Source organism: Spermophilus citellus (assembly GCF_964194105.1).
Source record: "Spermophilus citellus genome assembly, chromosome: 3".
Taxonomy (NCBI): Eukaryota; Metazoa; Chordata; class Mammalia; order Rodentia; family Sciuridae; genus Spermophilus; species Spermophilus citellus.
In genome coordinates, this window is record NC_138184.1 from 51,862,040 (window position 1) to 51,983,935 (window position 121,896).

The window sequence follows — 121,896 nt, forward strand, 5'->3', positions numbered from 1 at the left end:
TTTTAAAACTGTAGATGATAAATTTCAGTAGGTTTGTCCTAACATGCCTTGTGTTTTTTAAAATATTTTTTTAGTTGTAGATGGACACAGTACCTTTATATCATTTATCTTACTTTATGTGGTGCTAAGTTTGGAACCCAGTGCCTCATGTGTGCAAGGCAGGTGCTCCACCACTGAGCCACAACCTCAGGCCTATGCCTTGTATTTGACAAGAAACTTGTTAGACAAATATTTGTTCATTGTTATTTAGACTGTGATCTAGGCTGGCAACCTGCAAAGTGTTATTTTGCTCATCTTGAAGAGATGGGGCTTCACACTAGAAACCAGCACACCACTTCATTTAGTGAAAAGGTCTCCTTATAAAACACTGTGAGGGCTAGGGGTGCAGCTCAGGGGTGGAACATTTGCAGCTTGAGAGGCTAAAGCAGGAGAATTGCAAGTTCAAAGTAGCTTCAGCAACTTAGCAAGGTCTTAAGGAACTCCGGGAGACCCTGTCTCTAATTAAAATATAAAAAAGAGCTTGGGATAGGGCTCAGTAATTAAGGGCCTCTGGGTTCAATCCCTGGTTTTTTTTTTTTTTTTTTTTTTTTTTTTTTTTTTTTTTTTAGAGAGAGGAAAGGGGGGGGGGAGAGAGAGAGAATTTATTTATTTATTTTTTAGTTCTCGCCGGACACAACATCTTTGTTGGTATGTGGTGCTGAGGATCGAACCCGGGCCGCACGCATGCGAGGCAAGCACGCTACCGCTTGAGCCACATCCCCAGCCCCAATCCCTGGTATTAAAAAACAAAAAAACAAAAAAAACCGTGCTCAGTGATATTGTTGCTTTGCATTCTGGCGCAGCTCCTTGTCTTATCACAGACCAATACTTTGCATCTCTTTGTCCTGACATTGATTTGAGAACAAAGGAGAGCTTTGGAAGTTAAGAGGGAAAGCAAAGAAGGAGTCTCAGGATATTATTTCCTGATTCATACATTCTGTCAAGTCAAATCTGCCATGTGGGGTTAGGGTTGTGGCTCAGTGGTCAAGCGCTCGCCTAGCACGTGTGAGGCCCTTGGTTCGATCCTTAGCACCACATAAGAGTAAATAAATAAAGATATTGTGTCCAACTGAAAAAAAAAAAAAAAAATATATATATATATATATATATATATATTTTTTTTTTTTTTAAAGTCTGCCATGTACCTTATCAAAATTAAAAACCTTTACTTGGGCTAAGCACAGTGGTGCATGCCTATTCTCCAGCGGCTCAGGAGACTGAGGCAGGAGGATCCTGAGTTCAAAGCCAGCCTCAGCAAAAGTGAGGCCCTAAGCAACTCAGTGAGACCCTGTCTCTACATAAAATACAGAATAGGGCTGGGAATGTGTCTCAGTGGTCAAGTGCTCCTGAGTTCAATCCCTAGAACCCCCCTGAAAAAACAACCTTTTGGGCTAGGGATGTGGCTCAAGTGGTAGCGCGCTCGCCTTGCATGCGTGCGGCCCAGGTTCGATCCTCAGCACCACATACCAACAAAGATGTTGTGTCCGCCGAGAACTAAAAAATAAATATTAAAAATTCTCTCTCTCTCGCTCTCCCCCTCTCTCTCCTCTCTCACTCTCTCTTTAAAAAAAAAAAAAAGAAAAGAAAAAACAACCTTTAATTGGCAAAGGACTATTAAGAGATTGAAAAGGTCAGTTACACACTGGGGGATAATATTTGTAAACTAATCTGACAAAAGACTCATATCTAAATATATAAAAAGAACCCTCTTTTTTTGTTTTATTTTTGCAGTACTGAGGACTGCACCCAGGCCCCTGCACTTGCTGTGCATATGTTCTACCATTGAGCTATTTCTCTAGCTCTTTTCATTTTGTTTTGAGACAGGGTATTGCCAGGTTGCCAAAGCAGGCCTCAAATTTGTGATTCTCCTGCCTTGGCTTCCCAAGTAGCTGGGATAATGGGTATGCTCCACCATGACTGTCTAAAATATATAAAGAATTCTCAATACCAAACAGTCCATCTAGAAAATGGACAAAAACATACACAGATATTTCACTAAAGAGGATGTGTAATTGGCAAAGAAACACATGAAAATACATGAAAAGCGGTTCAATAGCATTGGATATTAGGGAAATATACATGAATGATTCAGTCAGATACTACTATATATAGCACAGAGTGAATGAAACAAAAAAAGTAGTGATAACATCAAACACTGGCAAGGATGTGGAGAAGTTGGGTCACCATATGTTGCTTGTGGGAGTGTAAAATGGTGCAGGGACTCTGCAGCATAAACTGAACATGCACCTGCCATGTGACCCAGCAGCCGCACTCCTGGGCATGTGTCCCAGAGAAGAGAAGTCTTCTATTTACATAAAAACCTATACACAGACACAGGGCTGGCTGGGGTTGTGGCTCAGTGGTAGAGTGCTTGCCTAGCATGCGTGAAGCACTAGGTTTGATCCTCAGCATCACATAAAAATAAAATAAAGATGTTGTATCCACTTATAACTAAAAAATAAATGTTTTTTTTTAAAAACAACCTATACACAAATGTTCGTTATAGTTTCATTTGCAATAACCCCAAACTGGAAACACTCCTGGTGTACTGCAGTGGGTGAATAGTTAAACTGTAGTACATTCATACCATGGAATTTACTCAACAATGAAAAAGAATGAAATGTTGATATTCACAATGAAAAAACCAGTCCCCAAGATTACTTACTGTGTCTGTGTCTGTAATACTTTTGAAATAACAATTGTAATTAAATAATCTAGAGGAAGATTAGTGGTTGCCAGGGGTCAGGGGTGAGGAGGAGTGATATAAAGGGGTAGAGTCAGGGAGTCTTGAGCTTTATCTTGGTTGTGGCAGTAGTTATGTGAAGCTACTTAATGTGGTAAAATTACATAGAACTACACATAAATACAGATACATGTCCAAATATGAGTATATGTATAACTGGCAAAATCTGAATAAACTCCAAATTATACTGATATAGATTACCTAATTTTGATACTGTATTATACTAACGCAAGATATTGGCATTGAGGGAGCTATAGGGTACATGGAACCTCCTATATAGCTTGCTTTGCAATCTCCTCCAAGTGTATAGTTTATTTAAATAAAAAGTCAAAAAAAAAAGATCTTGGGGCTGGGGATGTGGCTCAAGCGGTAGCGCGCTCACCTGGCATGCGTGCAGCCCGGGTTCGATCCTCAGCACCACATACCAACAAAGATGTTGTGTCCGCCGAGAACTAAAAAATAAATATTAAAAATTCTCTCTCTCTCTCTCTCTTTCTCTCTCTCTCTCTCTCTCTCTCTCTCTTTCTCTCTCTCTCCTCTCTCTCACTCTCTCTTTAAAAAAAAAAAAGATCTGTATACTTTCTATGTGTCAGGTATAAAACCCTGGTTTCTGGGAACACAGCTCTAAATAGACATGGCCTCTGTCTCATGGACTAATGTTCTTTTACATGGGAATATTTGTTAATTAGTGATAAGATGAGAATTGTGAGGGAGGAAGTTGGAAATCCCATATGGAAAGAGCAGAACAAGCAGATCAAGCCTGAGCTTGGGAATCGAGGAAGGAACAATTCAAACAAGGGGTGAGGAGGATCAGCTACATGAAGAGGTGTGGGAGCAGTCCAGGCAAGGGAAGCATTAATCAGGCACCCGAGAGTACCAGCATCAGCAGAGGAGGAGAAACTCAAAAACAAGGCATTGATGGGAACTCATTAGACCTCACTAATGAGTTCAAGGGTAATGTTGATAAGAGTTTGCTAATACATTATTCCATATGTAGGTTGGTGCTGCCTTACCTGTGGATGTCCTGACCTATGAAGAGAAGACCTTGTCAGCCATCCTGAGAATATGTAGCAGGTACGATAAACAGGAACATTGTAGAACAATGGGGAAGAGAGACTGATGGAGAGACAACAAAAATGCTTGCTTTTAGAACAAGAAGAATTTGTGATTATGAACTCTGGCAACTTTTGGAAATGTAAGCTGAGATGAGTCTGAACATCTATCAGGGGCTTATGCACTAGAAAGAGCAAAACTCATGGTTTGATTACAGCTAGAATTCCCTATTGATGGTCATGGTTGGACAGCCAGTAATATATATTTTAGAAATATTCTTGGGTTCATTTTATTCTCTGCCTATGATATACTGTGCTTTTACTCCCAGGTTTTGTTATTGTTTGTTTTTTTGTTTTCATTTAAATTAAGGTTTTCTGATAAAAACCACCCACTTTTCTGGACTTAAAAAGTACTAATAAACAGAAGTACTATTCAAGGACAAATCTTCATTTGTTTTCTTGATCTTTTTGCAGTGGTCTAGTCAAATTGTGGAGTTCTTTGACCCTGTTAGGATCCTACAAAGGCAAAAAATGTGCTTTCAGAGTGATTCAGGTAAAGGTTGTTCCTTCACGTATTCCAAGTGAGACTGAATGTAGACCAACTGCTTTTTTACTCTGTGCTTGAATGAAGGTACAGTTAATAGCAACTAGCAAGGAGGGTAAAATGTAGGACTTCATTGCTTCTGAAAATGTGAGACAAAGTATTTCAATTTTAGATTGGATGGGAGATGTTTGGGAATCAAAGTTGGAACACTTGTGATAAAGGCTTTTAAAATAATGTTTACACCTAGTGTGTTATGTATTGATACACTCATCCAGAGCTTTTGACTACTTGTTTAACTAAGGCCGTTCTTTGGGTAAAAATGGGAGTTTATAACCCACTTGAATCAAACTGTGAAATATGATATATTAAGAACTATGTAATGTTTTGAACGACCAACAATTTAAAATAAATAAATAAATAAATAAAATGCTAGTGCAGCCAGACAATGACTCAGGAAGCTGAGGCAAAAGGATCACAAATTCAGGGCCAGCCTAGTCAACTTAGTGAGTCCCTGACTCAAAAAATAGTTGGGTGCATGCCTGTAATCCCAGCAGCTGGGGAGGCTGAGGTGAGAGGATTGTGAGTTCAAAGCCAGCCTCAGCAACTTAGCAAGGCCCTAAGCAACTCAGTAAGACCCTGTGTCTAAATAAAATACAAAATAGGCTGGGGATGTGGCTTAGTGATTGAGTGCCCCTGATTACCAAAAAATAAAAATTAAAAATAAAAAAGGCTGGGGTATAGTTCAGGGTAGAGCACTTGCCTAGCATGTGTGAGGCCCTGGGTTCCCTCCCCAGTGCTGCAGGTGATAATTAAAATGCTAGAACCCTAGCTTTGTTCATTCTGTAAAACTGGGTGTGTTTCTGCCTTGCATTGTGGCAGTGCACTTTCTTCCTGGTACCGCATTAACCTTTTTCATTCTCTTATAGGTCTCTCCATTTCTCCTTGCGTTATCTGGTAACAGTAGGGAATTAGTATTGGATTGAATAGTCTTCAATTTCAGAAACTTTCCTCTGCTCTCAAAAGTACTTTTTGGTGGCTGCATACTTTGAAAACAGAAGCAGGCTAGAAGCTCCCATGGATGAAATATGAGGATGCTGAAGATGTTCCCAGGAATATCCAGCTATTGCCTTCCATGGGGTGGACTTCAAAGGAGATTCTGCCTGAGTCAACCAGCGTGGAGCAGACAGTTCCTGCAGCATGTGCACTTGAGGGTTGGGGACCGGGCTGAACTCAGCAGGGCCTTCACACAGAGGGACGTGGCTGCCTTCTCAGAATTAACGGGAGATGTCAATCCTTTGCATTTAAATGAAGATTTCGCTAAACACACCAAGTTTGGAAGGACAATTGTACATGGAGTTTTGATCAATGGACTCATCTCAGCTCTCTTGGGTACGAAAATGCCAGGACCAGGCTGTGTATTTCTCTCCCAGGAAATTAACTTTCCCGCTCCTTTATATATTGGAGAAGTGGTTTTAGCTTCTGCAGAAGTGAAAAAGCTGAAGCGGTTTGTTGCTTTTATTGCCGTGTCATGTTGTGTAATAGAAAGTAAAAAGACTGTTATGGAAGGCTGGGTCAAGGTTATGGTTCCAGAAGCTCCCAAATCCTAATTATAGGTGTTAAGTTATAAGTTCAAACACCAGTGTGATTGTTATTAAAGAGCATCTGGGGAAATGGGCCACTTGCTATTCATCACCAAGGAAAGGCCAAGAGACTCAGAAGCTGAGAGATTCAGAAGCTACGTTAGAGAAGGGGAGCAGGTAGAGGGGTGAGCGGATGTCCACTTTCCAATTTGAACTTCACCCAGAGCTGAGTAGATGCATGACTACATCATCAATTAAGAATTTTTTGGTAGTTGTTTTTTGGTGTTTTTAACCATTGAGTCACATCCCCGTCCCTTTTAGTTTTTTTTATTTTTTGAGACAGGATCTTGCTAAATTGCATAGGGCCTCACTAAGTTGCTGAGGCTGGCTTTGAACTTGAGATCCTCCTGCCTCAGTCTCCCGAGTTGCTAGGATTATAGGTTTGTGCCACTGCACCCAGCTGTTGAAGTTTTTTAAATTGAAAAAGAAAGTATCAGGAGGCTTACTTATCTGAAGGGTGTACTTTCAGAATTTAAACCTAGTTAGATTTGTGTTTGATAAACACCTACCTATATCTAAGTAGAATAGGCTTCTCACTGGATTTTTATAACTGTCAAGCATTTGCTTGCTGAAGGCAGCAGTGGAACTTGGCTCATCTTTGAAAACTTACCCTTTACCAGTAAATATTCTTAGATACCTTTCTCTCTGTTTCTGGGTCAGTTTATTGTAATTTGTTATCTACACCAAGATGGCATCTTGCTCACCTTTCTGTGGAACTTGCCTTTCAGGTCACTGTTACCAGAGAAGGGCTTGTGGGCAGACTTGGATTCAATTATGTAAACTGTGTCTCATCTAGAAAATAGCGATAACATGTACTGGGCAGGATTCTTGTTGGGAACAGCAGTTACACAGTTAAGCATAAGGCTCAGCTGTGAATAGTAGCTGCTATTGTCCATTTCCTCTGTGAGTGAGGTTAAAGCAGGGTAGCCTACAATTAAGCAGGCATCAGACCATCTTTCAGGCTGTCAGTCAATCTGTATTAGTATTTTAATCTTGGAATTGAATCTTCAATGCAGAGTTTCTATTTTAACAATCCAGACAGATTCTTTTCTCCCTCCCTTGGAAATGTGGGTTCACATTGTGTAGATACACAAATACATGCTTTATTGTAAAAATAGAAGAAATAAAAGGTATAAGAAGGCCAAGTTCTTCAAAGAGTTTTGGGGTATTGAAGGAGAAATGTGGACTAAATAAATGATCATCCCTAACACAACCCACACTTTTTTTTCCCCCAGTACTGTGGATTGACTCCAGGGTTGCTTTACCACTGAGCCAGTCCTTTTTATTTTTTTATTTTGAGACAGAGTGTGGCTAAATTGCTAAGACTGGCTTTGAACTTGTGATCCTCCTATCTGTGCCTCCCAAATCACTGGGATTATAGCACCTGGTCATACAAGTGTTCCACCTGTGCTCTTGTAGTTTTAGATGGTAACTCTGACACAGTTAGATGCTTTGATTAAGAGGATAAGATCAGGGGTAACTGGTTGATTCCACCAAATTTCCAGGAAAAGTTTTTCTTGGGCTAGTGGATAAGTAACCAGATTTTAATTTTTTATTTTATTTCTTTATTATTTTTTTAAACAAAGGGTTGCAGTTGAACAGATAACTAGAAAATTCTAATCACTAGAGGGCAGTGTTATACATAAAGTGAGTGTTTCCTGTAGTTTGTGAAATTGGGAAGAAAATACCAAGGTCCACTTCAAAGGAAGCTGACTCACAGAATAGGCAGCGTGTGCAGACCAAGATCCACCTAAAGAAAACTCATTTATAGGTGAATTACTAGACTTACTGAAAGTTTCTGATAACATCAAAACAACAGAGAACTTGAGACCAAGTTGAACTCATTCCCTGGGACTTAAAGCAGTCTTATTAAGTGTGGGCCCATAAATGGACTGTGAGGTGTTCATTAATATTAGTAGCTGCCTGCTGGGTTTCTGTTCTCGCAACTAAAAGGCTCAGGGATCACTCTAGTTACACTGGGCTAACTGGGCTGCACAAAATAACCACACAAGAGACACAAATACCTTTTTCTTTGGGGTTGCTGTGACGGCTCCTCTGACCCTAAGGGTCTGCAGAAAGAGAGAGAGAGAGCACGTGCTGACACCTTTTATTGAGGAGAAGCTAATCAAATGAGGCAAGGGGTCAGGTTTCAGGGGGCTGAGTCTATCTTCATGATGTCCACTGTCAGCAGGTTGACTGACACCTGGGTAGGCCACACCCAAGGGCACAGTAAGAGGAGGGGACACACACAAGGCACTTCCATGGAAGATTCTATCCTAAACAGGGCAAGGGGTTATATTACAAAGGAACAGGTGAGCATAGCTTCACCCATGGGGCTGTAGCAAGACACACCCATTTCTGTGACTGAGCGCCTCAGCACCCAGCTGGGGAGTGTAACTCAGTCACCCATAAGGTTGGCCTCCCAATGAGCTGATTTTCTACATTTACTCTAATCCTTGAAACAACTTTTTGAAGTTAGGCTTATGTCCTTTAAGGGCAAGGGAACAGACTGAGGCTGTGTGACTTGTGCCATGTTGTATAGCTAATGTGCAGTAGAGCTGGGATTCAGGCTTGAGGCTGCCTGGCTCCAAAAACTTTCTTTCATATGTCACCCTGTAGGTCTTACAGTATTACTGTTCTTAGAGCACTATCAGGTTTTTTTTTTTTGTTGTTGTTGTTTGTTTGTTTGTTTTTGCTGGTATTATGTGTGCCATTAAAGTAATGGGAATCATTCTATGGAATTCTTACATTTTAGAAAGTTCTAGAACTTATTCCTGACTACAGTTATTGTTTCCTTTTATTCTAGTTGGCTTACACAAATCCACTTTAAATCCAACTTTTCCTAAATTGTTACTCAATGATTGTCTTCAGAGTAAGAATTGCTAAAAGGGTTAGCTTAAAAATAAAAAGTTATATGCATGCCAAGTATGGGCCGACGGGGGGGGGGGGGGGGGGGTGCAGATGTCAGATGTGGCTGATAACTGTTTTGAATTGTTAACTTTTTCCCCTGCAATATGAGGGATTAAATCCGTGGGCTCTTTAGCACTGAAATGCATTCCCAGCCCTTTTTATTAAAAAAAATTAAGACAGGACCTGTTAAGTTGCCCAGGCTGATCTCAGACACGTGATTCTTCCTCCTTAGCCTCCCTGGTAACTGGGATTACAGGTGTATACCACGGTTCTTAGCTACACTGTGTAATTTTCAAAAATAGCTTCTCAACAAGAACATTTTCACATTTTTAATGTTCCCTAGGAATACTGGTCTTTGATCTCTGTAAATCAGTTACAGTGGGAACAGAGAAGTAGGCAAGAAGGTATTGATACTTCTCTGTAAGTGGTGTCATCATTTTCTCTCAGAGCCAAGATTCTGAAACCACTCATGCTTTGTTAAAGCCAGTTATGAAGAAAATTGGCTGGTTTTCTCATTTGGAGCCCCACACAAACTGCTGAAAAATGACTATCTTAGAAAGAAAGCTTGGATGACACTCAAGTTAGGAAATGCGCCCCCAGATAATTGAGAGGTGGCTTTGACTATACCAAGTCATATGTGGAAGGACAACAGAAATAATGAAGTAGGCCAAATGGTACTAGCACTTTCCACACAGGGGCATTATAAGACTGCAATTTATGTGATGCTTGATTACTACAGAAATACCCATCTTAAGCAATTTCAGCCTAATTTACTGGAAAATTGCTTAACAGATTTTTATATTCTATTAGAAACATTTTCATATTGGTGAATGCCACTCATTTTTTTTTTTTTTCAGCAGCAAATCTTATAGCAAGTCCGGGAGAGCTTCGCCACGGCCACCAATTGTCTTGTGGACCTGGCTTCTGTATGCATCTAGAAAAAAGAAATTGCTAAATGCATACCAGTACCTCTGAGGTAACCACAGGCTTTTATTTTCTCCTGAACTATTGGGCATTTTTTTTTCTCATGTTCTTAGAGCACGTTTCAGAGGCCAATTTGCTCTCAAAAGAAAATTGCCATTAAATGACATCTATTAAGCTTTTTCGGGGGAGGGGGGTTAACTACTGGGGATTAAACTCAGGGGCACTGAGCCACATCCCTAGCCCTATTTTGTATTGAGACAGGGTTGCTTAACTCAGGATCCTCCTGCTCATGATCCTCCTGCCTCTGCCTCCGCCTTCCGAGCCCCTGGGATAACAGACATGCGCCACCGCCCCTGGCCTAAGTTTTCATTAAAACATATCCTACCAAGGATTGACTCATTCTGAGTGACTGGCACTGTGACTCCCTAGGTTGGCATAATGTATTAAATTGCTCTTATCTGAGCCAAATTGTGCCACCCAGGAGTGCTGTCTCCAGGGTTCCAGATGTTTTGCTACCTTTGTTCTTTGTCTTCATTTGAGTTGCAAACACAGAAGAGAGATGGATTCACAATATCTTCAGAGAGATTTGGAGTTGAAGCAAAGTAACCAGTCAGAAGAAACCATTTAAAGCTCAGAATTATAAGAAACGCAAAAAGTTATGTGTACGTAAACAGAGCAAGATAGACTCCAGTAGACTCCAGAAACAATTTATTTCTAAGGTGGCTCTTAACTATAAAGTGGCTTGAATGACCTTCTTATAACCCTGGGCAAGAGTCCTCTTTGGTTTGATGGAAAATATCAACATGTAAGGGACATAAGGAGTTGAATTTTAAGTGTGAGTTGAATTTTGTTGTTTAATATCCAGATTATGAATATTTAAAGAAATAAAATCATTTTAGTTGGGAGGCCATCCTGCTTAGGAAACAGTTTTACAGGTTTCTGTCACTTGATTTTGTAAAGCAGTTGCCCCGCCTGGAAGGATTTCACTAAAATTCATATTCAGTCAATCAGGCCAAATGTCAGGTTGCAAGGTAAACGACCTGTAGGCCATCTAAACATTTGGAAATGACTTTTTTTTCTTTCTTTTAAAAATTTCTCTTGTTGGTCCTAAGTAGTTGTGTATGTGGCAAAAGTCAAGGTTCCCTTATTCATCATTAGATTTACCCAGCCTGAGACTTGAAGCAAAGCACATCTAATTTAAATCAGCTCTGGCCTGGGGAGGGTTCCCCCACATTCATCAGGAGCCACTTCAAAAGCCAAATACAGCCCAACACAGTGATGGACACATGCCTGTACTCCCCTGCTATTTGAGTGGCTGAGGCAGGAGGATAGCTTGAGTGAGCCCAGGAGTTCAGGGCCAGCCTGCCCAACATAATGAGACCCTGTCTCAAAAATAAATAAATAAATAAACAAACAAACAAATAAATAAATAAATAAATGAAAATAGGGAAAGGAAAACCAAATGGATGTTGGGGTTTTCCTGTGTTTGGGGCCTGGTCCCCACTGGATCTTAGAATCTAGGTAAGTCCAAGATTATTAGGGGGGTCGCTGATAGACATTGATCAGGGTAGATAAAAAGGAATTAGTAATATGGATGGTTATTCTAAAGGGCTGTCTTTTAGAATTCACAGAGGAAGTTTCAGGCAGGATTTGTCCTTGGCTTTATTCCATCAAACACCAGATTTCTGACTCTGCTTTCAGTTTCCTTTCCCTAGAAGGAAGGCTTAGGGGAGGTCGTTATATTAGGATCTTCAATTCTAATTCCTTTCCAGAGAGAAAAGCTCTTCAGTCCAACAGCTTCCTTCCCCATTTGGTTCTGCTGATTTCCTTGCTAATGTAAGAGCTGCCGCCTGCTGGGCCTTCTCTCAGCAGGAGCCTCTCTTTCAGGCTATTACCTTCATTAATGCATTCAGTCCTCTCAGTAATCCTGTGGGGCGGAGCCTGTCCTCATCTGCACTCCACAGGTGTGGAGAACTGAAGCAAAGTCATCAGGCTGCCAGTAAATTGTGGAGCAGTGTGACCAAGGAGTAGCTTCAGAATTGGAATCTGTAATTTCCTCCTCAGGTTTAAGAAATCAGCTTTTTGCCTGGCTCTTATTTTGTTTTGGGTTTTGTTTGTGCAAAACTGGGGATTGAACCCAGTGGTGCTCTTCACTTTGAGACAGCATTTCCCTAAATCGTCAGGCTGACCTCAAATTTGTGATACCAGCCTCCTGAATAGCTGGGATTACAAACGTGCACTATGCCTGGCTTTTATCTAGTTATCCAATCTAACATTGTGACTTTTTTTCCTCTCATGGCAAAACTCTTCCCACCTCTCTACCTCCTGTACTCCCATACCAGTCTCCTCCTCCCTCTTGCTTCCCTCTTTGAAGCAGCACTGCCCAGGTAAGAAGTGCATATTAGCGGCCCCTGAAATCTCAAAGTGGCTCCCCAAAGACTTAGGGATATCTGTTCTCTTGAGAATGTTCTTAACACTCTCAGGAAAAGGTATAATAGCTTAGAATTCCAGCATATGAAAGTCTCCTTTTTTTCTTTCCTTCTTCTGGGCATCTCCTGCGGAGCCTATTATGCATCCTACTCTCTGCTCCTCCAGTTCACTGGGCCCTGCTACTTTTGAGAGCTACTATAAACCCCTGGACTAGCTCATCACTGCACATCCAATTTTGTTTTTTTAGTTCCTTATGTGGCTAAGCAGCTTGATAGCAGGTGACATCTGTCTCATTCTTTAACTCCCCTGTACCTAACACAGTGTCTGGCATGTAATGTATGTTCACCAAGGGGCTTGCTAAAAGAAGAAGTGATATGATCTTTCTCCTTAAAGACCTGGTTTTATGTTAGGTACAATGGCATGTACCTGTAATCCCAGTGACTCTGGAGGCTGAGGCAAAAGAATCTTGAGTTCAAAGCCAGCCACAGCATCTTAGCAAGGCCCTAAGCAACTCAGTGACACCCTGTCTCTAAGTAAATATAAAAAGGGCTGGAGATGTGGCTCAGTGGTTAAGTTCCCTTGGGTTTAATCCTTGGTATAAAAAAAAAAAAAAAAAAAAAAAAGACCCTGCTCACACTTCATCTCTTCCATGAACTGTCCCCCAGTCTACTCTAGTTGTCATAACTCTGTGCTCCTTTATTCTCCCATGGTAACTGGCACCTCAATTCCAGTACTCAATATAGATTGCCCTGAAGTCATTGTTTGTGTAATAAACTTTCCATCCTCCTAAAAAAGTATTAGAGGAAAATAATTTTGCTCATTTTGTCATCCATTTGCACTGAGCATCCAAAGTCTTGAAATAACACTTTGAATAAAGCACAATTGCCATCATTTGACAAGAATATCTGCCCAGAGTATCACATTTCAATCATTTAATCTTAAATTGGAAAACATCTAATTTGAAAATTGCAAAATGAGTTTCTTTGGGTATCTGAAATTATTTGTGTGTGATCAAGTTGGGTTTTTTTTACTACAGCATTGGATTGGGTGTTTGTACAGTATATAGTGCAAATGGAGCTGAACTCCAGCTGACTGGATTCAGAGAAGTCTTACTCTCAGAAATTTGTTTTATAGAACCAGTGGATTGTGAGAGCACTGGACCCTAATCATAAAAATAAAATATTTTCATCGGAGACATTTTGAAAATATGGAAAAGTGTAAAGAGCTCATGATTCTGCTATCTAGAGGAAACATTTTTGTGTGTTTCCTTTCAGTGTTTTTCCTGTAAATATATTGGGGTCACACGGGTGCATATATGGCTTTATTTACTTAATATATGAAGAGTACTTTCTCTGATTATTCTTCTTCAGTAATCTGATTTATAGGGGATTGAACCCAGGGCCTTGTGCATATATTCTGTCACTGAGCTGCACCCCCCAGCCAATAATCTGATTTTTAAAATTGCAAAAAGTTTAAGAGTATACCATCATTTGTCTCATCCTTTATTGGATATCAGATATTTGTCCTTAATTTTTTTAAAAATAATATGACCTTCCTACACACAGAATACTGAGTCACAGAGGGAGAACATTTTAAAGTCCTTGATATGTATTATTAAATCTCAACACCTACCACTGGGCCCATTAGATGGTAGATACTCAGAAAGTAATGGTTGAATGAATGAATACCTTCCAGGTTGGACACTTTATATCCCCACCAGCAGTATGTAAGCAGAGACTTGATCTGGTCAATCCCATCATGATAAGCAAGATTTTGATTTCAGTGATTCTGGCAATAATCCATTTGCCTTGAAATAAAAAAATGGAAATAAAAAATTGAGTCCTCCCTAAATGATATGTGGTTTTGCTTTAATAAAGTGCTTTTTAAAAAAATTTTTTTTAGTTGTTAAAGAACCTTTATTTTATTTATAGGTGGTGCTGAGAATTGAACCCAGTGCTTCACTCATGCTAGGCAAGTGCTCCACCACTGAGCCACAACCCCAGCCCAATAAACTGCTTTTAAAACACATTGGGACAGAATTGGGATGCGGAAATAGTTCTCATTTGGGGCTAAATCATGAAGCCTGATGATTTCTTTTCTCACATATTCCTCTACTGGGTCTTGGTGCCCAAAGCCATCAATTATGGCCATTTGGTTACTTAGGGTTGCCCCACAATATTTTTTTTTTTTTTAAGTTTGAGATCTGGTGAGGATACAATATGTATAATCAAGGTTCTCCTTTCTGAAGATCCAGGTTCAATGGTCTCTGTAAAACCTGAATCAGACAGAGTTTGTTTTATAGTTTCTGGATTTCCAGGGTTCAGACAGGGTTCACTTGAAGGCTCTAGGTCCTGTGGTTCTTGTGTATGGTAATTTGGGAGAGGCCCAGTTGTAAGGGTCTCAAGTCTGATAGCCCCAGCTTCTGAGGGTCTCATCTGGAAAAGCCCAATTCTGCGAGGCTTGGTTTGGATGTCGCTGGGCCTGAAGTATCCTGAATTCTAGGGCTCAGGATAGAGTGAGTATCTTTGCATCTGAGGATCCCTGGTGGTGTTAGCTTCGGATATTGTGTTCCCGGGTCTGTCGTGCAGCTACGAATAGCTGGGAGACCCAACCCCAGGGCAACGACAGAGGTCGTCAGGAGGTGGACAGCGGTTGTCAGGTGAAAGAGAGCCTAAGTCCTGCGCCGCGCAGCACAGAGTGCAGGCCGGCGGCCAATGGAGGATCGGCGCTAGGACCCCGCGGCTGGCGGCGGCGCGTAGGGTGGCCGGGGATGACAGCGACGGCGCCGCGACGGGTCGGCGCTAGGACCCGCGGGCGCGGCGGGAGGCGGCGGCGCGTGGGGCGGCGCGTGTTGACAGCAGCGGCGCTGAAGCGGGCCGGGCGGCGGGAGTGGCGCCTCTGGTTCCTGCCCCGCGACCCGAGGCGGCGGCGGCGGCCCGGCGGCGCGGGATGGCTTTCATGGAGAAGCCGCCGGCCGGCAAGGTGCTGCTGGACGACACGGTGCCGCTGACAGCAGCCATCGAGGCGAGCCAGAGCCTGCAGTCCCACACGGTGCGCGGCCGCCGGGCGGGCGGGCGGCCCCGGGCCCGGGAGGGAGCCGGCGGGCGGCGGGCAGCCCTGGCCCGGAGGGCTCGGGCGTGGCGGCGGGTCTGCAGGGCCCCCGGGGCCCAGGCGGACGCGGAGGCCGGAGCGGCCGAGGGCGGGGACCGCGGCGCCCGGGCCGAGGGGTGGGAGGAGCCCGGCGGCGTCCGGGGAAGGACTCGGAGCCGGCGAGGTGGTGGGACCCCGGTCCCGGGACGCCTCCCGGGGCAATAGTGAAGGGACCGTGCGGCCCCTCTCAGCCCGCCGCCAGCCTTCTCGTCGGGGCCACTGGGTTCCCTCCTTCCAACCGGGGGTCTGGGTGGTGGGGATGCTATTATGCCGGGCCCAATGGAAGTGTGACTTCAGGGGACCGAAGCCTACTTAGGGGACTGCAGAGAGAAAATGGCTGGGGTCCTCAGCCCCAGGTCCAGGTCAGCTGCTTGGCCTTGGCCAGGGAAACGGTGAGGGAAGCAGTCAGGGGTCCTGCGGAGGCAGGTGTAGGAACGTGCTTCTTCCCTACGCGGACCTGCTCGGCAGTGGGCAATGGTAGAATTCATTTGCATTTAAGATGCTCTGGAGTTGCACGAAAGAGTAAGACCCTCGTAGTAAACCCAGGCACTGTTCATTTCTGTTACATATACTGTCTTTTATGGGGCTTTAAAGCCATGGTTGTTTTCATTTGCCTGTACCTTTTTTTTTTTTTTAAGTCATACTATGCATTATGATTTACAAGCAATAAACCCAGGTACCAGCAAAAAACCTTGGGAGTTGTTGCCTGCCAGCGGGACCTTGGGAAATAATGAATGGGGAGAGACAGATTCTATAAATTGTAATGTTTTGTCAGGCCACCAAATCAGATTCCAGCTCAGAGGCTTGTTGTTTACTATTGCAGTGTGTTTGGAGGTTCATCATCTGGAGGCTAAAGCCCCACAATAGCCTTCTGTTTCTCTTTTTGTTCAAAGCTCTTCTGGTGTTCAAAGAGACCCTTCATTTCTCTCTTATTAAAGTGGGACTTTTTTGAACCTGTTTCCTCTTCCAACAGCCATGCTTTGTAGGCCTTGGATTGTTCAAAGAGTTCATTTCCAGTTTGGAAAAATGATTATGTTTCTAAAAAGTGCATTTTATTGGGGCTGGGGTTGTGGCTCAGCAGTAGAGCACTCACCTAGCATGTGCAAGGCCCTGGTTCGAACCCCAGCACCACATAAAAATAAATAAACAAAATAAAGGTATTGTTTCCAACTACAACTAAAAAAAATAAATAAATATTTTAATTTTTTTTAAAGTGCATTTTATTTCATTGTGCTTATCTTTAATTCTATTCTCCAGCCATGTGGACAGGCACCATAGACAATTGGATTTGTGAAACTTGTAACTTGGTGTAAGGGAGTATTAAGCGTTGAAATTTAGGGCAGGATCACAGTAATAATTCTGCTCTTCAATTACATTTCTGACTTGATATTGGCAAATAAATCTTATAGCCTCTCAATAGAGTTGAGTCTTTGAAGTCTATTTTATACTAAAAATAAAGAGATGCTTGTAAATGCTCATTGACCACTTCCTTCAGGAAGCATTTCTTTTTCTTTTCTTTTTTTTTTTTTTTTTTGGTACCAAGAATTGAACCCAGGGTCACTCAACCACTGAGCCACATCTCCAGCCTATTTTTATATTTTATTTAGAGACAGGGTCTCACTGAGTTGCTTAGTACCTCGTTGTTGCTTTGAACTCTATCCTACTGCCTCAGCCTCCTGAGTCGCTGGATTTACGCGGGTGCCACTGCCCCAGCTATGAAAGCATTTCTTGATGGCACTGCCCTATGTGCTCACCATCACATCATCATTTTATTCAGTGATTACTGCTTTTCTTTTCCACCAGGCTGTAAGAGGGACAGTTCTTGTTCACTTTGGACTCCCAGCCCCTGGTATGTAGATAGGATTTCACATGTGAGTTTTTTCTTTTTAATGAATAAATAAATGAGTTGCAACCTTACTTGCCTATTCCTGTTTGTGTAAATTGTTAACATAGAAGTTAGTACTTTAGCCAGGCATTGAAAGATTTTTTTCCCCTCATTTTTATTGCAGAGTTTTTCTTTAAAAGACAAAATAATTTAGGGTAGAAAATGGCAGTTCTTGTAATTATGACTGAACACAAAAGACAATGACTCACAGGAGACCCATAGAGGCAGATGTTGTAGAGTTAAAAAAAAAAAAAAGTAGCATTGTCTTGCATAATTTTTGACTATTCTGTGTTCTTGTCATTTTAGCTATAAAGTTTGAGACTAAGAAATGTTGCATCAGCTCTCAACTTTATTGAGAAAATCATGCTGATGCAAACTTTTTGGACTATTAATGTCTTATGAGTAAGTCCTTTCAAAACAAGAACAGTTGGAAATTATTGGGAAAGAAGCAGTAGTTAAAAGTGGTATGTAAAATAGAAAAGCAATGCTTTCTGGAAAGAATGAAAATGGCTTTCCACCTTGTTAGCTGAAGGGAGATATGTCTCAAAGGTCAGAGGTCTAACTTCTCTTTCAAATACTGAGTCTCTAGGAAGTTGCTCCTTGGCCATAGATAGAAATACATGAGGGAATATATAGTAGTGAACATCCTTTGGGTTGGGAGAGGCAAGACCTTAGTACAGGTCTGGGATGCTGGGATGATACTTGCTAGTCATGTGACATTGGTTGGGCAAATCACTGAAAAAAAATTTTTTTTTTTTTTGTACCTGAGATTGAATTCCAGGGGTTCTTGACCACTGAGTCACATCCCTAGTTATTTTTATTTTTTATTTTGAAACAGAGTCTCCCTAAGTTGCTTAGGGCTTCACTAAGTTGCTGAGGCTGGCTTTGAACTTGTGATCCTCCTGTCTAGACCTCCAGAATGGCAGGGATGACAGGCGAGTGCCACCGCATTCGACTCACTGAAACATTTTTGGTGGTTAGTTTTGTCATGAGAGCAATACATAGCTGCCCTGACTATGGTGGGAAGATCAAATGAAATAATCTTCTTGAAGTATTTGTAAGGTGCCTTCCTCCCTTTTTTCATCTCTTCATTCTCTGATAATGTATGTGCAAAGAGTTAAACACTTTAGAGTACATTATTCCAAGTAAGCTCTTTCTGGCCATAGTTCCTTTCATCTCGCAATCTTGTTTTGCCTTAGGAAACAATTTCTAACTGAAAATTTTAGAGCACATCTGATGTAGGATTTATGAACTTGGGAGGGAAAAATTCTCTGGGGAAAAAACAGACACCAGAAGGATGAAGGGAACACAAGGTCACCACCAGAAAAAGCACATTGGGTTGAGCAACTGACCAAGTGCGTGTTGATAGGTGATTCAGTGCCTGAATGATTTTATTTTCTTTTTTTATGGCGCACAATGAATTTAGCTATAAGAAATAGACTAGGCTTCTTCTGCAAGAAAATGAAGCTTCCATAAAACCAGAAAGGCCAGTGTTTGGGGACAGGATGCTTTCAGTCTGGAGTCAGAAGAAGGGGGAAGGTTTTCTAAAAAAAGGAATTCTGTTTAAAAGCTATACGGGTGAGTTAGGAGAAAGTTTGGGAGAAATAAGAGAAGACAAGGGAAATAAGAATTCTTAGCTACATGAAAGGGAAAACTTAAGTCAATAGCCTCAAAAAATGCTAACCTCACTGAAATAGAAACCAAAGGAAACTGACAGTTCTGGAGAGGATTGTTATCAAATGTGCAGATCGGCTTTTTGCTGGTTGGCACTCCACAGTGTGGATAGCTTTTCATCTCAGTTTTCTTCTCTTTAAATATTCTTCTGTGAGGTTCATCTGGATCAGGGCCCATTTACTCTGCATTGGGTGCATTTTGTTCTTGAGAAACAAAAGATAATTTTAGGGATATTTGAGTCATAACAGAACATTTTTTTAAATCCGTGGAAAAGATAATATTACACGTTAAAAATCTTTATGAAATGGATCTGTCCTTGAACTTTTGATTTTTGCGAAACTATTTCTCATGGTTTATTTATGCAACAACATTCATTCAACAGAGAGAATCGGCGTGTGAAATAGACCTGCTCTCATGGAGTTTTTATTCTATCAGATTTGGAGGTCTTTTTTTTTTTTTTTTCTTTTTTTGGTACCAGGGATTGAACTCAGGGCCACTCAACCACTGAGCCACATCCCCAGTCCTATTCTGTATTTTATTTAGAACAGGTCTCACTGTTTAGTGCCTTACCTTTTGCTGAGGCTGGCTTTGAACTCAACGATCTGATCCTCCTGTCTCAGCCTCCCAAGCTGTTGGGATTATAGGCCTGTGCCACCAGCGAGATTTGGAGGTCTTTTGTTTTCCAAGGTGTATACAAGTCAACCAGGATCTTTGCCTGTCATAACACAGGTGGATTTGGAGTTCTTTTTATGACTTGTTTTTTTGCGGTTTGGCTTCTTAATTGATGACCCTTCTTTGAAATTGTCTTTTAAGCTTTATTCATATAGCACTAAAATACTTATTCGAAAATGATGCCAAATTAAATGGAATCATTGTCTTCAGAGCCTGAAATATTAGGATAATCCAAAACTCAGTATCAGAATCTATCTGGGCTTCCTTTTGGGATGCTGTTGGGCAGTACCTTTAGAATTCCTTATTATACTGAACAATTTAGATTTTTTTTTCTTTGAAGATGATTGCATAGACTATTGCAGACTATATGGCAGCTAACTTGGCAAGACTTCTACACATTATTCTAAATAGCAGTTATTTTCTGGGACTCTAATCACTCATACTGGTTATGTATTTTGGCCTAGTTGTCCTAGAAACCTTAATGAATGCAGTCAGAAAGCCCTAGTTAAAAACTTTTAGAGACTGGTAATTAGTTCATTTAGAGATCATAAGTAATTGCTTTCTTTTGAAGAAGTCAGTGTTTTGCCGCCTGATTTAGGGGCTGGTGATACTCAGTCCTCATATATCATCTCTTTTGAAGATTATCCCATGAGAAAGTTTTCCTATAATAGAAATACAAATAAGAAACTTGCTGTAGTTACTAGGAGGAAATGTAGGATTCTGGGGCTGGAATTTATTTTAGGTGAAAAGATAGTTACATGTTTTGTCTACCTTCCAGCTGCAGAAATAGCCATGCCTTCCATATGGATTGTGATTGTTCAAAATATAAATTATTGGTAAGGTTTAAATGGGTTCATTTGAAGCAAGTAAAACAAGTGCTCAGCTGAAGCTTTGAGAGATTTTTGAGTGGCCTCATATGAAATTAAGCTATTTATTTATTTATTTATTTATTTATTTATTTATTTAGTAGGTAAAAGGGATTGAACCCAGGGGCATTTAACCACTGAGCCAAATCCCCAGCCTTTTAAAATATTTTATTTTGAAACAGGATCTCGTTGAGTTGCTTAGGGCCTGGATAAGTTGCTGAGGTTGGTTTGAACTCCAGATCAGTTATAAGGCTGGTTTTGAACTCCAGTCTCAGCCTCCCAAGCTGCTGGGGTTACAGGCATGTGCCACCTTGCAGGCTGAAGCTCTTTATGTTTCCACTTTGGGCATCCTGGGAAAGGAGGAGCTGCACCTGAAGATTGTTTTGGAAGACCTAAATGTTGAAATGTTAGGGGGATATGGGGGAGGGAGTAATAAACTCCATGGTTTTTCTCCTAACCTGAAAGTCATTCTTAGTGACTTCTTTTGTGAGCACCAGGCACATAGTGGGAGAGACAGTCTCTTCAAAGGAGAGGACAATGACCCTTCACTTGTCTTTTGAAACTTGCCTGGGACTAGGGGACAAGTGCTTTATCTCAGGAAAATACCTAGACCTCAGGAGGAGAAGCATTTGTGGAGATTGACCATGTAGTCTCTGGCTGACCTTGCTGATGTCCATTCTTGGGAGAAGTCTGCCCATTTCTAGCTGAAGATTAAGATATCAAGTATTTCCTCCTGCCTCCTGAAAGATTATAGTTGAAAGCTAAAGGAAGTCCTAAATGCCTTGATGTCTTCAAATAATTAAGTAATTATTTCTTGGTGGCTAAGAGGGTGCTTTTCTAATTATTAGTATAGCTATCTGTTAAGTTGGGGAATGTATGCAGTAACAAGAGTCTTCTGGGAAAAGTGTTTGTTTTGTTTTTGGTACTAGCTTTCTGATTCACGTACCATACAATCCACCCAAAGTGTACAATTCAGTGACTTTTAGTATATTTAACAGAGCTATGGATCACCACAATCTCAGAACATTTTCATTATCCCCAAAGAAGCCCAGCACCCCTCAGCCATCACCCTGGAAAATTTTATAACCTTCCAAGATGTTAATTAAGCTCAAAATATAATCTCAACACAAGTTCTTCAACTCTTTGAGTCCACCTCCTTTAAAAAATCTCATCAGAGGGACAACTGCTCTCCATAAACACACATCTGTCTGTATACCTTCTCAGAACCTTACCAACCTATGGATCTTAGGGTAAGCATCACAGTTAGAAATTTTTCAAAAACTGTGAACTTGGAGAATTAACTTATTTTAGTTGGTGAGGTGCGTGCGTAAAAAAAAAAAAGTATTCTGCTAACTACCACACGTACCCTACTTTAAGAAAATCCGCTGGGGCTGGGGATGTAGCTCAGTGGTAGAGTGCATGGTGAGCTTGTGTGAGGCCCTGAATTCAGTCCCCAGCACTGAGGGGGAAAAAAAAAAAAGAAAGAAAAGAAAACCAGCTGGGCACAGTGGCACATGCCTGTAATCCCAATTACTTGGGAGAATAGAGCAGGAGGAGGATTTGTTTGAGGCCAGTTGCAGCAATTTAGCAGACCCTATCTCAAAATTAAAAAACAAATAAATAAAATTAAAAAAAATAAAAGGATGGGGAGCCTAGGGAAGAGGATGTTACTCAACTCAGAAGTGGAGCACCCCAGGTTCAATTTCCAAATTTCCAGTATCACTGAAAAAAAAGGAAGAAAGGAAACCACAATATACTTAGAACAATAGATGGATTATGTCCTGTGGGCAAAAAACAAATTGCTTTAGTTTGCAGCTTGCTTGGTTCATTTCAGTGTGTGTGCTCTGGTGACTTCTACAGTGGCCCTGGAGAGGGCAAAGGGCTCTGGACTGGAAACAGGGTGTGTGCCTTCGCCTTGTTCCACCTGCTTGTCATAGCACCTCTGTTTATAACATTTAAACAAGTCTGCCCGCATTTCTTTGACGTGGCTCATCAGCAACAGGTCATCTCTACTTATTTTTTCATTTGAGGCTTTCTTCTGCGGGTAGGGGAGGGAATTAATGGAGTATTGGTTACAGGAGAATCCTGGATCTCGAAATGTCTAAGAAACACTCATAGAGCTGGGTACAGTGGTGCATGCCTGTAATCCCAGAGGCTTAGGAGGCTGTGGCAGGAGGATTGATTATCGCAAGTTCAAAGCCAGCCTTAGCAATTTAGCAAGGCCCTAAGCAACTTAACTCAGTGAGACCCTGTCTGTAAGTAAAAAATAAAAAGGGCTGGGGATGTGGCTCAATGGTTAAGCACAAAACAAAACACTTGTAGAGGTGAAAGGGGAAACAATCTTGTTCATGCAGAGCCTTTTTCCTCGTGAGTCTGCCCACCCCCAGGGGACACATTGCACTTTAGCCCTACACACTTTTCCTCTTTGCCCAAGCCAAGGGAAATGAAACTGGAAGTGGGCCCGCTCACACCAACCTCTAGTATCAGGCTCAGGGTCTGGCCAGCACGCAGCCCACTGGCCCACCAGAGTACCTGGAGTAGCTGGGACGCCCCTCGCCAAGCCCTAAGCATTTCCTATGTGACCCTGTAGATCAAGTTCACTAGTTGTCCTCTTGGATTCTGCAGACACTTCTGAAGCTCATGCTCTCTGATGGCACTGGAGTTGGCTATAGGCTTGCAGTGGTGGACTGTCCCTCCTCTAGTGGCTCTGAGGTTACTGCTGAGGGTAGAGAGGTGCCTCTGGACCCACTTGAATCAAAGTGTGAAATATGATATGTCAAGAACTATGTAATGTTTTGAACAACCAACAATAAAAAAAAAAAGAGAGGTGCCTCTGGAGGTCTTCCCTCCCCCTTCCCATGGGAAGGGGCATGGGCAGTTCGTTCTGCCTCTCTCCATGTTTTTCTCTTTAAGGTTATTTTTTTACTCTAAGTCCAGCCTTTCTTGATTACATATTGCTATTTTCATTTAATTTTAAACTAAAACAGTCCCTGGCACATGGATAATAAGCATCCAACACAAATATATGCTGAATAAATGAAGTCATTGAATGAATGCAGGTATTCAAGATACAACTCAGGACACCCTTCCTGGGTCTTGCCACTTCACCTCTTAACCTATCAAGTCATACATAATTTTCCTTCCTCAAATTTCCTCTCTATAGACACATGCATTTTATATACCTATTATTTCTTACTACCCTGTTTTCTATTTATGCCCCTCCCACAGGTGCAAACTGTAAATAACATGAGGAGAGAGGCAGAATGACTTTGGACATATTGCTTAATCCCTCCAGCCTCAGTTTGTCCATCTGTAAGGCGGGATGGTAAGAGTATGTTAGGGTTGCTGATTAATAGGCTCATATAGCTGGAACATTCGAAGAGAGCCTAGCCCATGTCCATGGTTACCTCTGTACATGTCAGGCCACTGGCTCAGTGTCTTGTGCATTTTTTGGCATTCAAGTATGTTGAGTGGAAAAGGGGGAGTTAAATTTTTTAAAAGTTTGTCTTACTATCACCTGTGACTACTTTGCTAGTAAATGGCAAAAAAGATCAGTGACATCTCAAAGAACAACTACCCACCCTACTCCTACCCCCACCCCCACCACCACTCACCTGCCTTTACCTGTTTACCCTGGAGGAACACGTTTTGACAGCCAGGCTCCTGGAGATGCAGCACAGTCTCCTTACTCTCCTGCCTGGAGGCAGAGTTGGCTGTCAGTGTTCAGAGGCAGTGGAAGGGGCAAGTGGGTAGCTGTGAGGTGCCAGGGGCCTGGCCTGAAGCTAGGCAGCTCCTAGCCTGTTTCTGCTCTTCCCCTCCTGGCTTTTCCTCACCCCTGGAGGGGTTCCAACATGGGTGCATATACATTGGACCTCTGGAACATTTACAAAAACAAGAATCTTCTGGGTGCCAGGCACTGTGCTGTGTATCAAGATGAATGAGGCAGGAGGCTGACATCCTGGTGGAGGTAGTGAACACATAAACCAAAGGCCAAATAAGACACTGAGAGGGCTGCTCTGCCTGGGAGAGTGAGTGGGGCATATGGGAGAGGGAGAAAGGGTGAGGTCCTCCCAAGGCTTAGGAAATGAGGAAAGGCTATTTCAGAGAAGACATTTCAGAGAAGACAGCAATCCTGAAACATCTAGCAAAGCCTCTACTGGTTTACACTATTCTAAACTTTAAAGTTTGGCTTTAGACATTTTGAATGATACTAAAAAGGAGTGGTACTTGTCATCATTCACTAACTCACCAGAAGGATCTCAATGTAAAAACACTGAGGAATAATGATTCTGTTCTTTGCAGCCAAGGTTGTATTTGTAGACTTCAGGAGTTCCTTCAGCAGACACTGCTATGTGGGATCCAGTTTGACAGGACTACAGTCATCTTGGTTATAACTGCCATTTTGCCTGCCAGGTAACCCTGGCACTTGTCCCAAACCCTATAGGTCAAAGTTGTTGAGATAGTTAGCTATGCTGACTGACCACTTTTTTTAAAGAGAGAGAGAGAGAGGGAATTTTAATATTTTTCAGTTTTTTTTCGGCGGACACAACATCTTTGTTTGTATGTGGTGCTGAGGATCGAACCTGGGCTGCACGCCTGCGAGGCGAGCGCACTACTGCTTGAGCCACATCCCCAGCCCCGAGACTTTCTTAACTGTCCTTGGGCATCTTAGTAGGTTTGTTTGTTTGTTTGTTTCTTTCTTTCTTTCTTTCTTTTTTTTTTTTTTTTACAATGCAGGAGATCAAGCCCAAGGCCTTGTGCATGCTAAGGAAAGCTCTTTACCACTCAGCCACATTCCCAGCCCTATGTTAATAGTTTCTTTTCTTTTTTTAATATGGTATCGGGGATTGAATCCAGGGGTGCTCCACCACTGAGCTACATCCCCAGTCCTTTTTCTTTTTATAAATATTGAGACAAGATCTTGTTAAACTCCTAGGCTGGCCTTAAACTTGCAGACTTCCTGCCTCAGCCTCTTGAGTCACTGGGATTACAGCTTTTTTAAGAGTTTTTGATAAAGGCCAGGGATCTACCATTTGGCCACAGCCCACCTTCATCTAGCTACATATATAAACACCTCCTTCCTGCCTTGGGTATGGAATCCTCCTGTTTTGCTGCTGCCCAAGACATACTTCTGTCCATAAGTCCCTAATAAATTACACTTCGTGCGATCTTAGCTCTGTTGGCCTCTTTCTTCAGTCTCTTATTTCCTTCCACGTTTGGCTTGTTCTTATGCAGCAGAACTGGGTTTTTCCAGAACATGCTGGGAGTATGCCTTGGGTTCTAGGCATTCAGTACTTGGGATGAAGGTCTAAACAGGATAGACTTGGTCCCTGCCTGTGTTTGTTCATTCATTTTAAAAGGGTTTATTTTACAAAATTCTAGTCTAGGGTAAAAGATGAAAAAAGGGCAACTGTGGCCAATTGTGGGGCCTCTTGGATGCCAGGCTAAGGGGACCCAAACAGCAATGAGGGGTCTTGAGCAGGTGTGTGGCATGTGAAAGTAGAGTTTGAAACAGCTCTTTGTCACTGGTGTGTAGGGTGTGGCTAGAAGGATGGGAGGAAGGGAAGAGGAGAGTCCCTTCTGATAATTAAGCCCTGGAGTTAGAAAGACCACATCTCAGGTCCATGGCAAGAGAAACAGAAGGAAGGAAGAGAAGAAAAGTTCCAGGTAGAGACCACGAGGGGCACAGAGGCACTAAGATGGTAACTGATCTTGCAAGGAACATGATGAGTCCAAGTTTGGCTTTAGACATTTTGAATAATACTGAAAAAAGAGTGCCACTTGTCCTAACAGCAAACATTGTTTAAACTCTTACTATTGTGCCAAGCCCTAGTTACAATAGTCTAATTTTCTCTCCCTCTATTTCTCTCTTTTGGGTCAGCCTCATTGAAGTATGTTATGGTTTGAATCTGGAGTGTTCCCCAGAGTCTGATGTATTAAAGGCTTGGTCCCCAGTGCAGCAATGTTCAGAGGTGTGGCTTTTAGGAAGTGATCGGATCATGAGGGCTTTGACCTCATCAATGGATTAGTCCATGGATGGATTAATACTTTTATAGCATTATTATGAGGTGGTACAAACTGTAAGAGGTAAGGCCTAGTTGGAGGAAGTAGGTCTCAGGGGCCCCTTCTTCCTTCCCTCTCTAATTTTCTGGCTGTCATGAGGTGAGCAAATTTGTCCTGTCATACCCTTCTTCCATGATGTTCTACCTCACCTCAGATCCAAAATAATGGAGCCAGCCAAACATAGACTGAAACTTCTGAAACCATGAACTAAAAGAATCTTTATTCCTTTAAGTTGTTTTTCCTAGGTATTTTGTCATAGCAATTCAAAGACGACTAATACAAAGTATAATTTACATGTAATAAAATTTATTAGTTTTAGTGTACAATTTGATAAATTTTGACAAGTATATACCTATTGTGTAACATTTTGCTCAACTGCACACATTTTCTGGGTATCATTTTGCAGTCAGTACCTTCCCTCTGGTCCTTGGCAACTATTACTCTGCTTTTTATTGCTATTGTTTCATCTTTGCTAAAATGTCATCAGTAAACGAAATCTTTTTTTTTTTTTTTTTGAATTTTTAATATTTATTTTTAGTTCTCGGCGGACACAACATCTTTGTTGGTATGTGGTACTGAGGATCGAACCCAGGCCGCACGCATGCCAGGCGAGCGCGCTACCGCTTGAGCCACAACCCCAGCCCAGTAAACGAAATCTTAAAGGATGTAATCATTGGTGTCTGGCTTATTTTAATTAGCATAAAGCTATGAGATTCTTCCAAGATATTGTACATTTTTGTGTTTGATTGATTGAGAGACAGGATCTTGCTATGTTGCCTAGTCTTGCCCTGAACTCTCAGACTCAAGCCATCTTCAGCCTCTGCCTCCCAAGTAGCTGGACTATAAGCAAGCACCCCTACACCTAACTCCATGTTTCTTTCTTTCTTTCTTTTTTAATTTTTTTGTAGTTATAGATGGATAGAATGCCTTTATTTTATTTGTTTATTTTTATGTGGTTGCTGAGGATCGAACCCGGTGCCTCATGCATGCTAAGCAAGCGCTCTGCCACTGAGCTATAGTCCCAGGCCAATCCATGTTTCTTTTTATTGCTAAGTAGTATTCCATTTTTGGGGGGATGGACCACAGTGGAATGGACATTTACCCATTGGTAGACATTTGGGTTGTTTCCAGTTGGGGACAATTATGAATAGAGCTGCCATGAACATTTGGGTAGAGTCTTCATGTGGACATAAACTTTCATTTCTCCCAAGTAAACACCTGGGAATGGAGTTTCTGGGTGACATGCTAAGTACATGTTTAACTTGGTAAGAAACTGTCAGACTTTTAGATTTTCATTTGATCCTCATACCAATTCTGAGTTGGGTTTTGTTATTATCCCTATTTTTCAGTTGAAGAAAATAAAGTACAGAAAGAATAACTTGCTCAAGATCTTAGGGCTGGGAGTGGCAGATGAAGGTTCATATGATACTTGTGAACTTTGAATCAAAATACAAGTTGTGAGCCATCCAAAGTGATTTGTTATCAGGGTCTGCAGATTGATGGACCTGTTCAATGGCTCTATGATGCCTACTCCCAGGAGAAGACAAGGTGAAGGTGTTCCCTGACTCAGAGTCAGACAATGGTTTGGGTGGCTGCTTTCTAAATTCTCCCAGCTTGGCTGCATAGGAATGGAGTTCATTCATCACACACAGTGGCGGCCTTAGAGAATCACTGTCCATTAAAGAGGTATTGTGAACCATATATGTTATTTGCATTTTCTAGTAGTCACATTTAAAAAGTAAAATGAAATTAATTTAATATATTCTGTTTAATTCAGTATATCCAAAAAATTATTTCAACATGAAATCAATATAAAATTGATGCTATAGTCACATTCATTTTGTCAAAGTTTTTTTAAAATGTAATGTGTATTTTATAATTATAGTATATTTCAACCAGAAGTAATCACATTTCAGGTACTTGATAACCATATATTGCTTATGCCTAGTATACTGGACAGCACAGATATAGACATTAAAAATAACAATCTTCAAAAGCATTAATATGGAGAGAGAGCCATGTTATATTAAGTGGGGAAAAAACAAGTCATAATACACTATTTAGTATGTATTCATTTTCATAAATATCTGTTAGTACCTGCAAATAGTCTATAACTACATTGCCTCATACTATAGCCACTAGGCTACTTTAAATTAAATAAAATTAAAAATTCACTTCCTTTCACTAGCTACATTTCAAGAGCTCAGAGGTCCCCTGGCCTTAGAGGCTACCATAGTGAATGTCAAATTAGATGGTTGCTGTCTTCAAACAGCTAAACTGGTGGAGGAAGCCTGAGAGGCTGAGGCCTGTGAGCTCTGTGACCAGCAAGTTGGTGAGCATTGAGTCCTAGAACTTCTGTGTGCGTGTGTGTTGTTTGCTTGTTTGTGGCACTGGGGATTGAACCCAGGGCCTTGCCATGCTAGGCAAGTACTCTACTACTGAGCTACATCCCCAGCCCTTTTTGCTTTAAGACAGGTTCTTGCTAAGTTGCCTGGTCTGGCCTTGAATTTTAAATCCAGCCTCTTGAGTAGCATGGTTTTTAACAATTAAGCACAGGAAGGAAGCCCCATGAGGGGCAGCCACAGTTGGTACCTTGAGAGTTTAATAGGAACTTGGTGTGGAAACAACAGTCTCCTCAAGGACCCTGTTCCACTTTTGTACAACGGAAATTAACTGCCATTCAAATTGTTGAGTTCTTCATAAACCTGGTGTCCACTTATGGCATCTTCATATAAAAATGCTCCTTTCTGCTGCTTATTCTTGCATGGCAGGGCTTGCTTAACATTTGAAAGAAAATCATTTATCATTTGTACACAGCTTCTATGTGCTACCTGGTTTCCAGTCAACCCCAGAAGTTTGTGTTTATGAAGAAGGAGCTGGGCTGCAAAGTTTGAGAATATTAAAGTTAGGAGACTGTGGTCAGGTGGTGTTTAGAGAGCTGTGTCCCTATACTTAACTCTTGTGCTCCTGCCTGGCTGCATGTCCTTACTCTGCTCTTCATTCTCAGCTTCCTTCTGACTTGATAGACCAGTTCTGCCTGCCCAGATAACATCCATTCATCAGAACAAGACTGTATATAACATGAAAGCATTCTGCCCAAGGCCATAGAATGTAGGAACTGCTGTACCCCTGTGTGAGGGAGGCCTGTGGGCCTGCAGTCCAGTCTATTCTCACCACATACAAGCTTTGCAACCTTGAGGCATCTACGCTCTCTGAGCCTTGGTCTTTTGTTGGGAGATGAAAGAAGCTGAGGGACAGAAGGAAAAGTCTTCCATAAGCACAGCAGTTGTACCTTCCAGGAGATGTATGGCCCCATGGCCTGTGCAGTGTGCCATCACGTACATGGTTGGTTATGAAATTGGAATAGTGACTCAGGAGGACACTGGCATGTTGAGGCTTGGTAGAATTGACTTAGGTATAATCAACTCTGTGGTGACCAACCATTATTAAAACCAGTAGGGACTTCTGCAGCTTGACTTCCACCCAGAATTTCAAGCTTTGTTCCCACCAAATGTTTTACCAGCCTTGATACAAATAGAAGAGTTCATTGACTTGACTTTCATCTTTTGTTTTCCTAGTCTTCCCAGAACAGTAAAAGTGCTGATGGGCAGTAAAAGGACCAAAAGGTTCCTCACCAAGGAAAAGGAGTGATTGATTGTACATGTCATTGATAACATATCAGGCTCTTATTCAAGCTCAGATAATCTAAATTCTTATCTTATCACTCAGAATTCCTTCAAATGGCATGTTTTAAATTATGTGTGCAGCAAACTGACAAAGATTTTTTTTTTTTTTTTTTTTTTTGCAATGCTGGGTATTGAACCCAGGGCCTATGCATGCTAGGCAAGTGCTTGCCACTGAGTTATGCCTGCAGCCTGCAAACCAACACTAAAATTTGTCTTTTCTTATCATAATAGTAATATATGTTCATTGAGGATATCCAGAAAAATGTAGGGATGAAAAAAAAAAAAGCCTGAAATGGGCAAGAACCTGGGACAACAGAGTAATAACTCTAGAATAATCAAAGACTGAGGACATTGTTTCCGTGTTTTAAGAAAATGACCTTTTTGTTTTTTACTTAATAGAGCTTACTCACTTACTAGTGTTGCCACTGCCTCCTGCTTGCCAATTAAAACCACAATGCATTCACCTGCAGAAAGCTTGTGTTTGGCCAGGTGTGGTGGCCTGTAATTCCAGGGGCTCAGGAGGCTGAGGCAGGAGGATCACAAATTCAAAGCCAGTCTCAGAAACTTAGCAAGGTCCTAAGCAACTCAGTGATATCCTGTCTCAAAAGAAAATATAAAAAGGGCTGGAGATGTGGCTCAGTGGTTAGGCACTCCTGGGTTCAATCTCTGGTACAAAAAAAAAAAAAGCTTGTATTTGATGTTTTCTTAGCTAGGAAGAAAACTAACAGTTAACAAAGCTGGTCATTATGCTGGCTGCTCTAAATATGCTATCTTATCGAATATTTATCACAACCCTAATGGGAAGAGATGATTTTGCAGATGAATAAATTGAGGCCCAGAGAAATTAGTCCAGGAAACTAGTAAGTGGCAGTTGGGCTTTAAGTCCAGGTCTCAGAATAGAAAGCTTTTGTCCTCCTCCCCACCCTCCGGGCCTGTGGCTGTGGTGTGGAAGGGGGGTGACACATTGTGGCTAATCATTACACAGTGACTGGCTTCTTCTTCCAGACCCTGAAGGTGTCCCTTGAGTACCAGCTAAGGTTGTAACGGAGTTGGTCACTGTAGGTGCCAGAGCCCACCTAAAAATCATCATTGGCAACAGAGATTGTATGTTTGATAGTCTTTTCTAGCTAAATATAGAGGGTAGTATTTAATCATTATTCATACTGCATCCATCTCTACAGTTTAAGAGCATATTGCACAAGTAAATGAAATCTTTATTTTGTTTTAATTGAGGCTTTTTGAATCCACTCCCGCCTTTCCTCTGATATAAGATAGAATTATTGGGTTCACATTTTAGCAAATTAGATAATTTGCTTTGGCATCATTTAAGGGTCGTTGTTCTATAGAATGCTGCAGAATCTGGCTGCTTAAGATGCCATATCCATTCCATAGTCATGTCTGAGGTCAAGGGAGTCTGGAGCGCTTCTTTGCAGTATTTCTCTTAGCTGGGTCATCAGTTTTCTTTGAAGTCAGCCTAGAGACCAGTTCTCCTGCTGGGAGACCATCCCACAGAGGAGAGCTTGGACTTCAAAAGGCCTGAAGAGGGGAGAAGCATGCATGACTGTGGTTGCTCATCTTACTGCAGGGATCAAAGTGTGTTTGTGATATGTTCTGTGTCAATTCTTTGAGCAGAGAAGAAACTGGGAGATTTGCTTTGCATAAGGTTAGAGCACACATTTCTGTGATCCGGTTGGTTGAATTTTTAAAGGAAATTCATTTCACGTGGTGGGAAAGGAGATGCACTTGGCTTCACTCATCTGCCAGAATTTATTTTTTAAGATTAGTGGTGATTCTTTGGATGCCTTTAAAAACCCAATGTTTTCATTTGTTTGAGGGCCATTTTCACACATTACTGGCTTGCATAGAATGGCTATAGAACAAAGGTAGGTCTCAGAACAGAAAATCTGCAGATGAAACCTCGATAAATAATGACAATTTAGCAAAGCAAGAAGTAATCATTAATTCAAAGTGAAATATTAAAGACTGTAAGCCGCAAGGCAGGTGGCCAGTGAGCTGAGCGGAAGTTCTATAAGCCGATTCTGTTATGAGAATTTCTTCAGAAACCTTGTTGTCCTTTGGAATGATGCAGACTTCTGCTTGTGAGGTGCAGCTGCTGTGCTGTGTGACACTGATTTTGAACATTAATTCTATTTTTATTTTAAAAAAAAATTTTTGCTGGGGATTGCCTCGTGCACACGTGCTAGGCAAGCACTAGAACAGTGAGCAACATCCCTAGCCCTAAGCACTAATTCTTATAAAGGAGCGGTAAGTCTGAAGCCTGTTGTAGGTGTATAGGCTTCCTCCTCCCGAGAATGCAAGGGGTCAGTCAGCTAATACCCATCAGCAGGTATCTGCTATGCTTCTGCCATTGGCCTGACATTGTGTTCAAGTGTTATTTAGAACACAAAGAAATGTGTGATTGTAGCTCTTGAAAAACTTAATTCAGTTGGAAAGATCCCCCTCCCCAAATGTAGACAGACAGACATGAGACAAAAATAGCCATAACGTTTAAAAGGTAGAGCTTCCCAAGTTTTGAATAAGTAGAGCAGCAAAGCAAGGTAAGTAAGAATATTTATGTTCTAAAGAGTCTGACAGAGGAGGGTTGAATAGAAAGAAGGGTTAGGTCAGTTTTATCAGAAGGTAGAAAAATGTGGAAGCTAGGCTAAAGAGTTTAGGTTTGTCCTGTGGCCAGTGAGGGTCATGGAAGATTCTGGAGCCAAGAAGTGGCATGGTGCTGGATGTCCAGAAAGGTTTTTAGCATTAAAAAAAAAAAAAAAAAAAATATATATATATATATATATATATATATATATATATCAGGGATTTAACTGAGCCACATCCCCAGCCCTTTTTTATATTTCATTTAGAGACAGGGTCTTGCTAAGTTACTTAGGGCCTCACTAAGTTGCTGAGGCTGGCTTTGAACGTGGGATCCTCCTGCCTCAGCCTCTGAGCCACTGGGATTTCAGGTGCGTGCCACCATGCCTGACTTGCTTTTAGCATTCTTTGGGGGCTTTTCCTATGAAGGGAAGGTTCCAGGAAACAAGTGGGTTTGGGAGTAACCCCAGAGGAGTGGTGTGGCTGGTGGGTACTAAATACCAAAAGGCCTGCCCTATCCAGATCCACCATTGCTAGTCCAGGCATCCATCCTTCAGAGATTCGGTTCCCCCAGCTGCTAAATTAGAGTAGCAGTTCTTCCTTGCTCACCTCAAACAACATCGTTCGATATTGTGGGTGGTGCTGTGGGAGCCACCACTATGGGGTCAAATGTGAGGGATCCTGAGAAGCTCAGGTTAGGTGCATAGTCTATCCAAGAAGAGCAGAGTTGAGCCCTGGTGGGAGTCAGGGAGGGAAGGAAGTGAGTGGGGAGGAGTCCGGTGAGATGTGGTGAGTGCTTGGTTCATTGGTTTCCTTCCTTCTGTGCAAGGGTTTTTATTTTATGGTGTGGAGCTGCTTCCGAGTTTGAAAGGTTTGAAAACAGTTGTTCTTACCCCAGCTGCACATCAGAATCACCTGGGGAACTTCTAAACCTATTAATACCTGTGCCCTACCCCAGATAAATTAAACTTGCATCTTTGGGAGTCAGGGCCCAAGCATAGAGATTTTTTTTTTTTTTTTTTTTTGGTATGTGTGTGTGTGTGTGGTCTGGGTTCCGTAGAATTTAGCTGGTTTTGAGATGTCCTGCTTAGGTAGAGGTGGGTGCAACGAGAATTATCTGTAAAACATCTCAGAACAGCCATACCATGTATTTCTGTATTTTGAGTCTTGGGCTAAATCTGATAGCTGTTCCAAAAGGGAAGAGAGAATTATGAGATTTAGGCTGATTTGTAGGTTTACATAAGTGTTGGAACTAGCTTCTCTAACACCTTTCTTTCCATGTGGTTGTGTGAGGGTCAGTGGTAGAGCCTTGCCTAACATTTGTGAGGCCCTGGTTTTGATCCCTAGCAACACACACACACACACACACACACACACACACACACACACACATAGGGATCTGTGTTTGTAACTTCACTAAAGTTTTCCAAAAATCTCATCAAACCAAGGCATCTTTGAGCAACTAGACAGTGAAATCCTAAATCACCCATTTGGAAGCTCAGGAAACACAAAATGCTCATGGGGATACTTACTTGGAAAATGGCGTGTATTGGAAGCATTTATCATCAGCTGTGGAAATGATGCCCCCACCCCTGCACCCTCAGGTTGGTCAATAGGTTGGCATCATCAGAGGTGAACCAGCCAAATGCCATGCACTAGTGTGGACCCCTGTCTTTTAGGGCTGCAGAAAGAGACTGGCCTCACAGCTACCTAGGTCAGTGGGGGGTCACCAGCCATGTTTGGAAAGTTGGAGGGACTTGGGAGTCAGCAGGACTTGGATTCCAGTTCCCAATCCACTGCTTTTCAGCTGTGCAACATTGGGCAGCTCACTATATCTTGCTGAGCAGAGATCTGCCCACTTGGGTGGCTGCTGAGAAGGATTGAATAAGGAGCGGAAGGATTGAGTAAGAAGCTTTTGGTTAGATGCTTAGCAAAGTTCTTAGCGTGTGGTTAGTGCTCCTTTGACATTAATCCTCCCTTCTCTTTCTTCCTCTAAGTCAGAAATCACGTGGTACTAGTGCAGGTCCAATTTGAAAAACTTCAGCACCAAACCACAATGACTTGTCAAAATACCCACATGCTCAGGCCTCCCTGGCTGGCATGCCAAGATCAAGGATGTGGTGTCAGAGGAGCCAGAGGGAGAAGGCCCTTTGGGGAAGTGGCAGCATGGGGCAGAGTTAGTGGTGGTGACACCTAGATACCTCTGACTCAGGGCTGCCCTGCGGGGCTGACAGCTCCCCTTTCCTGTGTCTTGGTCCCTGGTGGTTTACGTCCTCTTGTACACACATCTTAGGTTCTGTTCCACATCAAAGAGGGCGGGAAGGATGGGCAGGTTCACTGGAGGATTCTGGGCTGCTGACTCCAGTTTGGGACATGGAGGCCTGACTTCAAAGGCTAGGTTTTACTGGTCTCCAGGTTTTCCTAAGAGTTGTCTCTGCTTGCAAGCGGTAGACAGCCATGCTGTTTTCTTTAGTTTAAATCAGCAGAAATTTGAGATGAAAGTATTTCCTTTTGGCCAGTATGGACAGTGGTATCAAGCAATCTTAAAAAATCAAATGTTTTTATTTTTAGGGACCAACTTGCCCCTTTGAAGTGGAATAAAAATATATCTGAGTAACTGGGCACAGTGGTACATGTAATCCCAGCAGCTTGGGAGACAGAGGCAGGAGGATCCCAGGTTCTAAGCAAGTTTTATCAATTTAGCCAGGCCCTAACCAACTCTGCAGGACCCTGTCTTTAAATAAAATATAAAATAGGGCAGCAGATATGGCTCAGTGGTCAAATGCCCCTTGTTCCAATCCCCAGTACCAAAAAGAAAAAAAAAAAAAATACACCACCAGTAGCCAAGTGCATTCCGCAGGTAGATGTGAATGTGCTACAGATGGTATTGCCTGTGGACTGTGGAACAAGGGCAGCTGATGACAGAAGTAACTCCTAACCTCATCCTGTGGCCTAGGCCTCTGTAGACTGAGGTGATCTGGTACTTTGGACCTTGGCACTTTGACATTTGGGGTCAGTTCTTTGTTGTGGTGGCTGTCCCATTTGTATAATAGCATTCTTGGCCTCAGCTTATATTCCCTTCCCCCACCATGATAATCAAAAACTTCTCCAGACAACAGATGTGGTGGTGAGCACATCTGTACTCCCAGTGACTTGGGAGACTAAGGCAGGAGGATTACAAATTGGAGACCAGCCTCAGCAATTTAGCAAGGCCCTAAGCAACTTTGTGAGACCCTGTCTCAAAATAAGAAATAAAAAGGCCTGGGGATATGGCTCAGTGGTTAAGTACCCCTAGTTTCAACCCCCAATACCCCCCCCAAAAATGTCTTTAAATGTCACATAGGAGCAGAATCACCCTTTTTTACCACCCTTCCCCTACCCCCTTTTTTTTGAGAACACTGACTTAAACATATTTTGAGTCTCTTGGCCGAAACAGTAACTAGAATGTCATTTTGGGACATCACAGCCTGACATAAGGACCCAAGCACTGTTTGTAGCTACGGCTTCCCTTCTGCCAGATACTGCCCCAATCATTATTGGGGGCTATTTTGCAGCCAAGTTTATATTTTTAAAAAACCTCAACTACATGTGTGGAGAGGGAAGGAGTGGCCTGCAATGCCTTTCTGGACAGACTGCACATTTCTTGATGAGAGTTCTATTCCCAGCATGAACCAAGCTCAGACTGTGAACATGAGAGTGCTTGATTCATGTTCACAGGTGGCAACAACATCTTATAAAACACATGTCCAAACTTTGAACTGAAAAGTAAGTAAGGCAGGCCAGCAATGTCTAGCTAACACCTACCAACTGCCCAACACTGAGCTGGAATTTTAAAAATTCACATATTCCTCTGATAAATGAAGCAATGGATGCTCAAACTAATTTTTGAGATTTAATATTTCTCCTTTTCCTTCCTTCCTCCCTCCTTCCCCCCTCCCCCATCCTTCCTTCCTTTCTTTCCCTCCTTCCATCATTCCCTCCCTCCTCCTCTCTCTCCTTCCCTCCCTCTCCTTTTCTTTTTTCTTTATTCCTTTCTTCCTTGAGATCAAACCCAGAGGCACTCAACCACTGAGCCACATCCTCAGCCTCTTTTATTTTTTATTTATTACTTTGAGACAGGGTCTTGCTAAGTTGCTTAGGGCCTCACTAAGTAGCTAGAAGCTAGCTTTGAACTTGTCATCCTCCTGCTTCAGCCTCATGAACAGCTGGGATTATAGGCATGTGCCACCCCAACCATTTCCCCCCCTACTTTAGACATAAAAAGAAAAATCTATGTGTATTGTTAGGAATTACTCAATTAAATGTGCTAATTTAGATCTATAGAAATATAAAAGGTCAGAAAATTTGGCAGTGTAACAGCCCAGAGCAGAGAACAGTTCAAAGCAAAGGACTGATTTCCCAGTGTAAGACTGTCAGATATTTTTAGCATTTTGTTTTTATATATTCAGAATTAATTGCATTAGTGTGTTGCTTAAGAAATTTGCCATACTACACAAATCAGTTTTGAAATAATTATTTTATAACCCCATATGAAACCTACTAAGTGTGGCACCAGGTATACAGTTGTTTCACTCATAATAATTGAGTGAATCTTGTTGAATATACCTTTTTTTTTTTTTTTTTTTGTTTGGTACCAGGGATTGAACCTAGCAGCACTTAACTACTAGGCCACATCCCCAACCCTTCTTATGTTTTATTTAGAGACAGGGTCTCACTAAGTTGCTTAAGGCCTCATTAAGTTGCTGAAGCTGACTTTTTGACTCGAAGTCCTCCTGCTTCAGCCTCCCAAGTCACTGGGATTGCCACTGCACCTGGCTATACTGTCCTTGACGTATAGGCAGGAGTTTCTTCTTCTGTGGACTTTATCAGCCTTTGCTGATAGAATGGAAATGAATGGTAGTGTAATAAGGTCAGTTTTAAAATCCAGTTGCCAGGTTAACAATGCTTCTTTGGCTTTATTTTCTAAATAATCTACTTAAGTAAGTGAGATTAATTCAATAGAAAAGATTTGTGGAGTACTGTATTAAACATTTGTTGAGTAGTGACTAAGTAATGCCTAATTCATTCCACCCAAAATTAGTATAGCAATTCTGAGCATTTGAAGAAAAAAAAATGTTAACATTCTTTATATGATTTAACCCATACCTTGTGAAATCCTTGTTTGTCTCTGTAGGAGGTTGTACTGAGTCTAGGTTTCTTGCTTATTTGTTAATAAGAATTACCTAGGGAGGCTATTAAAACTTCTAATACCTAGGTTGTGTGTGTGTGTGTTTCCTAGAGATTCTGATCTAACAGATTTGATGCTGGCCTGGTAATATATTCAAATACACCACCTTGCCTGGTGATTTTTATGATTGGGCAGGTTTGAGGGTCAGGAGATTTGTTTTCTTCGGGAAATGGCCTTGGTGCATATCTATTGTATCTTTTTACTTGTTAATCATAGTCTTTCATAGCTGACTGGATATGAAATGCATACTTTGAATACTAAAAATCATAGTCTTCTGACTAATAGACATCTAGTTTTGAATGTCTGCATTTTTCTTAGTTTTAAATTAAACTTTATACTTGAGATAATTATAGATTCATGTGCAGCTATAAGAAATAATGCAGTGTGATCCATATACCCATATACTTCAATTTCCCCCAATGATAGCATCTTCCAAAAACTATAATATGATATACAATCACGATATTGACATCGATGCAAAATAGAGAACATTGCCATCCCTCATTTGGTCCTTCTACAGACACATCCACTTCCCTCACCCACCTAGCCCCTATCCTCACCTTAACTCTTAGCAACCACTACTCTGTTCTTCATCTCTATAATTTTGTGATTTCAAGAAAATGATATAAATGGAATCATTCAGAATATAACATTATGGGATTGGCTTTCTTCACTCAGTATAATTCTCTGGAGAGTCATCCAAGTTGTGTGTATCAATATTTCATTCATGTTTGTGTGTAGTATTCCATGGTATGGAAATAGCAGAATTTAACCACCCATTGAGAAGGGTCTGTCTGTTTCTGCTTGGGCACTATCAGTAGTCAAACTGCTATGAATATAGATATATAATGGATATTCATATACTTACTTTTTTGGGGAGGAGGGTACCAGGAATTGAACCCAGAGATACTTAACCATTGAGCCCCAACCCCAGTAATTTTTTTTCCTTTTCTTTTCTTTTTTTTTTTTATTGGTTGTTCACAACATTGCAAAGCTCTTGACATATCATATTTCATACATTAGATTGAAGTGGGTTATGAACCCCCAATTTTACCCCAAATGCAGATTGCAGAATCACGTCGGTTACACATCCACAATTTTACATAATGCCCTATTAGTAATTGTTGTATTCTGCTACCTTTCCTATCCCCTACTATCCCCCTCCCCTCCCCTCCCATCTTCTCTCTCTACCCCATCTACTGTAATTCATTTCTCTCCTTGTTTATTTTCCCATTCCCCTCACAACCTCTTATATGTAATTTTGTATAGCAATGAGGGTCTCCCTTCATTTCCATGCAATTTCCCTTTTCTCTCCCTTTCCCTCCCATCTCATGTCTCTGTTTAAAGTTAATCTTTTCTTCCTGCTCTTCCTCCCTGCTCTGTTCATAGTTGCTCTCATTATATCAAAGAAGACATTTGGTATTTGTTTTTTAGGGATTGGCTGGCTTCACTAAGCATAATCTGCTCTAGTGCCATCCATTTCCCTGCAAATTCTATGATTTTGTCATTTTTTATTGCTGCATAGTACTCCATTGTGTATAGATTCCACATTTTTTTAATCCATTCATCTATTGAAGGGCATCTGGGTTGGTTCCACAGTCTAGCTATTGTGAATTGTGCTGCTATGAACATCGATGTGGCAGTATCCCTGTAGCATGCTCTTTTAAGGTCTTCAGGGAATAGTCCGAGAAGGGCAATAGCAGGGTCAAATGGTGGTTCCATTCCCAGCTTTCCCAGGAATCTCCAAACTGCTTTCCAAATTGGCCGCACCAATTTGCAGTCCCACCAGCAATGTACAAGTGTACCCTTTTCTCCACATCCTCGCCAGCACTTGTTGTTGTTTGACTTCATAGTGGCTGCCAATCTTATTGGAGTGAGATGGTATCTTAGGGTGGTTTTGATTTGCATTTCTCTGACTGCTAGAGATGGTGAGCATTTTTTCATGTACTTGTTGATTGATTGTATATCCTCCTCTGAGAAGTGTCTGTTCAGGTCCTTGGCCCATTTGTCGATTGGGTTATTTGTTATCTTATTGTCTAATTTTTTGAGTTCTTTGTATACTCTGGATATTAGGGCTCTATCTGAAGTGTGAGGAGTAAAAATTTGTTCCCATGATGTAGGCTCCCTATTTACCTCTCTTATTGTTTCTCTTGCTGAGAAAAAACTTTTTAGTTTAAGTAAGTCCCATTTGTTGATTCTTGTTATTAACTCTTGTGCTATGCCAACCCCAGTAATTTTTATTTTTTGTTTAAAGACAGGGTCTCACTGAATTGCTTAGGGTCTCACTAAATTTCTAAGACTGGCCTTGATCTCAAAATCCTCCTTCCTCATCCTCCCTAGCCACTGGGATTGCAGGCGTGCCACTACACCCAGCATATACTTACTTATTGATGCAAAGGACTTTTGTACCCTGAGGCCTTGTTAAAATTAGTTATTAGTTCAAGGAAGTTTTTTATAGATTCCTTGAGATTTTTCTACATAGATTTTCATGCCACTTGCAAATAGAACCTGTTTATTTCTTCCATTTGATCCATATACTTTTTGGAACTGTGTTGAATGAGAACAGTGAGCACAGACATCTTGCCTTGTTCCTGTCTTAGGGGGAAATGTTGTCTTTCACCATCCAGTGTGTTATCTCTAGGAGATTTGTAGAAGCTTTTTATCAGATTGACAAAGTTATCCTCTATTCCTATTTTTCTGAAAGTTTTTATCATGAAAGGGTGCTGAATTTTGTCAAACAGTTTTTCTGTATCTTTCTTTTTCTTTTTTGGTACCAGGGATTGAACCCAGGGGTGTTTAATCCTTGAACCACATCCCCAGCTCTTTTTTATTTTTCATTTTGAGACGGGGTCTCTCTGAATTGCTTAGGGCCTTGCTAAAATTGCTGAGGCTGACCTCCAACTTGCAACCCTCCTGCTTCAGCCTCCAAAGTTGCTGGGATTATAGGCATGTGCCACCATGCCCAGCTTCTACATCATCTTATTAGTTATAAAGATAGCAAATTTATCCACTTCATATTAGTGGTTTCGAGGAACTGGTCTGTTTCATCTGAGTTGTGATTTTTTTTCTTCAGCTCATTATGGCAGATTATATTGATTGATTTTTGAATAATGAATCAGCTTTACATCCCTGGAATAAGCTCGTATAATATATGTATATCTGTCTATATGTACACATATATTTTCTTTACATGCTAGGCAAGTGCTCTACCATTGAGCTACTTCCCCAGACCTCTTTTTACATATTGTTAAGTTCTATTTGCTAATATTTTGATAAGACCAGGCATGGTGGCACATATCTGTAATCCCAGCGGCTCAGGAGGCTGAGACAGGAGTATTATGAGTTCAATGCCAGCCTCAGCAAGGGCAAGGCTCTAAGCAATTCAGTGAGACTCTGTCTCTAAACAAAAAATACAAAATAGGGCTGGGGATGTGGTTCCATGGTAAAGTGCTCCTGAGTTCAATCTTGGGTACAAAAAAAAAAAAAATTGGTAAGGATTTTTGAGCCCATGTTCATGAATGATAATGGTCTATAGTTCTTTTTTTGTAGCATCTTTAGTTTGAAGTAGGGTAATACTAGCTTCATCAAATAAATTGGGAACTACTTCTTCCACATCTGTTTTCCAGAAACATTTGTGTAGAATTGGTGTGAATTTTTAAACATTTGCAGAATTCTCCCATGAAAGCTTCAAGCCAAGATAATTCTTTGGGGGGAGTTTTTACATTATGAGGTCAACTTTCTTATTAGTTATAAAGATAGCAAATTTATCCACTTCATATTGGGTGAGTTGTGATCCTTAGTGGTTTTGAGGAAGTGGTCTGTTTCGTCTAAGTGGTCGAATTTCCGTGGGTAGATGTGCTTATGTCACCCTCTGATCCTTGTGGAGTCTGGAGTCTGAGTGACAGCCTGTTTCATTCCTGATGTCTGTCATTTGTGTTTTACCTCTTTCTTTCCTGTCAGCTTTATTAGAAGTTTGTCAAGTTTTTGGTTTTATCAAAGAATTGGTTTTTCATTTCACTGGTTTTCTCTTTTCAAATTTCATTGATTTCTGCTTTTATCTGTATTTTATTTTCTTCCTTCTCCTTGCTTCAAGTTGATTATGATCCTTTTTTAGGCTCTTGGGGCAGAGCTTGGAGTATTGATTTGATATTTTTTTCTCTTTTCTTACAAAAGCATTTAGTGCTTAAATTTCCCTTTCAGCACTACTTGAGCTGTGTCTCCTAGATTTTGCTCTGTTGTTGTAGCAGAGGAAACGTTTCTTCAGCTCTCCTAGAGTTCCTGACTATGTCTGAAGAAACTGACAAATCAAATTAATAGGAAAACATAACAAATTTGTTTAATCATTTTACATGACACTGGAGCCTTCGGAAAAATGAAGACCCAAAGGAAAACTCTTCCCCTACCCTCAACACTAGGACAGGGGATAGAACGAGATGCTCTATCACTGAGCTACATTCCCACCCCTTTTTAAAATTTTTGAGATAGAGTCTCTTTAAGTCTTTGAGGCTGGCCTCAAACTTGCAATCTCTTGCCTCAGCCTCCTGTCACTGGGATTACAGGCATGGGCCATTGTGCCTATCAGAACTATTTTTATGATTAGGTTCAATGAAGAATGAATAGCCATTTATGCATGTGATTGGACATATATGTTCTATGGTAAAAGACTAAATGGGAAAGCCCTGCGAGGCTTAGTTCAGATCCTTCTTAGCCTTTCTCAGTGGCATTCCTCCCTCCCAGGTCAAGAGCCGAACCCTTCTGACATGAGGGTCTTGTGAGCTATTATTAGACAAGGTAGATCAAAGAATTTCTTTGCAGCCACATAAACATTTAGGGGAAGAGTGGTGTAATATTTTTAGGTTTTATAACTGGCTTTTGGAGGAGAGGGGCTTTAGTTTCTGTGGCCTCCCCTGGGGGAGGAAAAGGACAGGAGACAGATTTTGCTTCTGGTCATTTCCCTCAATTCAAAGTATTTAGTACAGCAAGGCACTATAATTTGGGGTGTCTTGTTCTGAGCCCAGACACTGTGTTATTTTTCTGTTCAGTGGGGTTTTTTGTTTGTTTGTTTGTTTTTCTCTTGAGATTTCTTTGACCCATGGATTATTTAGAAGTATGTGATTTAGTTTTAAACTGTTTGGAGATTTTTCCTTTTATCTTTGTTGTTGGTTAAGCTTGGTGAGGTTTTTTTTTTTAAGGCTCAGGATGTGGTCTGTATTGGTTATGCTGCACAGTCACTTGAAAGAAAAGAATGTGTAATTTTCTGTTATTGGAATTTTCTGTTATTCTACAAATGCTAATTAAATCCAGTTGGTTGACCGTATTCTTAGGTTTTTCTATATCTACCATTTTTTATATTTTATTTAGAGACATGGTCTCACTAAGTTGCTTAGGGACTCCTTAAGTCACTGAGGCTGGCTTTGAACTTGCAGTCCTCTTGCCTCAGCCTCCTGGGATTATAGGCGTGCCCTTCTGCACTTGGCTCGCTCTCTTTTTCAGTGCTTGATGTTGAACCTTGGGACTTGCCCATGCTAGGCCAGCTCTGTACCACTGAACTATATCTCCTGTTCAATAAGCAGAAAGATTTTGAACATTATAGTGATGCTCAAAAAGTTTCAGATTTTGGATATTAGATTTGCAGGCAATAGCTCAACTTGTTTTCTTTGCTCTGAAGTCTACTTTATTTCATATTTTTACTTGTTTCTGATTCTATGGTTTTATAACTGAGGCTCTTCCTCTCTCCCCCATCTTTAGGAATATATCATTCGGGTGCAAAGAGGAATTTCTGCAGAAAACAGCTGGCAGGTAAGCACTTTTTATCAACTAGAAATAGGTTTGAACTTGTCACCAAAACCCTGACTTAGGCCATCTAAAAACTGGAAAAATCAGAACATTCATAAATATAAATCATATTCTTTTAGCTATAAGCTGTTAGCTTTCCTTCATTTAAAATTTTTTTCTTTATTGCTACATATTAATTATTCGGAATAGTGAGTTTCATGGTGGAATATTCAGATATGCGTATAACATAAGTACTTCCCCTTATCCTCCCATCCTCTCTCCTAGGTCCCTTTCCTCTACCCTAATGGAAACCTTTGACTTTAAAACAAGTATCATAAAAAGTTTTTCTGTTCCCAGTTGTTTGGTTATATTATATACAGGGTTGCCAGAAAGAGTATCTAGGAATTTGTTTTCTGGCTCAAACCAGAAGAAGCAGGACCCCTACAGCCATGATTCAGGTGGGTGGGGTTAGAGGGAGTTCAGTTCACAGAAAGGGGAGTCAGTGTCCTGACTATTGTATGGTTAGGTCACTGCATTTCATGGATGCCCAAGTCCACTCCTGGGCCACTCCTAGTGCTAGCTCCCCCACTGTCCCTAAGGGAGGGTCTTCTTGGAGCCCCCAGCTCTTCTGTCCCCAGTGGTGGCTTCAGAGAGAAAACACTTCCTAGACAGATCTAGAAGTCTTTCCCATTCCAGTTGACTTGTCGTTCTGAATGGGGCCATTTCTTTCCTGTTTGCTTCTGTCTTGGTTTTGCAATGTTGGGGTTTGGACACACTAGGCAATTGCTCTACCTCTGAGCTATGTCCCCAGCCTCTGTTGTTTTAATAGTTACATGTACCATTCCACCTCTTTCCAAAAATGTAAACTTGTCCTTCAGAGCCCAGCTTGAACTTGATCTTCCATCATATGCAGTTTCTTTCTTTCTTTTTTTAAATACCTTTATTTTATTTGTATGTGGTGCTGAGGATTGAACCTAGCACCTTGCATGTGCTAAGCCTCTGCCACTAGCCACAACCCCAGGCCCCCTCATGCAGTTTCTTGTCTCCCCCCATGCAGTCTGACCACAGTGGCCACACTCAAATCTTTCCTTTGCCTAGAATTTTAAATTGCTGTTTGTTTAAATAATTATTTCATTTAACATCTATTGAGCATATTAAGGGTTCAGCACTGTTTCAAGTGCAAATGCCTTAATATTCACTTAATCCTTTAAAACCAGTCTTGTGTAGTAGAATTACCCCTTTTTTACGTTTGAGAGCTTAAGTAACTTGTCCAAGGTCACACTTAGATGTTTGGCAGAATAGGTTTGAATTTTGCATAATTTCTGGGGGTAGCCACTGTACAATTTTTGCTTTTTTGCTCTTATCAGAGATGGCCTTAAATTTAACTTTTTCATGTGGATGTAGCAAGCAGTACCAACAGCAAGATCCTACCAGAAAAATCATGTGGGGGTGCAGTTTTCTAGATCCATTAGCAGCCTGGGAGTGCTGGGCAAAAATGGACTCTTAGGCCCACCCTACACCTACTGAATTAGATTATTCCTGAGAGAGGTTCTGGATATTCCCAGGCAATTCTTCTGCATACCAACGTTTGACAACCCCAATAAAGGCTGAGAGTGGATCTATTCAAAAGTGAAATAATCCCTTACCAAGAACCTTAGAATGATTAATGGCATCAGTACAACTAAGAAAGAATGTAGACAATGAAAGGTGGACTGTCTGCCAAGAGGGAAAGCCTGAGAAATCAGGTGAGATGTGGCAGTCTTTCCTGCAGGTGTAATCCAGTCTCTAGAGTGATAGGCTATCTCCTTGGGAGTTTGATCCAGGGGAAGGATAATATGGCCTCAGAACTGTACCCTTCCTTTTGAGACTAAGCTTAGTAAAACTTCATTTATTTACTAATTTTGAAAATCATTAATTCATGTACTTGTTAATGTCTTGTAAGTTTGCCTGGCATTAACCAGTTTCCCATAGCCCAGCCAACTCAGGGTTTATTTTCTGAGCCTGTCAAATAAAACAGAGGAAGCCCAAGAGGTCCTCCTCCTCTTAGCATAAAGGCCTCAGCACTGGAATGCCAGTAAATAGTTCATAAGGCAATGGAAAGGGATGTCTTTGCAGAATCAAAACACTGTTGTCTTGTCTCTTACAGATTGTTAGAAGATACAGTGACTTTGATTTACTGAACAACAGCTTGCAGGTAAGTGTTTTGAAACTCTAGTGACACATATTGCTTGGGGTATCTTAGAAACTGGTTGGAAATTGCCGCAGTCTGGCTGGGCACAATTCAGGAGCCACTTGTCAAAAGAAACTAACTTTATTTTTAGAACTACAAACGCCAAACAAAACAGCTCCTCAGGAAAAAACCCTCAGAGCCCAACTGCCACCACCGGCTTCCCACAAGCCTCTCACCCACACAAGCCTCACCACCTCCCACAATCCTCCTGCTCTTGAGGCCGATTGGCTGGGTTGCATGGGCGGAGCCAAAGAAGTCCCCCAATGAGCAGCTCCGTGGAGGAGCCAATCAGCTAGATGTAGCTGGGGCCGCTGTGAGCCAATCATCAGCTGGCAGCTGGAAGTTTGCTGGCAGCTGGAAGTTTGCTGGGGCCCCTTTGGCTGTGGCTCTCAACATGTCCCCCTCTCTGTTTAAACAACAAGCATGTGGCTTGGGGACCGTGCCTGCCTTAGGTTGTCCAATACTACATATGGTCCTTACCCGTCTTTGGATGAGCTGACCTCAGGGCGTCAGCCTCCTGTCTTAGGTTGGTACCATTGTAATTGGATCTTACCCGTCATTGACTACCGGTCCAGTATACAGCCACACCTGTGGAGAGGTCTTTGTCATGACAAGCAGAAGGGAGGAAGATACACCACGCCAATTGACGGCTCTTGTTGGAAAAATTGTACCACCGATGACATCATCAGCAAAAATACCCCAACACTACCACAAGTCACTGCACCAACAGATAGTTCACAATGCATACAAGTGAGTTCACAATGCATACAAGTGACATATAGTTTAGGCAAGTTCTGCAAGCAGTTCAGTGATGGCTATTGCAGAAAATGTAGATTAGTTTTATCTTTGTCTTCACCGGCACTGGGATGAAGATAGGAATTCTGGCAATAATGGCTAAAGAAAAAATTATGTAACATTCCAGAAGGCACTAAAAGAAAACAATTTTCTTAACAATTTACATTGTCTTCACTGGCACTGGGATGAAGATAGGAATTCTGGCAATAATGGCTAAAGAAAAAATTATGTAACATTCCAGAAGGCACTAAAAGAAAACAATTTTCTTAACAATTTACATTATCTTGAAGAGAATTATTAAATATAATGAAAAGGAAAGGTGAGAATTATTAAATATAATGAAAAGGAAAGGTGAAAGTAAACAAACAGATCTGTTAACCTCCTTTTTTGTTTACATATTAAAACAATCCTTAACAGTTATTTACCCAATTTAAATTAAACCATTTAAATCACGTGAATAAAAAAAAATTTTGGATCCATTTTTTCATGAGCGCTCATCATATATGATATATGGACATACGTACATTCAAACATATAACACAAAACACAAGTGTGCACACATAATATAATACATACAACACATAACATAATAGTAAAGGCCTTATAACTTTTTACAGGTGAAATCTCCATTACAATGTTTAAAAACTCTATAGTCAAAAAAAAAAATAGAACTGATCAGCAAAACATTAACCTAGGTCTGTATGAGCTCAAAAAACAAAATAGAACTTCATGATATGGGAAAGGGCAATAATAAAATAGATATTGAAAAAAGCATCCTGGTTCTGTCGCAGATGTAAGGATAGCCAAATTGGAGTTTTGGATATCAGCTGTTATGGATTTGAGCCAAATCATCTTCTTTTTGGTCTGTAGAAATCGCTTTAGTTAATCTCTCTGGAATCCAAATCGGCTGCTGTTCTCCCTGTGGAAATACACAAACAGGCCCCCGACTCCAGACAATCACTGGGTCAGGACTTTAGTTAAATCTCTCCGGAATCCAAATCGGCTGCTGTTCTTCCTGTGGAAACACACAAACAGACCCCCAACTCCAGACAATTACTGGGTCAGGACCTTGGTTAATCTCTCTGGAATCCAAATATCCAAATATCTGGATCCCAACTATCAACTGCGGGGGTTGGGAGCCTCCTAGCATATGGAGGTGGTGCTGTTGATTGGACACTTATGCCCTCTGGTGATAGAATGGTGTTAGTAGCAGTCTCCTTTTGTAACTTTTCCCCTCATGGCTTTTCTGCTTTAAACTTCCTTCCTCTGTCTCACTAGCTCGAAAGACCTTCTCTTTTACTTGAATCTTTTCCTCTTTCTGACTAACTTGAGAGACCTTCTCTTTTACTTGAATCAATATGTCTTCTCCTTCCTCTACCTTTGTCTGAACTGAAGGCTTTGGACTAAGCAAACCAGATACGAACGTCCACAATGGCAATGTGCCAACTGGCAGAGTCCCTGGGTTGTTCTTTTCTATTCTTTTTAAATCTTCACCATGATTGTTCCATTGTGATATATCTAACAACTCCTCCTTAAAAAGCCATGGGCTACATTTTTGTATTGTATCAACGTATGCCCTGACTGCTCTTGATTTTACTGGGATGCCTCCTTCCTCTAACAATTTACTTAACAGTCTTTCGGTTTGTTTTTTACTAATTGCTGATCCCGTATTTCTACTATAATACAACCCAACAAGATAACACCAAACAAAACCGAGACAGAATGAAATAAAATTGGAACAATAATTCAAAAATTATATCAGCCTTTCTATCCTCCTGAAATGTGCATCCGTCCTTTCTCCCTATCTGTTCCTCAGACGCAAATAGTTTTTCCTCAGATGTGAGCGGTTTTTCTTCCGTCTCACTCATCTCCAGGGACAGGCAACTTAAAACAAAAATGAAGCAAAACAAAAGAGGAAACTTAGAATGGCTACCCATCCTCTCGCCCTGCCCTCAGGGGCGAGCAGTTTACTTACCCTCAGTCGCTCCCCGTGCGAGCCACCAAATGCTGCAGTCTGGCTGGGCACAATTCAGGAGCCACTTGTCAAAAGAAACTAACTTTATTTTTAGAACTACAAACGCCAAACAAAACAGCTCCTCAGGAAAAAACCCTCAGAGCCCAACTGCCACTACCGGCTTCCACAAGCCTCTCACCCATACAAGCCTCACCACCTCCCACAATCCTCCTGCTCTTGAGGCCGATTGGCTGGGTTGCATGGGCGGAGCCAAAGAAGTCCCCCAATGAGCAGCTCTGTGGAGGAGCCAATCAGCTAGATGTTGCTGGGGCCGCTGTGAGCCAATCATCAGCTGGCAGTCTGAAGGGCAGGGAAACAGCCCAATGAACATCACCGCAGAGGAGCCAATCAGCTAGATGTTGCTGGGGCCGCTGTGAGCCAATCATCAGCTGGCAGCTGGAAGTTTGCTGGCAGCTGGAAGTTTGCTGGGGCCTCTTTGGCTGTGGCTCTCAACAGGAAATGGTGTATTTGTCAGCTTCCCATCATTATAACAAAATACCTGAGATAATCAGTTTATAAAGAGGAAAGGTTTATGGTAGCTCTCAGTTTGGGGGATTTCAGTCCATAATCAGTTGGCCCTATTGCTTTGGCCTGCCTTACTGCTGGGAGACAAGAGAAAACATGACAGGGGGGCAGGGTCTCATACTCCCCTTCAAGAGCCTATCCCTAGTGACCTCTCAACTAGGCCCCACCTCTTAAAGGTTTTACCACCTCTCAGCAGTGCCACCCTGGGGACAAGCCTTTAACACATAGACCTTTGAGGGACATTCACAATCCAAACTATAGCAAACAGCAATATCAGGAACAAGAAATTAATAAATTTTCCTGACAAAGGAAATCAATTCATATTTTGAACAGATGATGAGTGGCTCTAAAAATAAACTTTTGAGAAGGGACTTGTGATTTATAATTAATAGTCCCCTTGCAAGTGAGTCTCTTTGTGCCAGACCATATCCTTAATACAGCTTAGGTGCTGATGTAGCATCCCCATTTCACAGATCAGGACTGGTTATTTGAGCTGGGACCCTCAAACTCTCCACTGGACTGGGCTGTATAGTTAGCCTCCCAGATCAACACCTAATAGTAACAGCAGAGACAGCCTTTTTCAGTTTAACTTTTTTCTCTTAAATATGTATTTCTAAATCTCTCTGACATGGATATTCTAACCTGGTGGCCACAATGGAAAAAAGGATGAGCTGCAAAGTCTCGGTTTGCAAACAGCCAGTGCCTATAGTGGTTGCAGGCAGGGTCCTGGAGGGGCTTGAGCACCATTAGAAGCACTAGCTGTGTCATCCCAGGCAGGGTGGTCTTCAAACACGGTGGGTTACTGGAGATCACGGGGCCTGTGTCATTCCTCAGATTGGAGTGGTAACACAAGCCACTCTAGTTTGAACCAGAGAGCTTGGTCTGGCCAGCTCAGCCGGGAGGCAAAGGGCTGCTGCGTTCATGGGCGAGCTGGCCATCAGCCCGTTTCCTGAGTGACCTCTGATGCCGTCCTCAAAGGTCAGGAGAATGGCTGGCTGGCTGGCTGGCTGGCTGGCTGGCAGGGAGCATGGTGCTTCTTTCCTTCCAAAGGCCACCTTTTATTGATTAGACTTCAGAAAATAGCATTTTAAGAGCCCGGACTTTACCGTTATTTACAACACTTACTGCTGAAAGCACAAGTGCCTTATTTTCCTTCTGGTTGAATTGGCCCAACTATCTGCAAACCTGTGAGCAACTGCCATATTTGTCATACATTTGACACATGTTGTCCTTTTTTCTGGGGGTTGGGGGTGCTGGGGTTCAAACCAGCAGCTTGGGCATACTGGGTAAGCTTTCTACCGCAGAGCCATATCCCCAGTCCCTGTCTTTTTTAATTTTAATTGTAGTATGGCTAATTTAAATCTCTTGATAGGATATTGGCAGAGATTGAATTCTCCTCATTGATGGGCTTAATTGGTTTCATTTGTGGATTTTAATAGCGTATTCTTTGTGCTTAGATAAAAGCTAGGCCTGTGGTGACTTTGCAGATAAGCCACGAGGGTGCAGTTGATTCCAGGGGCAGATTTTCCCATCAAGTTCCCCCCCTGCAGCCATACAGTAATGTGAGCATCTTGGGAGTTAACCCCGGTCCTACCAAGTGCTTCCATCTTTATTCACAAATGAATCTTTGCCCAGTATTGGATGATCTTTATACAGCGTCTTTTTGTCACAGCTGAGTAAAGATTATGGAGAAATATTTCCAAAAATTGAAACCGACTCCACCTAGCCTCTGAGAACAAGGGTAGGGGGGAGGATTTTTAGGTCTTATTTCTTACTTTGGGGATATAAGTTTGAATCTCTATGATATTCAATTATGGCCTTTTTAATGGAGCAGAATTTTATTTTTGCTTCAGTGTAATTTTCTCTTTTAAAATGGGCATTTTCAATGTGCATCTTATTTCAAATGCAAATACCCACATGTATTGATGTTGGCTTGTGTGGCGCAGAACACAGCCAGACAGCCTTTCAGTGGGAGGTTTTTCTTGATCCAAGTAAACAAATAGAAGAAAGAACATACAGCTTCTTGGCAACACAATAATTTCAAAACAAACTCCATAAAACAGACCAAAAAGACACCAGAACCGCACGATGAAACTGTGACCAGGATTTTCAGTGTCCAATTACTCATTCAACAGACAAATGAGTTTCTGCTGAAGAAAGAGAAATATAATCTGGTGGAGTGGTGTCTAAATCCAACAGGAACATACCTCGGTGAAACTAACAAAGCAGAATTATACGTGCCACACAATATGGTTACATGAAAAGTCGAGAAAAGAAGATTGGAAGGAATATGCCAATGGTGACCCCCAAGTTGTGGGATTATGCGTTATGTTATTTTCTGGTTATTTATACTTTTCCTTACAAATAAGCTCCTGTGAGCTGTAATAAGGAGAAAAATAGAAAAAAGTCTGCATTTTCCAAAAATTCTGTAAGTGAACATATTTTGTGGTAACAATGAAGATAAATCATTTATCTTAAATAAATGCAAATAAACATCAAATCAGCAACCATCTAAGGAAATAGCATAAAACAAAGACAAAGGAGCAGGTGGTTGAGATGATGGTAAGGAACACAAACTTTGTCCCTTAGACTTGGGGAGAAACCCAGACTGCCCCTTACTAACATTGAGACCTCAGTCTGTCATTTCTTCTCTTAGCTCCTTTTTTTTTTTTTTTTTTTTCTTATTTTGGTACTGGGAATTGAACTCAGGGGTGCTTAATCACTGAGCCACATCCCCAACCCTTTTTTTATATTTTATTTAGAGACAGGGTCTCACTGAGTTGCAAGTGCCTCACTAAGTTGCTGAGGCTGGCTTTGAACTTGCTATCCTCCTGCCCCAGCCTCCTGAGTCACTGGAATTACAGGCATGGGCCACCATGCCCGACTCCTCTTAGCTTCATTTTCTCCATCTGAAAAGGGTTGAACCTGGTGATTTCCAAGGTCTCACATAACATCAGTGTTTTGTGATTTGAATATTCCTGCCCATCATTGACCTTGGAGAGACTTACTGTGCACTGGGAGGAAATTGGGACAAATTAAGGGTCCACTGAGGGCTTAGAACTCCCTAGAATACCAACTAGATGATTGAAGGTAGTCGGCAGGTCATTAAGAACTGATGATAGAAGTGAGAGAGATGAATGATTAATGTTGGATGTTTTGTTTTCATCCAGATCCAAGCTAGTTTTCTTGACCCTGTGGTATAGTTTGTTGTGTCATTTAGAGGCCTCACTAGGCATCGGTCAGATTGTGGGCTCCAGGCCCCACCTCGGGCTGTCACTGTGAATGGAACTCGGGACTTATCTCTGGGCTTTGCTGTTCTCCCTTCCTTCTGAAAGGAACTCAAGGCAATCCAGAGGGCTAGTTAAAGGGGAAGGTAGTGAAAGAGAGGTGCTGAGGCCCTGTGAGTCGTCCAGGAAATCTGGGCTCCGTGACTTTATCACTGTCTGTGCTAGTGTTATTTCCCCTCCCTTCTAGTCATTTTATATTCTAGATTTTATATTCTATGATTGGGAAGCATTCTAGAAAGTCTAAGAGAAAGCTGAAAGAGAAAATAAATGTCTCTTGAATGTTAACCTTCTATAAAAGGCAATATTTTATCTTTTTTCTGGTACTGGAGATAGAACCCAGGGGCACTTCATCACTGCACTACCTCCCCAGCCCTTTTTGTTTTTCATTTTGAGACAGAAACTTGCTAAGTTGCTGAGGCTGGCCTCCAACTTGTGATCCTCCTGCCTCTGCCAAATAGCAGGAATGACAGGCCTATGACACCCTATTGGGCAAAAGGCATTTTAAAATGACACATGTTGCATAGTTTTATACTTCTAGGAATATTAACCTGAGATCTTCACATAAGGCAGAAAAACTACCTCCAGCCTATCTGACATAGTAGGGACACTGTAATTGCAGCTGTTGGCAAAAGAACTCTGATGATTTGGAAAAAGTCATGGGAGGGTTAGGCAGATCAGTACATTTTCCTAGAGTAAAATGAAGCTTAGAAAAATAGACTGGTTGAAGCTTGGAAACCTAACGATTCAAGACAGCTATCAAATGCCTTCTTACATCCCCACCATAAGTGAAAAATGGTGAAAATATTGGTGTTTGAACCTGATGACATTAGATATATATCCATTCTGGGTGTGGTAGGATGCAGTTGGTGCTAGTGTGCAGTGGTGCAGGCCAGTAGGTTAATACTAGTTAATGGTAATTAAAAAAAAAAATCCTTGCTTCTTATATAATCAGTTTGAGAAGCAAAAGGTATTTTCTTGTTATTTAATTGGGAGGAAAAAGTAGTGAATGAGCATTATAAGCATCATAGTAAAGAAACAAAAATTAAGACTGTCACAGGAAATCTGACCTGATGGGCAGCCACCCGCCCTCCCAACTCCCCCCCCCCCCCCCCCCCCCCCCCCGCCAACCAGGGATTGACCCATAGATGCATAACCACTGAGCCACATCCCTAGACCTTTCAACATATATATATATATATTTTTCTTTCTTTCTTTCTTTTTTTTTTTTTTTTTTAGAAACAGGGTCTTGCCAAGTTGCTTAGAGTCTCGCTAAGTTGCTGAGGCTTACATGGAACTTGTGATCCTCCTGCCTCAGCCTCCTGAGAAGCTGGGATTACAGGCATGCACCACCACTCCCAGATGCAGCCACCTCTCTCTGCCCTCTTGCGCCTTCCTGGGTCTGACTGTGTGATGGAGGAGGAAGCCAGGCCAAGGAGCAGCAGCAGTGGGGAAAAAGGCACAGTTAACACTGAGGATGGGAAGCTCTCAGCCAGGAGGAGTCATTCACTGCTAAAGTGTATCACAGAGAAAAGTGATGAGATTGCTCATTTTAACCTAGAAAACAAGGCAAATAAGAAAAAGAAAGAGGATGGAGACAAAAGCTCAAGGAGAGAGCTTAAGCTGAAGGAGTGGACAGAGAGAGTGGTGCTCTCTCCACTGAGAAAGGCCACTCTCAGCAGGGACAGACCCCTGGGAGCATTTGTTGCCACAAAGGGAATTTTGAAGAGATAAGTAGGGAGTTGGAAGAAAAAGAGGCTCAGCAGCTTTTTGGGCTGTATTCTCCAAGTCATTCACTGCAAAAGCTAGTTTAACAGAGATTGGGAAAGTCCACAAATACTCCCATGTCTTCCTCAAGCACATAAAGAAGGCCTGTGTGTTAGTGGTGTGTCCTGGGACTTCCGTGTACTGCAGCTAATAACTGTGTTAGCGAGCAAACAGGATAGACTTTTTCAAGCAAAAATCATAGTTATTTTTCATTGTTTTGCATAATTTTCTTAGCTAAAATATTATCTCTGAAAGATGAATAAAACTGTTATTTATGTAGTTATCTGAAAAAAAAATAATAACTTGCTCCAAAAGGTAGCTATTGTTAAGCCACCATGTGAATCCTGCCAGACAATTTTTGTGCCTATATAAACTTATCTGTGGGCTTACACACACACACACACACACACACTCAAAATAAGATTATATCCTGCAATTTCATAGAATAGCTATATAAGAGGAAACATCTGTTACGTTTGGGTTATGTATTACCCTTGGTTAAAACTTCATGTCCCTGATGAAAATAAAATGAAGTGATGAGCCTTGGATGTGTGATAGCTGGATGAGGATGCATTTTTATTTAGCTAATAAAGAAGCTGTCATTCAATAAAGGCTAATTGTGTGAAAGAGAAACCACCCTAAAACTGATAAGTTTGTTCTCTGGCAATAAATTGTGCCACGATAGAAAATTCATTCTAATTGTGCTCTGATGTATTCTCATAATTACGTTGGAGAAATAGGCAATCAGCCAGCCTTTTCATCTCATCCAGTATCAACTTTAGGCTCTTCATCTGGCAGCATCATTATTTGAAAACTATAGAGTGGCACAGTCGCAGTTAGGCTGGTCCACATGAGTGGTCCAGATTACTTACTTTTCTGAATTCAAGGTGCCCTCCAGACCCTCCATCAATAATGCACACCACGTGGCTCTGATCTAAGCACTCACATTGAATGCGCCACTCTTTGAAAGTGACTTTGCTCCCCGAATTAAAATGCCAATTCGATACTTTGTTTTTTAAGTTTGAAAAATAGACTCAACATTTTAAATGATCTGGAAAATGATAGTAGGTTGAGTACCTGCATTTACTTTTCTTTCCTCACCAAACCACTCTAGACAATAGTCAATTGGTTTTATAAACACACACACACACACACACACACACACACACACATACCATCTCAAGGACAAATATAATAACAGAGAAGAAAACCACAACAAAATATTTTAGGCCGAAAATCCAATAGCTGAGAGCTCACTCATGAAGCAGATGGGGAAGGCACAATTTTGAGATGGGAAGCAGATAATTTTAAAAGGTCTCAGTTTACATCACAGAACCCCCAAAAGGTTTAGCAATTGTTATGAATATAACTATTATGAATATAATTTACCTAATGTAAATATGATAATGATACACTAAAATTATAACCACATATGTACAGATGGGGATTGGATGTATGTGGAGTAAGGTAAGAATTGTGAAAAAGAACTAAATCTTAATTTTTCCATAATGGGAAAGTACAGAAATTTCCTAAAAATGAGAAGTCAAGACATAGAAAACTGAGCAATATGAGCATTCCCCACTGCCAAAAGATTCGCAGAAAGAATTGAATGTGGCTGTTTCAGGGTAGTGGAGAAGGGATTTCACCTGGTGGCAGAGAGTAGGAGACAAAGTACCACAGAACTGCCAGTAATAATTTAAAAAAAATTATTGGTTCTTTGCATTATGTTTATGTATAGCTTTGGTTAATTTTTTATTAGTTAATTTATTAACTTATTAATTACTTAATTGTGGTGTGCTAGAGATTGAACCTAGGGCCTCACACATGTTAGGCAAATACTCTACCATTGAGCTTCATCCCCAGCCCTTTTAAAATTTTAAAGTTAGTATACTTCATATAGAATTTTATCAGTTCCAAGATACATAGTTTTTTCCCCCATTTTTATAATACCACTAAAATTAGGATGCATCTTAAAATCTATGTTATCTGAAATTTAATGTACTATGATGGCTTAGGATTCTAATATTGAATCTTACTAGTGGATGACATAAGTATAATACCTTTTTATTTTCTTTTTTAAGATTGCAGGACTAAGTCTACCTCTTCCTCCCAAAAAATTGATTGGCAACATGGATCGTGAATTCATAGCTGAGAGGCAGAAAGGTCTTCAGAACTATCTCAATGTTATCACCACAAATCATATTTTGTCTAATTGTGAACTGGTTAAGAAGTTTCTAGATCCAAACAACTATTCTGCAAACTACACTGGTAAGCCAAGGGGTCTGTCCGCTGTGGTCACTCTGGGCACTGTTCTTAGAAAGAGGTAATGAACATGGGGGAAACTCTACTTCTAAACAGGGAAATGTGCACATTTGTAATAAGGTATTATTTATTTACAAAGACTTACTTGATTATAATTTAGATTTATAAGAACTTTATTTACTTGTAAAATGTTCATAATGTTTGCACAGAAAAATAGGGAAGAGAAATTGTCATGTCTAGTACTCACAATCTTTATTATCTTTTCTGACAGAACAGAGAGTATATAATCCACAGTGATGTACACAGTAATTTCAATTTCTTTTGGTATTTAGCTTTGTTTTTTTTTTTTTTTTTTTTTTCAGGTACTAGGGGTTGATCCCAGGGATGCTTAGTCACTGAGCCACATACCTAGTCCTATTTTGTATTTTCTTTAGACATAGGGTCTCACTGAGTTTCTTTTGGCCTCGCCAAATTGCTGAGGTTTACTTTGAATTCTTGATCCTCCTGCCTCAGCCTCCTGAGCCACTGGGATCCCAAATATATGCCACCACGTGCAGTTTGGCTCTGTTTTTATATTTATAATACATTGTGTATCTGTATTTTCCAGGCATTTATTTTAAATACAGCAATGATTCAGAAGGGTCCTTTATTTTTTTCCATGCTCCTGAGCCACTCCAGTGCAAAGCATAGAGGGTACCTGAATCAGGATGTTACCAGGGGTCTGAGTTGAAATGGCTTCTCTTCCAATACTGATTACACACAAAGCAGCATCAATAGCCCAAGCCTGATGCCAATGGAAGGAGGAACAAGATATTAAGTACATTCTAGTGTGGACTTAAAGGACCAGTAGAAACCATTGCAGACCTGAACCCATGAGCCAAATTCAACTGATTGATTAAAGGCGAGCCCTGCTTAGAAGCTTTCTGGGTATTGTTAATTTCCTTGCTAACAGAATAGATTTTTGTCAGATTATTGGGTCTTCAAAACATTGCTTTAAAAATAAGTAGAGGGAGGCACTTTTTATTCCTATTTCAGAGTGGGGGAATTGAGGCTTATTTCTTGGGCACCAAACTCTTCTGTGTAGTGGAATCACTTGGGGGCTTTAAAAAGTTCCAGTGCCCAGGCCGCATGCTTGCCAATGAAATCGCAGTCCCTGCGGGTGGGGCTCGTGGTTTGTAGAGCTGTCTGAGTGATTCCAGGACCCAGCCTGGTTGGAAAACCACAGCCCTTGAGGCTGGCTATTCAAAGTGTGGTTCTCTGGCTACCCTGACCGCATCAGCACCACGTGGGCTTGTCAAAAGTGCAGAATTCAGGCCCCATCCCAGACCTGCTGATTCAGAATCTGCCTTGAACAGTTCCCCAGGTACACTGCATGCACATTAAAGTGGGAGACATCTTGCTCTAGAAAAGGCTTGCCATCTTCCAGTTGAAGTGCTATACATGGCTAAGGAAAATGCCTTTTCAAATAACCATGAGAAGGAAAGTTTATTTCAAACTCACATTTACTATAACTTACAAAATCTTGCGTTGGGTTGTTATAAGGATTCCCTTCTTCTCCCTGCTGTTTTTTGGCACACAGAGGAGAAAAGACATCACAAGTAGGACTGGGGCTCTCAAGACAGCTCCAGTTCTGTCAGAGTAGCATCATTTGCAGCTTTCATTTCTCCACACTGCACCTCGATAGTTCCAGACATGGTCAGCCGGTCATCTAGATTGGCTCATCAAATCAGCCCCAACTCTGTCCTGTGTGTGTTTGTCTGCATCACTTCCTGAGTGTCTGTGGCTCTTGTTCTGCAGGCAGGCATCAAGGTGTAGTGCACATGTAAAGAAGCCATTCAGCCCATGCAGCCCACAGGTATCAGCCAAGTGTCAGGAGGCAGGCGCACTCTCTGCTCTCAGGGGGCTCGTTCCACAGGGACATTGAGTCACAGGGGGGCTGTGCCAGCAGGAATCCCAGAGCTGTTGCACCAAGACTAATCTCTTTATTTATAGATGAGGAAACTAAGGTCACCAGAGAGGGATGGCCTGATCCAGTCTTGTACATTTGTGTGACTAAGTCTGATCTGAATTTTTTCAAGTTAAAATTCTATTTAGCTTCTGGAAAGTTGTTTGATCTCGGTTTCTCCTTGTACTGAACCTCCCCCACATGCTGTCACTGTTCTTCATCTTTCCCAACACCACAGCAGAGTAGATGGTCAGGGTTCAAAGCAGATGTGGGCAGGGGTGTAAAAGGCCACCAGAAACTCCTACCAGAATCCAAAAGCTCAAGAGTCCAGCTGCTTCATAGAGGGCAGAGTCTTATAATGAAGCAATAGGTGAGGGGTGCTGTTTTCAGAAAGATGGTGATTTATTTCCGCCTTTGAATGAAATGTCAGAACTTGTCTTGGCTCTAGGCTGACTCACCAACTGCACCAGGAAAAGGAAGCCCACACCAGCTCCATGGAGCTATTCCTGAAATACACGGTCTGACGTGGTTCCCAGAGGGCGTAGAGCACGCCACCCGACAGTGGCACTTCTCTATTCAGGGCCACTTCTCCCCCTGAGTGTGGATAATGGCCCTGTCTCTCCCTAGTTTTCTAATGGTCCGTGGACCCCACCCAACTTCACTGCAGCAGGATTTGAGTTATGTGTTCAAGTGGTGGAAAGACCCACACGGCCGCTCTTCCTGTTCAGTGCTCTGCCTGGGGTGAGAGTGCCTTGTTAGAGGGGACTGTGCTGCCCACCCAGCTCCCCAGGATGGCTCCTCAGGAGCTCTCAGGACCCCAGCAGCTGCTTCATGTCCTCCTGGAGTCCCCAGCCTGGAATTTTGGGACTTTCTTTCTTTTCCGGCTTTTTACAAATGACCACATCCACAGAAGGGAACTGTAGGCCCTTAATACTCCGTGGGAGGGTTGTCAGGTGCTTGGGCCAGCTGTTGTACAAGAGAGGTGTCTCCTAGACCTGAGGAGTTTGTGTTGAGAACACACACACACGCATACACGCACACACGTGTGCTCGAATCTATCTTGTTGATAAGCCCCTTCTGTCATTTAGAAGCCTCTGAGCTGTAGCCATCTTCCCATCTCAAACCTGAACATCCCCTCACAATAAGAGATGCTGCTGCTTTTTTTAATGATGCTGGTGATTGAGCTCATGGCCTTGTGCATGCTAGGCAAGTGCCATACCCCCGAGCTACATCCTCAGCCCCCAGAGAAGGTTTTAATGTCCACATAAGAGTCACTTGAACCAGAAATCAGGAGGCCTGGGCCCCGGTGCCACTTTTGTTGTGGGCAGCATTTCCCCTCTCTGTGCTCTGGATCCTGACCTGCAAAACTACAGGCCTGAGGAGGGCAGGCAGCGCTGAAGTCCGTCCAGTCCTAAGACCCCAGGAATCCCTTGAATAGGAGGGTACAAGAAGTGGGGGCTGGGCTATGATGTTCAGGACAAAAGCAGGGCGTCTGGGAGAGGCCACAAGCTTCTCTGAGACATGACACTGCCGGCCTGGTAGACTGGAGATTTGAAGCTCAGTTGCAGGGCTAGAAGAGCTCGTGTTTGTTCCCTGCAGTCATCCCACAGGGCTGGATCTAGGAGTTCAAAGACTGCACACAGTGGGGGCACCTGGTATATCTGAGCTTCATGGGAAGCCCAGGATAGACTCAGAGGTCTGGCTCTGCATTTCCTATATTGGGCTTGTTCATCAGAACTCAGTGAGCATGTGGCTTCCCACATGTCAGTACTAAGGAAATAGAGGACAGATGCCTTCCTTTCCATGGGTTTCATGTCCTAATGGTTCACATCTATCAACCATATAATGAACCATTATTTGTATGTCGTCAACTACTTACTGAGCACCTATTATATGCCAGGTGCTAAGCATTCAGCAAGGAGAAAGGAGTAGTCCCTCCACCTACACTCACCCACAAACCCAAGGCACTTACATAGGGAGATTGACAGGTGAAGATCTTGGCAGGTGAACACTGGGCAGCACCTTGAGGGAAGGATGGGGTGAAGGTTGGGAAGGGCAGACAGTCCAGACCTGGTGATGGAAGGGGGCTTTCCAGAGCAGCTGTTACCGGCAGTGAGACTTGAGGGCTAATGGAAGCTAGCCAGGCTGAGAGGCAGGGGCTGCTGCTTCAGGCAGAGCCCCCCAAGGGGAAGAGAAGTAGTAAATGGCTCTGGATTTTACCCAGATTAAGAGGTCCCTTCCAGCCAGTTTACAGTCTGGTGGAAGAGAGTCACCCTAATATAGGACAGACTATGGATAATTCCATAAGAAAGGGATAGAGAGCGCACTGGGAGCGTGCAGCAAGTCCTGGCTAGGGACAGCAAATTTGAGCTGAGCCTTGAGGAATAGATGGGCCAGGTAAAAAATGGGGAGGCACCAGGAGAAGGCCAGCCTTTAGTGGCCACAGGAGGCAGACCTCAGGGTGCAGAGTAGGAGACCCCGAACATAGTGGGGGAAAAGACCAGAAAGATGAGGTAAAGCCAGAGGCAGGCTGAACACGATGTTTAGCAGCTTGGTCTGGATTTGGTAAGGAAGTGGGGGCCAGTAAAGGCTTCTAAACAGAGGAGTGCTATTTAGGATTGAAACATGTTGCCTGAGTCTAGGGAGAGAAGGTGTTAAGATTGGGAGCATGGTAGCCATGGGGTTTATTGGAAAATACATCACAGTTCAGTGGGAGGAAAGTGTCCTTTCTGCTCCTAAGGTAAAGAGAGAATCTGTTCCCTAGTCCTCAATTTATGATTAACAAATCCAGCATGTTCTATTTGTTCCCGGCTATGTCTCCACTCCTTAAACAACATGTGGTATGCAGTAGCATAAATAAATATTGTTGACTAATGATGTTATAGGGAGTTATGAGTCACTGTTAGCTTTGCACAACTGTCCTTTCCAGTCTTTGGGATGACATGGTACTGTGTTGGAAAATTATTTCTCATGATCCTTCTCAAAGTTGATATGAATAATTTTCACTTAATTTCCTTTTAAGCTTGCTTATTTGCAAGTTATTTTGGAAATACTAAAAACGCTTTATAGCAACATTAATTATAGAAAAGGTGCAAGGTTCCCAGAGTTGATAATAAAAATTTATATGCTTCTGCTTGTAAACGGTTCATTGTGCATTGGGGTAGTTACAACAAATGTAAATCGAGCCAATTTTGATTTGGGCACCCCGTGTTTTCTTCTGAGTGGATGTCATTGACACTTTACATATTGAGTTAATAAACAAATAGCTAGGAAATTGTTTTCTTCCCTGTCTCTCTTAACTCATATGTACAGTAAAACATACCAGTAGAATGCTGTTTGTCAAGCTCTCTGCATAATTGGAGACCGGGTCATTTCGACATATGGAGAGTATTTCTGGCGAATCCCTCAGGCCTCACCAGTCTCCTTGGAAAGCAGTTAGTGCTCGGCAGAGGTGGAATTCCACCGTGCATTGAGATAATGGCTATTAGCTTTCAGGGATCTGAACTACTTTCATTTACTCCCTGCATTGAGAGGAAATGGCAACTTACAGATGTTGCTTTTTTGCAGGAAATGTAAAAAGCAGTTATTCTGATGGTTTCTTAATACAGTGGACTTTAAAGAACTTCCTGTTCTCATTGTCTTCTTCAAGGGGGGAAAACATTGTCATGATAAGTGAACACCAGAGGAGGGGAGAAAGGATGGATTTTTTTTTTTAAATTTTCCCGTAAACAGGCACTCAGTGACTTCCCACAATAGAACCATGTTGTTACTGAACATAGATGTTTTTCTAAAACACTGGCTTTTATTTCCAGTATTTATTTAAGGCTAATCACTTCTTTGTTGGTGAAAGCTATAATTCCATGAGGAATGAAGATGGGATAAATATCACTTGGAACAACATTCAGTGCTATTCCAGTCTGACCTTAGAATATGTTTTGAGTCTTGTGCTTTGGTTGTGGTCTGGGGCATATATCAAATTCAGGGTTTAGGTCACCTAGTTCACATGTTTTAGATTTTCTAGTTAAAAAATATATACACATTTATTTTTTTATATCATTAATAATTACATTTTTTTTCTGCTTGATAAACTTTTAACTTGGGAATGAGTTTAGATTTACAGAGATGTTGCAATGGTATCACAAAGAGTTTCCGTTTATACCTGTCCTTTAATGTTAATATCTGATGACACACTTGTCAAAATATATTAATATTATCATATTACTTTTTTTTTTTATACTGAGGATTTAACTCGAGGGCACTTAACCACTGAGCCACATTCCCAGCCCTTTTTTACTTATTTTTTATTTGGAACAGGGTCTCACTGAGTTGCTCAGGGCCTCAATAAGTTGCTGAGGCTGGCTTCAAACTTGTCATCCTCTTGCCTTAGCCTCCCGAGCCGCTGGGATTACAGGCATACACCACTGAGCCCAGCTCTCTTATTGCTGTTAAACACATGTGTTACACAGATTTCACCGTATTTCCACTAATGTGCTTTGGCTGTTTCAGGGTCCAGTCTAAAATCCCACATTGCTTTTAGTTGTCCTCTTCTTCCTCCTCCTCCTCCCCTTCTTCTTCATGTTCTTTTTGTAATTTTTTCATTTGTGAGAATAATATCTGGAGCATATGGCCCTTTTCCTAATGTGTTTGACTAATGAGTTTCCACATGTCTTTGCAGAGATTGCCTTACAACAGGTCTCCATGTTCTTCCGATCAGAGCCAAAGTGGGAGGTGGTGGAGCCACTGAAAGACATAGGTGAGAAATCAGCAGCTCGGTCCTTTAAGGAGACAGATTCCAGACCTGCATTCTTGGTCCTCTTTCTGTCAGATATCCCCAGATGTCTTAGGACTCTTCTTAGGTTCTGGGACTCCTTTTTCTTTTTGCATTCCTACTGCTTGAGGATGCGGTCCTTAACTTTTACTACTTAACGCATCTTAGGATTTGGATGGTAGTAACTTTTTGCACCCACCATTCTTTTTCTTTTTTTTTAATTAAAAAAAAAAAAACCTTTAGTTGTAGATAGATGCAATACCTTTATTTTATTTATTTATTTTTATGTGGTGCAGAGGATCAAACCCAGTGCCTCACATGCTCTAGGTAACCAGTCTCCTCATGAGCTACAACCTTAGCCCCCGCCATTCAGGTTTTTTGTTTTGTTTTGTTTGGTGCTGGGGTTTGAACCCAGGGCCTTGTGAATTCGAGGCAATCACTGTACCGCCTGAGCTATATCCCCAGCTACCATCCAGTTTTCATCTGTCTTTTTCACTTAATCCATTTTCTTACTACTTCCATGAATAATTTCTTTTTTCCTCCTCCTCCTCCTTTTTTTTTTTTTTTTGGTACTGGGGATTGAACTCAGGTGTGCTTAACCACTGAGCCACATCCCCAGCCCTTTTTTATATTTTATTTATAAATGAGGTCTCCCTGGGTTGCTAAGGGCCTCCCTAAGTTGCTGAGGCTGGCTTTGAACTCCATCCTCCTGCCTCAGCCTCCCAGCCACCCTGTTGTCTTCCTTTCTTTCTTCCTTCCTTCCCTCCCTTTTTCCTCCCCTCCACCTTGCTTGCTTGCTCTCTGGTATACCCTTTACCACGTGAAAATAATCAAGTGGCTTTTTCACTGGTGCTTACTATGGGTAATTTTGCCAAGCTTAATTTTGATCAATTACTTTTAGTCAGTGAAACTTAGAGCAATTGTAAAAATGATGCAGCTCTAAACACATTTCTGCTTTAATGACAGGCTGGAGGATAAGGAAGAAATATTTTTTGATGAAGATTAAAAATCAACCAAAGGAACGGCTAGTCTTAAGCTGGGTAAGCTAATTTTTTTGCTTCAGATTTTTTTTTCCTTTTTAGTGTTTTTATTGCGTCAATTTTATTTCAGGAAATTTAGATAGATTTCTGAAAGCAGATTTGACAAGAGAATTACAAAATCGTACTGCACTATTAATGTTGATGTCAGGGCTTCTGCAGTCCCATATCAAAGGAGAGTCATTTTAAGTTCTCTTTGTGGTGTGTTTGGTTATATAGGTGTAATTATATTTAGTCTCCTAGTAAACATTTGGAAAGAAATAGCTACACCTTAAAATAATTATCTAGGATCTCTTTAGGATTAACAGTTTTAGTACTTTATCTTTTTTTATTTTATTTTTTAATATGGGGCATTGAACCCAGAACCCAAGGCACTTTACCAGGGAGCTACATCCCCAGTGCTTGCTTTTCTTTTTAAAAAATTTTTTAAATTTTTTGAGATGGTCTTGCTAAGTTGTTGAGGCTGTCCTTGAACTTGCTGTCCTCCTTCCTCAGCCTCCAGACACCTGGTTACTTACAGTCTTTCACTTTGGGCATTCAAGTGATACATTTGATCAGTAGAATTAGATGTGATCACAGTTAAATCCTGGTTTTTGTATGTTTATACACTGCCTTGACAGAAAGACCTTGAGGCAACAAGAGTTAGCGTGGTTGTCATCTTTGATTTACCATTTATTTGGACAAATAAAATGAAAGGGAAAGACTTTTAAGGAATTTTCTTTTGATGACCAAGACTGTACACTGATATTTCCTCCCATGTTTTCAGGCTGACCTTGGCCCAGACAAGTACTTGTCAGATAAAGATTTTCAGTGTCTAATCAAACTCCTGCCTTCCTGTTTGGTGAGTACATGTCCTTCTGTTATTCTCAGGGCTGATCCCAGACTCATAGTGTTGAGTGTGAACATGAGAAGAAGAGCAGAAATGCTCGAGAATGGAGAGAGAGGTGGATTTCAGACCTGACGGAAACTGTGCAGGGCTCCTCCCATGGATCACAGACCATTTGAAATGACACTCATGACATCTGCACAACCCATGAAATATGATAATTTAAATATAACCTTAAATTATATTAGTTTTTTGGGTTTTGTAGTGCTGGGAATTAGACCTAGGCTCTACACATGTGAGGTGAGCATTTTATCACTGGGTTACATCCTGAATCCTTTTCACTTTATTTTGAGATATGGCCTTGCTAAGTTGCTGAGACTGGCCTCACACTTGTAATCCTCCTGGCTCAGCCTCCCAAGTGGCTGAGGTTACAGGTGTGTGCCACCATGCTCAGGTTAGCCTTTGTATTTTAAACAGATACTAGATTAGGAAAGCAACCACTCTTCTGAGTCTCTTTTTCTTGGTGAGGGTGTATGTATCAGTGGAATTGAAGATCTCTTTCTAGTCCAGAAGACAGAATTTCAATAAGCTGGGTGAAGAGAAGGCAGAATATCCATTTTGTTGTCTGTTACTACTCTCACAGGCTTACTAGTTGACCTTCATTAGCACTACTTATGCAATGCACAGGTTTAATATAAGGCCTTTGTTGGAAAGGATCACAATGATATATTTTAAGATAGCTGGAGAATATCTTCAGTAAAGACTAATCTGGCCAGAAAATTGAGTAAATGTTGATGTTCTTTATCTGTTGTCTGCATGAGGTTGTAGGAGTTCCTTAATGGCTGAGCAAAATTATGCTGACTTGTCCAGTTGAGTTAACATGTTCACTTTTGAAGACAGAGTGGCTTGTCATGCTATAAAAGGCCAGGCTTTTAACAAGGTATCATGTGTGCCCAAGAAAAATGGTGTGGCCTTGAGTTTGGCAGGTTGTACAGTACGCTGTCTGCATTCAGTTTTAAATTTATTTTAATGGGCTATACTTTTTCCGTTTTTAAAGTAGCATATATAAGAGGTACATGTTAATTGTAGAGAAGCCATAAGACACAGATGAGCAAAAATAAGAAAATAAAACTCACCTGTAATCCCAACCAACCAGAAGGAGGAACCAAAATGTTGAGTTGTTACAGTTTTAGAATTTTATTTGACTTTTTGAAAATTTTATACATACTGCTTTTTTTGTTTTGTTTTGTTTTTGGTACTGGGGATTGAACCCAGGAGTGCTATACCACTGGGCAACATCCCCAGCCCTTTTTATTTTTTATTATGAATCAGGGTCTCATTAAGTTGCCCAGGATGGTCTTAAACTTGAGATCCTCCTGCCTCAGCCTCCTGAGTCACTAGAATTACAGGCATGCACCACTTTACCAGCTACATGTTGTTTGAAAACTTCCCTTAGTCATGTAAACATGATCATCTAAATAAATACAATGCAACATTATTATTAATGGTTGAATAGAATATTCATTGGCTAGTTTACTCAACTAATCAGGCATTTAGGTATTTAATTTTTTTTTCTCTTATTAGATTAAGAAAAACAGAAAAGAAGTCACAATGAGCAATTTTAGCTAAACATTTGTGCCCATCCTGAACTGTTTTCTTAAGATAAATACCTAGAATTAATAAATAATGTTTTGGGAGATAGTTTGAGACTACATGAAATATCCTGTTCTTTATCAAATCTACTAGTTTTAGCTTTCAGTGTGATTTCTAATTCATCATTCCTTTTGTATTTATTAGATCATAAAAAAGAGCTTTCCTTTTTTTCTTTTTAATCTTTCTGTGCTGGGGATCAAACCCAGGGCCTCATGCATGCTAAGCAAGCATCCTACCACTGAGCTATATTCCAGCCCTTTTAGTCATATCAGTATGGACTCGAGGGTTTTTATTTTACTCATTGATTTTTTTTTTTCTTTTTATTTGGTGGTGCTGGGGATTGAACCTAGGGCCTTGTACATGCGAGGCAAACACTCTTACCAGCTGAGCTATATCCCAGCCTTTTTCATTGAATTTTTTTAATATTAGTAATAACTTTTATTTTTATTCAGAAACAAGTTATTATATCTTCTATTTTTCTTTCTTTTTTTTTTTTTTTTACTTTTTTTTTTTTTTTTGTACCAGGGATTGAATTCAGGGGCCCTGGGCCATTGAGCCACTTCTCCAGCCCTATTTTGTGTTTTATTTAGAGACAGGGTCTCACTGAGTTACTTAGGGCCTCACCATTGCTGAGGCTGGCTTTGATCCTCCTGTCTCAGCCTCCTGAGCCGCTGGTATTACAGGCATACACCACTGCGCTGGCTAAATTCTTTTTAGATATACATAACATAGAGTGTATTTTGACATATCATACATGCATGGAGTCTAACATTCTAATTAGGATCCCATTCTTGAGGTTGTACATGGTGTGAAATTGCACTGATCATGTATTCACATATGAACATAGAAGAGTTATGTCTAATTCGTTCTATATCTTTCCCATTCCCGTCCCCTCACTCTCCCCCCATTCCCCTTTGTCTATTTCATTGAATTTCTTTTTGGGGTGATGGATATGTTCTATAATTAGATGGTGATATCTTACCACTGAATATATTGAAAACCATTGAATGGTTAGGGTGAATGTAATGACATGTGAATTATGTATCAATAAAGCTATTAAAAAGTCAGCAGCCACCATGCTGATGTGATGATCAGGAGAAACTTTCAGGATTGATTACTGTATTTTTCTGGGCATAACCTTCCACCCTCCCCCAGCCTCTCCACCCTCTAGCCCTGGGCAGCTCAGCTCCTGCTGTCTTAAATTTTCATGGAATTCCTGTGAGCTGTTGGGCATTGTCATGCCAATCTGGAGCCAGTTTGTTCATGCAACCAAAATTTGAGGTTATTTGAGGACTTTCCTCTCAGTCATTAAATAATTTGTCTTTTCCCCACCCTACTTGGTTGACGTCAATGTCCCCATCTGAGGAGGACACTGTGAATCATCATATTGCAAATGTCTATGGAACAGCAGGGTGACCCATGCCAGCAGCTTTGGAAAGGAACAAAGATGCCAAACGATACTGCTTTTGCTTATTTCCTGGCTGCCGTGCTCCCTGGCTTGGCACCCCAACAGCAGCGTGGAATACCAGGCCAACCTGCGAGCAGAGGCACATTGATCCTGGTCCCACTCGGTTTTGCTGAGATTTGGCTGTCTTCTTTGTCCATTTGTAGAGGCAGAATATCAAAACCATATTCCCCAAACTCACATTTCCTGTCTTCCACCAGGCTTTTGCCTGAACTAAGAGAGTGCAGATACCTTCAAGGTGGAGTTCACCATGTTCATTATCCACTTTCCTCTTGTCAATAACATCTCTGTCCCTTCCCCCATTGGAAGGAAGAGGAACTAGTTGATCATCTAAATAACTTGAAACTACCACCGTTCAGGAATATCCTCACATTTATATGTAACCAAACTACCAAGGTGGCTCTTGACTCTGCATAAGCAGGCCCTGGACCCTGATTCTCATGCCAATCAACATGAATTTCTTTTTTGTTTTGGCAGCACCCTTACATCTATCGGGTTACCTTTGCCACTGCTAATGAATCCTCTGCATTGGTAATCAGGACATTTAATGAAAAAGGAACTTTGAAGGATCTGATTTACAAGGTAAATGTACATGATCATGGTTACAAAGTTCTTTTGAGTTCCTTTAGATCTCATTATTAATACTCGATACCTAAGGTTCCAGAAGCTAGGCCTTGAGGATTTTATTTTAGTTTTCCTTTTATTTGGAAAGACTACACAGTTCGGTTAAAGAGTATTTCTTTTATTCATTTATTTATTTATTTATTTATTTAGTTGAACATGGACACAATACCTTTGTTTTACTAATTTATTTATTTTATGTGGTGCTGAGGATCGAACCCAGTGCCTCACATGTGCAGGGCAAGCATTCTACTACAGAGCCCCAGCCCCAGCCCCAAGAGCATTTCTTTTCACACATGAGGAAAGATAGGACATTTAATGATTGTATCCATTTCATTGTAGGCTTGAGTCAATTTTAAAGTTTGTCTAGAAGGTAACCAAGCAGTTCTGAAGAGTCCTGACAGTATGCAGGATTCTGGGGACTACCAAGGCCTTGACTAGGCACATCATCCCTGGGAAAGAGAAGGGACAGAACCCAGGTCATTCTCCTTCATCATCCACTACACAGACTCTTGTATTTTTAAACCCACATCCTGTGGGCTGGCCGTCTCTGGAACCTCCAGTGTCTGTAGGCTATTCCGTGTTCAGGAAGCTCAGGTGCAGATATAGGCTCCTCTGACACTTTCTAATGTGCTCTTTGTTCTTTTCAAAAGGCAAAACCAAAGGACCCATTCTTAAAAAAATACTGCAACCCTAAGAAGATTCAGGGCCTTGAACTCCAGCAAATAAAAACATATGGACGGCAGATTTTAGAGGTAAGAGGTATTCAATTTTTGTTTAAGTGGCGCTGGAGTTTTGTCCACAGTTATATTCTTCTTATGGAAAAGTTTTCAGGCAATATCCAAAACTGCTGACATTGTCTGAATATTTATAAACTAATGCCATTGCTGTATTTTACCCCCAAAAGCAAATAATTGTGATGAAGGTGGCGGTAATTTACATTTATAAAATTCTAAAAGTGTTAGCTATTAATAACTTTGGTGTCTGACTTTTAAGAACTTTGGTATGAGGATGCCTGGTTTTGTGTTTGGTTGACCTTCATCTCTGTGCCAAGACTTTTGTTTTGTTATATGGGATATATACCCATGTGGTTCCCTTACAGAAGTATAATCAGTATTGAAAGCCTTTCCCATTTGGGCTGGAGGTTTAGCATCACAAGACCTGAGGTTCAATCCCTAGCACCAAAAAGAAAAAAGAAAAAAAAAAAAAGAAAGAAAGAAGAAAGGAAAGGAAAGCCCTTTCCCAAATCATCCTCTAAATCATATTTTCTAGACTTCCTGACCTGTGCAGCCCTATCAATAAAAAAGACTTGAGCATAAACCTCCATTGTGTATATTTAACTATATATATTACATACATGTATTACTCATAATATATTTTACACACTGTAAGTTAAAAAAGGTGAAGAGTTTAAAAGTCAACAGTAGGGGGTTGTGGTTCAGTGGTTAAGTGCTTGCCTGGCATGTATGAGGCACTGGGTTCAAACCTCAGCACCACATTAAAAAAATAAATAAAGGTATTGTGTCCATCTACAACTGAAAATAAATAAATAAATAAAGTCAACAGTGGGGAAGTTGTGGTATTTTCTTTCAGTCCTCAGTAGACTGACCTGGGCACCCCGCTTTAACCGCTGCCACTGTGACTCGCCAGGTCTTTGCAGGGCTGTATTGAGGCATCTCTATTCCGGGGGCAAGCCACTTTTTTTTAAAATAGCAGCTGAAAAGTTTGCTTCTTTTTATGGGAGACTGTTGTATGTTTCTGTTAATAAACAGTCACATGTGTCCTGAGAAGAGATTGGACTAAAGACGTTTTCAAGTCAGTCCCTTTTCTGGAGTACCTGTCAGAAGTGCTGAGAAAACAGCTTCATTCATTAATGCAGGAGGATCGGGACTGCCCTGGAGAGAGCTGGCCTGTTGGGATCAGAAACCACTTAAATCAAAGCCTTTTGGCTTCAAAGCTATTTGCTCCAAACTCTTCTCTATTCTTTTTTGTTTATTTTTGGTACCAGGATTGAACCCAGGGGCATTTAACCACTGAGCCACATCCCCAGCCTTTATTACATTTTGAGACAGGGTCTCACTGAGTTGCTTAGGGCGTCACTAAGTTTCTGAGGCTGGCTTTGAACTCGAGATTCTCCTGCCTCAGCCTCCCAAGCTGCTGGGATTACAGTAGTGTGCCAACATGCCCAGTCCTTCTCTATTCTTTGGAAAAGGGAACTTGGTGTTGGGTTTCAGACTCACAGCCTGAGAGCATTCAGCATGACTCCAAAGGAATGGACAGAGGTAACATTTTTCTTTAGGAATCGCCCCAGTGACCTGTTTGATGTTGTTTCAAAACACATTGACTTTAAAAGAAAAACCAGGTTGTTTTTGATTTTTTGTTTGTTTTTTTCAGTGCTGGGGATTGAACCTAGGACCTTGTACATATTAAGCATGTGCTCTACCACTAAGCTATACCCCCAGCCCAAAAGAAAACACACACACACACACACACACACACACACACACACACACAGTTTAACCTCTCTTATATCCAAGTGAGTTGGGAGGAAAATGTAACCTATGCATATTTTTAATAGGTATTAAAGTTTCTACATGACAAAGGATTCCCTTATGGGCACCTTCATGCCTCCAATGTGATGTTAGATGGGGACACTTGCCGGCTGCTAGACCTCGAGAATTCCTTACTGGGTCTTCCTTCCTTCTACCGGTCCTACTTCACACAATTCAGGAAAATCAATGTAAGTCACTAAAGCAATGAAGCAGTAGCAGGACCCCTGATCTTCCCATGTAGGAAATAGTGCTAAGCAGGGAAAGGCAGAGCTGAGGTGGGCCTTACCCATTGGCCCTGTTTCTCCCAGGGAGCGTTGCTGGATAGGGCAAGGAAGGGGGTGAAATCATTAATTGGAAAATCACAAAGGTAGGACCATGATGTTTGGTCAGAATGATACCTTGTGAGTTTTCATGAAAGGCTTTGGAATTGCATTTTTACTGCCAGTTGGGAGTAGGGCTGCCCCTGGGCCTGGTTTCTCAGTGAAAGCTTTGGGCAGGAGCAGGGGGTCTAGGCGGAGGATGAACGTGGCACTGCTCTCTTTCTTCCACAGACGTTGGAAAGTGTGGACGTCCACTGCTTTGGCCACTTACTGTATGAAATGACCTATGGACGACCGCCAGACTCAGTGCCTGTGGATTCCTTTCCTCCTGCACCATCCATGGCTGTGGGTCAGTATAGGGTTTGGAGGGATCTCCTGGGCTCAGGCAGAGCCACTCACTCAGTTTCCAGAGTCCAGGAAGGACCTAGAGGACGTTACTATCCTCCACAACCAGAAATACACTTCAGCAAATATTCAGATGGCTTGACAATTGGTGGGGCTATCTGAAACCTTACAACAAGGAAACTTATTGTAAAATGCATTAGCATTTTTAAAAAAATATCTTTATTTATTTTTATGTGGTGCCAAGGATCGAACCCAGTGCCTCACACATGTGAGGCAAGTGTTCTACCTCTGAGCTACAGCTCCAGCCATGCATTAGCATTTTGAAAGTAGAGGGACATAAAGAGAAGTATAGCCAGCATGAGTCTTAATCAGAAGCAAAAGCCAGGGCCCAGCAACTTGAAGCCAGTCTTGGGGACACTGGCAGGTGTCAGGAGTCAGAACAAGGCTGGAGCAGGACTGGAACACGAGAGCCATGGGTTAGAAGCCTGGCAGAGAAGAGCCCAGCAGGCCCAGCCAGGGGTGCAGGGTCACAAACATTCTGGATCCAGGAGCTCTTCCAGCATTACCTGAGGAGGCCCAGGAGAGCCAAAGGGTAGGTGGGAGTTACCTTCTACAGGAACTGAAGCCGACTCACCCAGGGGCCCTCCTGTTCTCTCCACAGCCAGCTGAGAACTCAGCTGGAGCGGAGAGAGGAGAGCAGGGTGGCTCTTGGACCATCATCCAGGAATATACAAGTCAACACTCAAAAAATATGGAGAGAACAGGCCCCCAAGACTATTTTGTGTTGAGTTTGAACAGCCAAAACTGAACAGTGACCTTCAGATAGAAAGTCTTTGCTGTTTTTGATGCCATCCAAGGTGTTGGATAACGAGGTATCAACAGCTGGCATTCTGTGTGCTGGTTTTGATTTAAATCAGGCAAGCAGCAAAATGACTTTCAAGTTACAAATTGTGCTTCTGTGTAGGGTTTACTTCTTTTCTGAGAGAATAAACACTTTTTATGAATGAGTCCCAATTATCTTTGGAATACACTTGGCTTTCTGTCAGCATGTGGCTCCTGAGGCATTTCTTTTGAGTCATTGGGAACACGAGTGTTGCCAGCATCCCCCTTCCCCCCATGTATGCCATCTGTCTGTGTGTGAAGAGTTTTGACACTGTCCTGATCAGCCTGCAGACAGTTATTACAAAGCGGTGTCAAACTTTTCATCACCAAGCGGATTTGCCAACGTGTTCTGTGGAACTAAAATGTGTATCTGTTCATTTCAAGTGGCCGTGTTGGAGTCTACGCTGTCTTGTGACGCCTGTAAAAATGGCATGCCTACCGTCTCCCGGCTCTTACAGATGCCGTAAGTCAATTATATGCATTGCTTGTCACCTTGATAACTGTTGAACACCAGACCGCTGTGCCTGGTACTGTACTAAGGACTGAATTGTGGTCCTGGTGGAGTTGAAGTGACCTGCTTGCTGATGGTCGCTTGCAGCATGATACCATGACCTCCCCACTCTCTCATGTTGTCCTTGAACATTAATGTCCTTTTATGTGTGTCTCTCCTCTGTCAGCATTAGCATTGTGTGTTTGTGTGTGTGTGTGTATACATGTGAAGCCCCAAACTTAGGAATGCCAAAGGAGAGCCTTCTCAAGCCCCTCTCCTTGCTACCCTGTTTGAGCGTGCCAGTTAGCACCCAGCTGTGGGTAGTTCGCAAGCACAGGGCCTTGGGAGGTTTGCCCTTTGGGAGAAGGCAAAGTATTTCTGGGCTTCTGAGCTTTGTTTGCTCATTTCCTCACTGGGTACTATTTGTTGAACTTCTAGCCTGGCACTGTGCTAAGGGCTGTGCATTCAGAAGACATTCTCCCTTAAACAGAGTTAACAATACTTTTTTTTTTTTTTGGTACCAGGGATTGAACCCAGGAGCACTTAACTACTGAGCCACATCCCCAGCCCTTTTTATATTATTTAGAGACAGGGTTTCACTGAGTTGTTTAGGGCCTCGCTAAGTTGCTGAGTCTGCTTTGAACTCTCGATCCTCCTACCTCAACCTCCTGAGAGATTACTTCATCAAAGCAGTTGATGTAGTGCTTTGGGGCCTTTCTTTTAGGTATATTTTCTATTCCTTTATGGAGAAGAAGCTGAGCTAAGGTTAAGGAGGATGTGGCTGGAGTCAGACAGACCTAAGGTGGATCCCAGCCTTGCCACTTCCACCTGGGAAACTGTGGGAGTGGAGTTTCCCAGGCCCATTGCTTTGTCTGTGTAACAGATGGACTCAGAAACAATAACAGAGGCAAAGGAGGCAAGGGACAATTTGAAGAGTGTGCAGCAAAGTTCAAAAAAGGTATATAACTTCAGATTCCTTGTTCATTATTCTCATGAGTGTTTAGAAAGGACCTTCTGTAGGCCAGGAGCTGTCCTGGTCCCTGGGGAGACAGATGAATGGTAGAAACACACCTGCCCTGTGGATGTGACATTGGAATATTCCACGGATCCAGGAGCATCTATGTCCAGACCCACAGCCATTAATAAAAATATGCATGCATATGGAAAAATGGATCCAGTTGAGAAAGCAAAGTAATTTCCACCTGGGCATGGTGGTACATGCCTATAATCCTAGCAACTTGGGAGACAGAGGCAGGAAGATCTCAAGTTTGAGGCTAGTCTCAACAATTTAGCAAGACCCTGTCTCAAAATAAAAGATAAAAAGGTTTGGGTATATAGCTAAGTGGTAAAGTTCATCCCCAGTATCAAGAGCAAAACAAACAACCCAAGTAATTTCCACCCAAAGTTTTATAACAAAATGCATTTGTAGGAGGAGGCAGCCTGTTCATTTACTTGATTTTGCATTTGTACTCTCTTCTCCAAAGCGCTACCATTTTCCTCCTAGGCTTCTAGTTCTAAAGTGAATCCAAATATATTTTTCTTCATCCAAGTCTCCATCCTGTGGGCTTCAGCCTTGACAAGAGCCCAGGGCAAGGGGTGATTTATGTTCAAGTAAATGTGTTTTTTTTTTAAAGAGAGAGAGAGAGGAGAGAGAGAGAGAGAGAATTTTTAATATTTATTTTTTAGTTCTCGGCGGACACAACATCTTTGTTGGTATGTGGTGCTGAGGATCGAACCCGGGCCGCACGCATGCCAGGCGAGCGCGCTACCACTTGAGCCACATCCCCAGCCCCGTAAATGTGTTTTTTGGAAGTAAATAGAGGCCTGGCAGGGGAGGGTCAGGAGGTTGGGGAGTCCTCTGAGGAAAAGGCAGTCCTATGGCTTCTGCTTGGGATGAATTTCCTGTCTTTACAAAGTAGGGAATGGTCAAATGGGCACTATCCAAGCAGCCATTTTCATCAAAGCAGTTCAGAATTCCTCATGCTATTGTTTTTGTTTTTAATATTTATTTTTTAGTTATAGGTGGACATAATATTTTTATGTAGTGCTGAGGCTTGAACCCAGTGCCTCATGCATGCTAGGCAGGCACTCTACCTCTGAGCCACAACCCCAGCTTCCTCATGCTATCATTCTTAATGACTGGCTTTGGAAGAGAGAATTGCTATTCTCCAAAAGCTGCTGTTTTTTAAAATTATGCATGAGAAACATTAGAAAAAAATATATTTCTCTTAGATTCCAATCAGGGCAATTATTTTCCACTTCCTCTTTATTTTGCTGGGCTCTAGAATAAATTTTGTCCTTTTCTGAGGCATAAATAAATAAATAAAAAGAAGAATAACAGATATTTTGTTTAGAAATATCTACTGCATGTATTATTTGTCATATTTTTGCAAAAATACTTTTTTTCCCCCAAATACTATATTGCCCCACGGTGGGGAAACCATCTCCCCCACACAGCTGGTCCAGTGCTCCCTAATACCCCTGAGCCACTGGGGAGGGAGTTCCTGAGATCACACTGGGTGGCCTGTAAACTGCTTTGCCTTTGTGGGTAAACTTGGAGTGGTAGCTTGGCTGGGGCTGAGTATGTGGTGGGAGAAGGGAGACCTCAGGTATTATAGGTGTCTTAATATGCCTTGATCCTACTCTGGGAATATACCTGGTTTAAAAAGGATTTTTGTTTCTTTCTTTTCTTTGCAGATTATTCAGTGATGTTTTACTAACCACTTCTGAAAAGCCACAGTTTAAGGTAAAGCGAGCGATTATATCTTTTTTTTTCTTTTTTTGTTTGTAACACAAATAAGTTAGCCTTGAAAGTTACCTTTTTGTTCAGTCATATAAGAGACGGTAGACAATAGGGAAAAATTGAAAGTAATCTAAATACTTTATAATTAGGAACTAGTTTTATCATCTCCAATACATTTATTTGAAAAAAAAGAGTAAATCCAATAAAAATGAAATGTATTAAGGCATTGTAATAGTATGTAAAGCAATTATGATTTGGGCTAAATTTTTTTTTTAAGCTGGGTATGAAATATACTGTGTAAAACCACATATCTGTATCTAGAGAAAAGTCTGGAAGGAAGTCGCAGGGGAAGCAGTGGTGTGGTGTCATGGGAAGAGCATGAAAAACCAGAGTAATGCTTTGCTTATAGGATATCAGCCATTATCCACAATGGGGCTTCTCAACTGTGGCATTTGATTTTGGGGCTGGATAATTCCTTAATGTGGGAGCTCCTGGGCCCGTGCACTGCAGGGTGTGAAGCAGAGGCCCTTCCTTCATGTGGCAACCAGAAATGTCTCCAGGCAAGAACTGGGGATGTAGCTCAGTGGTAGAGCAACTTGCCTGGCTTGTGTAAGACCCTGGGTTTGATCCCCAGCACCACACACACACAAAAAAAAAAAAAAAAAAAAAAAGGAAAAAGAACAAGAAAGAAAGTCAAAACAAAAATACTATGACAGTGTCTCCAGACATTCCAGATAAGGGTCTACAAAACTGCACCCAGTTGAGAGCCATTGACAAGTGGCCACTGGCAAGTACCTAACCTTCTAGTTGCTGTCTACTTGCGTGTCCCACTAGGGAATAATACCAGCCTGTCGTCATTGGTCAACTGAGACTACTTTCGCACACTCCTCATTCAGGTCCCATCTCTCACCTGCGTGCAGATTTGGGCGGGAGGCTGACATGTAATTTTGTGTCTTCTCTCTGTTTTCCAAAAAAACATGTCATGCTATTATGATGAAAATGAGGGAGGGAGGGAGGGAAGGAAGGAAGGAGAAAGAAAGGAAGGAAGGAGAAAGAAAGAAAGGAAGGAAGGAAGGGAGGAGAAAGAAAAGAAAACCAAGGTGAACCGCTAGATTGTATAAGTGAGAAATGTTTCCCTCTGCTCTGTTTGCCAGTGTCGTGATGGTCAAAAGGTGCAACTTATGCAGTCAAGGGGGAGAAATAAAGAATGTCCACATGCTTTTGCCCTTTTCAATGCTTTATTCACTCAAATCGCTCAATATAATTTCACTCTATAGGTTCTTACTCAAGAAAATGACAATCCTTAATGCTAGGCACTGCAATAGACATGATCAATTCACAGCAAACAATTCTAGATTAATTCTAAGCACTGCAAACACAATCATGACAGGCTCATGACAGACAGACATTCCCTCTGCATGCTAAGCTCAAGCGTCGGAACAAAAGTCTCCATCCTTAGGCTTTAAGTCCAGCAGATGCACATTCACTCAGACCGTGGTGATCAGGTGAGGAACCAAGGCAGGCTTCTCCTGGGGTGGAGCTGACGGCCAGTTGAGGAGAGGGTCCTAGAGACAAGTCACCCCTCACACCCCGTCAAGATGTGACTGTAGAGTTTGAAAGCAGTGAGGAAGATGCAGAGGACCAGGCAAAAGATGAGAAGAGCTGGGCTGTCAGTCCAGGCCGTCATCGGGCTCTCAGCATGAGGGCATCAGTGTCGGCTGGCTGAATGTCTGTTCCTTTGCTTCATCACTTATACTAAGTTGGGGGGCTTCTGACCACCCTTTCAATCCCTGTCAGCGGCCATCAGATTTCTCAGTGACATCATTTGCCCTGGGGTTAAAGCATCTGGTCTGGTGATCCCCACCCTGATTTTCTTGCCTCTTCCCCTTATGGGGTGAGGACAACATGGCAGAAACTTCACTTTGAGCTAGTCAGGGTGGGGAGAAGTAACTTGTTTATGTCAGGGCTATTCCTGATGATCATATTGCAGGGCTCCGTAGGTGTGCCAGGAGAGACTGCAGGTTTCTAACTGGAGTTTTAAAATGGAGTCGCTTAGGCTCAGGCCTAAGGCCATCCTTACAGCTAGTCAGAGCAGTTCCCACAGAGTAAATGGTTTCTTTGGATTCTGAGGTAGGAAGAAATAAAAATAAATTCATCTCCTTCACTGAAATCTCTTAGGAAATGTATTAATTCAGACTTTCAATAAATATACTCTCTCCCAGCCAGACTTTCTAGTCCCTAGGATTTGGGGATTAGTGTTAGATTTCACTCCTTCTCTAAGCCAGCAATCCTTTCCATAAAAACAATATGATTTTAAAAAGCAGAACTAAGTTCCTGTAGATTTATTAACTGTGGAGGTTACACAGGAAACTAGTGACACCCGCTGACCCCAAGGAGGGCAGTGAGGTGGTAGACTTTTCACTGTGTATGTACCTTTTTACACCTTTTGGATTTTGAACTAACTATATGACCTACTAAAAAAATATTAAATTAAATTTTAATTTTAAAAATAATATCAAAAGACAAAAAGTTCAACATGCTCTGGGTGTCTCTTTTCCAGGTCTGGACTCCTCCTGGTTTGAAAAGCTAATAAATTAAGAAATAACAGGACTGGGCATGGTAGCACACACCTATAATCCCAGCGGCTTGGGAGGCTGAGGCAGGAGGACTGCAAGTTCCAAGTCACCTCAGCAACTTAATGAGGCTCTGAGCAACTTATCAAGACCCTGTCTCTAGAAAAAAATATTAAAAAGGGCTGGGGATTTGGCATATTGGAAAAATGTCCCTGAGTTCAATCCCCAGTACTGAGTGTGTGTGGGGGGTCATTGCCAAATCTAATGTCATGAAGCTTTTATCCAGTGTTTTCTTTTGGTTTTATGGTTTTAGGACTTACATTTAGGTCTTGAATCCATTTTAAATTAGTTTTATGAATGGCGTAGGGTTCAGCTTCACTCCTTCGCATGTAGATTTCCAGTTTTCCCAGCACCATTTATTGAAGACAGTTCTTTGCTCATTGGATGTTCTTAGCACGCTTGTCAAAGATCATTTGACTGCATATGAGGGTTTTTTCTTAGGTCCTCTGTACTGTTCCATTATTCTAGGTGTCTGTTTATACATCAGTATCACACTAGGGTTTTTTTGTTTTTTGTTTTCTAGGGATTAAACCCAGGGGTGCTTAACCACTGAGCCACATCCCTAGCCCCCCCCACACTTTTTTTTAAAGAGAGAGAGAGAGAGAGAGAGAGAGAGAGAGAGAGAGAGAATGAGAGAATTTCAATATTTATTTTTCAGTTTTCAGCAGATACAACATCTTTGTTTGTATGTGGTGCTGAGGATTGAACCCGGGCCGCACGCATGCCCAGGCAGGCACGCTACCGCTTGAGCCACATCCCCAGCCCCCTAGCCCTTTTTATTTAGAGACAGGGTCTCTGAGTTGTTTGGGGCCTCGCTAAGTTGCTGAGACTGACTTTGATCCTCCTGCCTCAGCCTCCTGAGTTGCTGGGATTACAGGCATGTGCCACCTCGCCTGGCATCACACTGTTTTGATTACTGTAGCTATGTCATTATTTTCAGACTCAAGATGTTTGAGCTTTCCAACTTTGTTTTTTCTTCTTCAAGATTATTTTGGCTGTTTGAGATCACTTGAATTACTTGAAGTGTAGATTATGCTTCTGTTTTAGTTTTATGTGTTCATTGCTAAAAAATGCCCAAGAGGTTAGTGTGTTAGGGACATTAAATGTGGCTGGGATAGCATTCATGTGGACAGCTCGAACTGGTTTTATTCCAGAGAGCCTCCTCTGGGTAATCAGCTACTCCTCATGGACTCCAGGATTCAGGAGACTCTCCAGCCCCTTCATTCAATAGATGATGTACTTTTTCTTATTTTAGATTCCCACAAAGTTAAAAGAGGCATTGAGAATTGCCAAAGAATGTATAGAAAAGAGACTAATTGAAGAACAGAAACAGGTAAGTTGATCACAGTTCTTCATCGCCTTTTGGTCTTTAGTGTCCGCATCCTCTGCCATGGTATTTGCCAGGGGGTTGAGTTTTTATTTTTTATTTATTTACTTATTTATGTATTGGGTTCTGGGGATTGAACTCAGGGGCACTGGACCACTGAGCCATATCCCCAGCCTGGCTTTGTATCTTTGTATTTTATTTAGAGAGACAGGGTCTCACTGAATTGCTTAAGGCCTCACTGTTGCTGAGGATGGCTTAGAACTCGGGATTCTCCTGCCTCAGCCTTCCTAGCCTCTGGGATTACAGGTGTGCACCACCACACCTGGCCAGAGGTTGAGTTTTGACTGATTTTTCATGCCCTAAACATTTTGTGCTTGGTTGCTCTCAACCACATTCCAAGCTGGCTACTGGGACAAAGGGCCAAATATTCACAATCCTACTCACGAGCAGCTCAGTCTATGGGGGGAAAACACATGGCACAAAGGGTGGTCATTCTTTATGATCAGGGCATGCTAGGTGGTTAGGGATATGTGTAGTCCATGCTCTAAAGATACCAGGAACTGGCCAGCTGTGATGGTGCATACTGGTAATCCCAGTGACTTGGGAAGCTGAGGCAGAAGGATCACAAGTTTGAGGCTGGCCTCAGCAACTTAGTGAAGCCCTGTCTCAAAATAAAATGAAAAGGATTGTGGCTGTGGCGCAGTTGGTATAGTGTTTGCCTAGCTGCATGAAGCCCTGGATTCAATCTCTAGTACCAATAAATAAATTAATAAAACTAAGATGCAGGGAGAAACCTGGGGAGTGAGAAGTTGTGCATCACCTGGCATACTCTCCTCCCAGACATTCATACTCAAGCCAGGAGACAGGCAGGCTGAGTAAAAAAAAAAAAGAACAAGATTTTGATTGTTTTACCCAAATAATTTGATTTGGCAAAGCATATTGGAGAAGATTTTCTTTAGGAAAATGCCTTATGTAGGATGTGCTTACATTGTGGTGAATTGTGATCTCTTAAAGATTCACCAGCATCGAAGACTGACAAGAGCTCAGTCACATCATGGATCTGAAGAAGAAAGAAAAAAGAGAAAGATCTTAGCTCGGAAGGTAAGCCTGGCATCTCTGAGTTCCTGGTGAATGCTCAACTTGTGTGAGGAAAGTTGTAGGTGAACATTTAATGACTTTGTGCTGTATCTCCTTGAAAGCTGAAAGTACTTCCAGATGACTGGTTTGGAGCTTTTTAAAAGCCACATAATATCAGCAGTGTAATGGACCATATAGTTTCCTGGCTTACTGAGGTTGTTATGGCAAAATGTAATTGGTGGAAATGATCGGCCTGAGATAGTAAAGTCAGCATTCTGGGTTTTATTTCCCTCTTTAGTTTTGGCTTGTGGCTTCTTCACTGTGCTAAGTTATGAGGCCCAATATGACCTTGTTTGTAGCTAGTTTAACTGTATGTCTGGAAAATTTTTTATTCTAACTCTCAGCTTCAGCATGTTTATTCTTTGCTCCCTTCTTTCTTTTAAAGAAGTCAAAACGATCTGCTATTGAAAATAGCGAAGAGCATTCAGCAAAGTACAGCAACTCTAATAATTCAGGTAACTGGCTATAGAGTTTAGTGGGGCCCAAGAGTCAGAAGTCAAGGTCAGGTGCCTGTGGTTGGTCCAGAGGTTTTGGATTCTTGTGGGCGTAAACTGGGCACCCATACAGAAAACAGAAGAACTCTGATCCTGATGAAGGACTGTGACAGCATTCATGGCCTCAGAACTCAAGTGCTAGAGGATCTCAGAGATTATTAGGTAGCTCTGCTTCTTCATTGTCATTGGCTAATCAGCCACCTACACAGGAGCATTCGCCATGGAAGTAAAACAGACCCTACTTAAAATGCAAGGAATCCTATCTTTCCATAGAGGCTTCATTAACTGAAAGAACCCTTAATCCTGCCCTCTGTTCTGCACCCCACATGGTGGGAGGATGGGCTTCTCTGCATAGATTAAGGAAAGGACTCAGTGGTGTGTGCATCATTCCAGAAAGCCCAAGATGATTCAAAGGGGTAGGCCTTGCCAGGTGTGGTGGTACACACCTGTAATACCAGCTGCTCGGGAGGCTGAGGCTGAGTTCAAAGCCAGCCTCAGCAACTTAGCAAGGACCTAAGCAACTCAATGAGACTCTGTCTCTAAATAAAATACAAAAGCAGCTGGAAAAAAACCTTACTAAAACAACATTTATCTTTCATTAATTCCCCCATGTATTTCTGAGTCACTTTCTCTTGGTGTGCCACCTCTACAAGTCGAAATTCCTTTCCTTTGTCTAGTCATTTCTCCACAATTTATTACCCTTGGTTAAAATGGTATATAAATCCCTAAGTCTAAGGGCTTTCTTGGGCTTATCATTTATTTTCTATGGAAACTCCATGCCACTTTAAAGTATTAACATCAAATAAAATTAATATGCTTTCTCGGGGGGGGGGGGCGGGAAGAGGGCTGGGGATGTGGTCCAGTGGTTGAGTGCCCTGGATTCAGTCCCCAGAACCAAAAAAAAGAAAATGGTGGAGGAAAGTGAGGATCTTTACAGGTCGTGCCTCTTTCTCCTGGGTGAAGTCAGCCAGGAGGATATCTGCCTGGGCTGGAGAAAAAACTGAGAGAAAAGTGAAGTAAGGGTTGTTGAAGGAAATGTACAGATTACCAGGAGACACTACTGGGACTCAAGTTCGGTCTTCTCTCGGTTAAAATCTGTCAGCACTACAAACAGTGTGAAAGTAGCACACGTTGAATTTTACCTTCTGTGCAAGGCAAGCACTCTACCAACTGAGCTCTATCCCCAGCCCAGAGTTTTACCTCCTATTTCAGTAGAAAGCTCATATTTTATAGGGAGCTAAAGGAATATTGCGAATAAGGGAAGCTAGAGGAAGGCATGGCTTAATTAGGATGTCTCTCAGCACGCAGTGTCCATGAGGGAGGGGATTGGGAGTGTGGTCATGGCTGTGAGCTTAACCACAACAGCAAAAGGTGACGGCCCTCCTTTTTGGGGTGTGTGCCCATCAGCCCTGGAGGCTCTTGGTTAGGAACTCCATGTGCAAGAGGGGTGGGGCTTCTTGTCTTTATAGAAGAGGCTTATGTAGGAACTGTCATCTGCTTCTAGGGCTGCGTCCCTGTCCATCCAGTGCGATTATTTTTTAGGGATGTCTAAGCTACAGGAAGATGCTGAGAACTTGGGAGTGTTTGAAATATAACAAGGCTACTAGACCCAGGAAAAGCATGCAATGTGTGGAATTTTGCACATTGTTTTACTGTAAATACTGTTTTACTGTATTTACTGAATGTCATATAAGAAAAAACATGGAAAATCCACAGGTTGCAGGCTGGACCCTGTCTAATTGATCGTACCCGCTCAGAAATGTACCTTTCTATAGAAAGCAATGCTGGGTGATTCTGTGAGGAGCTCTTGTTTTCCTTGGAGAAGCTCCCATCAGGCTGTTCTGTACCTCTCTGTTCCCTGTATTGCTCTGACCACTGTCATTTGTCATTACCCAGAGATGAGGTTGGGTCCGGAGGAGAAGTTATTGCCAACTTCCAAAGCTGTTTTGATTAGACAAAGTTTGTTTCAAACTAGTCAAGCCGCTGGGGGCAGCGGGACTCAACAGGCCTTTGGGGACCTGGGGAAGAAAGCAGACCTTGGACTGGGATGAAAGTCTGTTGCCCTTGGGTCCAGTTTGTGAATTTTCTGTCCTTAATCACATTGTTCTACAAGGCCCACAAGGCAGTGATGGGTTTCTGCTTGTTCCAAATTCCAAATGTCTGTTTTTGGTCCCCCATGAGGGTTTCTCTGTGTTTTATCTTAGCAGGATCTGGGGCCAGCTCACCTCTCACATCCCCATCGTCGCCAACTCCACCCTCTACAGCAGGTCAGTAATGGGGTAAGGTCATGTGACTCCCTCCTCTCCACCCATGGGAGAAGTGGGCTCTTTCTCTCGTGCCTTGCCCCAGGCATTTCGATGTTAGGTAGCACTGCCTTCTCCTGGGAAGACCAGTGGGAATGCAGATTAGCTGTGTCTTCCAGGAGAGCTCAGGGTTTCCATTTCCAAGCTTGAGTTCATAGGGAATGGACTGGTTTCGGGGCCACTGGCCACTCACCACTCTGGCTTAAGCTTGCTCTCTTGGCTACAAAGCCTCACAAAAGGATCCTTGGGTCAGAGTTTGTCTTGGGACAAAACAAATGCACTACTGCCCAGGGCCCTGTCCTACTGGAGCTTTCTCCTTAGTGAGCCCATTCATGATCTGAGTTTTGTGTCAGAGCAGAAATGGTGAGTCTAGGTGAGGTGCGAAATCCCACCACTGTCTTCTGGTTTCCAGATAACTACTTGCACTCTATTCTACTCTGTAATGCATTTAATTATTCTGATATTTCTTTATCATTAGTCTTTGTTTCACCTATGTGAATTAAATCAGATACTGTGAATTTTGTTTGAAAATTTTAAAAAGAATTTAGCTTGGGGGCTGGGGTTGTGGCTCAGTGGTAGAGCACTTGCCTAGCATGTGTGAGGCACTAGGTTTGATTCTCAGCACCACACAAAGATAAATAAATAAAATAAAGGTCCATCTACAACTAAAAAAAAAGAGAGAGAGAGAGAGAGAGAGAGTTTAGCTTGAGAGCTTACTTACAGAACTCTGATTCTGCAGAATGGTCTCATTATATGTTCTTGGCTTTCTTCCCTTTGAACAAAGATCTTTCTAAGCATTTTGCCAGCCCAGTGGAAACACTCTGGAGCAGCATATATCCTTTCACTTCTTAAATGAACCAGCTGTTCTAGATGTCTGAGGAGCTGCCTCTTCACTCAGAGCTCATCAACAATTCTTGGAAAGGTTCCTACAACTTTCTGAAAGAAGGTTGATACAGGAGTTGACAATACCACATTCATTACTGTTTAGGGTAGTATCCGGGAGCTACCAAGAGCATTTTCCGGTTGTTCTCAAATACTTCTTCCTGACCCTCCTGAGGAAATGACAACAAGCAAATGCAGGGAGCTAATTTGAACCCCCTGCTTCAGGCTGGTGTGTGCCTTCCTGATGGCTAAGAGTAGTTACCAGAGGCTTATGTAGAATGTTCTGGGCCGGGACTTTTCTTGAGTAATGAAGAACCTGGCTCATGGCATGATATTCTTGTCTTTGTCTTTGTCAGCAGATTTTTTTCAAAGAAACTCCCAAATACTGGTCCAGGTTGATATGTCTTTTATGAGGTGATCTGTTTAGGTTGATCACAGACTTCTGGAGATTCGCTGTCCAGACCACATTGTTGAGCCAATTTCTAAAAGTTAGAATATTAATTTTATACCACTTGGACATATGAAGAACATTAACTTGGAAATTCTATGAGCTCTCCTTTAACAAGTGAGGTGTCTCTTTACTGCACAGAGCACCTCACCATGTGTGTTAGATGTGTCTGGACAGTTCATCGATAATTCTCATCTTTAAATGACATAGAAAATGTGCAATTTGTTTGAATTGGGGGGAAGAAGTCTCTAATTTACCTCTGCTTTACATGGGAGCTATTTAACACAGTAGTATGTTTGCATGAGATGAGGTAACTTAGAATGTGAGAAGAAAAAGGGGAATCTTTTGTCATTAGAGTTGGTACTGTGAAAATTTCCTCTAAGGTGAGTGGAAATGGCAGGAGGCAATACTGTGAATTTGACAGTACCTACCCTGAAGGGGAATCTTGAGGATTTAGAGGGAAAATATTGAGGTCTAAGCACAATAACTGACAGAGATGGGAAGTCCCCAGCAAGTAGGGACTCCTATCCTTCAGGGTTGATCAAATTATTGATGTCACCCCAATTACAGTACTCTGACCTCTGCTGGGCATTTCTTGTAATGCATCTCATAAAAAATAATATTTAGCATTTGCCTAGCAACCTAGCTTTGCAGGCCCCAAATGGGGTTCCCACAGGGAGTTTCTTCATTCAAGATGCATTTTAGGGAGCGTGTGATTTCCAGGGGCTGTGTGTGGCCCTGTGTGACCCAGACAGGCAGACAAGGTCCCAGCCTTCATGGAGTCCCCTTTTCAGCATCTCAGGAGCTCTAGATTGGCAGATCTAGTTCAGGCAAATGCGTTCCTCCATTCACTGTTAGTTACCAAGGCCTGGAACCCGTCGGTTTCCACTGCTGGTTTTTGGTTACCTCCTCGGTAAATGGCAGAAAAGCAAAAGTTAGAAGAGACCATGTCACAGTTCCTTCTAATCTGCATACTCTAAACCCAGTGTGGACTCTGCCCTCTGGCACTTCACTCAGCAAGAGACCAACAGCAATAGGTCAGCTTAGGTGAGCTGAGCAGGCAGCAGTGCTTCTCTTCTGGAAAGCCTCAGTTTTACAGGTACATTTAGGGTAGCTAAGTGTGACCTAATTTTCAGTTATTTTCTGGATGAGGCAGATGTTTCTAAATGGAGGGGGCTACTCCCTTTTCTCTCTAGCTCCTGCCTTGGGGTCTATTGAGTTCCTTAACAAATTGGTGGAGGAATATAATTTCCCTAAGGCTGGCAGTTCCATTGGGCAGGGTGGCATTCTCTAATACTTTTACTGTGATCCTGTTTTTTTCAGTGAGAACATTCCTAACACTTTTTTGTTCTTCTAAAGATTTTTTTTTTTTTTTTTTTGCCCTAGGAAGGTCAGTCTTTCAAGAACTTTAAAATTCTTTATCCTGACTTGTGTCATGGTGAATGCCACCAACTAGTGTTTATACTCTGTTTTCATAGAGCTGAGTGGGTTAAAAGTTCTCACTTCCACCCCACTTAGGGAGCAGAAAGTTCTGTTACTTTGCTATCAATTTTTTTTTTAATTTTAAGTAGATTAGTAAATGAGTGTTTTAGGAAACCTAAATAAGCAGGAGACCCTAAGCTGTTGTTTTTAATAATCTCACCTAACATATTTGGGGCACTTATTTTGTGTCAGGTACTATTCTAAATGATTTGTAACCACTGTTTCTTTTATTCTCCATGAATATTTTCCAATGAGAGTTGACTCCAGTTGAGTTCCATTTTACAGAAAAAGAAACTGAGGTTGTAGTAGGGCTTAGAGAACTTGGCTAAGGTCAGACAGTAGGGAGTGCTAGGGTCAGGATTGGAGCTTGGTTCTACCTTTGTTCATTTGCCCCACTGATTTATTGAGTGCCTGCTTTTTTCAGGGTGCACTGCTGGGCCTATGCTGTTAAACACTTCTCAGCTTGTGTAGAAGGAACCCCAAGCCAGGCACAGTGGTACACACCTATAATCCAGCCACTCAGGAGGCTAAGGCAGGAGGAGCCCAAGTTTGAGGCCAGTCTGGGCAACTTAGCAAGACCCTATATCAAAATAAAAAATAAAAAGGACTCAGTGGTAAAGCACTCCTGTGTGATTGATAAACAAATAAGAAAGAATCCCAAATATAGAATCAGGAAACCTGAAGTGAGTCCTGAGTCCTAGCTCTATTACTTGCCTGCTGTGATCTTGGGCAAATAATTTCCACTCTTTGAAGCTGTTTTGTTTGTTTGTTTTTTTTTTTTTTAATACCAGGAATTGAACCAGGGGCACTTTACCACTAAGCCACATCACCAGCCCTTTTTAAAAAATATTGTATTTACAGACAAGGTCTCGCTGAGTTGCTTAAGGCCTTGCTAAGTTGCTGAGGCTGGCTTTGAACTTGCGATCCTCCTGTCTCAGCCTCCTGAACTATGGGATTACAGGTGTGTGCCACTGTGCCCGGTTGAAGCTGTCTTTTAAAAGAACTCCTGCACCTTACTAGGTAGATGCTGTACACAGCAAAGCTATAAGCAATGAAGTGCCATAAGCTAAGTGTCTGTCATCAGAGAATTTTAGCCCTTGTTGCTTACAGTTTAATTTTAAGCAATCGTTTTGAGGAAGGAGATCTGACAGTTTGTAAAAAAACCCAGTCTATAAAAATGAGTGGAGAAAAAAGAGAAGTTTTGACTCCAGAGAGCTGGAGGTAGCAAAGCAGAGCCTCGTGGGCATGAAGAGTGATTAGGGGCTTAAAGAATGGGACAGAAAGTGAAGGACTAATAAGGAGGAAAAGAAGACTTAAGGCACAAAGAAAGAGATGAGTTTATTTAGAATGTTGAAGTTTCTAAAATTTACTTAATCAAATCAAAGCCTAAAACCTCATTGTAGACTCAAAATTGCTGTGTCTGGCCATAAGAATGGTCTGTCTGTCTCTCAGAAACCACACATACACAAAGGCGCACTCTCTGGGGTGAGCAGGGCTGCCCTGCAGCCAAACTCTGAAGCACGTGTTGACTCTGTTCTTCTGCCCACTGCTGCCACCTGCTGTGGCCATTCTCAGCTCTCCTCCTCCTCTTGCAAGTCCAGTTCCTAATATATGACCTCCTCCTTAGAGTACTCTCCTAGAATGGGGAGGAGAGGTGGGCAGGTGTTCCCAGCATCCTTTGTGTCTTCCAGACCATCCTGGTGTGAGTGGTCAGTCTGCACCGCCCAGGGGGTGCTAGTTCCTGGTCCACCTCCAGGGAGGGGATTTTTCCTCCAGGCAGTGTATGGAATTTGTTCCTTAGGAACTCTGGGATTCCCTCTCTGGGAAACCATTATCCCTCACATTAAACTGGAAACTTATAAGTTGAAAAGAAGACAAGAAAAATATTTGCCTTTCTTCTTCCTTTCCTCCCTTCCTTCTTTCCTTCCTTTCTTGCCTTTCTCATGCTTTACCAGGGGAAGGTGACCCATATCTCTGCTTGGGAGGCCTCCCGCCCAGGCGATCCACCTTGAACCTGCCCTATGCTTTTTCTCTTCCCAACTTCAGAAAGTCTATATTTTAGACACTTCAAGTCTTGCTTGCAAAAAAAATAAAATAAAAAAGTGGCGAGTTTTCCTTTCCTCCCCTCGGTCCTTGTTTGGAAATAGAATGAAGTACACTGCTAATGCTCTTCAGGACCGGGAATCTCCCTGGCTCTTTTGAAGTGAGCACTGTGCTTATAAAGAAATAAAAATAGCACCTAACTGGCTCAGGAGAGAAAGACTCTGAAGAGGAAAGTGACTCATTGATTGCTCTATTACTTGATTTCCCATGTCCTAAAAGGGTCACAATCAGGTTTAAAAACCAGGGCATTTTGTGGTTAATTTGAGTATCTCCTAGTTTTGCAGTGAGATTAATTAGCATGTGATTCAGACTGTCTGATTTTACTGTCTGTTACTGTTTGATTAAATGACACTAAAACCTGAATAATGACTTGTGTCCTCTCTCTCTTTCTTTCTCTTTGCTGTTTTCAGTAGAGCATGCGCCATTTTGAACGTGAATTTTCGGTAAAGTAAGCTATGCTAATTTCTCTAACTTTAAAGATGCTCTGTTTCTGTATGTGACTAGAACCCAAAGTGTCTAGATCACTAAGGTGATGAGCACGTAGGAGAGCAGATTTGAGACTGTGTCCTTATGGAACATTTCAATGAAATACAGCATCTTTAAAAAGCACCCAAATGACTTCATCTATATTCATTTCATTTCCATCACGACCTTCAAAAGTCTTCATTTTCACTCTGATTTTCATTATAAAATACAGCTCTAAAACCTGCTAACTGACTGCATGGCATTTTGATGTATTTTAATTTTGGAAACCATGACTCTCAAAGTCCTGTTGTTACAGAAATATTGGTCCCTTCTCATCCTGATCTAGAGGAAAAGGTGTTAGGAAAAGGCTATAGGGTTTTGGGGTTCCAGGGAGACAGCTTACTGGCTTGCGTAACTGATGATGGTCGGGAACAGTTCTTTTTAAAGCATCCTTAAAAATTCTCTAGTCGGGACCTGGGAATAGCCTCTTTCTTTGCCTGAGGTCAAAGTGAAGGTGGTTCCCAAGACCTGGGGACCAGAGGTTGGGGCTCTCCACCCTCTCCTGAGAGTGGTAGGTAGTTTGGTAAGGCTCTAGTGTGGTCTGGTGGCCACTTGGCCTCCCACCTATGTGTGTGGACCAGAAAGGAACTCAGCCACAGAGACCTGTAAATTACCCTCTGCTAAAATTGGCCTGAGGACAGAGGATTTAGATGTCCTTTCCATGAGGCTGTCTAGGGTGTTTCTGGAATGGCATTCCTCCCTACGTCTCACCTACTTTCTTGGGGCAGCAGCCTGTACTTTCCTCTACTGGATGGCCAGGTTCCCATGGAGTTTGGTGGAGAGGATTTCAGGAAGGGTAGAGTAGCTGGTCTTGGAGATTTTTTCTAAGAGAAAGGGAGCTGGGAGAGATCAGGACTGACTGTCTCCCTTCCTAGATGCATAATGTGAGGCCAGCCTACTCTGTCACCTGGGGAAAGGACTATCTGGGACCTTTTGCAGGAGGAGCTTTTGCATTTGAGACATGGAGCACACATCAGGCAGTTGTTCCTAGGTTTGTCACAGGCCTCATAGCTCCTGAACCCCATCCATACCTCACCCCTGCCATTGTTACCAGTGTATTGTAGCTTAAGTCCCAACAGACCTTTAAAGGAAGCTTGTGACCTTAAAAAGGCAAGAAGAAAAGTTCCAGGGACAATAGATGAAACTTGTTGTCAAGACTCAATCCCTGGAATGCGATTTGCCTCCTTCTGTTTTGACCCCTGACTCCTAGGCCTCCCCTCCCCTTGCAGAGGGGGTTCTGAGCTGGTAATGTGGGCTCTGGCCTTCTATGAATGTGACTGTATACATCAAGACCTGCTTTAGTTCCTGCAGGCCTAGTGAGGAAGAGTGGCCCTTTGGTGCCGGTCTGACCCTCTGTGAGCAGACATCAGGGTGGGTGGGCAGCTCTCCTTTCACACAGCCCTTAGCATCCTTGCTACAGGCACAGATCACCCCACAGCACTTTCGACAGTCTGTTTATTTCCAATATCTACCTTTTCAAAGTGATCAAAATTGCAAGTTTCAGCCTTTCCTGGGAAAATGAAGATATATTTACTGAACTCCCCCCACAACTCCCAAACTCTGTGGTAGTAATTTACACTCTTAATCTCAATGCTGGACAAAGAGGCCAAAGTCAAGGGTTGGTTCCCTGTGAGGTCAGGCACTTCTGTTCTGTGCCAGGATGGCCAGCCATACCTGTAAGCCCGTTCCCCAAGTCCTGTCTCTAGCCCCCCAGAATCCTGGGCTTCAGGAATAACCAGTCTCTGGGTGGCCAGTTCTGGGCTGCCGGACTGTGTCTTCTCATTCTTAACCCTGCAGTGATTCTTCTGCCAGGGGTCAGAGCACAAAGCTGAAAGGAAGAAACCCTGGAGTCCTCTCTTCTGGCCACTGGGTGAGAGTGTCTGGTAGGGGGCATTGGCACCTAAGCGGGCAGGGCTCCCTTCTCCTGGCATTTCACTGGTCACGTCCAGGAGTCCTCTTCAGAGGAACACTTCCATCACACGCTCATTCCACCTGGGTTTCTTACCTCAACATTCACTTCAGGTTTAAAGCCCTTTTTATAACCCTGTGACATAAAGTCAGGAACATCTTCCCACAATCAACGCCAGCACAGAACGTAATTGCCCTTCATGCATTAGTTGTTATCCAATAGATCAATGAAAGTTACATTTTGTTCATTTGTCTGTATTTAATCTTTATTTGTATTGATCATTGAGAATCCCAAGGCTGCAGAGCATGGGTGTATGTATTTGTGTCATTCTTCAATTTTAACTGTCTTAGGTTGGGGTAAAAGATATAAAGGAAGGTAAGTGGTTTTCTATGAATTACAAGATTTCAGCTGTTGCCTGTCACAGTTGGTGGGAAGGATATACTTACTTGAATATTTTCTGGGTCACCCCAACCCATTCATCCATACAAATTCATCCATACAGGTGTCTTTCCTGTTCTCACTATAGCTCACCACAGTGTGGGGAGCCACCCAGCAGAATGTCTCCCTGCTGTAGCCCTAGCAGGTGTAGAGGACAGGGCAGCAATAAATAGTAGAGTTCCAGGGAGACACAGGTTCACAGGACATAAACCCACTAACCCTGTGCATAGGAAAGTTCTGTAAGGTAGTGCTATTTCTGTACTTAGTATTTATTTTGTCCCGAGAGAACAATTCACTTATTGATTCAAAAATATGAAATTCAAGTGGCAAATATCCATGTGCCTTAGAGGTGGGCATGTTTTAGATACCTGTCTAGCTTCCCCTCCTTGCCAAATAGAGCTCAACATTCCGGCCCCTCCTGATGCGCCAGCAGAGATGCATGTCTGGTACAGTTCCATTCAGTTCCTCAGTTGGACTACCGTGGAAAGAACAGCACTTGACAAGAGACTTCTCCCTGAGAATGTCATTGCCAAGGAGAGACCCCTTTAAGTGCTTGCTTTACACTGCTCACAATCATTAGCGTTTTATATTTCTTTAACCCAACCCAGTAGAAAATGACTCTTCAAGACAGACTCCTTTGGGGAATGCATAACCCAGCAGGTGCTGGATCCTTGCTGAGAATCCTCAGTGGTTTATCATTTTATTTTAAATCACATCTGTCAAAATATTGCACATGTTAGAGCCACTGAACTAGTCATCCCTTTGAGTAATTGGCATTCAGGTAGCTCAGTGCTGTGCAGAAAGATGTCTGCATCACACATCTAGCTCAGAATGGGTGGGGCTGCCCGTACCTGGCTAAAGTGGCTGATGGAACTCTTCTTTTGGTACTTAAATTTGGAAAAGGAGATCAGCACCTTATTTATGTAGACAAAGGATCACTGTGGCCTGGCATGGTGGCCAATGCCCGTCATCCCAGCAACTCAGTAGGGCTGAGGCAAATTGAAAGTCTGAGGCCAGCCTTGGCAATTTAGTGAGACCCTCAGCAACATCAAGACCCAGTGTCAAATTTAAAAGAAGGAAAAAAGAATGTCATTGTGATTGTTGCCATGTAATCTGTGATGTTTGTTCCAACAGTCTTTTCATCTGATATTTGAGGCAAATGACAATCTTAATTCCCCTTTGATGCTTCAGCTTTTCTGTTCAGTGTTTTAGAGAGTGGTACAGTACTGGGTATCTTGATCCCTCTGAGGAGAATATTTACAATCTCCCCTCAGTCCTTTCCACCCAGGTCTGAGCAGCAGCAGTGCCCAGGGCTGGGGGAGAGGTGGATACTGACTGTCCCCTTACCTCCACAGGGCTATCTGCATTACCTCCACCTCCTCCGCCTCCACCTCCACCGCCAGCAGCTCCCTTGCCTCCTGCGAGCACAGAGGTGCCTGCGCAGCTCTCATCCCAGGCTGTGAATGGTGTGAGCCGAGGGGCCTTGCTCAGCTCCATCCAGAATTTCCAAAAGGGAACTTTGAGAAAAACCGAAACCTGTGACCACAGTGCTCCTAAGATTGGCTGAAGCTTCCTGTTTACACTGAGGGAAGAATTCATGTCCGCCCCACTCCTACCCACTAAAGACCCTTCTTCCTGGATGAGCCCTTGAGGAATCAGTACAGCCGCACACTGTTCTGCAGATGCTCCGCTAAGAGGCCTGTTAGGAGGGAGCCATCCTCCAAATAGAATAAAATGGAGCTGGCGTTGCTGCCTTAAGAAATGTGTTGTTCCTTTGTCAGCATTGTGAAGGAGTCTGGTCATCTGCTAATGGACATCTTTTGGGGGCAGCCACATATTGGAATCAATATTTTCACCATTTAAAGGATATGGACAGAGACAGAAGCAATGACAATGTTCCGTCACCATACTGAATGGCCTTTCTGTTGCAATCCCTCCTACCCCATCAGAAATGTTCCTCTCACAGCTTATTTTTTTCTGAAGCATTGTCTCATTATTTCTTAGCTAATTCCCATTTCTGCTACTTTTATTTCACCTCAGACATTAATACTGTGGCCCAAAGCACAGTTATGTTGCTGAGTCAGAGAAGCCACTGAGTTCTTCATTTTTTTCTTCCCTCACATAAAATGGGGGAGTTCCTAACAGTCTCAGGCTCCACCAGGAATCCCATTTTGGCTATAGAACTTGGGGCTGTGAGAACAACTACTCTGTGGACTCCTAGTTCATTTTAGTTAGAATGTACTGAAACAGACACAAAAAAGCTCCTGCCAGTTAGTTAGAGGATCTGCGTAGTCCTCAACAACAAAGTCATCTGGGTGATCGTTATTACAACACAAGCAAATTTGGCATCTATATAAATCAATTCTGATTTTTGAAAGACTTATTGAATATATCATCTTTTTTAATGTTACTCATTTATTAGAAATCTTTTATCCTGATTTGCTTAAACCTTTAAATAAATTGCACTTTAAAGGATTATAAATAATCCATTTTAAAATTCAAGTACACACATCAGTGTTGGTTACTATGCAGAGAGAATGTCATTGTGTATAGTTTCATGTAATCTGTGATAAATGTTCAGCTGTATTTTTTATTAAAATAAACCATGTCAAGAAAAACATGTTGTCTGGAGCTTGGCTACATGTTTCAAATGAGAACTTTTTACAGCATCTTTTGTAAACATAAAGCTTACATTAACACAGTATATCTAAAGTTTCCTTCCTACCTATCCTGCCTTTATTCTTTTGTGTCCTATCATTTGTCAATAAGAACTAACAATCATTATTTACATCTTAGTATTTAAATTCGATATTAGATAATTTAAATATTTTTCACTAACTGACTTAAACCTATCTTCTCTATCTCAACTTATGAGGGTAATGTATGACAATGTCTGTTTTTGGTAGTGAGAAAAACACCTGACATAAATTTTTGTCTTCATTTTAAAAGGAACCTGTTAGAATCAGATATTTGAAGAGTGTGTGGACAAGATCCCATTCCAAGTGTGATGTAGTCTAGGTGATCTGTTCCTGATGGTAGCTGTGGGCCTTCTAAAGTCAGCTTTGTTGTTTTACATAAAGTTTTAGATATATTGAATAAAAACAAGCAATGAGGAGCTGGGCCGGAGCTCAGTGGCAGAGCTTCTAGTATGCACAGGGCTCAGGGTTTAATCCCCAGCACCAGAGGAACACCACTGCCAAAAATGAAAATGATTTTGTACACCAGCTTTGTTTCCATTTGGCATCAATTTCTTTTCTTTTTTGCAGTACTAGGAATTGACACCAGGGACACTCTTACATATGAGCTATATATCCAGACCTTTTATTAATTTTTAAATTGAGACATTAAATTGCCCTGGCTAGCCTTGAACTTGTAATCTTCCTGCCCCAGCCTCCTGAGTAGCTGGGATTACAAGCATGTGCCACCACAAGAGGCAGCATTGGGTTTTTTTGTTTTGTTTTGGGTATTGTGGGTGGAACCCAGGGGCCCTTTACCACTGAGTTACATCCTTGGCCCTTTTTATTTATTTTTAATTTTCAGACATGATCTCACAAAGTTGCTTAAGGTTCAAGCTGCTGAGGCTGGTCTCAAACTTGCTATCCTCCTGATTCTGCCTCCTGGGTTGCTGGGATTATAGGCAATGCAGTATGCCTGGCTAATTTCGTAAAGAATTTTGAAATTTCCACCCACATTGATCATTTCATGAATATAAAAAATATAATCAGGAATTCCTTTATTCCTTATCAAAACAATTAAACAGTAAATGTAGATTATACACTTTATTTATACATATAAGTTATCTTTTTTGGATATAACTTTCATCAGTACTATGCCACATTCATACCTTGTCCTTCTGGCAAAAGAGGTAAAATTTTACATCAATGCATTCAAAGAACAGGACAACCGTAACAGACAGTGAAAGCATGGAGTCTAGGGCAGAAGAGTGGCGTCTTCCCCACTCAGACACATTCAAACATCCCACCAGTACAAAACACCTGTTGCTGCCTTAGAGAGAACTTTTTGAATTGTAAGGTCTTACAGTACAATCCATGTGAAGTCCCAGCAAGTATTTTAAGTAAATTTCAGTGACTTGATATTCATGTACAAACTAGATATTTAATGTTTTCTTTATGGCAAATATGATGTCCTTGACCTGAGGTACAGAGTTGTCTTCTAGAATCTTTGCATAAGGCATAGGGACGTCAGCACCAGTGACTCGAACAGCAGGAGCATCCAGGAAATTGAATGCAGGGCCTAGGAGAGAAGGCAGGCTTTCCTGAGAGAGAGGCGACAGAAGCCAGCTGACTACCACCCACTTTAACACAGAGATGTGGTTACCCAGGAAAAGAAAACACAGGTGAAGAATTTCTAGTTGTGGGGAACTGTTTCTGGCTTTGCTTTTAAAAACACTTACCCAAAGGAAAAAATGCCAAAATGACAAATTGAATCACCAAGTCTTTTGGTCATCCCTAGTTTTTTTTTTTTTTTTCTTTCTTTATCCCGTACGAATTAAGGCTTTAATTTTATTATAGCTTGACTAACATTCTAGAACCAGTTTCTCTGAAATACCTTCCATGATCCTGGCACAAATTTCAGCTCCTACTCCAAATTGTGGCCAGCCTCCTTCCACAGTTATGAGATGATTTGTCTTCATGACACTGGCTTCTATGGTGTCAATGTCCATTGGTCTGATGGTACGCATATTTATCACCTAAACAGACAGTATAACAAATATGCTTTATGGAAGCACTGCAGCACAAAGATAGCCTGGACCCTATAATACCACTTCCTTTTTTTGTTTCTTGTTAATTAATGTACAAAATGTAAAAGGAAAATTGTAAGCAAAAATCTCTTCTCTCAGCAGCTCTGTTCACATATAGAATTCATTTGTCCTCCTCAGCTCTAACTTCTATCTTGGCAAAATAAATAATAGCCAACTGCACTGAGAGCTTAGCATGCACCAGGCCCTACACTCAGTGTAATGCTCACAGCCATCCCACGATGGAGTAGTATTTACATTATCCTCATTTTATAGCTGATGAGAAGTGGAGTATGTATCTTGCCCAAGTGCAAATAGTAAGCACAGGTCCTACAGAGAAAGTTAGAATCATTAACTTCTGAGTTTGTGCCTAAGCCCAGCCCCAAAGGCTAAGTCTTGAGAAAGCAAGATCTAGAACCTGAGTGGTAAAAAGCTAAGTTATGTGATAAGCAAGCTGGTTCTTAGCTCTAAGGAGAGACAGAACTAAGTAGCAAAGCAAGATTTTACAACCAACTAACCTATTACAGAACTCAAACTCCCACTTCTAGGTCTTATATTTAAAGAGGCTTTCTGATTTCTTAAGAGCAAATGAATGTCCACTCACCTCACATTCAATTCCCTCTTTAGATAGCACTGTAGCAGCTTCTAAGCAGTGGCCCACAGGTCTGGAGTGGGAAACCACCGTTATATGTGTCCCTGAAACAGAATGGTCACAGGTCAGAGGTCAGGTTGAGAATAAAGATGCGGTACCAGTCTGCAGTCAGCTGTGGCTCTTGTTCATCTGTCAAGTCCTCAATTTCATTCCAGTGAGCCAAGGAATGTGGCCGCCTTCCTAAAAATGAAATACACACCTACTGGACTGAGATTTGAGAAGCATAACTGTATGAAAAATCAGGCATCACACATCATACCTTTTCCCCCCTTTGTGGTACTGGAGAATGAACCCAGGGCCTTGTGCAGGCTAGGCAAGTGCTCCACGACCAAGCTACGTCCCCAGCTCCACACATTCTTAACCTAAGCTCACCTTTACTTTTTTAATCAAAATACATGGCAATACATTCTAGACTTCATTTGACTTAAAAAAAAATAAGAGGGGCTGGATTAAAAATAATGTTTAAATGTATACTAAATGCATAGTCTTACCTTGCCTTTCTACTTTGGCTTTTCCAATAGGAATCAGAAAATCTTTTGATTGAGCTTCTGTAGGAAATTCAAAAGGAACTCCATACATCAATTCATTCTCTAGTACCACCACTGCAAAATATAAATATTTAAGCAAAAATTAACTAACTACATAATGACTAAAAATGCATGGACAACATCATTTATCATGTGAAAAGTTTCACTGTTTATTAGGAAGCCTTGTTTCTATTATGTCCAATAACTTAAGGATGGTCTATGTCGTTACAGTTGTAGTTTGGTCAATATAATTTTTTTTTTTTTTTAAAGAGAGAGAGAGAGAGAGAGAGAGAGAGAGAGAGAGAGAGAGAGGGAGGGAGGGAGGGAGGGAATGAAAATTTTTTAATATTTATTTTTTAGTTTGTATCTTTGTTTGTATGTGGTGCTGAGGATCGAACCCGGGCCGCCTGCATGCCAGGCGAGAGCGCTACCACTTGAGCCACATCCCCAGCCCCATGGTCAATATAATTTTATCTGTTGCGGTTAAGACAGTGTTGTGGAGTGTGCAGTAAATGTCACCTTTACCTAACTGCTCCCATTTTAGTTGGAACTAAAAAAACAACCACATTCTTTACTAACTTTACCATATCTATTATCTATAAATCATTAGTATTTGATATACCTAATCCTAAGTAGAGGCCTTTAATGATTCCTTCGAAGCAAGGAGTTTTTAGTTTTTTTCACACTGGGGAATTAACCCAAGGGTACCTCACCACTGAACTATTTCCCAACCTTTTCAATTTTTTTTTTTTTATCTTGAGAAAGAGGCTCACTAAGTTGCTTAAAGCTATACTATGTCTCTGAGGCTAGCCTGCAAATTGCAATCCTCCTGCTTCAGCCTCCCAAGTCGTTAGGATTTCAGGTGTGTGCCACTGCCCCCAGCTTTCATTTTCTTTTTTTAAAGTTCAAAAGAGACACAGGGGTCACTCTGCTGACCTGGATTGTTATCTCGAATGGCTGATTTGATGAGTCCTTTCGCATCTTCTGAATTCCAGGGGCTGACCACCTTCAAGCCTGGGCAGTGCCCATACCACGCAGCAAAGCACTGTGAGTGCTGGGCAGCTACACCTGCTGAGGCACCATTGGGCCCCCTGAAGACTATGGGCACACACTGGAGGCCCCCTGACATATAGTAGGTCTTGGCAGCTGAATTTATAACCTGGTCAATGGCTTGCATGGAGAAATTAAAGGTCATAAATTCACAAATGGGTCGCAAACCAGCCTGTCAAATCAAAAACATTGATGTTAAAAAAGAATAGAAACAGCAATGAAGAGTGGCAAATAACCTCTCCCTTCCTCCAACATGCAATGTTTTTAAAAGACGTCTCTTTGGATAAGCTTATTACATACCATAGCTGCACCGACAGCAATTCCAGCAAAGCCCATCTGTAAAGTAAAACACAAGCCTAAGACAAAGATCTAAAAAATCAGGATTGCAAACACTGATAGATATGCTCTTCAAAGATCAACTTCCTACAGGAGGGCTTACCTCAGATATGGGAGTATCTATAATCCTTTTGTCTCCATATTTCTTCCACAGGCCTCGGCTAACCTACAATTAAGAGATGAACCCATTACTTTTAAGCACATGTTGGGGTGAAGGGCCACTTCAGTTCTGAATAACTTTCACTGATTTTGGTTACCTTGTATGCCCCATCATACTGGGCAACTTCTTCCCCAAGAAGAAATACCTTCTCATCTCTTTCCAGTTCCTCATCCATACCTTGATTGATAGCATCTCGAACTGTCATCTGTCACAGGAATAGAAAAATTATCAATATACTAGAGGATTATTTAAAATACCATTGAGATTCTCTTCCTTTACACTTACCTAGGCTGTACACAATACGAAACATAAAATTAAAACAGGCTTCTCCTTAAAAGTTCCAAGAATTCTTAAATAAGTTATATTGTTATCTTAAACTGGATATGTCAGTTATAAGCTTACTGAACTTTTTTTTTTTTTTTTTTGGCCGTACTGGCAATTGAACCCAGGGGTGCTCAATCAGTAAGCTATATCACCAGCCCTTTTATGTTTTGAGACAGGGTCTTGCTAAGTTGCCCAGGCTGGCCTCAAACTTGTGATCCTCCTGCCTCAGTTTCTTGAGTGGCTGAGATTAAAGGTGTATGACACTATGCCCAGCCTTAACACTTTTCTTGATGTGCATGTTGTTTGCAGGCTACCCTAGCTCACAGGCATATGCTGGGTTGTTTTGTTACCATAGTTAGGAGGGTAAGGGGCAGAGAAAATCAGGGAAGCTTAACTAAGGCTAAGTATTGAGCACTCACTAGGTGCCAGGCACTGCCAAACACTTTGAATTGAGGGTATATAAGGTGTTATTTTAATACAAAGCATGGCAGAAACTTCTAGTAAAGAAAAAAAGGGGGTGGTGGTGGATATTATCATACACTCTAGCAATTCTGCTGTTAGGTACATACCCTAAAGAACTGAAAGGAAGACTCAAATATATACCTGCACAACAACATTCATAGCAGCATTACTCACAAATCCAAAAGGTGGAAATTCAAATGCCCATCTTTGCATAAATGAATGAAATAGGTGTATACACACAACAGGTACTATTCAGACTGTGTAAGGAAACACATTCTGTTGTATCCTACAACATGTATTAACCCTGAAGATACTGTGCTAAGAGAAATAAGCTGGGCGCAAAAAGGTCAAACGAATTCCACTTACATGAGGTTCTAGAAGAGGCAAACTCATAGAGTACAACAGAGGTTACAAGGGGGTGGGCGGTAAGGTATTATTGGGAAGTGGATCGTGTATCTAAAATGGAGGATGAAAAAAAAGTTCTGGAAATGTATGGTGGTGATGGTTGCGTATGGTGAATGTACTTGATGCCATTCAATAATCACTTTGAAGGAGTAAATGTTAAGCATATTTTGCCACATGAAAAAGAAAAAAAAAAGAAAGATGGGGGTGCGGTTGACAGAGGAAGCCACTAGTTTTCTTCGATGGCTCATCTGATCCCAACCAGCCTCGCGGGGCTACAAGCCAGTGTGATTAGTGCCCGGCGGCGATAGAGGCAGCAGGAGCCCCACGCAGGATGCGTCCGTCCGCGGCCCCCAGAGCCTGCGAAGGCCACTTATCTCCGAGACGCGGACCAGCTAGGGCTCAGGCGCGACCCCGGCGTCTCCAGACCCGGTCCCAGGACAAGGATTCCCTCCAGGCCCTGCGGAGCTCCCGCGCGAGTTACCTGCAGGGCGGCCGGCGTGGTCCGATGAAAGCGCCTCCTCAGCAGCCCGGAGACCTGGGGCGGGGGAGAGAAGGACACTCAGAGAGGTCGCCGGGTGGGCATGGGTCGCGCAGGGTCGCGGGGGCCGCGAGCTGCTTCCTACCTGCTGAAGGGGTCTCCGCACCAGCCCCGATACCGCCGCCATCTTGACCGTGTCCTCTAGCCGTCGCCTAATGACAACACAGCGGGGACGCAGGCGAGGTAGGCCACGCCCCCCGCCGGCACGGCCAATGGCAGGGCGCGGCGCCTGCGTGGCCCGCCCCTCCGCCCACCGGCTGCGGGGCCGAGCGCCCGGCGGGGGTGGAGTAGGATGCGGTGTCTTCCCTCTACGGCCGGCTCAACTTTTATCCGCCCCGGCGGCCGCGCACACGCGGGGTGCACGCAGGGCACACGCCTCTGACTGCTGGTGCTTGAGCAGACTGGGAGTCACCCTGTGAGGAGCGCGATGGCGTGAGGCTGGAGGGATTTTAAGAGGCCGCCCCTCTGCGGGTGCTGGAATCCTTTGGGCACCAAGTAGTGCTTGCACACACACTAGTGATGGGGGACTTAAGGCTGGAGAGTGAGCCTGGACTCTGGGCTGCGCGGTTTGTTCTTTTTTGGGGGGCGGAGAGTACTGGGAATTGAACCCGGGGGCACTCGAACACTGATGCACATCCCCAGCCCTATTTTGTATTTTATTTAGAGACAGGGTCTCACTGAGTTGCTTAGGGCCTCGATGTTGCTGAGGCTGGCTTTGAATTCGCCATCCTCCTGCCTCAGCCTCCCGAGCATCTAGGATTTCAGGCGTGCACCCCCGCGACCGGCCACCAATCTTGATTGTGCTTGTTCAGGGTCTCACTGAGTTGCTTAGCAACTCGCTTTGCTGAGGCTGGCTTTGAACTCTTGATCCTCCTGCCTGCGGCTCCGGAACTGCTGAGATTACAGGGGTGCATCACCATGCCCAGTTGTTGGTTCCTTAAAGTGCAAACAATAGCTTTCATTGACATAGTAAGAGTGCCTAATGTGTGCCAAGTTTTGTGATGTGTGCTTTATAGCTCACTGGGCACAATAACCCTCTGGTGACTCCAGAGGGTTATTGTCTTTATTTTCAGATGTGTGAAATGCAGTAGAGATTGGTTGAGTGAACCAATATTTAAATTTAGAACTGTCTGATTTTTGTTTGTTTCTTTGTTTGTTTTCTTGCTGAGGATGAAATGGAGTGGGAGTGGGGGAGAGGCTCCACCACTGAGCTACAATCCCCAGCCCCTCCCCCCCCTTTTAAATTTTGAGACAGGGTCTCACTAAATTGCTAACTTGAGATCCTCCTGCCTCAGCCTCCTGAATTGCTGGGATTACAGACATGTGCCACCACACCTGGCAGGACAGTCAGATTTTAAAGGGCAATCTTTCCTCACTGCTTCCTAAGGTAGAAGTTGGAGGTCTTGCCTAGAAGGAGGTGACAACAGCGTGAATTGATAGCAAACCTAATGGGAAGGTACCAAAGGCCTAACAAGGGCAATCTCTTGAAGCTCATTAGTCTGGCTCTTGGGTGGGTACTCAAGTCTCTGTCCATTCCCAAGACATTCCAAACATTCAGTTCTGTGGACCAGTCAGCCATCTCTGAGTCAGGGCTTTGTGGGCTGTGAGGAGGAAGCTGTGTAAAATCTAAGGGTTCTAGGGGAGCCAGTTGTGGTTTGGGAATCACTAGATCAGAAGGGATCAGTATGGCTGCTAAGGGAGAATAGGAGATGGGGTACCTAAGGCAGAAACAGACACCTGGGAGTCTGCAGGAGTCTGACCGAAAGAGCCCTGAATTAGAGGAGGGGACAGGACTGAGATCTGTTTGGGGCTGGAATCAATAGAATTGCTGTGAAGGTTTTGGATGGGGCAGAGGAGGCGCCTGGGGCAAGGCTGTTGTATAGAGGCAGGGAAGTTGGTCCATTCTGATCCAGTTGACTTTAGATGACACACCCAGGAAAGGAATAGGAACCTGGAACCTAAAGGCTAGGTAGAGTCATAAATTTGGGGACTGCTGCCTAGAGATGGCCTCTACTCTCTGGGTCTCTGTCTCATTATCTTGAAAATGGAGAGATGGTCCCCAAGGTATGGAATGGGCACTCCCCCAAGTTTCCCTCACCTGCTGTTGAGATCTACTTCCTGCCAGCAAGTTCCAGGAACGCTGAGCACTTCCCTGACAGCCCCAGAATCCCTGTGAAACCCATGAATTTGAGAGGTCAGTCCCCAGGGATTCCTGTATCCCTGCTCTGAATAAAGATTTGAATGGGTTCCCTTTCCCCCAGCACTCAGCCCTGAAAACCTTCAGATTTCAGGGTCAGAATTACAAAGCCAGAGGTGATATCCAGGGGAAGGAACAATAACACAAAGAGAAACCAGAATTTGGATGGTGGGGACCTAAACAAAGGACAGTATCCTTGGGCCTCATATGCACAGATAACCAAAAAGAAAGAGTGAGTCTGTACAGCCACTCTGGCTAGCCCAGCCAGGAAGGCAGCGTAATCACAGGCCTGAGTGGAGAGGTTGCTTTTGAAGTAACGCTGGACATTTTAGACACATGGGTATATTCACTGGTGTTCATTGGTACCTGTGCTTTCCTTTCAAACTGACCTTTTGGAAAGGCTGGACACAATTTTCTGTTCAATAATAAAAGACCCAAAGATGAAAATACTAGATTTACAACTCCATAATCTGCTCAAAACCAAACTGTGGACTACATTCTCATATGCTCACTAGATTTTCCCAAAGGGATTGGGAAGTGTAAATTGGTCAACTAGGCCTCTCTGAGAATTATATCTGCAGAGTTACAGAGGGAACTTTTATCCTCAAGTCACTCTAGATTCTTTAGTCACTCCTCAGAAAGTCCTTTATGCAAGTTGTTGTTGTTTTTTTTTGTTTTTTTTTTTTTGTCTTTTGGTAATGGGGATCAGATCTATGTCCTGGTGGCAAGGGACAGTGGTGCAAATCTGTAGTCCTACATTTAATCCCATTTTCTCTATAGGCTGAGGCAGGAGGATCACAAATTCAGGGCCACCCTTGGCAATCTAGTGAGACCCTATATCAAAATGAAATAAGAGGGACTGGGGATGTAGTTTCAGTAGTAGAGCCCTTGCCTAGCATATGGGACGCTCTGGGTTCAATCACCATTAAGGCAAAAACCTAAGCCAAACACACACACACACACACAAAAAAAAACAAACCAAAACCTTGTGCTCCACCACTGAGCCACACCCCCAGCCCCATCAATTTTTTTTTTTTTTTGGTCATTTCAAGCAAAATTAATGAAGGCTTTTCATTCCTCCTCCTTTCTAGGTATAACTTAAACAGAAAAATGCATATATATTTTGACCACTCCAGACAGTACTTCATGTTTCTTTATATCACTCTCCACCCAGCATCTCATAGGGGAACCACAAGTCTGATTTTCTTTTTTTTTTTTTTGCAGGGAAGTGGGGTACCAGGAATTGAACCTAGGGATGGCTTAACCACTGAGCCACATCCCCAGCATGTATATATTTATTTAGAGGTCTCACTGAGTTGCTTATGAAAGGTTAATAAAATAGGTACTTGTCACTCCGTTTTTCTATATGCTTAACAAAACACTGTTTGCTAATCTTGTTCCCAGGATGTGCTGTCCCCAACTGTGAACTGTTTGCTAATCTTGTTTCCAGAATGAGCTGTCCCCAACTGCCAAACTACAAAATGTAACTTCTCTCCCTGCCCTCTCCAAGGAAAGTATATAAGCTCTGCTTAAGCTGTTCTCAGGGCTCCATCTCTCTTTGCTATAGAGAGCTCTGGGCCCTAGCATGCTGGTCTCCAAATAAACCCTCCCTTCTGCTGTTGCATAAGACAGTCTCTTGTGGTCTCTTCCTCCGACATTTCGCCGGACCCTTACACTTAGAGCCTCACAAAATTGCTGAGGCTGGCTTTGAACTTGCGGTCCTCCTCTTCAGCCTCCAGAGATGCTGGGATTATAGGCATGTGCCACTGCATCCAGTGCACAAGTCTGATTTTCAACACTGTATTTTAGTTTGTCTATTTTAGAACTTGAAATAAATGAATTATACAACATGCACACTTTTGTGTCTGGCTTCTTATAATTTGAAAGATTTTAAAACTCAAAAAAGTTGCAAAAATAATAGAGTTTCTGTGTATTTTTCATCTGGCTTTTCCCAATGATAATATCTTCTATGAGACCATAATATACTATCAAAACCCAGAAACCAAGCTGGGGTTGTAGCTTAGTGGTAGAGCACTTGCCTAGTACATATGAGGCACTGGGCTCAATATTCAGCACCACATAAAGAACAAATACATAAAATAAAGATATTGTGTCCATCTACAACTAAATTTTTAAAAAACTCAGAAACCAACATTGAAACAATTATACTATAATGCTTTATTCAAATTCCACCAGTTTTGATATGTATTATTTGTGTGTGTGTAAATTCTAAGTATAGAATGTTATACAGATTCAAACAATCAGAATACAGAATTGTTTCATCTTCAGGGAGAAAACGCCCTCACGTAACCTCATAGTCACATTTTTACCAACTCCTAGCAACCTCTGCTCTGTTCTCAGTCAATGTGATTTGTTATTTCAAGAATATGTATGAAGGGGATGTATCTCAGTGGTAGAGCATATGTTTAGCATGCTTGACTCCCTATGTTTGATCCTTGGCGCATGCACGCGCGAACACATACACACACACACACACACACAAAAGTGTGTTATATAAAGGGAATCTAGCCAGGCATTGTGGTGATGCCTGTAATCCCGGCAGCTTGGGAGGCTGAGGCAGGAGGATTGCAAGTTCAATTGCTGAGGCCCTAAGCAACTCTGTGAGATCTTGTTTCTATTTATTTTTTTTATTTTTATTGTTGGTTGTTCAAAACATTACATAGTTATTGATATATCATATTTCACACTTTGATTCAAGTGGGTTATGAACTCCCATTTTTACCCCGTATACAGATTGCAGAATCACATCAGTTACACTTCCATTGATTTACATATTGCCATACTAGTGTCTGTTGTATTCTGCTGCCTTTCCTTTCCTCTACTATCCCCCCCCCCCCCCCCCGAGATCTTGTTTCTAAATAAAATACAAAACGGAGCTGGGGCTGTAACTCAGTGGCAGAATGCTTTTGCCTAGCATGTGTGAGGCACTGAGTTCAATCCTTAGCACCACATAAAAAATAAACAAAGGCATGCTATCCATCAACAACTCAAAAAAAAATATTTTTAATACAAAATAGAACTGGAGATGTGGCTCAGTGATCAAGTACCCCTGAGTTCAATCCCTAGTACCCCCCCCAAAAAAGGAATCCAGTGATATGTAACTCTGAGGTTGATTCTTGTCATTAGCCTAATGTCCTTGAGATCCATTCAAATTGTGTGCCACATTTCTTTCCCTTTTATTATAGAATAGTTGTCAGCCTGATTGATTTATCCATTCATCCATTGAAGGACATTTGGGTTTTATCCAATTTTTGTTATTACTAATAAAGCTGTTATGCACATTTTATAGCTTTTTGTGTGAAAAGTTTTTATTTCTCCAGGTAAATACCCAGGAACATGAGCACATGGTAAGCGTCTACTTAGCTTTTCAGAGACTGCCAACCTGTTTTTCCAGAGTTGCTGTGTCATTTTATGTCACCTCCAGCAATGTGAGAAACACCCACTTGTCCTAGGTCTTTGCCAGCTCCTGGTAATATCAGTCTTTTTCATGTTAGCCTTTTTAATAAATGTGTAGTAGCAATTCTGATTATTTTAATTTGCAATTCTCTAATGGTTAATGACATTAATGGTCTTTTCAAGTGCTTAATTGCCATTCACCTTTAGAGAAATGTTTGTTGAGTCTTTTGACCAAATTCCAATTAAGTTGTTGTTTTAAAAAATTATAAGTTGGATGCAGTGGTACACACCTGTCATCCCAGCGGCTCTGGAGGCTGAGGCAGGAGGATTGTGAGTTCAAAGCCAGCCTCAGGAACTTAGTGAGGCCCTAACCAACTCAGTGAGACCCTGTCTCTAAATAAAATATAAAAAAGGGCTGGGGAGGAGTCTCAGTGGGTAAGCCCCCCTACTACCAAAAAAAAAAAAAATGAAAATTGTGATATAAAATATGCATATCATAAAACTTACCAGTTAGCCATTTTTGTGTTGTTAAGTGTACAGTTTAGTAACACCCGCCACATTCTCATCCATCACCACCGTTCTGTCTCCAGAACTTGAAATCTTCCCAAGCTAAAACTGTACCTGTAAAGAGTAACTTCCCCCTGGGCTGGGGATGTGGCTCAAGCGGTATCGCGCTCACCTGGAATGCGTGTGGCCTGGGTTCGATCCTCAGCAGCACATACAAACAAAGATGTTGTGTCTGCCAAAAACTGAAAAATAAATATTAAAAAATTCTCTCTCTCTCTTAACAACAACAACAAAAACCCAGTAACTCCCCACCCACCTTCAGCAACCACCATTCTATTTTTCTGTCTCTGTAAATTCAGCTACTCTAGATACCTAATTTAAGTGGCATCATTCAATATTTGTCCTTTTGTAAGTGGCTCAGCATGACATCTTCAAGGTTCATCAGGAATTCACTCCTTTCTTGGCTGAATAATATTCCATTGTATGTATATACCACCGTGATTTTGATCTGGGTAGACTTGTGGTAAGTTTTGAATCAGGACATGTGAGATTTTCAACTTTGTGTTTTCAGGTTGTTATGGCTATTCAGGGTCCCTTGAAGTTCCATATCCATTTTATGATGGGTTTTACTCATTTTATTTAAAAATATATACCCACAGGAAACATGTCTACAAAGAGTAAGAAAATAGCACAATACCAAATTTAGAAATGAAAGGCAAGAGTAACAATAAATTTCACTTAGGAGAAAAAAAAAAAAAAAAAATATATATATATATATATATATATATATATATATATATATATATAAAATCAGGGACTGAACACAGGGGTCACTTTACCACTGAGCCACATCTTAGCACTGTTTTCCCCCCAGTGTTGGGGATTGAACTTAGGGCCCTACATGTGCTAGGCAAGAGCTTTACCACTGAGCCACGTCTTTTTTTTAAGAAATATTTTATTTGAGACAATCTCTCACTAAATTGCTTAGGGCATTGCTAAGTTGCTTAGACTGACTTTCAACTTGCCTCAGCCTCCTGAGTTTCTGGATGTGTACCACCATACCTATTTTTAAATTTTTGTATGTTCCTTTCCAATGTATTCATATGCACTATGTTTTTTTTTTTTGGGGGGGTACTGGAAATTGAAAGCAGGGGTGCTCTACCACTGAGCCACATCCCCAGCCTTATTTTGTATTTTATTTAGAGACAGGGTCTCACTGAGTTTTTTTGTGCCTTGCTGTTGCTGAGGCTGGCTTTGAACTCATGATCCTCCTGTCTTAGCCTCCTGAGTTGCTGGGATTACAGGTTTGTGCCATCATCCCTGGATCTATATACACTATGTTTTATACTCTTTTTAGTAGGGATAGGATCAAAGGAGGAGCTGGAGAAAGTAAGGGAAGGTATTGGGGATTGAAGTTGATCAAATGGTTATATACAGGTATAAAATATGCCACAATGAACCCCACTATTCTGTATAATAATGTGTATCAATAAGAAAGTTTTGGGGGGCTGGGGATGTGGCTCAAGCGGTAGTGCGCTCTCCTGGCATGCGTGCGGCCCGGGTTCGATCCTCAGCACCACATACAAACAAAGATGTTGTGTCCGCCGAAAACTAAAAAATAAATATTAAAAAAAAGAAAGTTTTTGAATAGGAAATTCAGCCCATTGTAGGAAAATAATTCTGTCAGCACAGAAAGTGTAAAATAAAGTAAGGACCTGTATTAGTTAAAAGGTCTCCATAGAAATAGAACTAGTAGGGCTGGGGATGTGGCTCAAGCGGTAGCAAGCTCGCCTGGCATGCGAGCGGCTCCGGTTCGATCCTCAGCACCACATACCAACAAAGATGTTGTGTCCGCCGAGAACTAAAAAATAAATATTAAAAAATTCTGTCTCTCACTCTCTCTTAAAAAAAAAGAAATAGAACTAATAACATAGATTCCAATTTAAGTCTAGGGATAGATATGTGAGAAGGTATTTTCTTTTTTCAATACTGAGGATTGAACCCAGGAGTGCTCTATCACTGAGCTACATCCCCAACCCTTTTCATCTTTTTATTTGAGACAAAGTTTGGCTACTTTGCGGAGGCCGACCTGGAACCTGCAATCCTCCGGACTCAGCCTCCTGAGTCACTGGGATCACAGTTGGGAACTTCAGTGCCTGACTGTGAGAAGGAATTTTCTTGGAAACTTGATTCATTTGATTTTAAAGGCTGAGAAGTTCCCTGATGAATTGATTGTCTGCATACTAGAGAACTGGAGATGCTGATAGTGTGGTTCAAATTCTGAAGACCTGAGAACCAGGTTAGCTGCTAATGTAAGTCCCAGAGACCAAAGGCCAGAGAATCTGGATTTCTGCTGCTAAGGGCAGGACAAGGGTGTCACAGTCCCAGAAGAGAAAGAGAAAGCCAATTCACCTTTCCTTTCCCTTTTTTCATTCTATCTGGGCCCTCCGCCAATTTCATGGTGCCTACCTATACTGGGCGAGGGTGGAGCTTTCTTACTCAGTCTACTGATTCAAATGCCAATCTTCCTGAAACACCCTCATGGACAGACCCAGAAATGGTGCTTTACCCTTAATCCAGGCAAAGCAACATCTAAAATTAATGACACTACCCTCCCCACCCCTGAACCTCAGTAAGTGCTTCCTCTCCCTGCCATAGCAACCATTGACTGATTTCTTCTGTGGGTATGTGGAGAAGGGCTATTTGGGCATAAGCAGATACATCTGTATCTCTCTTTCATTACACATGTCAGCTTTCAAAAATAATTTAAAATAATCATATCATAAAATTAGGTGTGTGTGCATGTATGTTTGTTTGCAGCTCTGAGTTTTGAAACTTTGTAGATTTGGATCATGACGACCACAGTTAGGATACAGAAAAACTCCCTAGTAGTGTCCTTGTGAAGCCACACCCTCTACCCCAAATCCAGGATAACCACTAATCTGTGTTGCTATTGCTCTACTATTGCCTTTTCCAGAATGCAATATAAATGAAATTTTCACACTATGTAACTTTTTTGACTGGTTTCTTTCCCTCAGAATAATGCCTGTGAGATTCATCTAAGTTATCATGGGTCTCAATACTTTATTCTTTTTTTTAAAAATTACCTTTTATTATATGGATTACCACAGTTCATTTTATCCATTCACTGTAGAGGACATTTGGGTTGTTTCCAGTTTTCATTGATGACAAATAGAGCAGATACAAAAATTTTTGTATTGAGTTTTATGTGAATAAATTTTTAAATATCTCTGGGATGTGATATTGGCGATTGCTTGTCATATGCTAACTGTATGTTTACGAAACTGTCAAATGTTGGAGTGGCATTCTCACCAACAGTATGAGACTTCCTGTTGGAATTTATCAGCACTTGGCTTTATCATTTTTTTTTTTTTTTTGTAGCAGTTGTATAGCATTATCTCATGTGGTTTTGATTTGCATTTGCCTGAATTTTCCTATGGAAAAATAATATTAAGTGCCGCAGTCTGGCTGGGCACAATTCAGGAGCCACTTGTCAAAAGAAACTATTTTTAGAACTACACACGCCAAACAAAACAGCTCCTCAGGAAAAAACCCTCAGAGCCCAACTGCCACCACCGGCTTCCCACAAGCCTCTCTCCCCAACACCAGCCTCTCCACCTCCCACAATCCTCCTGCTCTTGAGGCCGATTGGCTGGGTCGTGTGGGTGGAGCCAAAGAAGTCCCCCAATGAGCAGCTCCGTGGTCTGAAAGGGCAGGGAAACAGCCCAATGAGCATCACCGCAGAGGAGCCAATCAGCTAGATTTTGCTGGGGCCGTGTTGAGCCAATCATCAGCCAGCAGCTGGAAGTTTGCTGGCAGCTGGAAGTTTGCTGGGGCCCCTTTGGCTGTGGCTCTCAACAATTAAGGATCTTCTCTTTTTTAATATTTTTATTAGTTGTTGACAGACCTTTATTTTATTTATTTTTATGTGGTGCTGAGAATCGAACCCAGTGCCTCACACATGCTAGGCAAGTGAGCCACAACCCCAGCCCTAAGCATGTCCTCTTATGCTTACCGATCATGTATATGACATTATTGGTGAAATGTCTGTTGAAATCTTTTCCTCCTCCTTTTTTTTTTTCAGTATGGTGCTGGGGATTGAATCTTGTGCCTTGTATCTGCTAGGAAACACTGTACCACTTGAGCTATATTCTCAGCCTTTTTATTTTCTATTTTGAGACAGGATCTCTCTAAGTCATCCAGGCTGGCCTGGAACTTGCCACCCTCCTGCCTCAGCCCCCTGAGTTGCTGGGGATCACAGGTGCGAACTACTAGGCCTGGCTTTTCAATCTAGCAGGGTCTTTTGCAGAGAAGAAAGTTTAAGTTTTGATGAAATTTAATTTATCAAAATTTATTTTATAAATCACATTTTGATGTCATATCTAAGAAGTCTCTGCCAATACCAGGTTGCAAAACTTTTCTTTTGTGTTTTCTTTTTTTAATACTGCTTCATCCTCCTGAGCCACTGGGATCACAGGCGTGTGACAAGGTGTCCGGCTTCTTTTATTTTAACTTTTATGATGTTACAATTACATCTATGATCCATTATTGAGTTTATTTTTTTATAAGGTACAAGTTGTAAATCCCAAGTGATACCAAAAGCTCAGTCCTTGTCTTCGATGCCATTTCAACAATGAGGACAAGGATTTGAGAAAAGGGAAAATGTTTTATTGCAAACGAGAAGGCAACAGACTCATTGTCTCGGAAGCTTCCATTCTAACTGCCAGGGGAACAGATGACTTTAAAAAGGGAGATAAAAGGGCTGATTTTCGAGTATCACTATCAGTAGATCGAATTAGATTAATATTTAATGTATACAGTTTACAGAGCTGTTATTTTAGTTTCTGCATCTGGACTTTCTTTATTCTTGTGCTCAGTGAGTGGAAAGACAGATAACTTGACTTAGGACAGGAAGAATGTTTGTCTGACTTTCCCCACAGTTAGGGAGGGGAAGAGGGAGAAGAAGAAGAAAAAAAATTATCAGTTTTAAAATAAGCATGATGGTGCACGCCTGTAATCCCAGCAGCTTGGGAGGCTGAGGCAGGAGGATCTTGAGTTCAAAGCCAGCCTCAGCAACTTAGCAAGACCCTATCTCTAAATAAAATGCCAAAAAGGGTGTGTGTTTGGGGGGGAGTGGGGATGTGGCTCAGTGCTTAAGTGCCCCTGGGTTTAATCCCTAGTACCAATCAATCAATCAATCAATCAGCAAGCCACCAATGGTTGAACATCACAATTTATATTCAAAACATGAAGTGGACCCCTGGATTTTTGGTTTGCTATATGGCTAATTTTTCCAACATCATTTGATGAAAAGACCAGCTTTTCTTCATCGAACCACCTTTGGAGCTTTGTCAAAAATCAATCAGCAGCTGGCCGTGTGTTGCTCACCTGTGATCCTAGGGACTCAGGAGGCTGAGGCAAGAGGATCACAAGTTCCAGGTCAGTCTCAGCATCTTAGTGAGACTCTATCTCAAAATGAAAAATAAATAGGGTTGGGGATGGGGATGTAGCTCAGTGGTGGAGTGTGCCCCAGTACAGGGGGAAAAAAAAAGGTTTGAACAGACATTTCAACAATGACGTACAAATGGTCAGCAAGCATGAGAACAGATGCTTAATATCATTTAGCCATTAGGGAAATGCAAATCAAAACTGTGAGTCTATTTTTGGACCTTTCTTCTGGTCCAGTGAGCTGCGTGTTTATATAGCGGTACAGCAATATTTAAAATCAGGTCATGTGAGCCCTCTAACATTTCTCTCCCAAAATCGTTTTAGAATAAGCTTATTTGCAGCTATTTAAAAAAATTATTGATAGAATTTCAGTTGGAATAGCGTTCAATCTATAGAAGGTTTGGGAAGAACTGCCATCCTAACGATACTGAGTCTTCCATTCCATGAGCACAATGTGACCTTCCATGACTTAGATGTTCTTTGATTGCTTTCATCAGTGTTCTGTAGTTTTCAGCTGATGGGTCCTGCATATATTTTATTAGATTTGTGCCTGAGTATGTCTGGGGTTTATGCTATTACAATTTACAATTTAAAATTTTTCAGTTTTAACCTTCAGCCACTGGGATTACAGTCATGCGCCACTGCGCCTGGCAAACAATTTTATTTCTTCCTTTATAAAACATCTTTTTCTTTTTCTTTTCTTTTGGTGCCCGGGATTGAACTCAAAGGGCACTCGACCAGAGAACCTCATCCCCAGCCCTATTTTGTATTTTATTTAGAGACAGGGTCTCACTGAATTGCTTAGTGCCTCACTTTTGCTGAGGCTGGCTTTGAACTCACGATCCTCCTGCCTCAGCCTTCTGAGCTGCTGGGATTACAGGCATGTGCCACCGTGTCCAGCCATCTTTTGCTTTTCTTGCCTCATTGTTGGCCTTCCCATACAATATTGAATAGGAATGATAAGAACGGGCAGACATCCTTACCTTGTTCCCCGTCTAAGAAGGAAAACATCCAGTCTTTCACCATTAAATATGATGTTTAAATATTTTTAGCAAACGCCCTTATTCAGGCTCAGGAAGTTCTTAGTCTGCTTAGTTCTTATATTGTGAATGGCCATTGAATTTTGTCAAATGATTTTTCTGAACCAATTTATTTGAACATGTGTTTTTTTTTTTTTCATTCTTTAGTCTATTAACATGGTAGAATACATTGATTTGGAAATATTAAAACATTGTTGAATTCTTAGTATAAACACTACTCAGTTACAGTGAGATATACACACATTGCTGTATTTGATTTGATAATATTTTGTTGAGGCTATGTCTATGATCATGAAAAAAGAACTGATCTATAGTTTTCTTGTATTGTCTGATTTCGGTATTTTGGTGTCAGGGTCATGTTGACCACACAAAATGAGCTGGGAAATGTTCTCCTCTATTTTCTGGAAGAGAATGTATAGAATTTATGCTATTTCTTCTTTAAATATCTAGCAGATTTTGCAAGTGAAACCATCTGGAGATTTCTTTTGGAGGGACTTTTAACTGCAAATTGAACTTATTTGATATAGCACTATCAAAGAACGCCCAAAGAAGCCCTACCCCGGCCTGCAGGTCACACCTCAGTGTTGGTGGCAGGAGTGTGAGCTGGCACTTAAAACTGAGGCCAGCTGGGCACCAAGGCACATGCCTGTAACGTCAGAGGCTTGGGAGGCTGAGGCAGGAGGATCTCAAGTTCAAATGCTGGTCCACTTCAACAAACTTGCTAAGTTTATATGTGTTGGCTTATTCATAATATTCACTTAGGAGCTTGCTATTTATTTATTTATGGATACCAGGGATTGAACCCAGGGGCACTTAACCACTGAGCCACATCCCAGCCCTTTTTTGTATTTTATTTAGAGAAAGGGTCTTGCTGAGTTGCTTAGGGCCTCGCTAAATTGCAAAGGCTGGCTTTGAATTCACGATCCTCTTTCCTCAGTCTCCCAAGCCAGTAGGATCACAGGTGTAAGTCACCACACCCAACTATTTATTAAAGTCTGTAGTTCTGTAGTGATTTTCCCTTTCATTCCTGAATTTAGTAGTTTTTGTCTTTTTTCTCTTCCTTAAGTCAGTCTGACTAGGGAATGATTTTAAACTGAACAGAAAATCCAGAAAGTGAGGTTCAGGTCACAAGTTTCAACCTCCTTCTTGTGGGCTGTGGTTTCTTAAACTAGTTAATTTTGAAACCATTTGTAATGCTGTTGAGATCAGCCCCACATGTGCGCCCCCAAGTGGTCAGTCAGGGACCTGGCTGGAGAGCTACCTTGTACTCAGTTCATGAAGCCTTTGGTATTGTTTGGGGGTGCGTTTGTACATGCAAACTCTGGGTGTACCCACAAGTTCAAACACAACTTTCTGGGATCTTCCTCCCCCCACCATTCTCGCTGATGGAAGCTGGGAACACTACCCCTGAGCTAGGCACCAGGCATTTTTATTTTTTTATTTTGAGACAGGGTTTTGCTAAGTTGCTGAGGCTGGCTTCAAACTTGCTATGCTCCTGCCTCAGCCTCCCCAGTCGCTGGGATTACAGGCATGCGCCACTGCACCTGCCTTTCCCTATACTTTCTGATCATACTTGTTGTAACTATAGAAAGCATGGAACAGGGGCTGGGGCTGGGGCTCATCAGTAGCACTCTTGTCTGGCATGCGTGAGGCACTGGGTTTGATTCTCAGAACCACATATAAATAAATAAAATAAAGGTCTATCAACAACTAAAAAGATATTTTAAAAAGGAAGCAAGCAAGCATGAAACAGCTATCTAAAGACCATGAAAAGCAAATGGTGACAAATGGACAGGGGAAAGAGACCAGATTTCAAAGTTCCACCAAAACGGTAAGGAGTTCACCACTCTCCCCCTGTCCGTGTGGCCCAGCTTAGACTCAGGGGCAACTGCTTGAAACCCAGAAGTGTGTATCAGATGCCGACAGACAGAGCGCCAAAAGAAGCCCTGCCTCGGCCTGCAGGTCACACCTCGGTGTTGGTGGCAGGAGTGTGTGAGCTGGCACTTAAAACTGAGGCTGGCTGGGCACCAAGGCACATGCCTGTAATCTCAGAGGCTTGGGAGGCTGAGGCAGGAAGATCTCAAGTTCAAAGCCAGCCTCAGCAATTTAGTAAGGCCCTAAACAACTCACTGAGACCCTGTCTCTAAATAAAATATTTAAAAGGGCTGGGGATGTGGCTCAGTAGTTAAGTGCCCCTGGGTGCAATCCCTGGTACAAAACAAAACAGAACAAAAAAACAACCAGGGATTCTTGTCTCCAGCCAGAAGAACTGTGCTTCCAAGATCATAGGAGGAATATTAAGTGATTTTTTTTCTGTCTGCTCTTCTTTGTTCCTAGATGCAGACAATTGGTAGGAAGTACACACAGGGAAGCTAATGTCCTGCTTGGGGCTGAGTTGTATCTCCCCCAAACTCATATATTGATATGAGAACAAATTCAATGTGATTGATATCAGCAAACTCATATAGTGCTAGAAGGGGAAATGTGTTTATCTCCTCTGTCATCAGAATCCTGTACTTTGGCTCGGATATTAGTTTTTTTTTTTTCCCCCACTATGTGCTAGGGATGGAACCCAGGGCCTCGGGCACCCTAGATAAGCGCTCTACCACTCAGCTATATCCCCAGCCCGGATATTAGTTTTTAAGACACACATATTGCCCTACACTTTGTTTTTTTCATTAGCAATACTTTTTGGAGGACTTCACATATCAGTGCCAGTAAATTTCCCCTCATTCTTTTTCTCCTCTAGGAACAGTCACGCTTGGGCAGAGTCAGGCCCCAACCTGTAGCCTTCTGCTGGTGGGGAAGGTACATGTGGCTTTTAGGAACTTGCCCTCATTTGTGTCCGGGGTGGCAGCAACAGAGCCAGGGAAATCAGAAAAGCAGGTACCTTGGGGGGCAGGTGAGTCCCTGTGCTCTCTTTCCCCAAGGACTGGAGTGAGTCTGGGTTTGTGGGCAACCTGCAGGAAGACATGAGGCCCCAGAGTCTACCGGGTGTGGCTAACGGGGCAGGTGTGACTCAGATAGTTTGCTTAGAAAAATAAGAGCTGCAGCCCTTGAGAGTGGTTGCAAACAGGGTTAGTCTGACCAAATATAATACAGAATGTGGTAAAAACCAAGTAGCTAGAGGTGATAACTAGGTGTCTTAATCTACCTCTCTTTATCCCTAGGACATGAGTACTGCATTACGTGTTTGCTATTATGTGTTGCTGTGTTGCTGTGATTGGATCATGTCCACCAAACGTCCGTGTGTTGGAACCTTAATTCCTCAATGCAGCTGTGTGGGGAGTTGTTTGGGTCATGGGGGTGGAACTGTCTCCTAGGGGTGAGTTCTCACTCTCAGGACTGGATGAGTTGCAGCAAGAGCTGTTCATTATAAAGCAAGGTTGCCCCTTGTTCCGAACAGACCACTTCTTCTTCAGCTTTCAGCATGAGGCTCTCACCAGAAGCAAACAGATGCCAGCACCTTGCTCTTGGACTTCCTAGTCTCCAAAACTGTGAGCCAAAATACAACTCCCACTGCGATGTACTGCTGGGCCACAGACCCATAAACAATGCAGCCAATCAATTCTGGGCTGAAACTTCCAAAACTGTGAACCAAAATAAACCTTATCTCCTTATACATTGACCATCTCTGGTGTTTTGTTACAGTACTGGAAAGCTAACTCATACATTGCATACATATAGAGTATCAAGTATTTGTAGTACATTCATGTTTGGAGAGCTATTTATCTCTAACTACTTGGATTTTTGCCACATGCTGAATCATGTTATATTTATATTACATCTTCTGATACCAGCAAACAGCCAAACTTATCACAAGATAGTCTGCAGGCAAAGGTGGCTATTTGTAGGCATAAAACAATTTTCTTGGAGCAGCCTGGAACAGGGTAAGTGTCATGGCCACCTTAGGACTCCTCCCATATCACAAGCTTGTCTCTCACAGCTGTCCTGTTGAAGGTCCTGTCACTTTCCTGCAGGTGTGATTATCCTTTCTGCCCCAGGCTGGTTGGGAGCCCAGAGGAAGTTGAGAGAAGATTGGAAAAGTAGAAAGAGGGCTGGATTCGGAAAAGGCCCCCTGCTCCCTGATGGATTCTGAGTCATTGACCTTTTAGAAGCTCTGTCTAATTCATTTGTGCTGCCTTTCTCAAAGCCAGCGTGCTTTGAGAAAGCCTTGAGTCGACTGTGGGAACCTAAAAGCAAAAGAAGAGAAACCTGAGAGTGACCGTGACTAAGCACCTGTGCTCGGCACCATGCCAAGTATTTTACCTATATCTCATTTAATTCCACCTTCTCTCACAACTCTTCTCAGGGAAGGTTATTAATAATAATAAAATCATTGAGAGTTATCATAATATATTTATAATAATAAATTCAGGGCTGGGGATGTGGCTCAAGCGGTAGCGCGCTCGCCTGGCATGCGTGCGGCCCGGGTTCGATCCTCAGCACCACATACCAACAAAGATGTTGTGTCCGCTGAGAACTAAAAAAAATAATAATAAATATTAAAAAATTCTCAAAAAAAATAATAAATTCATAATAATTTACAATGATTCATATCAAAGTATAGTAACTAATAATAAAAATTATAATTATAATCTATAGTAAATTATAAATAACTTATAATAAATATAATAATTAATTGATGATAACTAATTGATAATAATTAATTTATTGGGATCAAAAGGGTAAAGACTCCACCTACATGTGAGTCTGAACGAAATAACTTAGGCAAACTAATAACAGAGATAAAACACAAATGGCAACTGGTAACACTTGGGGACCTAGGTGGTGAATGTGTGGGAATCCATTGCACAATGTTCCCCACTTTTGTGTCTGAGAGTTTTTCATAATCAATGCTGGGGAAGGAGAGAGGCTCCCTCCCCTCCCCATTTCCTCTCCAGGAGGCCAGCGCTGACATGGTTTTCCAGCCATCCTTCTAGAGATGAGCAGAAAATGGGTGACATAGGTCCACTTGTGATTTCTGATACCTCCTTGATAAAAATTTTTCAAATACAATTTTCCAATGAGTTTTTATTATTTTAAAATTGTTATTCAGGGTCCCAGAGTAGCTGAACCCAGGCCCCTCTTACCACCTGGAAGAAAGAGAAGAGAGGAGAGGTGGGTGGCCCCAGCTGGGACCTTCCCAGGCTGGTTCCCAGGTGGAGACCCAGCACAGGGGGCGGAGACCCTCGTACACACGCCCCGCCCACAGAGACACCGCCCCCTTTTAAGGCTGTGCCTTCTTGCAGGAGCGGAAGTCCAGCTATCTCTGCCAGCCCTAGCTGGTCTGGTCCTGGTTAGGGAGATGGCCGTCAAAGGCGCAATCTTAAAGCTCTTGATGTGCTGCCATGGTGTCTCCTGAAGACACCCTGAAGCAAATCAATGTCAAATTTTGAACTTGGAAGCTATAGAATTCCTACATCCTCTCTCTCAGATGAAGGTGACTGCAGGTTGAGGGTCTCTTATCTGAAATGCTCAGGACCGGCAGTGTTTCAGACTTTGTATTCTTTAGATTTTGAAATATTTGCATATTCCTAATGAGATATCTTGGGGATGGGATTCAAAGATATATCGGATATATCTTGGATATAGATATCTAAGATCCAATTTTGATCCAACTCAAAATTCAGTCTTTTGTACAATATCTTTAGTTCACCTATGTTTTGGCTGTAACCTATCACATGAAGGCCAAGTGTGGAATTTTCCACTTATGGCATCATATCAGTGCTCAAAAAGTTTTGGATTTTTGAGCATTTTGGATTTTCCGATTAAGGATACTCAACCTCTTTTTCGCTGCCCATGCTCACCCCTAGGGGGCGCTCTCGTGGCTTGACTGCTGCTGATGCTGCAGAAGGTGCAGGAACCTCTGTTAGAGTCGCTGCCTTGTGACTCATGAGATGGGTGGCCTTCCCAAAGTATTAACACTTATGTTATTTGGCCTTAGCCACATTTTTTTGTGGGCTGCAGAACTCAGACACATTTTGGCTTTGCAGCCGCAAAGGCTGAAAGAGGGAAAAGTTGCCCAGGATGCTTCGCCCACATAATGTACTGTGAACTTTTGGAGGATGAATAAAATGTCCCATTTCCAGGCACAAAAGAGACACTCCTTAATATTCCTAACATTCTGATGCTAGGTTAAAAAATATTTTTTGTACTAAAGGAAAGTTGTCTTGTTTAATACATTAGAACTGATTTTATATCACTGGGGTTGGAAGATATTTCTCTGAATTAATGATAACACCAGTCTTTTCCTATGTGTAGTTTTATATTTAGGGAGAAAAGACCCCATCACAGTATCTCTCTAGATCTGTGTAAAAATAAGCCACATTAAAATAGTGAGTACAGTACCTTTTTTTTTTTTGGTACTGGATATTGAACTCAGGGGCACTCGACCACTGAGCCACATCCTCAGCCCTATTTTGTATTGTATTTAAAGACAGGGTCTCACTCAGTTGCTTAGGGCTTCGCCATTTCTGAGGCTAGCTTTGAACTCATGATCCTCCTGCCTCAGCCTCCTGAGCTGCTGGGATTACAGGTGTGCACCAGTGTGCCCAGCTGTTTTTTTTGTTGTTGTTGTTGTTGTTGTTGTTGTTGTTATTGGCTATTGAACTCAGGAGCACTTTACCACTGAGCTCCATCCCCAATCCTTGTTTTTTTTTTTTTTTTTTTTTTTTTTTAATTTTGAGACAGGGTCTCACTAAATTGCTCAGGCTTACCTTGAATTTGTGATCCTCCTGCGTTGGTTTCCTGAGTAGCTGGGATTATAGGCATGCACTACCACGCCTGGTAAGTTTCTTTTAAACATATTTATATCAACACCAATAGATAAGTGATAAATTTAAATTATCCAAATAGAAATATTGTTTTATTAATGTTGACTGTGCACAGTAACTTGAACTAGACTGTTTTTTTTTTGCTACTTAGAATGTGTATATAAATATCTATTTAAAGAATTTTAAGATTCTTAAAGATTTTATATGTTGGCTTAAAATATTATTTTATATGTTGGCTTAAACAATTTTATATGTTGGCTTAAAACTGTTAAGAGAACTAGTTTTGCCACTTCAAGGAATTTGTGACTGCAAACATATTCACAAAAACAAAGGGCAAAGCTAGAAAGGGTGAGACACTCCTGTAATCCCAGTTTACTGAGAGGCTGAGGCAGGAGGATCACAAGTTGGAGACCAACCTCAGCAATTTAGTGAGACCCTTTCTTAAAATTAAAAAAAAAAAATAGAAAGGACTGGGGTTGTAGCTCAGTAGTCAGGTATCCTTAGGTTGAATCTTTCCACTTTATAAGAATGTTTTAGTCAGTTTTTGCTTCTCTGTATCCAAAATACCCAACAAGAACAACTTAAAGGAGGGAAAGTGTATTTGGGGTTCACGGTTTCAGAAGTCTCTGTCCATAGACCCCTGACTCATTACTCTGGCCCCAGCTGAGGCAGCACATCATGGGGGAAGGACCCAGTGGAGGAAAGCTGCTCAGCTCCTGGTGGGGTCAGGAAGCAGGGAGAGTGGGAAGGGACCACAGGGAAGATGCACCCTTCCAGGGCATTTCCCCGAGACCCACCTTCTCCAGCCACACCCCTCCTGCCTAGTCAGTCCACTCAAGCTAGGCTGGGCTGGTTAAATCACGGCTCTCACAATCTAATCATTTCACCTCTGCATTAACACAGAAGCTTTTGGGGGGTACGCCTCATACCCAAACCATAGCACAGGATTTCTGGAAAATGGTAAAGAGAAATTTGAGAAATCAGGTGATACTTTCAACCACAATTTTGTGTTTTGAAAACTTTCTATTGAAATGATTTGAGGAGGTTGCAAAGGTAGTACCGAGAGATCCCCTGAATCCTTTACCTCATTTCCTGCAACGCTTACAGCTTATGTAACTATAGTACAAAATCTGGACATGGACACCAGTATAACGTGTAGTCCCCTGCTGTTTTATCACATGTATGGAATTGGAA

General features: G+C 42.0%; 4 protein-coding genes across 12 annotated transcripts in view; 3 read left to right on the plus strand and 1 right to left on the minus strand.

The window, feature by feature from the left end:
• RPP14 (ribonuclease P/MRP subunit p14) overlaps positions 1-5,495 on the plus strand; it is an 8,260-nt gene extending 2,765 nt beyond the window's left edge. For all 3 annotated transcript variants that reach the window (XM_081284063.1, XM_081284062.1, XM_081284064.1), the window contains exons 4-6: positions 3,780-3,856; positions 4,309-4,387; positions 5,305-5,495. In XM_081284063.1, the coding sequence (XP_081140189.1) occupies positions 3,780-3,856; positions 4,309-4,387; positions 5,305-5,361 (213 nt within the window). In that variant the 3' untranslated portion in view covers positions 5,362-5,495. The remainder of the gene's footprint in view (positions 1-3,779; positions 3,857-4,308; positions 4,388-5,304) is intronic.
• Positions 5,464-7,163, plus strand: HTD2 (hydroxyacyl-thioester dehydratase type 2; the record flags this gene model as incomplete). The annotated part of the gene is made up of 1 exon (XM_081284061.1): positions 5,464-7,163. One exon carries the CDS (start codon positions 5,464-5,466, stop codon positions 5,983-5,985), a length of 522 nt encoding a protein of 173 aa, XP_081140187.1. The 3' UTR covers positions 5,986-7,163.
• Positions 7,164-15,034: 7,871 nt separating this feature from the next.
• On the plus strand, positions 15,035-96,298 carry PXK (PX domain containing serine/threonine kinase like). Of its 7 annotated transcripts, none has more exons than XM_081284966.1 (18): positions 15,035-15,333; positions 43,852-43,902; positions 46,025-46,072; positions 56,575-56,761; positions 63,376-63,453; positions 64,435-64,508; positions 65,272-65,346; positions 68,927-69,031; positions 69,724-69,825; positions 71,649-71,810; positions 72,174-72,291; positions 73,554-73,632; positions 76,357-76,405; positions 80,291-80,368; positions 81,377-81,463; positions 81,885-81,954; positions 84,201-84,260; positions 89,622-93,432. In XM_081284966.1, exons 1-18 carry the CDS (start codon positions 15,232-15,234, stop codon positions 89,639-89,641), a joined length of 1,545 nt encoding a protein of 514 aa, XP_081141092.1. In that variant the 5' UTR covers positions 15,035-15,231; the 3' UTR covers positions 89,642-93,432. The 7 variants fall into 7 exon arrangements, with proteins under 7 accessions (XP_081141092.1, XP_081141094.1, XP_081141095.1 ...); XM_081284968.1 differs by lacking the exon at positions 89,622-93,432 and adding an exon at positions 93,439-96,298 and having other exon boundaries at positions 15,036-15,333; positions 84,198-84,264; XM_081284969.1 differs by lacking the exon at positions 89,622-93,432 and adding an exon at positions 93,439-96,298 and having other exon boundaries at positions 15,036-15,333; positions 84,201-84,264.
• On the minus strand, positions 95,848-101,485 carry PDHB (pyruvate dehydrogenase E1 subunit beta). The gene is made up of 10 exons (XM_081284970.1): positions 101,382-101,485; positions 101,240-101,293; positions 99,665-99,772; positions 99,511-99,573; positions 99,372-99,407; positions 98,958-99,243; positions 97,986-98,096; positions 97,447-97,538; positions 96,653-96,794; positions 95,848-96,337 (listed from the first exon to the last, which is right to left on the minus strand). The coding sequence occupies exons 1-10, from the start codon at positions 101,421-101,423 to the stop codon at positions 96,192-96,194; spliced, it is 1,080 nt and encodes a 359-aa protein (XP_081141096.1). The 5' UTR covers positions 101,424-101,485; the 3' UTR covers positions 95,848-96,191.
• Between the last annotated feature and the right edge of the window lie 20,411 nt (positions 101,486-121,896).

Coding starts and splice junctions, on each gene's coding strand:
- PXK (XM_081284963.1), top strand. CDS start 15,232: ATGGCTTTCATGGAGAAGCCGCCGGCCGGCAAGGTGCTGCTGGACGAC. Junction 65,347..68,926: donor AACTCCTGCCTTCCTGTTTG/GTGAGTACATGT, acceptor TTGTTTTGGCAG/CACCCTTACATCTATCGGGT. Junction 72,292..73,553: donor TGCACCATCCATGGCTGTGG/GTCAGTATAGGG, acceptor GTTCATTTCAAG/TGGCCGTGTTGGAGTCTACG.
- PDHB (XM_081284970.1), bottom strand. CDS start 101,423: ATGGCGGCGGTATCGGGGCTGGTGCGGAGACCCCTTCAGCAG. Junction 98,097..98,957: donor CATTCGAGATAACAATCCAG/GTCAGCAGAGTG, acceptor TATATTTTGCAG/TGGTGGTACTAGAGAATGAA. Junction 96,795..97,446: donor AAGAGGGAATTGAATGTGAG/GTGAGTGGACAT, acceptor CTGTCTGTTTAG/GTGATAAATATGCGTACCAT.